The sequence below is a fragment of the Lepidochelys kempii genome, chromosome 23 (assembly GCF_965140285.1).
Source record: "Lepidochelys kempii isolate rLepKem1 chromosome 23, rLepKem1.hap1, whole genome shotgun sequence".
NCBI lineage: Eukaryota > Metazoa > Chordata > Testudines > Cheloniidae > Lepidochelys > Lepidochelys kempii.
The window spans coordinates 9,200,300-9,310,218 of record NC_136402.1 but is presented as its reverse complement, the minus strand read 5'-3'; the positions used below and the strand labels follow the sequence as shown (position 1 = coordinate 9,310,218).

Genomic DNA, 109,919 nt, shown 5'->3' with positions numbered 1-109,919 from the left:
TTTGGTTTGAGTAGATTGAATTAATTATTGTAGAAAGCAGCAAATTATTTTGTGTTTACTTTTCATGACAAACATAAGTTACTGTTTGGGCTGAGGACAGTACCCAGGTGCCACATTCTAGTCAATGTTGACCTTGTGTCAGTTACAATAGGGCTCTCTATTCTGGGTACATTTTCTGTTGCTCAACAACCCCTGTGATCATGCCAACTTTGATGAGTCGCAGCTACTTGGTTTTCTTTGATCACATTCAGTCCCATTGTTCAGGAAATGAGGAAGGAGCACAAGGCATAATTACAGCCCCTGAATGCTTCTGCTTCCTAGAATCTTTCATCCGTCCTCTAATTAATGCGGTTTGCCTTGGCCAAACATGTAATGCAAAATCTGGGAGTGTGGGGGGCACTTTAGAGCACTTTGAAATATCATCTCTTAACCCAGAAGCTTTGCTGTCAGAGCAAAACTTCTAGAATGAGCCCCTGCAGAACAGAGGCAGAGAGCAACTAACATGCACAACACACATCCTCAGAGAGCTGTGAAGGGCAGGACTCATGCAGTTCCTGTGTGCTGGGCAGGTTCAATGGCCATAGCTTGCCACCTTCAGCCACTCACTGACTCTGATGTCAGGTTATCCACGAACCCTCTGGCTTAGAGCCCCAGTCATCTTCTGGTTCCCATGCAAATGACTTTCACTGGCTCCTCAGCGTGGCTTGGGCCGCAATGGAAGTCCAACTTTTACCCTGTTGCTTCCTCAGAGGGGCAGTGGATGCAGTGTATTATTGGCGACTTTCCAATTTGGAAAGGATCAGAGCTGGAGTTTGAACCTCAAGTGTGGACAAAAAAAAGTGATAAGAACTGTACCATTTTGATGTCACATGATTATTTTAGGGGTGCTGTATGTTAGGAACCCCTGTCTCAAATGACCTCAAGTTTGGACCATTAATGCTACTAGAGATCCTGCTGAAGATGTCAAGTTTTGTAAAGAAAATCTGAATCTGCACATGGATTTTGTGGATTTTGCACTTAGAAAAACTGACTGTTGAACAATGAACTAGTCTCCACTCATCTCTATAATGGTGCCACCACCTGACTATAGTCACATTCAAGCATTTCAAGTTTCGTACCAAACATTAAAATACCAAAACTCAGGGGCCACTTTTGCAAATTTGGGTTTTGAGCCAGATTTTCAGACTCTTATTTGCACGGTATGCACCTGTTTGTTCAGAGCTGAAAGGCAGGTAGGTTAACCCAAAACATCTTGCAACCATGCCTGAAGGTGGGGAGAATCATCCTCCGTCTTACCTGGGGGGCTGCTTGTTAGTCCCACACATGCAGCACACAAAAATGCTATTTTTAAAAAATACTGGATTTTCATTTAATTACATTATTCTTTTTTAAAATAAACCTATTTGAAATGAAATTATTACAACCTATATTAAGGTCTAAACTTTCTGTGGTCTATTAACATCATTTAAATTAAATAAAAAATAATATTCAAGCAACAACTTTGCTGCCAAAGTTCTAAAGTCAGTCTAGTCACTGAACTGGGGGAGTCCCTGGCTAAGTACTTGGAACAAAGTTTATTGATGTGCTAAACCAGCTTTGGACAGCAGTAGCCTCTTCTGCAGTACATGGAGAATATTTCCCTCACTTTACTTTATTCAACTAGTTCAGTTTAATGACTAGTTCATTCAAAGTCGAGAAACTGAGTGAGACATAAAAAAAACAAAAAGAAAAGGAGTACTTGTGGCACCTTAGAGACTAACCAATTTATTTGAGCATGAGCTTTCGTGAGCTACAGCTCACTTCATCGGATGCATGCCGTGGAAACTGCAGCAGGCTTTATTTATACACAGAGAATATGAAAAAATACCAAAAAAACAGTACAGCTTGTTTTCCTCTCTCAGTCTACAGATAAAAATGAGATATGAGGAGATAAAAACTAGATCTAAAATCTTGAAAGACATGGTGACCAAAACCAATCTGTTCAATTCACTAACAACAGATAATACTTCCTTTGGTGAATAAATCAGTTAATTTTAAATGCAAGACATGTTTTGATAAATTTATTTTTTTCTTATGTATCCAGAACATTTAAGGCGGTTTTATTTAATTAATAAATGTAATTAATAAAATAAGAAGAATATAGCAGTAGGGATATATTACTGACCACCTGACCAGGATGGTGATAGTGACTGTGAAATGCTCAGGGAGATTAGAGAGGCAATTAAAATAAAAAATTCAATAATAATGGGGGATTTCAACTATCCTCATAGTGACTGGGTACATATCACCTCAGGACTGGATGCAGAGATAAAGTTTCTTGACACCTTAAATGACTGCTTCTTGTAGCAGCTAATCCTGAAACCCACAAGAGGAGAGGCAATTCTTGATTTAATCCTAAGTAGAGCACAGGATCAGGTCCAAGAGGTGAATATAGCTGGACCTCTTGGTAATAGTGACCACAATATTATTAAATATTAACATCCCTGTGGCAGGGAAAACACCGCAGTGGTCCAACACTGTAGCATTTAATTTCAGAAAGGGGAACTACACAAAAATGAGGAGGTTAGTGAAACAGAAATTAAAAGGTACAGCACCAAAAGTAAAATCCCTGCAAGCTGCATGAAAACTTTTTAAAGACACCATAATAGAGGCTCAACTTAAATGTATACCCCAAATTAAAAAACATAGTAAGAGAATCAAAAAAGAGCTACTGTAGCTAAACAACAAAGTAAAATATGCAGTGAGAGGCAAAAAGGCATCCTTTAAAAAGTGGAAGTTAAATCCTAGTGAGGAAAATAGAAAGGAGCATAAACTCTGACAAATGAAGTGTAAAAATATAGTTAGGAAGGCCAAAAAAGAATTTGAAGAACAGTTAGCCAAAGACTCAAAAAGTAATAGCAAAAATTTTTTAAAGTACATCAGAAGCAGAAAGCCTGCTAAACAACCAGTGAGGCCACTGGATGCTTGAGATGCTAAAGGAGCACTTAAGGATAATAAGGCCATTGCAGAGAAACTAAATGAATTTTTTGCATCGGTCTTCACGGTTGAGGATGTGATTCCCAAACCTGAGCCATTCTTTTTAGGTGACAAATCTGAGGAACTGTCCCAGATTGAGGTGTCACTAGAGGAGGTTTTGAAACAAATTGATAAACTAAACAGTAATAAGTCACCAGGACCAGATGGTATTCACACAAGAGTTCTGAAGGAACTCAAATATGAAATTGCAGGACTACAGGTTCTCCCCCACCCGCCCCCCTGCTCTCCTGCTGGTACTAGCTCACCTTAAGTGATCACTCTCGTTACAGTGTGTTTGGTAACACCCATTGTTTCATGTTCTCTATGTATATAAATCTCCCCACTGTATTTTCCACTGAATGCACCCGATGAAGTGAACTGTAGCTCATGAAAGCTTATGCTCTAAGATGCCACAAGTACTCCTTTTTGCGAATACAGACTAACACGGCCGCTACTCTGAAACAAGACTACTAACTGTAGTCTGTAACCAATCATTTAAATCAGCTTCTGTACCAAATGACTGGAGGATAGCTAATGTGACGCTAATTTTTAAAAAGGGCTCCAGAGGTGACCCCAGCAATTACAGGCCAGTAAACCTGACTTCAGTACTAGGAAAACTGGTGGAAACTATAGTAAAGAACAAAATTGTCAGACACATAGATGAACATAATTTGTTGGGTAAGAGTCAACATGTTTTTTTGTAAAGGGAAAGCATGCCTCACCAATCTACTAGAATTCTTTGAGGGGGTCAACAAGCATGTGGACAAAGGGGATCCAGTGGATATAGTGTATTTAGATTTTCAGAAAGCCTTTGACAAGGTCCCTCGCCAAAGCCTCTTAAGCAAAATAAGCAGTCATGGGATAAGAGGGAAGGTTCTCTCATGGATCGGTAGCTGGTTAAAAGATAGGAAACAAAGGGTAGGAATAAATGGTCAGTTTTCAGAATGGAGAGGTAAATAGTGGTGTCCCCCAGAGGTCTATACTAGCTCCAGTCCTATTCAACATATTCATAAATGATCTGGAAAAAGGGGTGTCATAAATATAAAGGGAAGGGTAACCACCTTTCTGTATACAGTGCTATAAAATCCCTCCTGGCCAGAGGCAACATCCTGTTACCAGTAAAGGGTTAAGAAGCTTAGCTAACCTGGCTGGCACCTGATCCAAAGGACCAATAAGGGGACAAGATACTTTCAAATCTTGGGAGAGGGTAAGACTTTTGTTTGTGCTCTTTGTTTACGTGGTTGTTCTCTCTTGGGACTGAGAGAGGCCAGACAGAAATCCATCTTCTCCAACCCATCCTAATCCAAGCCTCCATTATTGCAACCAGTAGAGGTAAGCCAGGCAAGGCGGATTAGTTTATCCTTTGTTTTATATGAATTTTCCCTGTGTTAAGAGGGAGGTTTATTCCTGTTTTCTGTAACTTTAAGGTTTTGCCCAGAGGGGGATCCTCTGTGTTTTGAATTGGAATACCCTGTAAAGTATTTTCCATCCTGATTGTACAGAGGTGATTTTTACTTTTTTTTTTTAAATAAAATCCTTCTTTAAGAACCTGACTGATTTTTCCATTGTTCCAAGATCCAGGGGTTTGGGTCTTTGATGATTTTGTAACCAATTGGTTAGGATATTATTCTCAAGCCTCCCCAGGAAAGGGGGTGTGTAGGGTTTGGGGGGATATTTTGGGGGAAGACGTCTCCAAACAGTCTTCTTTCCCTGTTCTTTGTTTAAAACGCTTGGTGGTGGCAGCATACTGTTCAAGGACAAGGCAAAGTTTGTACCTTGGGGAAGTTTTTAACCTAAGCTGGTAAGAATACGCTTAGAGGTCCTTTCATGCGGGTCCCCACACCTGTATCCTAGAGTTCAGAGTGGGGAAGGAACCCTGACAAGGGGTAAAAAGTGAGATGGCAAAATCTGCAGATGATACAAAACTACTCAAGATAGTTAAGTCCCAGGCAGATTGCAAAGAGCTACAAAAGGATCTCTCAAAACTGTGTGACTGAGCAACAAAATGGCAGATGAAATTCAGTGTTGATAAATGCAAAGTAATGCACATTGGAAAACATAATCCCAACTATACATATAAAACGAGGGGGTCTAAATTTCCTGTTACCACTCAAGAAAGAGATCTTGGAGTCAAAAGAAATCTGATGAGGTTCAATAAGGATAAGTGCAGGGTCCTACACTTAGGACGGAAGAATCCAATGCACCGCTACAGACTAGGGGCCGAATGGCTAGGCAGCAGTTCTGCGGAAAAGGACCTAGGGGTGACAGTGGATGAGAAGCTGGATATGAGTCAGCAGTGTGCCCTTGTTGCCAAGAAGGCCAATGGCATTTTGGGATGTATAAGTAGGGGCATAGCGAGCAGATCGAGGGACGTGATCCTTCCCCTCTATTCGACATTGGTGAGGCCTCATCTGGAGTACTGTGTCCAGTTTTGGGCCCCACACTTCAAGAAGGATGTGGATAAATTGGAGAGAGTCCAGCAAAGGGCAACAAAAATGATTAGGGGTCTAGAACACATGACTTATGAGGAGAGGCTGAGGGAGCTGGGATTGTTTAGTCTGCAGAAGAGAAGAATGAGGGGGGATTTGATAGCTGCTTTCAACTACCTGAAAGGGGGTTCCAAAGAGGATGGCTCTAGACTGTTCTCAATGGTAGCAGATGACAGAACGAGGAGTAATGGTCTCAAGTTGCAGTGGGGGAGGTTTAGATTGGATATTAGGAAAAACTTTTTCACTATGAGGGTGGTGAAACACTGGAATGCGTTACCTAGGGAGGTGGTAGAATCTCCTTCCTTAGAAGTTTTTAAGGTCAGGCTTGACAAAGCCCTGGCTGGGATGATTTAACTGGGAATTGGTCCTGCTTTGAGCAGGGGGTTGGACTAGATGACCTTCTGGGGTCCCTTCCAACCCTGATATTCTATGATTCTATGATTGTGGATAGTGTTCTGAAAACATCCACTCAATGTGCAACGGCAGTCAAAAAAACGAACAGAATGTTGGGAATCATTAAGAAAGGGATAGATAAGACAGAAAATATCATATTGCCTCTATATAAATCCATGGTACGCCCACATCTTGAATACTGCCTGCAGATGTGGTTACCCCATCTCAAAAAGATATATTGGACTTAAAAAAGGTTCAGAAAAGGGCAACAAAAATTATTAGGGTTATGAAGCATCTGCCATATGAAGAGAGATTAATAAGACTGGGACTTTTCAGCTTGGAAAAAAGACGACTAAGGGGGGACATGATAGAGGTCTATAAAATCATGATTGGTATGGAAAAAGTAAATAAGGAAGTGTTATTTACTCCTTTTCATAACACAATAACTGGGGATCACCAAATGAAATTAATAGGCAGCAGGTTTAAACAAAAGGAAGTATTTTTTCCACACAATGCAGTCAACCTGTGGAACTCCTTGCCAGAAGATGTTGTGAAGTTCAAGACTATAATGGGGTTCAAAAAAGAACTAGATAAATTCATGGAGGATACGTCCATCAATGGCTATTAGCCAGGATGGACAGGGATGGTGTCCCTGGCCTATGTTTGCCAGAAGCTGGGAATGGGCACCCAGGGATGGATCACTTGATGATTACCTGGTCTGTTCATTCTCTCTGGGGCACCTGGCATTGGCCACTGTTGGAAGACAGGATACTGAACTAGATGGACCTTTAGTCTGACCCAGTATTGCCATTCTTATAGTCTTAAACTTTTTAAAATGCTGTTTTATGATTTTTTAATTTAATTCTAATTTCCATCCACATGCAGCTGGAAACCTATCACAAATAAAAAACTAATCTAGTAAAATGTGTCATTCACCATTTTCTCACAAAACAGAAAAATGTAAAAATTAAGAATCGGAATAAATATATGTTAAGCTATCTAATTGCATAAACGTGTATCTTAAAGTCTATGAGTAATATAGTATATCTCCCTGGTTAGCAACAAGTAACACCCATTTTAGTGTAAAAACTATACTTAGTTGCAAATCAACATGTTTTAATGGTTATCAGCGTATGAGATTCAACCTATCCTTAGGAAAAGAACTGAAGAGTACAAATGCAAAATAAGATGAAAATTGATTATTCAAATCAAGATTTCCTGCTTGCTGATGGAAATCATGGTTACAGTGAATGATTTAAATGGCTTTGATTTAAATCAATGTAACCCGTTTACCTAAGGCCCTTATCTGACCCACAGCACTGTAGTATGAGCACCTTTGTATGGAGCCTCACCACCCCATTTTGAGACAGGGAAGTGCTATATCCACAGTGTGGAGATGGGGACTTAAGGTGCAGAGACTGAGCAGCACACTCTGGATTGAGCATCCAGCATTAGGGGCCCAAAACCGAGGGTTTTAGCTGTAGCAGCAGAGACTCATTTAATGGCACATAAAATAAGAGATTAAAGCTATTGCCTCCCCCACCTCACCACACCCTCAAGTAGTTCAGCTCCCCAACGCCTCCTGCCCCACTGTGCCCCCTCCGGCTCAACTCCTCCACTAAGTATGCTCCCTCCAGCCCCACTACACCCCCCCCGGCTCAGCTCCCTCCAGCCCCACTACACCCCCCCCCGGCTCAGCTCCCTCCAGCCCCACTACACCCCCCCCCCCGGCTCAGCTCCCTCCAGCCCCACTACAACCCCCCCGGCTCAGCCCCCTCCAGCCCCACTACACCCCCCCCCCCGGCTCAGCCCCCTCCAGCCCCACTACACCCCCCCCCCGGCTCAGCCCCTCCAGCCCCACTACACCCCCCCCCGGCTCAGCTCCCTCCAGCCCCACTACACCCCCCCCCCGGCTCAGCTCCCTCCAGCCCCCCTACACCCCCCCCGGCTCAGCTCCCTCCAGCCCCCCTACACCCCCCCCCGGCTCAGCTCCCTCCAGCCCCCCTACACACCCCCCCGGCTCAGCTCCCTCCAGCCCCCCTACACCCCCCCCGGCTCAGCTCCCTCCAGCCCCCCTACACCCCCCCCGGCTCAGCTCCCTCCAGCCCCCCTACACCCCCCCCCGGCTCAGCTCCCTCCAGCCCCCCTACACCCCCCCCCCCGGCTCAGCTCCCTCCAGCCCCCCTACACCCCCCCCCCGGCTCAGCTCCCTCCAGCCCCACTACACCCCCCCCGGCTCAGCTCCCTCCAGCCCCACTACACCCCCCCCCGGCTCAGCTCCCTCCAGCCCCACTACACCCCCCCCGGCTCAGCTCCCTCCAGCCCCACTACACCCCCCCGGCTCAGCCCCCTCCAGCCCCACTACACCCCCCCCGGCCCAGCTCCCTCCAGCCCCACTACACCCCCCCGGCTCAGCTCCCTCCAGCCCCACTACACCCCCCCGGCTCAGCCCCCTCCAGCCCCACTACACCCCCCCCCGGCTCAGCTCCCTCCAGCCCCATTACACCCCCCCCCCGGCTCAGCTCCCTCCAGCCCCACTACACCCCCCCTGGCTCAGCTCCCTCCAGCCCCACTACACCCCCCCGGCTCAGCCCCCTCCAGCCCCACTACACCCCCCCCGGCTCAGCTCCCTCCAGCCCCACTACACCCCCCCCCCAGCTCAGCTCCCTCCAGCCCCACTACACCCCCCCCCGGCTCAGCTCCCTCCAGCCCCACTACACCCCCCCCCGCTCACCACGACCTCACCTCCAGCCCCCCCCCCGAGGCTCCACTATACGCCCCCTCTCGGTTCAGCTCGGGCTCGGCAGCCGTCCCCCGACATTGAGTCACACCCCCAGCTCAGACCCGCGGCCGGAAGTGGCCGGGACTCCCCCTGTGAGCGATAGTCACATGACCAGATCATCATATGATCCGCAAAAGGGGCGGGCCCGGGAGCAGCTTCTCGCGAGAACAGCGGAGGTATCGGCGCAGCAAGATGGCGGCGCCGGAGACAGTGGCGGTGCTTCCTGGTTCCGGCCCGGAGCAGGTAGCGGCGCCGTGGAGCGTCGCCGGGCCCCTGGAGCCTCCTCTTCCTGGGCCGGGGTCGGTTCCCCGGCCCCTCAACGGCTCCCCACGGGTTCGGCTCCGCTCGCCGGGCCGGCTCCGCTCCCCGCTTCCTGCCTCCCCTGGCCGGGCTCGGCTTCCCGAGCCGCTCGGCTCCGCTCAGCCGCCCCCCCCCCCCACGCGTCCCTAGGCTGGTCCCAGCTCTGCTTCCCGCTTCTCCCGCCCTTGCCACGCGGGCCTCGGCTCCGCTCCTCGGACGCCCCCTCCGCTCCCCCCCCGCCTCCTCCCTCCGCGCCCCCCCCGCCTCCTCCCTCCGCGCCCCGCTTCTGAGCCCCTCAGTCCCCTTCCTCGCCAGGCTGCCCCGACTCCGCTCCCAGCCTCCTCTCCCGCCCGGGGGCCCCTCCCTGGGCTGCCCAATTCCTTCTGCTATGGCCCGGGCCCTTCATCCATGGGAGCTTTCGTGGTGTTTCCCCCTGCTGGGTCCAGACTGGGGCTCTGGGCTCCCCGCGGCCGCCCTGGATGGGGGCTTGTCCTGCGTAGACAGCTGGGGAAACCACCTGGCACTGCCCATCATGTGAGCGTTTTCCACCAGCAATACAAGATAACCTGCTGCTTACCAGCCCGTCTCCGCTCCTCCCTCCAAAGCAGGTAACGAGTAATGGAACCGCAGCGGGGGCCCCGACTGCAGAGACCCAGCAGCAGAACCAGCCCCAGCAACAAGCTCCCAATGCCTGGCAGGTCATCAAAGGAGTGTTGTTCAGGTGAGCCCTGGCTGATTCCCCAGCTGCCCTCTTCTCATCACGTATTAAAAACATGATGTTAATTTAAATTTGGCCTCTGAATCCCTTGCCCCTGGCTGTAGGTGCGCTGACAGTTATTACAAATACATTTAATAACAAAACAGCAACAGATCCCATCCTCTTTTAAAAACTGCCATTCAGGAAGGAAACATGGACAACTAAAAACTCCCACTCCTCTGGTCTCCTCAGAAACCCACAGCCCAGCCACTGCTGCAAGAGCAACACATTTTCTGGGCTGAGACAAAGATATAAATTTGGGGTCATCTGTTTACTGATCGCCCTTCACCCGCAGTTCAACTCTTCATCCATCAGCTCTGCCACCAGTTTCATATCACATAGAATGCTGCGGTCCCCCACATCTGAGATCTCTTGGGCACCTATTGAACATTGCCTAACACTAGTCTCTGGGACTTCTCCAGGTGGAAGGGAGAAGAACAAAGCCACCTGAGTTCAGCTTTTTCACTCTACCATGCACTCTAGTTGAGAGACTAATGCCTCATGATCTAGTATTGGCACAGGCACCTGGTAATCTGTGACATACCCAGGTCACAGCCCTAGTTGTGAGTGTGAGGCATCGAGCTACTTCAGAATGTCTTTTCCATTGTCATAACCAAAAATGGAAATTTAGATATTAGTCAGTCACTGGAGAGACTGTCAGCATCAAGTGAGAGCTTTTAAGCAGAGTCCGAAGAGATGTTTCCACTAGAGCAGTGAGCATCCTGCCCTTCTCTAAGTAGATGTTAATGTTCTCAACTAGCCTTCAGCAGCACTGAAGGAGGAGATAAAGTATGGGTTGGGTAGAGTGTTGTTCCAGGACATCCAGAATCTGAGTGAACAACACCGGTCAAAACAAAAAGAAAAGGAGTACTTGTGGCACCTTAGAGACTAACCAATTTATTTGAGCATAAGCTTTCGTGAGCTACAGCTCGCTTCATCGGATGCATACCGTGGAAACTGCAGCAGACATTATATACACACAGAGATCATGAAACAATACCTCCTCCCACCCCACTGTCCTGCTGGTAATAGCTTATCTAAAGTGATCATCAAGTATGGCCATTTCCAGCACAAATCCAGGTTCTCACCCTCTGCCCCCCCCCCCCAAACTCACTCTCCTGCTGGTAGTAGCAGGAGAGTGAGTTTTGGGGGGCGGGGGGGGCGGAGGGTGAGAAAATCTGGATTTGTGCTGGAAATGGCCCAACTTGATGATCACTTTAGATAAGCTATTACCAGCAGGACAGTGGGGTGGGAGGAGGTATTGTTTCATGATCTCTGTGTGTATATAATGTCTGCTGCAGTTTCCACGGTATGCATCCGATGAAGCGAGCTGTAGCTCACGAAAGCTTATGCTCAAATAAATTGGTTAGTCTCTAAGGTGCCACAAGTACTCCTTTTCTTTTTGCAAATACAGACTAACACGGCTGTTACTCTGAAAACTGGTCAAAACGTGACTGGAGAGAGCCAAGTGTCCTGTTTATGTGGCTGCAGACAGTTCTAGCTAAATCTGTTCAGTTTTCTTGGGAACAGGAAGGCTTCACAGCAGCCAGTGTGTGGAAAGAATGTGGGTTAATCAGGTTAATTGCTAACCTGAAAGAAATTGCTGCTGGAGGTTTTGCAGATGCAGTAGAGTTTAAAAAAAAATTCTTAACTTTTGCATGGCCATTGTGAAAGAGTGAACATGTGTGTGTGTATATATTGACATACATGATCAGCTTCAGATGAGATTTTTACCACTGGTGGTGGTGATGATGAGAGCAGTTTAATGTGTGTGAATTGAGAGTTGTGGGCTCTAATATTTTGAAGAGGAAAGATGTAGAGTCAGGAGCATTGGAAATACAGGGGAAAAATAAAATATAAGTCCCATGGGAACGGAAATAGCTTAGGTTAAAGATTCCTATGCAGCTTGATGCTGTTTAGCTCCCAGTCCCCAGAGTTAGAACAAGTCTTTTACAGACTAGACAATCTTTCCAGGCTGGTGTAGGCCCCTGCCATGCTTCTAAATTAACGTCATTCATTTAAGACTGGAACAGGCTTCTGTTTTAGGCAGGTTCCCAGGCTAACAGTCTTAAATTAAACTCCAAGCTGGAGAGGCGATCCTGGCAATTACAGCCAGTAAAACCTAACTTCTGTACCAGGCAGATTGGTTGAAACTATAGTGAAGAACAGAATTATCAGACACACAGGTGAACATGCTTTGTTGTGGGAAGAGTCAACATGGCTTTTATAAATGGAAATCATGCCTCACTAGTTTATTAAACTATCTTTGAAGGGGATCAACAAACATGTCAATAAGGGGGATACAGTGTACTTAGACTTCCAGAAAGCCTTTGACAAAGTCCCTCACCAAAGACTCTTAGGCAAAGTAAGCAGTCATGGGATAAAAGGGAAGGTCCTCTCATGGATCATTAACTGGTTTAAAAAATAGGAAACAAAGGGTAGGAATAAATGGTCAATTTTCAGAATGGAGAGAGGTAAATAGCAATGTCCTGCGGGGTCTGCATAGCAACCAGTGCTGTTCAACAGATTAATAAATGATCTGGAAAAAGTGAGGTGGTAAAATTTGCGGATGATACAAAATTACTCAAAATAAGTCAGTCCAAAGCCGACTGTGAAGAGTTATAAAGGGATCTCACTAAACTGGATGACTGGGCATCAAAGTGGCAGGTAAAATTCTTTAAGTGCAAAGTAATGCACATTGGAAAACATAATGCCAACTATACATACAAAATGTTGGGATCTAAATTAGCTGTTACCATTCTAGAAAGAGATCTTGGAGATATTGTGGGTAGTTCTCTGAAAACATCTGCTCAATGTGCTGCAGCAGTCAAAAAAGCTCAGTGTTAGGAACTATTAGTAAAGGGATAGACAATAAAACATAAAATATCATAATGCTTCTATATTAATCCATGGTATGCCCATGTCTTGAATATAGTTTGCCGATCTGGTCGCTCCATTACTAAAAAGAGATATTAGAATTGGAAAAGATACAGTGAAGGGCAACAAAAATTATTAGGGGTATAGAACCTCTTCCCTATGAGGAGAGATTAAAAATAGGGCTGTCGATTAATTGCAGTTAACTGACGTGATTAACTTGGAAGAATTAATTGTGATTAATCAGTTTTAATTTATTAACAATGCAATTTCAATTGGTATTCTATTAACTATTTTTGGATGTTTTTCTACATATTGATTTAAATTACAACACAGAATACAAAGTGTACAGTGCTCACTTTTTATTATTTCAAATATTTCAACTGTAAAAATGATAAACAAAAGTATGAGGTGAATTGAAAAATACTATTTCAAGTACCATAATGCAATCTTTTTATCATGAAATTACATCTCTAAAAGGTAGATTTTTGTTGTTACATAACTGCACTCAAAAACAAAACAATACAAACCTTTAGAACCTACAAGTCATAGAATCACAGAATTGGAAGGGACCTCTAGAGGTCATCTAGTCCAGTCCCCTGCACTCAAGGCAGGACTAATTATTATCTAGACCATCCCTGGCAGGTGTTTGTCCAACCTGCTCTTAAAAATCCCCAATGATAGAGATTCCACAACCTCCCTAGGCAATTTATTCCAGTGTTTAACCACCCTGACAGGAAGTTTTTCCTAATGTCCAACCTAAACCGCCCTTGCTGCAATTTAAGCCCATTGCTTCTTGTCCTATCCTCAGAGATTCAGGAGAACAATTTTTCTCCCTCCTTGTGAAAACCATGTACTTTTCCATGTACTTGAAAACTGTTATGTCCCCTCTGTCTTGTCTTTTCTAGACTAAACAAACCCTTTTTTCCCCCTGTCTTCCCTCGTAAGTCATGTTTTCTAGACTGTTAATAATTTTTATTGCTGTTTTCTGGACTTCCTCCAATTTGTCCACATCTTTCCTGAAATGTGGTATCCAGAACTGGACACAATACTCCAGCTGAGACCTAATCTGCGTGGAGTAGAGCGGAAGAATTACTTCTCATGTCTTGCTTACAATACTCCTGCTAATACATCCCAGAATGATGTTTGCTTTTTTTGCAACAGCGTTACACTGTTGACTCATATTTAGCTTGTGATCCACTATGACCCCCAGATCCCTTTCCACAGTACTCCTTCCTAGGCAGTCATTTCCCATTTTGTATGTGTGCCATTGATTGTTCCTTCCTAAGTGGAGTACTTTGCATTTGTCCTTATTGAATTTCGTCCTACTTACTTCAGACCATTTCTCCAGTTTGTCCAGATCATTTTGAATTTTAATCCTATCCTCCAAAGCACTTGCAACCCCTCCCAGCTTGGTATTGTCCTTTGTAAGTGTACTCTATGCCATTATCTAAATCATCGATGAAGATATTGAACAGAACTGGACCCAGAACCGATCCCTTCAGGACCCCACTAGTTATGCCCTTCCAGCATGACTGTGAACCACTGATAACTACGTTCTGGGAACGATTTTCCAACCAGTTATGCACCCACCTTATAGTAGCTCCATCTAGGTTGTATTTCCCTAGTTTATGAGAAGGTCATGCAAGACAGTATCAAAGGCCTTACTAAAGTCAAGATATGCCACATCTACTGCTTCCCTCCTATCCACAAGGCTTGTTACCCTGTCAAAGAAAGCTATCAGGTTGGTTTGGCATAATTTGTTCTTGACCAATCCATGCTGACTGTTTATCATCTTATCTTCTAGGTGTTTGCAAATTGATTGCTTAATTATTTCTTCCATTATCTTTCTGGGTACAGAAGTTAAGCTGACTGGCTGTAATTCCCTGGGTTGTCCTTATTTCCCTTTTTATAGATGGGCCCTATATTTGCCCTTTTCTAGTCTTCTGGAATGTCTCCCGTCTTCCATGACTTTTCAAAGATAGTTGCTAATGGCTCAGATATCTCCTCAGTCAGCTCCTTGAGTATCCTAGGATGCATTTCATCAGGCCCTGGTGATTTGAAGACCTCTAACTTGTCTTAGTAATTTTTGACTTGTTCTTTCCCTATTTTAGACTGTGATCCTACCTCATTTTCACTGGCATTCACTATGTTAGAAGTCCATTCGTCACCAACCTTCGTGGTGAAAACTGAAACAAAGAAGTCATTAAGCACCTCTGCCATTTCCACATTTTCTGTTATTGTCTTTCCGCCCCTCATTGAGTAACTGGTCTACTGTCCTTGGTCTTCCTCTTGCTTCTAATGTATTTGTAAAATGTTTTTCCTGTTTCCTTTTATGTCCCTAGCTAGTTTGATCCCGTTTTGTGCCTTGGCTTTTCTACTTTTGTCCCTACATGCTTGTGTTGTTTATTTGTATTCACCCTTTATAATTTGACCGAGTTTCCACTTTTTGTAGGACTCTTTTGAGTTTTAGATCATTGAAGATCTCCTGGTTAAGCCATGTCTTGTAACGAGACTCGATGAGCTCAATCTATTTAGCTTAATAAAGAGAGGCATAAGGGGTGATTTGATTAGTCTATAAATACCTACATGGGGAACAAATATTTAATAATGAGCTCTTCAGTTTAGCAGTGAAAGGTCTAACGTGATCCAATAACTGGAAGTTGAAGCTAGACAAATTCTGATTGGGCCAGTGAGAGTAATTAACCATTGGAACAGTTTACCAAGGGTTGGGCATCTCCATCACTGACTATTTTTAAATCAGGATGTTTTTCTAAAAGCTCTGTTCTAGCAATGGTTTTGGGGCAGTTCTCTGGCCTGTTGTATACGGAAGGTCAGACTGGATGATCACAACAGTCCCTTCTGGCCTTGGAATCTATTAATGTTCTTGCCCCCAAAGAGATTACAGTCAAAGACAGACATGACACAACAGGTGGATTCCAGAAACTGATGGGGAAGCATGAGGGACCAGTGAGACCGTTCTGATCAGCAGGATGAGCAGTGGCCACAGCTGCTGTTTTTCATCTTGTACACATTCCCTTTGTGCTTTGTCTTGTCCTGCTACAGCCCACAGGCTTGGGGACTTCACTTGCTCTCCACCCTGCCCTCGAGTCTCTGTATATCCAGCACCTGGCAGCGTTGTGCTCCCCTGTCAGCCACCTTAAGGTGGCTCTGACATGGCTGTAGTGGGCAGCAGACTAAGGATCTCCACGAGAGGCTGCAGAATCCAAACTCGCCTGTGGCTTCCCATACCCACCACTTTCTAAGAAGCTCTCCCTCCATCTGCCCCACCCCACCCTTTTTTAGCCTCATAGGCCCTTCATGCCCTGGCCTTCCAACTACAAAGCACCCAGCCTCGTCAAAATAAGCCACCTCCCCATGCCACTTTCTCAAAAAGGAGATGCATTTATTTTTTTCCCTGACACCACCAGGATCATGTTCTTGCACTTTCATGGGATGCTCTGACTCTCATCCGCTTTGGCAGACTCCCCTCAGGAGTGATCACAGCTCAGTTTCCAGCCTGTGGGCCAGGGAAAAGATTCACTGAGCCAGGAGAGAGAACTAAATCTTCGGCCCCTTTGCTTTCCTGAAAAATCCAGGGATTCAAGCAAACCTATCTCCTAGTTGCAGAGATACGAGAGTTGGAGGGTTGTTCCGTGCATGGGCCAGGCTGGCATGTCGAACAGTAGGGGCTCTGAGGGTATGTCTACACTGCAATAAAGGACCACTGGCACATCAGCTGACTTAAGCTCAGGGGCTTGGACTGCAGGGCTATAAAACTCCAGAAGGGAGAGGGTCTCAGAGCCCAGGCTCCTGTCTGTCTACACTATTTTTAGTCCCACAGCCTGAGACCATGATCCTGAGCCAGCTGACTTGAGCTCTGAGACTTGGTGTTGTGGTTTTTTAATCATGTTGTAGTTGTACCCTGGGGCTTGCACTGTTGCAAAGTGAGGGTGGGGACAGCAGATGAGGTAAGAGTAGAGCAGAGGCCTAGAAAGGCAAGAGTGGAAGCTTACATTCAACAGAGCCGATGTGGGAATTCAGCCCAGTGACTCAGAGGGGGCTGACTTGGGCTGGTCAGATAAAGAAGTTGAGCTTGGAATGTGGCACTCAGAGTAGATGCAAGTCTTGCAGGACACAAATTTCAGCACGCACATTCAGTGCCTGAAATGTCCTACCTCTCTTGGTTCTGTATCCTTAACACATTTTTAACAATTTTTTTGTGGCTAACTGCTCTAGAAAATAAATTCCTACCCATGTAGTCTTCACTGTAACTATTGGCTATGGCGCTTAATATTGTAACTGGCATACCTCTGCGGTACTGAACCTTGAAAGGATTGGAACTGTTAACTTTTCAACTTACTAAGGCAAATTAGCTTGCAGAAGGGGTGTCAGCAAGGACTTTCCACTTGGAAATGTGCAACACCTAGAGTTAGCTGTTTCAGTGTTAAGTGTACGAAATCTGTTGTAATATCTACTTGGCATGCCCTCTCTTAGCTCAGAGGGCTGAGTAGCGTTTTTTGGATAGGCTGTAGTTCAAAAGGAATTATCTTGGGGCAGTTCTCTGGCTTGTGCCTTACAGGAGGTTAGACTAGTTGATCACAGTGGTCCACTCTGGCCTTGGAATCTACTGTATAGGGATCCAGTACTACAGATTTCTCTGTTTGATTAAGGCTTCTCTTAGTCCCTGGTATTGCTATAGTTTATTTTCGAGCATCTGCACAGGCTTCCATATGTGCATTTAGGTTTGGGGTACTTAACTAAAAGCTGACATCACTGCCAACTTCTGTGGTCTTTGTATCCCAGTAAATTCTCACTTACTCTGTTGCCTTGCTCTGTCGAATGGTGTGAGAATTCATTGGGGACCTCTCACGTATGTGGCCTTTTCATGGACTATTTGGATCACCAAAGAGGTTTGTTAACGCAGAGTTCAGGTTGCCTGGTGAATGCTGCCTTGTACCCTTCCAGAATGTGAAGGAAAGCTAAACTTAAAACTTCTGAAAACCAGGAACTACAAATGTAGCCCCGCGTTCAGAGCCTTGTAGGGCACAAGGCAACTGTTGTTCTGCTTTTAAGTTGTTTGCCAGTGAGTTTACCTTGATGTTATCTTGAAGTGGTGGTGATAGTGAAGAGGTTATGACTAAGGGGCACCTGTGGGGCTGGACCATATGGGAGCCTCCTGCTGGGCACACCTTACTGCTTCTCAGCTACCAACTCTGTCCAGCCTCTCCATGCCATGGTACAACTAGAAGGGCCAGAGGGCAGAGGGAAAGTGGTGGTAGAGGGGCTATGAAGAGTCCATCTACCAGCTAGAGACAGCAAGTGGGGGGAGACACTTGAGACCCCTTATTGGAGCCTAATGTAGGGATCAGTGTTCTGCACACCTATATGAGGCTTGCAAAGGTGTGAAATGGCCCCTTCATCTCACTGGGTGTTCTCCCAGCTCTCCTGACCAAGCTGTGTGTATCAATGGCATGCACTGAGTGTACTTGGTTTTAGTTTCCCACACAGACTAGTCAGTTTTTCATAGTGTTGCTCAGCAGGAGCCTGTAACCGTGAACTGGCACAGAACCAGTTTACCCTGGCTGGGCCTCATGACCACAGGCTGTAAGTCTGAGAAAGTGATGTGACCGAGAGAAACCAGCGAAGCTTCTTCCGTACGGAGCTGGCTGGCTGTACAGCGAGCACAGTCCTCCTAACAGATCTGTCATCACTTCAGCTGTAGGCTTGGTGTGTGGGGCTTCTGTTATGTGATTAAGGGGGCATTTGGCTGTGGCAGAAAGGACTGGGTAAAATGTCAGTGTTAATTCACTCCCCCTCTTTCTTCCATAGGATCTTTATCATCTGGGCCATCAGCAGTTGGTTCCGTCGTGGGCCGGCACCACAGGATCAGATTAGCACTGGCGGAGCATCCCGTGTTCCGAGCCGCAACCTCTTCCCTAAAGACACTTTAATGGTAATGGTGAAAGGAGCAGGCCTTTAGCTGACCCAGGTTCTGAGTAGGGGTAGCCACCCCAACTGCATGGGTATCAGACAGTTGTTAGGGCCAATCTCAGATGTAGGGTAAATATGACCTGTGGTCCAGGTGTCTGTATCATCCTGTCCCAGAAGGATCATCATTAGTGCTTGGGGCAGAGCACTGAGACTAGAACCCTGGGAAATGAACCCCGCACTGCCACTATGTGACCTGGTGTAACTCATGTCACCTCAGTTCTCCTACTTGGAAAGTGATACCATCTCCCAGGGATGGCAAGACTGAATTAGTCAGTGTATGTGACGCAGGCCAAAATCCTCAAGATGCTCTTGAAGGGCAATACGGGTCTCCTATGTTGCACACAATTGCAGAATCCACCCAGACTTGTTCCAGAATCTCAGCTTTCCTTAAAAAAAAGAAAAAAACCTTGAAAGTGAATGATGCAATGGAGGGGAGAGGGCTGATTCTGGGAAGGGGGACGTGGTAGGGAGAGTGTTTTTGGGAAGGGTTTTGGAGGAAAGGGCTGTGTGAGGGGGGTCGAGCTTTGGTACATTTGACTTTGTGCAGCTGATGAATTCCAAAGGTAAGGGCATTTTTTCAGTGTGTTCTGATTGGAGTGAACTCGGGCTGAGTTATGTGGGCCCAGTTCCAATTCCCACTAGGATTTTGCCATGGATAGCATCTAGGGTGAGGAGTTCATTTCTCTTTCTTCTGCTCCCAAGGGTGTCTCCAAATCCCAGCCTGCTACATAGTCACTGCTCCTCTCTCTCCATATTGGACTTCTCACAGGGCAAAGGTCACTTCCTGAGTAGCCTTTTTCCTTGGTGCTGAAGGTTGGCATGGAGGAAACCTAGCAACCCTTCCTCTCCTGCATATAAACTAGCCCAGATACCTTCCTGTCCCTCTTGGGTATGGCCAGGTGGGAGCTGCTGCAACTACTGGGATCATCTCTGTGAGGGCAGGGCAGTTTGAGTGTCAGTGCACCTGAGAGATGATCAGCTAGCCAACAGGGCAAGCTGCTGCAGAGGTCTAGATGATGATTTGAAGGGAGCAGCACTTGTAGGAACGCTAGGCAGCAGCTAGAAAACCCAGGCCTGGCTCTCGGATGGGGAATTGAAGGGGTACTCCTGAGGGCGTTCTGCGCCAAAAAAACCAAATATTTTAAAATTCTGCACACAATATTTTAAAATACTGCAAATTTTATTTGTCAAATAAATGTGGAGGCTCCAGCGTGGCATTGGGGACTACAGGCCACTGGTTGCATAGAGGTGGGAGATCACTCTGCAGCTCCTCCCTGTGACACAGACTCAGCGCTGAGGCTGCATCCTACCCTGATACAGCGCAAGGACCGGGCCTGCCCCAGAAACACCCCAAGGCCCTGCCTCCCTCTGCCAGGTGCACCAGGTGTGGGCAGGCAGGCTCAGCTCAGCAAGATCCAAGTGTGGAGCAGCTTAGCATGGGGGGATCCTGGTGTGGGTTGAGAGGGTTCTGTGTGGGGCAGTCTGGGTGCACGCAGCTGAGTGGGAGATCTGGGTGCACGCAGCTGAGTGGGAGATCTGGGTGCATGAGATTGAGGGGGGGTTCTGGGTGCAAGGGTAATGGGACTGCAGGGGGGGGTCCAGGTGAAGGTAGTTGGAGCTCAGTGGGGGTGAGGGGTCTGGGGGTGTGTGGAATAGAGCTCAGCAGGGAGGTCTGGGTGTAAAGGGTTCAATGGGGGAGTCCAGATGCTGGGGGAGTAGGGCTCGGTGTGGTGGGGATCCAGGTGCGGAGGGGAGGGCAGGGTATGAGGGAGTCTGGATGCATGGGGGTTGGGTGGATGGGGGAGCAACTCCCTGTACAGTGATCCCTCCCCCTGCAGCTGATGAGTAATGGGCACAGGAAGGGAGCGGGAGAGAGTGTTTGCAGAGCTTCCTGCAGACTGGGGAGAAATCTGGGGGTGGGTCTGACCCAGTCCTGGATGCTGTGCAGTGGAAGAGGAAGTCCCATCCTCCCCAGCCCAGCCGGGACTAGCAGTTGAGCCCAGCACAGGGTAGGTGCCACCAGCTGGGTCTTCCCCAGTCCTGCCTTCTGCCTCACAGTGATTTCTCTCTGCTGGCTGCCCTGGGCACCCAAAACATCCTGCTGGGGAGTTGCATGACTGCTCTTGTGGATTCCCTTTGCTTCCCTATCAGAGAGTCATTTTTCTCCAGGGAAGCAAAGAAATCTGGGGGGGCATGAATTCTGTGCATGTGCAGTGGCTCAGAATTCCCCCAGGAGTAAAGTGGGAATGAGAAGAGATGGGTGGGGTTGCAGGAAATGAGAGAGGTTTAAAGGGAGGTAAAGTGAGAGCCAGTGGAGAAATCTTGTCCTGTGTGTGCAAGGGACACCTTGGTCCCCAAACCGTGGTTTCCTGGCTAGTGGTTTTGAGCCCTGAAATAACTTCCTTCCATTAAAGGATCGGAGTCTGGAAGAGTTCTTTCCAGTTCCCATCCCTGGTGGGATGCAGAGAAGGATGTGGTATGGCAACATTCTTCCCCCAGCTATCAGCCAGGTGCTGGTTAGGAGACTTGGAAGCTCGATCTCTGAAGTTTGAGCAGCTTGAATGGGAGGGAAGTGAAAATAGAACTCTGGGAAATGAACCCTAAACTGCCAGTGTCAGGCAGATTCCTGTGGCCTATATTCGAGCAACCCTGGAGCTGAATTAGTGGAGGTTTGAAAGCTAGGCTTTCCCTTGCTGAGGAGCAATGTCTCTCCTCTTTCCAGAGGACACTGGTTTTGGACATCACACGCTGAGCATGTCCAGCAAAGTTTGTAAAGTGTGCACCCAGATCCCTGTCAGCTCCATGGTTCTCACTGATCAGCACTTCCCCAATGGGTCAGCGCCAATAGGCTCTGCGGTGGGCCTGGGACGCTGCACGTTTACTGTTCTCTTCCACTGACTGACCAGAATTCTTTGCATGTCACCCTGGTTTTGTGCAGCTGCACCCACTTCCTGCCCACACATCATCCCCTCCTCCCCCATTTTCACACTGGGTAACCAAACCATCAAGAGGACTTGTCAAAAGTCATGTGGGAAGCTTGTGGCGGACCAGTGTCAAGCTGCAGTCTTTTGTCTCCTAGGCCTGTGCCTCTAGTACTGAGGTATTCGCCTCTTGCTGCAGAATTAGGCTCAGAATCTCAGCTCTCATTTTTAAAAAATGTATGTTTCTAGTCCTATAACCTTAAAACTGTGAGACAAGCAGAAACTGCCGCTGTGATGCTAGTGCAAGGCTGCAGGGAGCCAAACAAAATAGCGCTAAGGTGTGAACCGCCATTCAGTCAGGACCCTATGTACTCCATGGTTCTGCAGCTGCAAACTTGGCATATTTCCAGGAGGTCGTGGAGTCTGTGTTTTTTTGCTGTGGGTTTTGCCATTTTGCTATGGCTGAGTGCTGATGTTTTGTCTTGTCTCTCTGCCCCGTTGGATCCTGTCTTCACCCATCTTTGGCTCTGCAGCATTCCCCACAAGTGGAAAGCCGGTTGGATTCCAGCATGTGTTCCCTGCTCTGCTCAACGGGACCAAGCTGTAGGGGTCAGGATGCCAGAGTTGGGGGCTAGTTTGCAGCAGGGAAGCTGGAAGTGCAGGTGGTGATCAGGGCTGTCTGGAGAACGGTGCAGCAGCTGAGACCCAGGGAGATGAGCCACTAAAGCTAGCTCTGTACCCTTCTGTCTAGGATGCATGGACGGGGGTGGTTGCCATCGGGGTTATCCCAGTTCTATATGGAATATGTGGTGCCCTGCCCTTAACCCTCTACTCTACCGTGCAGCTGAAGCAAGGTGCTCATTCGTTGTCTCTGTTTTCTTAACTTTAAAAGGGACCGGGTAGCACTAGTGCATTTCCTGCTGTAGGTTTGCTCACTTGTGTTTTGAAGTCTGTTGTTTGACGGTGTCATAAGCACCTAGATTTGCAGCAGTTCTTCTGAGTGGCACTGTGACTTCAGAGCATAGATGGATTTGTCACATTACAGAGCTTATTCCACGTTCTCTGTCTTAGGCTCTCTATTTGTCTTTGGGGTTTAAAAATTCCACACCCTGAGAGGCATAGCTATACTGACATAAGACTATGTCTACACTGGCACTTTCGTTGCTAAAACTTTTGTTGCTCAGGGGTCTGAAAAAACACCCCCCTAAACGACAAAAGTTTTAGTGACAAAAAGAGCTGGTATGGACAGCGTTATGTCTGTTGACGAAGCTGCTGCCCCTCATTGGGGGTGGTTTTATTTTGTCACCAGGAGGGCGCTCTCGCAGTGAGAGAGAACGGCCACACAGTGAATCTGACAAAGGTGCGGTTGCAGCAGTACAACTGTGCCATTGTCAGGTACGCTGTGTAGATGTAGCCTAACCCCAGCGTAGACAGCTCCAGGTCAATGGAAGAATTCCATCCTAGATACCACCTCTTGGAGGAGGTGGATTACTTACACCGATGGGAGAATCCTGTCTCACTGAAGGTAGTGTCTACACTGAAGTGCTTGTCTACGTAGGAAAGTGTTTGCAGTTGTACAGATATAATTAAATCTGTATAACTATACCCGTGTAACTCCCTGTGCAGACACTCTTCTTCCAGAATAAGAGTGTTTTTTTCAGTTTAGTTTAAACCCTTTCCCAAGCAACATAAGCTAAATTTAAAAAAAGACCCTGTTCTATGGGAATACGGGTGTCTGCATAGGGAGTTATACTAATATAACTGTAGCTGTTTAAATTCAGACCTTAGCTTATACTGTTTCCCATGTAGACAAGCCCATAGTGATTGCATAGCTAACCTGCTCAGTTTACAGCTTTAGAGCTGTTTTCCTTGCAAACCCATAGTGGGATCTGAGAGTCAAGCTGGGGTCTTTCTGACTCAGCAATAAAGATTGTGCAGGCACATAAACTTTTGCAACCCTGTTGCCCTGTGTGGATCACATAGGTATGACAGAGGGCAGGACTTGTCAGTTGGCATGCTGCTAAAGATCCTGATGACACACAAGCCACACCAGACTCCAGGTTCCCCTCGCATTCCTGTGCTGCCTCTGCATGGTTAACTGGAGTCAAAAGCAGGAGAAACTTATGTTAGCCAGCAGATGTAACTGTTCTCTTGTGAGCTGTCTGCTGAGTCAAAAGGGGCCACTTGTCAGAGCAGAACCACACTTCACAGGTAAGTAATACAGCATTACAGTTGGAGTTCCATCCAGGGGTGGCTATCTGCTCCTGGCAGAGTATCCCCTTTCACCCACCCTCCCTTCAGTATTTTAATGTCACCATCACGCTGAGCTGTCTGCCAGAAGCAACCCTCCTCTCCTCTCCCTGCAGGACCTTCACGTGTATATCTCAGAGCATGAGCACTTTACAGATTTTAATGTCACCTCAGCACTGTTTTGGGAGCAACGGGATCTTGTCTATGGTGACTGGACCAGTGGTGAGAATGCAGATGGGTGCTATGAACGCTATGCAGAGTTAGACATTCCTGAGGTTAGTACATAACTGATTTCTCTCTTCCTAGGTGGTTTTTCTCCTGACGCTGGATAATGGGCCATAGAATGGAGCACTGACATGGAGATGAGTTGTTTTCTCCCCTTTTTTGCTCTGTGTCCTCCTTTTAAAGCCTCAGATGAAATGCTTAGGCTAAGGCATTGCAGGCTTTCCCTCTGCAGCCTTCAGGGATTTTACGGAGTGACTGATCTTTCCATAAGTAAGGTGTAGCTGGCATTCTGTTGCAAGCTTGAGTTTCACTCTCCTGATTTGGCCAGCAATAAACTCCCCTGCCTGCAATGTCCTTTCTGTCCTTGTTCCAGAGCAGGAGTCAAATGCTGAGATGTACATGCACAAGGCATTGGTCAGCTTGCAAAACCAGCACCATTTCCTTGTTTGCAAATGAGTGTTGTCTTTGGGTGGTGGCGAGCTGCTGCTCTGCCAGTAATGGTGAAGTCTGGAACAACTCCTTTTATTCAGACCCAGCCTTCTCTCTCTGCCCATATAACTGAAACTCTCACCCAGGTCCCTTATGTCCCATCCCGACTCTGGCTCCTTGCTACCTCTGGCCTGTTCAAAATGCCACTGCTGAGATAGTGTTCTTGATATGTCAGTTGGACTATATTACTCTCCCTCTTCTATTTGCTCTGCTAGCTCCCCCTTTTGCCTTCTCAGACTTCAGCTGCATGCTATCACTCTTCAAGTCCCTCCTTCCAGCTGTTACTGTTTGCTAGCAAGTAGTCTCCTGCCACTCCTCCTGCAGTGTCTGCCTCAACAGCCTGCTTGCCTGTAGCTCCCATAGTGCTTGCTTCTGGGCCATAAGTAGGCAAGGATCATCATCTCTAAATTGATCTGTCAAGCCACTATCCAATCTTTCTCCAAACTCCTCCTAAAAATCTGCTGCTACAGGACACTGACCACTGCAGTGGCAGACAGATGGCCCTTGGGGATTACCGAGGCCTGGCTTGGTTGTCTTTTAGTTTTTAATCTCATAAACATGTTTTAAAAAACCCCAAAGTTACTTGGAGCCGCTGAGGGGGCTGGGCTGGGTTGGGGGTAGAGCCAAAGATAAGATGGGGTGGGGCCAGGTTGCAAGTGGAGCCACTGAAGTGGTGGGGCTGGGCTGTGGGTGGGGCCATGTGATCCTATCACTTCTCACCCATATTCTTTCTTTTATGCCCACTTAGTTTTGTCTGCTATTAAGCTGTACGTTTTTTAAACCATCCATGTCTGAATGGCTCCCACGCAATGGGGCTTCACCTCCCTCAGGCCCCATGGCGTTACTGTAATACAAAACAGTCTTTGGAACAGCCTTATTCATCAGTCACAGGGATTCATTTCTTGAGTCACCCCAAAAGGTTGAATACTTTGCAGCCTCTGTATGGTTAAGAGTGGGCTCCTGCCTTCCTTATGGCCAGACAGAGCATGGGAAACCTCCTTTATCTAATCATGATTAGACAAGTAGCATTCCGAGAGCAGCCATTCCCACTGTTCAAACATATTATGCAAGTATTATGCACAGAGGTAATTTATGGGCAAGGCTGTCTTTTGTTCCAGGTTTGTACAGCACCTAGCACAACAGGGTCCTGGTCCATGGCTGGGGCTCCTCGGCACTATGGTAATATAAATAAACAGCAGACTGAAATAAGGGAAGTGTGGCACTTACATGGAAAAAGCAATGGTCCTGTAGTGATGAAGCTTTATGTTTAAAATTGTAGAGATATGTAAATCTAGTTATAAAACCGGTGTTGTGATGTTCCCCTCGTATGGGCCCTATGTATTAAGCATTTTCATTACACAGGAAATAGCCATGTCACTTTGGATTAGCCAGTGGACTCACTGGAGCATAACGGATGCTATTAGTGCATCCAGAAGAGGAAAGCAATGTGCCTTGAAGTGATCATGACGGGCACAGTAAGCTGCTTGATGCAGACTGCTCTGCGTAGCCTAGGCAGTGTCGTTCCTGGTTTTCCAATGCAGGGAATGAGGCGGCTAACCATCCTGTTGGTGTGTGTGATTTCAGAGTGTGCAGCACAATGGCTCCATGTACGTCCATGTGTATTTTACGAAGAGTGGCTTCCATCCTGATCCCAAACAGAAGAACTTGTACAGAAGACTTGCTACAGTTCACACATCACGAAGTAAGACTGCTCTTGCTGGCATGTGTGGTGGGGTTCAATAGTGTTTGATTTCCATCTTCTGAAGCATTGGGGATGGTCATGGCTGGAGATGGGACAGTAGCGGGGCCAGGGCTCTGAGGTGGCATCGAGCGTTCTTTCTCAGGTGCTTGGCTGGCTGGTTTTTGCTTACATGCTCAGGATTGAACTGGTTGCCATACATGGGGTTGGAAAGGAATTTTCCCCCCAGGTCAGCGTGGCAGGGACCTCGGGGTTTTTCACCTTCCTATGCAGCGTGTGGGTGCTAGTCACTTGCTAAGATTATCTGGGTGTATCTCACTTAATCATTTCCCTGCAATTGTGGGGGCCTTGGGCACTGGTGCCCCTCGGTCCCTTTTGTTCTCCGACTCTGGCATATAATAGTCTAGTCTTCTGAGCGCTGTAATGCTTAGGTCTAATGTTGGTTGTTGAGTTTACTGTGCAGATGCTGGGTACTGTTGGTGGCCTGTGATACACGGGAGGTCAGACTCTGAGGCGGTGGTCCCCAATGTTCCCTCTAATTTTTTCTATTCATGTGCAGCATAAATGTTATGTGTACCGAGGTATGTGCAGATGTTCGCCACCAGTAGAAACAAAAAACCTAGAGACAATGTATATTTTTGAAGAGTTACCATAGGGATAATTAGTCCACCAGGACAGCTTAGGCATTTTAGAACTCATGGCTCAAAGAATCAAATTTAAAGAGAAATAAAAATTATGAAATGCATAAACCAGTCAAAACACTATAATTTTATTCTTTCAAAGTGTGTTATTTTAGCAAATATACATGCACTGCAGGAAGTGCCAAGAAGTAACAGCAACAATAATACAAGTGTGTGTTGGGAGGTGTGTGGTCTGCTGGGGAAACCCGTACGCTGTCTCTTTAAGACACACTGAAAGCTCTCCTACTCTATCCTGAGCCCTGTTGTCTTCCCCCTCCCCTGCTCGCAGAGATGGGGTATGTGGCAAGGGGAGTGAGCATGGAGTTGGGGGGGCGCAGCGGGAGACTGTGTGAGCTGGCTGCTGGGGAAATCAAGGTGGGGGAAGGGGCACCTGAACACATGCTGCTGGCTGTGCAGACTCTGCTAATCAGCTGGGCAGCACTGGAATGTCTCCTGTGCAGCTGCCCAAGTGGGCAGCTTACAGGGAATGCAGATGGGTCCCTTCAAGCATTAAACTCTGACTGTCTGATTATGTATATAGTGCTCGAGCAGTGTGTGATAACTGGTGTCACAGTACAGAAGTGTTCTAATACTAGAAGAACTAACTGAGAGGCTACCATAGTGCTGTGTTGGTTACATGTACCTTTTGTGTCTTGCGCTTTCTAACTAAGGACTTGTCTACATGGTAAGTTTAGTGGAGGCAAGCTATGGTGTGATTCTACAGCAGTGGTTCTCAAACTTATTTGATCGCACCCCCCTTCTTTTTGTCTGTAGTAGCTTACAGTGCCCCACCCCCCCTTCTGGGCACCTGGCCAGCAGCCACCACTCTCCTTCTGCCCAGATCTGAATGTGCGTAGTAAGTCTCCCCTCTCCCCCTCAAAGTTTCTCAGGATCCCCAGAATACGTTCTGCGCCACCCAGTTTGAGAACCTCTGTTCTACTGTGCTCTTACTTGCCATGTGATACATAGATTCCAAGGCCAAAAAGGACCACTAGTGTTATGTCCTGTACAGCACAGGCCAGAGAACTTCCCCAACATTATTCCTTTTGAAGTAGAACATCTCTTATTTTAAAAAAAAAAAAAAAATTCAACCTTGGTTTAAAAATTCCCAGTGATGAAAAATTCACGATGACCCTTCGTTAGTTATCCAATGGATAATTATCCTCACAATTAAAAAATGTGTACCGTCTTTCCAATTTGAATTTTTCTAACTTCAACTTCCAGACATTGGATCATGTTAGACTGTTCTCTGCTAGACTGAAAAGCCCATTATCAAATATTTGTTTCCCAGGCAGGTACTGTAATCCAGTCATCCCTTAACCTTTTCTTTGTTAAGCTAAATAGTGAGCTCCTTGAGTCTATCACTATAAGGCAGGTTTTCTAATACTTTAATCATTTTCATGGCTCTTTTCTGACCTCGCTCCAATTTATCAATATCCTTCTTGAATTGTGGACAACAGAACGGGGGACACTATCCTAGCAGTGGTCACACCAATGCCAAATACTGAGATAAAAGAACCTCTCTACTTGTAGGTTTCAGAGTAGCAGCCGTGTTAGTCTGTATCCGCAAAAAGAACAGGAGTACTTGTAACACCTTAGAGACTAACAAATTTATTTGATCATAAGCTTTTGTGAGCTACAGCTCACTTCATCGGATGCATCTACTTTATACTTGATTTTTCTGTTTGTGCATCCCAGCCCTTTTGGCCACAGCATCACACTGGGAGCTCATGGTTAGCTGATTATCCACCACGATCCCCTAATCTTTTTCAGAGCTGCTGCTGCTTCCCAGGAGAGAGTCCCCCATCCTATAGGGGTGTCCTACGTTCTTTGTTCTCGATGTATGCCTTTACCTGTATTAAAATAATACTGTTTGCTGGCACCCAGTTGACCAAGCAATCCAGATCTTTAAATCAGCAACCTGCCCCTTGCCAGAACCCTGCTAAAAACACACCTGCTTGATGAGGCCCCCCCCTTACAATTACTTTGAGACCTATCAGCATATTTAATTTAAAGTATCATGTTAATTTTGTATCTTCCTAGGTTTTAATCAAAATGGTGTGGGATACATATTAAGTGCCCTACAGAAGTCTTATTATATTACAACTATTATCTTTATCAGCAAAATTTGTAATCTCATACCAATCAAGTTAGGATCTATTTTCCATAAACCCATGTAGATTGGTATGAATAATATTACTCTACTTTTATTCTTTCTTAATCGAGTCCCATATCAGGCATTCCATTATCTTGCTGAGGATCAGCGTCAGGCCTACCTAGGTCATCACATCTACGGTTTTTAAATATTAGCACATTTGCTTTCTTCCATTCTTTGGAAACTCTGTGGAAGTTACAGGATTTTTTGAAAAATGAGTATTGATAGTCCAATAAGCTCCTCCTCCAACTCTTTTTAAACTCTTGGGTGCAAGTAACCCAAATGAGCTGATTTAAAAATTTCTAGCTTTGGTAGCTGCTGTTCTTCTGAGTGGTTGCTCATGTCCATTCCATTCTAGGTGTGTGCATGCCCACATGCATAGTCGGAGAGTTTTGCCTTAGTGATATCCGTAGGGTCGGCTACGGCACCTGCTTGAGTGCCGCGCTCACGCGTCGGTATATTAGGCGCTGCCGGCCCTACGCCCTCTGATTTCCTTCTTACTGCCTGTGACAGTTAGTCGGAGCACCTTGTCTTGCATTGCAAGAGCGTTAGCGGTTCTTACAACCCATTGTTCTGTCTCCTTTGTATTAGTTTATAGGTACTTAGACCATTAAGTTAAGTGTTAGTATAGTTTAGTAGGTGCGGCAGGCCGATGCCCATTAGCGACCCCCACAAGAGCTGTTTAAAGTGTTTGGGGGACAAGTGCAGTAATCTACAAAAACTTTCGCCCTCGAACTCAAAAGGAGTGGGATACCCAGTTGAGGGCTCTCCTTATAGAGGGTGCACTTCGTTCTGCCTCAGAGCCCTCCCAATTGGACTCCATGCCTAGCACCTCGGCATCAGTGCGGAACGTATTCCCAACACTGGGGTCCGTCCGGCACCGTTCCCCCTCACTGGTGCCTAAGAAGCGGCTGCAGACGAAGGGCCTGCCAGCACCAGAGGGGAAGGGGGCTTCAGGAAAAGGACCTGTCAGGCCACATACCCACCCCAGAGCTACACAGGGATACCGTTATGGTCCGACCCCCCCCGCCCCTCCAAGCTACCCAGGGATCTGCCCCTTGGTAATGGCAAGGGGCTCCAGCTCCTCGTAGGTTCTTCAGTGCCCAAAGCAGTCCTGGCAGCCACAGATCAAATAGGCCGGCTGGCACTGTAGACACCAAGCCAGGTGACAGGCCCCGCTAAGGCCCCCAGCATCCAAGGGCAAGCCGGTTGTGGGACTGCCCTCTAAATCAGTGGAACATCCCTGGTCCCCAGACCACAGGTGCAGGTACCGCAGTCCCAGTTCCCGTTTAGAAGACCAGGTTTCTCACGCCACAATCTCCACCTACGAGACTCCATGACACCTCAGGACACCTGAGTTAAGGCACCAAACCCCATACCCAGGGTACCATCGGACCTCCCGCCAGAGATCACCATGGCGCAGGTTACCATCGCCTAGGCGGTCTCCCAGGCATCGGTCCCCTCTGGTCCGGGATAGTTCCCAATTGCGGCACTGGTCTCCGACTCCTTGGTACCGCTCTTCGAACAGACACTGATCCTCGCCCTCTCCTTACTGGTCGCCGACGAGGTTCAATCAGCAGACTTGGGCCTCTACAGCTCCACCCTGGTCTCTGGATGGGCAGTGGTCTGGGTCGGAGTGGCAGTTCAGCCCCTCACCAAGGAAAGGTGAGTCACCACCAACCGGCAAGGCTGGCACAGCTCCCGCAGTGGCGGTGTGGCAGCAGAGCCCGTGGCCCACGCAGTGGCAGAACTGGAACCCATGGAGTGTGCTCCCACCATTTCTCCCTGGCCACATCAGACAAGCTGCCTCCAGCACCACTGACACCAGAATTGGAGCACGGTGCCGAATCTGAAGTGGGGGCAACACACCCAAGGAGCCATCCCCAGACAAGGAAGGGGAAGCTGCCCCTCCCCCTGCAGTGCAGTCGTCGTCCTCTCCCAATGAAACGGTGGTAGGCGCATCCCAAACAGGCAACCCCCCCCCCCCCCCCCAACGACTTTAAGGTGCACCAGGCCCTCCTCAAAAGGGTAGCTGCCAATCTGACCTTGGAGGTCAAGAAGCTAGCGAAGGAGTCTGACGACCTCTTTAATGTTATATCCTCTACCACCCTGGCCTGGGTTGCGCTGCCTGTCTACCCAGAGGTCCTTAAAATTGCCAAATCAGTATGGCAGACTCCCTCTTCCATTCTGTCTACTGCCAAGAAGGCTGAAAAGAAGTACTATGTCCCTGCAAAGGGATTTGAATACCTGTACGCCCACCCTCCAGCAGCGTCCTTGGTCATGTCCGCTATCAATGAGTGGGACAGTCAGGGCCAGCCTAGTGGCACACCAAAAAATAGACGCCAAGAGGTGGGACTGGTTTAGCAGGAAAATTTATTGGACAGCCAGCCTTCAATTTCGGGTGTCTAACCATCAGGCCCTATGAGGCAGGTACAACTTCAATCTGTGGGACTCCATTAGCAAATTCAAGGATGCCCTTCCATGGGACCAGGTCCAGGCGTTTGTCACCTTAGTGGAGAAAGGCAGAGCGGTAGCGCGAGGCACCCTCCAGATGGCCTGGGATACTACGAACTCAGTGGCCAAGGTGGTCGTCTCTGTGGTGGTCATGAGGCTCAGCTCCTGGCTACAGTCCCCCAGAGTCTGAGGAGATGCAGACCACTCTTCAGGACCTCCGTTTTGAGGTAACAGGGCTCTTCTCTGAGCTTACCAATGCTCAGCTCCACAGCCTTAAAGACTCCCATGCCACCCTCTGTTCCTGGGGCCTGCACACTCCTCAGCAGGCTAGGAAGCCGCTCCATCCTCCACCTCTTCAGTCAAGATACAGGGCATCCCCTGTTCAAGCACTTACAGGAAAAAGGACAAAGACGAGGTTTAAGCAGCAGCACCCTTCATCTTCCCGTTCCTGTGCCCAGCCTGGTCCTTCCAGAAGCAGGCATTTTGAGGGTGCACCTGAGGACGGCTACCCAGTCGCTTCCCAGGATCCACCCTCTTATTCTTTCCTCAACTGCCTGCGCCCCTTCCAGTTGGCCTGGTCGTGGCTCACCTCAGACCATTGGGTGCTTGACGTAATATCTTCGGGCTACACTCTGCAGTTCATGGCCGACTCTCCCTCCCACCCTCCTTCCCTGTCCCCCTTCAGAGACCTTTCTCACAAGCAACTCCTCGTTCGAGAGGTCGAGAACCTCCTGACCCTGTGGGCAGTGGAGGCGGTCCATTGGGACATGAAAGGGAAAGGGTTCTACTTCCGCTACTTCCTAATCCTGAAAGCAAAAGGAGACCTCAGACAATTCTTGACCTGCGCTGCCTCAACGAGTCTCAAGAAGTTGAAGTTTCACATGGTCTCCCTGGCCTCCATTATCCACTCCTCTCGCCACCTCTCACACGTGCCTGCGGTTGTTGGGCCACATGACAGCCTGTACTTATGTGGTCTGGCATTTGTGGTTCCACCTCAGGCAGTTTCAGGCATGGCTGGCGTCGGTCTACATCCCCAACGGACATAGCATGAACCATCTAGTCAGAGTCCTGGACCATGTCCTGTCGTCACTCACATGGGGGAAAGATCCTGTATTGGTGTTGAAGGGAGTTCCCATTGGTTACCCTCGTCTCTGATGCTTTGGACCTGGGGTGGATAGCCCACCTGGGCAATCTCAGCATGCAAGGTCTCTGGTTTGGTCTCGATCGCTCCATACACATCAATGTCAGGGAGCTCAGAGCTGTTTGCTTGGTCTGCCACGCCTTCCTACCTCTCATAAAGAGCAGAGTGGTTCGGGTCCTGATGGACGTTACAGCAGCTATGTTCTATATTGGGGAGGGTTAACTTTTTGGTCCAAGGGCCACATCAGTGTGTGAAACTGTATAGAGGGCCGGGTAAGGAAGGCTGTGCCCCGCCCCCAAATATCCTGACCCCCATCCGCTCCCTCCCACTTCCCGCCCCGTGACCGCCCCCCTCAGAACCTCCGACCCATCTGTTAGGGGGCTTATTCCTTCACCCACTTACTTCCCTGGTCCTTCTCGCATGAACAGAGAGCAACAATACCCGAAGTCCAAAGGTGCAAACAATTCGATGTTTATTGGGGTGAACTTCCAGCAAGCATGATTCCAGTTTCCTTCCTTAGTATCCTCCTTCCCAGCTCTGACACCACAAAGCCTTACACCTGTGTCCCTGTTCCCATTCCTACCCTTAGCCAAACATGATTCCAATTTCCTTACTCCCATTCCCTGTTCCCATTTCCCCCTTTAGCAAAACATGATTCCAATTTTCTTATCCCCATTCCCTGTTCCAATCTCACACACCCACATGCCCATGCCCACCCCCACCCACACCCACACCCACACCCCAGTCACTTCCTCATTGACTACAGATTATATAGTAAAACTTGAGTTCTGCTTAGCTATACCTTAACCAATCATTTTCCTGAAATTTAACTAACCAATCCTAACATATTGTAACATGATTATGTAACCAATTATATCCCACCACCTCAATTAGTTTACACCCAGCAAAATTAATTATACAGCAGACAGGAACAATCACAGAACCAGACAGAGATTATACAGACAAACAACAGCAAAGTGGGAACTATAATGACAAAACAATACAGAAGTGAGGATTTCACATCCCAGCTATTGATAAGTGAGTTCTTGCCAGACAGGATGCTATCAAACTAAGTTTCCTTTTACATTTTCTAGGCACTTCCCTTTCTCTGGAGGTGATAGGAATACAGTCCTGTCCTGATAGTGCCTAACAGCCCAATAGCACCTTATTTCAATGTGACTAGTTTGGAATGTGAGGATGTGACCGTTCGCTTCCCAGCTTATGGCTGCCTCTGCTGCTTAGCCAAAGGCCTGAGCCTAAGCACAGGGCCACAAACTGTCACAGTTAGAGAAGGCCCTTACACCAGCAGACAGTGATTTTGATTCTTTCTTTTATACCTCTATCACTAGCCAAGTGATAAGAATACACCTAAATTCTTAGAGTACAGGCCTTTGCAGACAGGCCTGAATATCTATATCCTAACACCATCCAACCCCCCTTGCTCCTTGTCCCCTGACCGACCCCTATCCATACCCTCGGCCCCCTGTCCCCTAACTGCCCCCCTGCGGTACCTCGTGCCTCTTATCCAAACTCCCCCCCACCCCACACACCCCCCCGCCACCTTACCATGCAGCTCAGAGCAGCAGGACCTCACCGCCTGGCCGGAGCCAGTCACACTGCCCATGCAGTGGCGTTGCTGCGGGGGAGGGAAAACAGCGGGGGAGGGGCTGGGGGCTAGCCTCCCCAGCCAGGAGCTCAAGGGCCAGGCAGGACCGTCAGCCCACAGGCTGTAGTTCGCCCACCTCTGTTCTATATCAACAAGCAAGGCGGAGCCAGATCATCTGCTCTTTGCCAAGATGCTCTCCAGCTATGGGATTTCTGAGTACAACATGACCTCCATCTGGTGGCCACTCACCTCCATGGAGCCAAGAAGACTTTGGCAGATCGCCTAAGCAGGACCTTCTTATCTTGCCACAAGTGGTCCCTCCATCCAGAGGTGATCAGCATCATCTTCCAAAGGTGGGGAACTCCCCTGGTGGACCTCTTCATGTCCAGGGAGAGCAGGAAGTGCCACCTTTTCTGCTCCATTCGGGGGTCTGAGAGAGGCTCCTTGTCGGATGCTTTCCTGCTCCCATTGTCGAGCGCTCTGATACGCGCCTTCCCTCAAGTTCCGTTCATTCCACAGAATCCTCGTGAAGATCAAGCAGGACTGGGCTAGGGTATAGAGCGTCACACCTACCTTTTCGTAACTGCTGTTCTTCGAGATGTGTTGCTCATGTTTGTTCCATTAACCAACTCTCCTGGCCCTCTGTCGGAGTTGCTGGCAAGAAGGAACCAAGAGGGCATAGGGTTGGCAGTGCCTAATATACTGATGCATGAGCACGGCACTCAGTGGGGCACCACAGTCGACCCTATGGATACAGCTAAGGCAAAAATCTCTGACAACTGGGTACGTGGTCATGCACACACCTAGAATGGAATGGACGTGAGCAACACATCTCGAAGAACAACAGTTATGAAAAGGTAGGTAACTGTTTTTTCAACATCCTCATAATTTACTATTGGAATGGAAAGAGTGTCATCACATAACTTGACTACATGAGGGTTTTTCCAAATAAAGAACAAATATTTATTGAACACTTCTGCCTTTTCTGCATTATATTGATAATTCTACCATTTCCATCGAGTAATGGACCAGTACCATTGATAGGATTCTTTTGGTTCTTGATATATTTAAAACGCTGTTTCTTATTGCCCTTAACTCTACTGACCATAGATTTCTCCTTGTGTCCCTTTGCTTCCCTTATCAATTTTCTACAATTTTGAGATTCTGATTTATGTTCATTACTATTGAGTTCCCCTTTCTTCCATATTTTTATAGCTGCTTTCACTTCCTCTCTAAGCTAGGTTGGCCTTGCTGCAGTGCACGGAAAGGTCTATAGTGCACTATGGCATACTGCTGTTAAACTGGAGCACGTTAAAGCACACGGGGGAACTTTTAGTGCACTCTAGGGGGGCCCACACGTCGAGTTACTGTGTGACAAACTAGTGAGCTGTAGGCTCCACCCTGATTTGCTATGTAGAAAAGCCCTAAGATGCTTGTTTTAAATGGGTTGCTTCATTAATGGAAATAAAATAATTGGGATCCTGTCCTTTCATCGAGGTGGCAAAGGATTGCATCTCTCTCTCTCTAGAGAGAGCTTAAAACTAGAATTGCTGTTTTAAGCCACCCGATTGATCATTTGTTGTCAGATCATCCCTACAACAAGAGTCACTGCAGGTGAGGGCTGTAGGATCCGGGGGTGGGAAGGGAAAGATGGGGGGGGGAGTTCCCTGGAGGCGGGGCGGTGGGGAGCCCGGGGGGCGGTGGGGGAGGTCAGGCAGGGGTTCTGGGGATCCAGGGGCGCGCTGGGGCGGGGCACATGGTCTCTGGAGGCGTGGGGTTGGGGAGCCCGGGGCAGGGATGAGCTGGGGAAGGGGCTTGGGCAAAAAAAAAAAAAAAATCCTGCTTCGAGCAGGGGGTTGGACTAGATGACCTTCTGGGGTCCCTTCCAACCCTGATATTCTATGATTCCCATAAGGCAGCAGCTAGTCAGATATGCTGCTCACTTTCATTTTGTTGTGGTCTGTTGAACACAACTATCTGCAAATTGTTTGTACTTGTCTATGGACTGAATGCACACAGAGAGGTCATCATTTCCCAATGGCTCTACCATTCCAGCTACCCTGCATCTTCCTCAGTCTGCTTCTCTGGATGAATCGCTCCATCTGGTTATTGCAGTGGGATCAGGGAGTCCGGAACCTTCATTATGTGGGTGCTTCCAGTAATCCCCACTGGGAATGCCCTCACACTGGAAGTGTCCTGCTTGTCGGCCATTACTCTACAGATAGTCATTAAACTGACTGGGTTAGTGATTGTTTTAATTAATTTAAGCATCAGGATAGTCAGTGAGTTGTTGAGCTTGAAGCGAAGATTAATGGGTGACTTGAACACAGTTTATAAGTAAGGATACAATTTAGTAATGGAGGTCACAGATTCTGTGACTTTATCGAACCTCCATGACTTCTTCAGCTCTCAGCATTACCCCTCTCCCCCACCCACCAGGGTTGTGGCCCCCCCCACCCCACCCCCGGCTGTGGCGGGGGCTGTGCATATGCCACCCCATCACCTGCCGGGGCTGTACACACGCCACACACATCTCCCCCACACACACCCCGGCCATGGCTGTAGCTGGAGTGTTAGGATATAGATATTCAGGCCTGTCTGTAAAGGCCTATACTTTAAGAATGTAGGTATATGTTTATCATTTAGCTAGTAACAGGGGTATAAAAGAGAGAATCAAAATCACTGTCTGCCTGTGTAAGGGCCTTCTCTCACTGGGACAGTCTGAGGCCCTGTTCTTAAGGTAAGGCCTTTGATTAAGCAGCAGAGGCAGCCATAAGCTGGGAAGTGTATGGTGTCATGCTCGCATTCCAAACTAGTCATATTGAAATAAGGCAATCTGGGGCTGTTAGAAAGGTGATCCGATCTATCGCCTCCAGATAAAGGGAAGAGTCTAGAATATGTAAAAGGAAACTTAGTTTGATAGTTTGCTGTTTGGTAGGAAGTCACTTATCAATAGACATAGTTGGGAAACCCTTATGTCTTTATAGATGTGGTGGTGAAATGCTCACTTCTGTATTTTATCATAGTTCCTACTTTGCTATTGTTTATTTGCATGGTCTGTGTCTGGTTCTGTGATGATTTTTCTTTTTTTCTTTTTTTTTTCTTTTTGTCTACTGTAATTAATTTTGCTGGGTGTAAACTAATTAAGGTGGTGGAATATAATTGGTTAGCTAATCATGTTACACTATGTTAAGATTTGGTTAGGTAAATTTCAGTAAAATGATTGGTTAAGGTATAACTGAGACTATTTTATAAATTAGGGGCAAACAGGAAGTAAATTGGGATTTGAAAATAAGGAAAAAGGAACTTGTATTTAAGCTTGCTGGAAGTTCACCCCAATAAACATTAAATTGTTTGCACCTTTGGACTTCGGGTATTGTTGCTCTCTGGTCATGTGAGAAGGACCAGGAAAGTAGGAGAGTGAAGGAATAAACCCTCTAACGCGGGGCATGCACCCCGCGCCCCATTGGCTGGGGCTGTGTCCCTGCTGGCCCCCTGCCATGGCTATGTGCTCCAGGTTGTGTGCACCCTCCCATCCTCCAGGGCTGCATCCAGGTCATATCCCTCACCACCACCACCACCCCCCGTCATGGCTGCAGTTGGAGCAAGGATTGTGCACCCCTGTACCACGGCTGCGGGCTGGAGCAGGGGCTCTGTGCCCCCTTGTGGCGGAGGGGTGCCCTTCCCATGGGGCTCCCGCAGTCATTCCTCCACACCCTCTCCCCCATCCCCTTAGTTATTTTTAGTAAAGTCACAAGGTTTTCATGGATTTTCCATCACTGACTCACTTAAAATCAAGATTGGAATTAATTCAAGGTCCTTTTACAGTCAGGCTAGAGATCATTGGTCCCTTCTGGCTTTAAACTCTATTTTTATTATACGAATTTGAATAAATGCCCTTTAGAAAGGGACATGTTTGTGTTTTTAAAAAAACAAAACAAAAAAAATTGAACAGATGGGCATCAACAGATCTAGGAGTTGGCTTCTGGAGGATGGTAAGTGAAACTTATTTCTGAGAAGTCATGGAGAAGTTGGGGTGATCCTAGAAGGTTACAGAAAAGCAATGCACTATGAATCAGAAGTGGGTGGGTGCAATTTTTGTTGGAAAGGGAGTGTGTCGTGCTGCGTAGGATGGGAATGTGGTTGTCTTTTGTTGTGTAACATGAAGCTAGGTAGAATGTCGTCTGACCATAATCTCAGTGAGGTTTATAGAAATCTCCACAATGTGGCTTTTGCAGAGACCATCTTTGAAATATGCAAGGCTGCTACTGAGTTAAAGCCAGACACTTTTATTATAAGTAAGGCACAAATTTAACATTGAGGTGATTAACCATGGGTGCAAACTGCCAAGGGAAGGGGCAGATTCTCCAGTTGGCTGCCTTTCTGGGCGGTGTGCTTTAGTCAAACAAGCCGTTGGGCTCGATGCCGGGGTAACTAGGTGAAGCCCTGTGTAATACAGGGAATCAGAGGATTTCCGTATGAGGAGAGATTAATAAGACTGGGACTTTTCAGCTTGGAAAAGAGACTAAGGGGGGATATGATTCAGGTCTGTAAAATCCTGATTGGTGTGGAGAAAGTAAATAAGGAAGTGTTATTTACTTCTTCTCATAACACAAGACCTAGGGGTCACCAAATGAAATTAATAGGCAGCAGGTTTCAAATAAACAAAAAAAAATTTTTCACACATCCCACAGTCAGTCTGTGGAACTCTTTGCCGGCGGATGTTGTGAAGGCCAAGAATATAACAGATGGGCAGGGATGGTGTCTGTTTGCCAGAAGCAGGGAATAGACGACATGATGGATCACTTGGTGATTACCTGTTCTGTTCATTTCCTCTTGGGCACCTGGCATTGGCCACTGTCGGTAGACGGGCTACTGGGCTAAATGGACCTTTGGTGTGACGCAGTATGGCCATTCTTATGTTCTTAAGAAGCTATTATGTCCCCATTGGATGCTTTTCTTATATTTACTGAGAGCCTATAAATCTAAACCAGGTGTTCTCAAACTGGGGGTCGTGAACCCTCAGGAGGTCACAAGGTTATTACATGGGAGGGGTTGTGAGCTGTCCACCTCCATCCCCAAACCCTGCTTTGACCTTCAGCATTTATAAGTGTTAAATACAAAATAAAGTGTTTTTTTTTAATTTATAAGGTCACACTAATAGGTTTGCTGTGCAAAAGTGGTCACCAGTACAAAAGTTTGAGAAACACTGATCTAAACCCACATGTGCTCTACCCCAATATCCTTCTGGCAGTGGTGGTGATCTGAGGTCTCTGATTCTCTAAGGAAGTGTCCATAGCAAAGGAGTAGTTCCTTTTGCTGGCTAATTTATGTAGCAGCATTGATGTTTGCTAATGTTTGTTAACTTTCCTGCCATTGCAGCTGTGATTCTGGGAAAGGAGGCCAGAAGAGGGGTGTTATAAAATAGGGACAGGTTAGTTTTACCAGTTTGAAGGAAGGATGTTCAGGAAGTGCCAAGAACTGATGCTTTTTATTCAGCTGGTCAGTGGTCCACTTTATGTCCCAAGTTATGAGCTCAGGAAGCTTGAAGCGGATCTGTTTTGGACGGTTGCCTCTTGCAGAGAGTGTTACTGATAAGTGGAAGAATTCAGTGTTACTCACGCCTGCCTGTTTTTCCTTCTAGTGATAAATAAATATAAACGTCGACGGTTCCAAAAAACCAAGAATCTTCTGACGGGGGAGACGGAAGCAGATCCAGAAATGATAAAGGTAACAAACCGCTTTCCTCGTTCAGTGAGGCCCTGGCTTTTCTCTCTCCTTTGCTTCCACACCCAGGTGCATCTTTGTGCTTGGAGAGATGTTTAGACTTTGCTGCAGTCAGGTACTAACTTCCACTTCAAGAGAATGGGAAGGATGGTCAGGGTCTCTGCTGGGGTGGGTGTTGGAGAGATTACACTGGCCAACAGCATTTCGCAGGGAGGCCATGAAGCAAATTGACTTGTAAAACACATGGTAAAGACATTTCAAGTACATCTTAACTCCCTAGCAAAACCTGGACGTCTGCAGAATTTGCTGTATCCCGGGTGTCATTACCCGGGGAATTAGCAGCTTTACTACAAGTGGATTGATAATTTAAGAAATCAGTTTTTTTTTAAATCCTCTCTATATCCCTTTGTTTGCTGTGGGTTAATGCTTTTCCCAACCAGTGGGAAGTAGAACTTAAACTCAGCAGTGAATAGGTCCAAAATGTTCCCTTGATGTTTGTTGGTTCACACTCCTTAATCCTTGGTACTGCGGAAATGTTTCTGTGGAATTCTTTGCTCCTTCTCTTTAATGAACTGTTACCTTGTTCTCCCTCTGATGTATTGATACAAGGTTTTCCTTCACTCCTTTGTCCAACGATCACACTGGGGGACTCTGACCTCCCTGGTGTTGTACCAATAAAATAAAAACCAGCAGGATCTTATTAAAGGGAAAAAGGCAAAATACCACATTTATTGTGAATACAGAAAGAATCATAGTAAGCAGTTCGTTATAGCTATAACATTCCATTCAATCTCATATTTATTCACACATTCATTCATACAAACACACACACACACACATACACACCCACTCACACAGGTTCTGCAAGGTTGTTATCATAGTTACCAGCCTTAGAGTTGCTCATGCCAAGCCACTGGCCAGGTGGCCTGGACATGAGGAGGGAGCAGGGCCTTGTCAGATGCTCATCTGATGCTCCTGGAAGTTGGTTTGCAGAATCAGACCCCAAAGTTCTCACTTTTTAGAGTCTATTTTTATAGGAATTTCTTCCTATGCCAGTCTATGGGAATTGCTTCATCATGCTGTTGCTGAATCAATCAGCAGATAGCACATTCCTGACGGCTCCAAGATGTTATCTTGTTCTTTGGTTCTCCCATTCTTGAGGCTGTTGGGTGGATTCCAGTCTGCCCTCCAGGGGGTCCTCTGGTTATTTCCACTTGATGCCTTCTTCAGCCAATGGACACTGGATTCTTAGGCTGGCACCTCCCTGATCATTCAGTTATTATCCACACCAAGCATCCATCCACATACATCCTCTATCTCTATTTTAATCACAATTGTTAATACAACAAAAGGGCGGGGAGTCTCTGGGTGCTGTTTCTGTTGTTCGAGTATTGCTTTGAGTCTCTCTCTCTGTGAATTGCTTTGAGAACAGACTCAGTCTTAGAATGTACTAACACAATTAGCAGCTTGCAAGTTTCACACATAGAGGGAGAGAAACAGCACCAAAAACCAAGAGATCTCTTAATTAGTAATACCCTGGAATTTAAACTCTGGGGAATCAAACTCATTTGTGATTTTAATACAGAACTTCTTTAATATGATCCAACACTGGCTCTGTTTCCACTACCTTTTTCCTGCTCCCATACCTGTGCTTCTGCTATCACTTCCCCTTCTGTCTCTCCTGTGGAACTTCCCTCTTCACTTCAGCTCTCCAGTCCTGTGACAGAGCAGTCTGTGACTGAGGAGGAGAAGGGTCCCAGGAAGAACTCTGTTAACGGGTTAACTCAGAAAGGGAGCCCAGTTAAACCCTCTGTTGAAAATGGATACAAATCTGAGTATGATAGAGAAGTAGAAACCAACTACAGAGGGCTTCCTCCTGCCCTTGTATTGCAAAGGGCAGACCTGGCACGCTCACCCCTAAGGCATGTGTGTTGCTGTTCTGAGTGTTCTCTGGGCCCAGGACAACCCAGTGCTATTTACTGCGGGGTGCCAGACTGGATCACAGGTGCTGCTGATTTGCAGCCTCATGCAGCCTTGTAAGCTGCAGAGAAGCATTATGAGAGGCCACCTTGCTAGTTGTGGTCTGGTCTGATCTAATCCTCATTTGCCTGTCTGTGACTGGCTGGTGCTGACAACCCCAAGCTCTGGGTGTCCATAAACCTCTGACTGCTAGAAGCTGGGATGGATTCCTCAATAAATTGCCCTGTTCTGTTCACTCCCTCTGCTGCTGATCGCTGTCGAAAGACAGGATAGTGGGCTATGGACCATTGGCCTGTCCCAGTCTGGTCATTCTTCTGTACTTGTGTTAATCTCTCGCTCCCTCCTGGCTGGAGGAGAACAAAGATGGAAAAAACACAAGACACAAAAAAGCCCATAGGAGAGGAAAAACTGATGGACGGTTGAAGGGGTTGATTGACTGAAGTGAAAGAGACATGGAGCCAAAGGCCTATGAAGTGATTTTTCCAGACCTGGTTCGGAAATAAAGCAGCACCTTTGGAAGGGTTAGTAACTAGCATTATGAAGACACTTGCTACCTAAAACCTAGCAGAACAAATAGAGTTCTTATGGGTTTTAAATTGTAAAAAAAAATCTCCTAGTTTTGATGTGTAAAAGATTCATGAATTTACTTGTGCCCTTCTCCATCTAGCTGACTTGTACAATTTATACTCATGGGGGCATTCTGTGCCAAAAATTAAAAATTCTACACACAATTTTTTAAAATTCTGCAAAATTCGACACATTTTATTTGTCAAACTAACACTATATAATCGCACCAGTTTCAATTATTTTGGTAATTTATTTCAAAATACCTGTCAGCAAGTATGTTTGTAACAATACAGACAGACACAAATTCCCCCAGGAGTAGAGAGTTCAAGAAACCCCTGTGACAACCCAGTTCCTGTTTCTCTGCCCCCCAGAGTCCAGCCAGGGGGGCCAGACACCCACAACCCCTCCCCTCCCAGAGCCCAGTTGCAAGACTCCCCCCTTGCCCAGACACCCACCTTCCTCTTCCCCATTCCCACCCCACCCCCAAGCCTAGGGATCCAGAGGGAGAAACAGTCTGATGCTTGGTCCCAGGAACTGCAGCTGTGAGGAACCTCTAGCTCCCTCTCCCTCCCTCTAGCAGTGTCTTCTATGTGTGAGCTGGGCTCTGCCATGTCCAGTGACCCCTAGTGGTGGCTGTTAGCACTGCAGCTCATTTCTGTGTGGGAAAGGAAATTCTGCGCACACATTAATTTCTATAAAATTGTGCATTGCACAATGACGCAGAATTCCTCCAAGTTTATCTCCTCTAATCTATCTACATCTGCTGATGTTTGTCCGAGATCTAGATGAAACTGTCTTCCCCTTTGCCTCCCTCATGGTCCTAAACTCGTCAGGTCCTTCCATCCCTGTCAGGTGGTCTCTCTAGCTGCATTGTGGAAGTCCAGTGCCTTTATCTGTGCATCCTTTCCCCAGGACCAAATCCAAAATTATCTACAGTTCCAAATCTAATGAGCTGCATTGGATGTTTTTGTATACGTGGTGCCCTCTTGCTATTGCTAGAGCAGTGAAATGCCCCAGCACCCCTGTACCAAATGTGACTTTGTGTTCTTGTTGCAGAGAGCAGAAGACTTCGGCCCTGTAGAGGTGATCTCACACTGGCACCCTAATCTCACCATCAACATAGTGGACGATCATACTCCCTGGGTGAAGGGTAGTGTGCCACCGCCTCTGGACCAATGTAAGAATTTGGGATATGCCAGCACTTCCCATTCTCTGAGATGCCATTTTGAAACGTGTGCTTTTGCTCGAAGAACTCTTCTTTTCAGAGCTGATCTGTCTGGTTCTTATAGCTGGTCTTGCCATCTCCTCCCATCACAGTTCTCTGCAGAGTTTTCCTCTGTTATTTGCCCAGTTTGGGGCACTTGTTGGAATGTAGTAATTGCATGCGAGTGGAGTTGGTTTTGTCTGCTTTGGACTAGCTTATTTTCTTCAGAATACTTGTGGATTGGGCAGTTGAGGGTTTGGGGAATGGAATATTGGAGACTTTCCCTCTAGTCCAGTAGTATAAATTCCTCTGAGTTGGTAGTAACTAAATTGTTACCATCTATTCATGGCCTTGTGAGTAGGCTGGAAGGATTGGACTTTTAGCAGGAAATGTTGGTAAACACTGATTTCAACACACACACACACAAGACTATTTCCATCAATGATACTTTGCCTACCTATCAACATCAATGAAGAGAAATGCTGCTTGAAAACTTGAGTCCAACCGTAATGTGCATAAGACGGTGTTAAATGCCAGCATTAGCAGAACTAGAGCAGAGCACCTTTTTAGGGACCTTTAACTTTCTTAATCTCAACATCTGGCATTAAATAATTGTCAAACACCTCCCTCCATAATATCCTGCAACTGTGAAAAAAGAGGTAAAAATTGGATAAACGCTTAAAGAAATAAGCATTGATATCTGTCAAAATTATTTTTAAAAATGCAAATTGAATTCCGCCAAGCCTACTTACGGGAAGTGAGTTAATGGCTTCAGTGCAGCATCTAAGAGGCAGGTGTTCACAGCGCACAAAAAAAAACAAAACAAAACCAATTCACCCTTGTAATTGGGCCCCTGTGTTGCCTGTCTCAGTGGCAACCCAGGACTGAATAGGTCATGGAGCTTAAACTCTCACCAGGTGGCCCACTAAGTAAGGACTCTGTTACTTTGTCAGGGAAGGACGTATGTGGCAGACTTACCCTGCTGCTCCCCACGCACTACCCGTTCTGACAGGTTTCAGAGGAACAGCCGTGTTAGTCTGTATTCGCAAAAAGAAAAGGAGTACTTGTGGCACCTTAGAGACTAACCAATTTATTTGAGCATGAGCTTTCGTGAGCTACAGCTCACTTCATCTGATGAAGTGAGCTGTAGCTCACGAAAGCTCATGCTCAAATAAATTGGTTAGTCTCTAAGGTGCCACAACTACCCGTTCTGTGGCTAAATGAACATCCGTCTCCAGCGTTGTTAGACTGGCACTATCCATCAGTTTGAGATTCAAATCACGAAGAAAATAGCTGGCACCATAAACTCCCCAGAAGCCAGTTTGATATTTTGGAATTCTGCAAATGGCCTAGTTTCCAGAGGGTGTTAATTGGATGCTGTCAGACTGCTTTTAATACCTGAGTCTGAGCTTGGTCAGTAATATACACAGAGGGAATGGGTTTGAGCTCTGCAAGACAATGCTGTACTTAGTTGGGCACCAAGAGAACAGTGCTATATTCTCCCATTCCTCTGTGGAAAAGCAAGACCCCCCCCCTCCATCGCACTCTGGCAGTCACTTAGTGCTCAGAGTAGCCTGTATGCAGCAGGAGTTGGCATCTTTCTCCTGAGGGAAGGCCGGGAGGTTCAAGCTCCATGTGCAGCCAGCTGTACAGAAGCAGTTGCTGGTCTGGGGTTCCCTGCTGGTGCTGGTCTAGGATGGTTTCTGTAGTTGCAGGATGAGGTGGGTCTCCCTCATTATCTGTCCGAGTGCATGAAGGTAGCTTTCTTTGTGCTATCCCCATCCCTGTTTGCGCTCTCAGGCCTGTCTCTGTGCTCTCTCCCATTGCTGCAGATGTGAAGTTTGATGCAGTCAGTGGTGACTACTACCCCATCCTCTACTTCAACGATTACTGGAACCTGCAGAAGGATTACTTCCCCATCAACGAGACAGTGGAGCGGCTGCCTTTCCGCCTCTCCTTCTGCCCACTCTCGCTGTGGCGCTGGCAGCTCTATGCCGCGCAGAGCACCAAGTCCCCATGGCACTTCCTGGGCGAGGACTTGTACGAGCAATCTGATGAGGAGCAGGATTCTGTAAAGGTTAGACAGCCTTGACAGATCTCCTCTGGGTGGGTTTTCTCCAGCTTTGCTTTTGGTGGGTCCCTCTCTCTGCCACTGTCCGTAGAAGTCCCGCAGGGCTCTGCCCTAGGCTCGTGCCTCTCCATCCTTTCTGACCACAGTCTCATCCACTCGTAGAGCTTCAACTGCTGTCCCTATGTGGACGACTCCCAAATGTACCTCTCCACTCCTGGTCTGTCCCCCTCCATCCAGTCCTGTCTTGGCCTGGCTTTCCAACAGCTCCTCATTTCATGCTGTCAGCGTAATTTTAACATAGCCAGACCTGAGCTGCTGCAGTAAGAGTGACTGAGGAGCCTGAACCCCAAATGGCAAAGTCACTTCTGAAAATGCATCTTAGGCCCCTAAGTCATTCAGGCACTTTTCAGAACATTCCCAAATGGCCTACTGATCCCTCTCCTCTGGCCCAGACATAACCACCATCTGGGATCCCTTTCCATTTTCTTTTCCTATCTGTGCCTCCTGTGACTGGGTACAACAGGACAGGCCCCAGGATATTGTTGCTGAGGAAACAGAGGCCAGCGTAGTCAGCGCTGTTCTGCTCTGAAAGCTGCTCTGTCGAAATGGTGTCAACCGTCACCAGATTTACTCTTGGATCTTGTCTCCCTAGCTCAAGACAGGCCAGGACTCCCCCAATTGTTAGATCAGTGGGGCTCTGGGGAGCTGGCAGTGGGATGCAAGCCCTCCTGCTCCGTCCAAACTGGATGACCTTGAAGACTAGAGTGACAGAAATGGGATGAAATTCGATAGTACAAAGTGCAAGGTCATGCACTTAGTTTAATAATAAGAATCTGTGCTACAAGCTGGGGGTTCATCAGTTAGAAGCGATGGGGGGCGGGGGGAGAGGCCTGTGTATGTGGGTCGATCACAGGATGGCTGAGTCACCAACCAGTGTGACGTGGCTGTGGAAAAAGGCAAATGCGATGCTAGGATAATAGGCAAGGCATTTCCAGTACGTCCAGAGAACTATTAATGCCATTGTATAAGGTACTGGTTAGACCTCACTTAGAAGGCTGTGTGCAATTCTGGTCATACATCTTCAAGAAAGATTAATTCAAACTAGAACACAGCGGGCCTTGCTCAGTCCCTGGGTGAGTACCCACAGTATCCCATACACTTAGATGTAATGTAACTTCCTGTTTCCTGTGACTCTGAAATCTGTTGGCATTTCTGCTTTCCCCAATTGTTCCTCCTAATGCATCTCTTGGTTGGGTTATTTTTCCACACACGTACTGGCTCCTGTTGGTCCACCTGAAACCCTCAGTTCTGTCTGGATTGCCTTCTCTGGGTCCCTTTGGGTGAGGCCTGGCCGGAGGGGCGGGATAGGCCCTTCACATCTTTGTTCTCTTTTCAGGTTGCTCTTTTGGAGACCAATCCATATCTGCTGGCTTTGACCATTGTCGTTTCCATAGTTCACAGCATATTTGAGTTTCTTGCCTTCAAAAATGGTAAGTTCCGCAGTGCAGTGAAGATCTCCTCTTTTGGCTCCAGCCCTTACTCCTCTTAGGGAGGGTTTTTAACCTGGATCTGCATTGGCCTTTGCAGAGTTATTCAGTGCCCCTTGTTGGGGTGGCAACATGAATGTTAGAGGAATGTCTGGGGCAGGTGAAGAGCATGGATGTGACTAAATGGAAAACAGTTGTTGTCACTTGGGCCCAGGCTGTCCTGTGCTGAATTGCTGAAGCCCCATATAGCTGACTAGCTGACCTGTCCCTCTGCTACCTGCCCTAACTCTCTGCACTCTGCTCCTTGCCATTCCTCCCCCCACACACCCCACCCCACCCCCACCACCAATGTGCTTGAGGTCAGGAGGAGCACTCTCCATTCTGCCAGCCACCAGTTTCACAAGACTCTTCTCAGCTCTTGTGAGGCTTGCAAACTTCAAGTGCTTCCCTTACAAAGTCTGTGGGCAGCAAGTTGCATGCTTCTGACGCTGCTGGGAGTTCAGTCTGTATAATGACCCCATGATCACACACTAGCCATACATCTACTGGCCACAGGAGAGTCTGTATTCACAACATAATGGAGAGGGCAAAGTCAGTGTCTTGCCAACACTGGATAGGTTTCTAGCCAGGTTCATCTGAACCACCTTCATGGCGCACAGAGCTGGGCTGGCCATTTTCTTCCTACAGCTGGAATATAGAACACAACTCACTCCCACTCATGGAAGTGAAATGCATTTGCAAGTAGACCTGTGCGTTGCTCCTTTCATAAGATAGAGGAGAAAGCTGGAAATTCCTCCCTGCAGTGGGACTCCAGCTGCCCCTGAAGGGCCCCCTGTGCTCAGGAAGTTCTCCCTCTATGCTCTTTTCTCTGGCTCCTAGATATCCAGTTCTGGAACAGCAGGCAGTCGCTGGAGGGGCTCTCCGTCCGCTCTGTGTTCTTCGGGGTATTTCAGTCACTTGTGGTCCTTCTCTACATCCTGGACAATGAAACTAATTTTGTGGTTCAAGTCAGCGTCTTCATTGGGCTCCTCATAGACCTCTGGAAAATCACAAAAGTCATGGATGTCAGGGTAAGTGCGTGGCTCATTGCACTAGACCAGCAGTTCTCAGCCCACGGGCCACATGTGGCCCAATTAGCGCACAGCTGTGGCCCAGCTCAGCTGTGTGCTAAAGGCTGGTCCATATGCCCAGGGTCCGCCAGGTTCTCCGCAGCCTTATGGGGAGGAGTCGGGGCTGCCGGCCCATCCCATGTGGTGGGAGTCCAGGGTCGGGGCAGCTGTGCAGTGTTGGGGGTCTGGGGCAGCCGTGTGGGCCCCACAGGGTCGGGGGTCCGGAGCTGCTGCTGCCCTGCCACCCGGCCCCTGCGGCCCAAGTAATACATTGTGGGCCACATATGCACTAGACTGAAGGGATGCCGTGTGTAGGAGACCCAATTCTCCACCTTGCCAGTGTAAGCAGGAAGTGAGTGAGTATGAGATCCGTCCCTGTTTGCTCCACACTTCTGGGCTATGATTTCTGAGTGGGCCATTGAAGTTGCTTCCTTTGTAGCCCTTTGGGAAATGATGTGGAGAAGAGGTGAGTGTTGCTGCATTCGTGAAGATGTCGAGGGTCGGCTGTTGCTGATCTGCTCTAGGAGCCTCGGGCTGCTGTTGAGAGGACTCCACTCCCTGAGGAATCTCTCTCCGGGTTCCAGTAGGCATCATGCATCCAAGGATCGTAGCTGAGGGATTGCATGAATAGATTTCACCCCAGCACTGCAGTGGGATTTTGGCAACTTGGGTTCTGTTCTGCGCTCTGCTCACAGTGTGACGGTTCTGTTCACTCCTGGTGACTTATTCGTTACGGTGACCCTGCAACCTGGAGAGATGGGGGTCTGTCTGGAACAGTTGTGTGCTGATGAAAACTGCCCGTGGATTGCAGACATGACACAAACAATACAGTTATTCAAAGCAGCTGGCCTGCCTTCATCTCCTGTTTAGTCTGCGAGTAGTAAAACTGCATCCCATGGGCAAGCTAGTGATAGAAAGGTCTGGGAGGTAAAAATCTACAGAATCATCATTTCAGTGGTGTCACTGCCCCGTGGCCGGGGGACTTGCTGCCACCCAGCTCCATGTCCTACCATCAGTGGAAATGTTGATAATAGTGTCGTCGGAAATGGGTTGAGTTGAGTAACATTCGAAAGCCTGTTCTCCCACAAACCCAGTGGTGCCAAACATGACAAACTGTGAACAATTTTAGAGAGAGAGATTCAAGAAAATGCATAAAAATCAGTGTGTTTTAATTGCACTTTAACACAGGGATGCGTTGCTTCCGTAAAAAGACACTGATCTTTGGTCATCCTAGGGAAGTTAGCCTTGACATGTAGGACTGAAAACACTTATTCATCAAAGTAGTTATCTTCAGCGTTCTCTGTCTAGGGCATCACTGCTAGACACACTGATCCTCGTCTACGCTGCACTTGCACAAGGCAGGTGGTGCATCTGGTCTCTGCACACGAGCATTTGATGACCGAAAGGATTGATTCAGGAGCGCAGGGTATTTCACACATAACTGGTGTGTCCATCCTCCAAGACCCATCCAGGCCTGATATGTGAAGGTAGTTTTTGATGCACTAGTTTGTGCTGGAACTATTCTGTGGCTTAATAATTTGCCCTCTTGATAGACCTTGATACACAAGGCCTTGTGGGGGAGGGAGCTACATAGTCTGCTGTGTGGACAATAGACACTATCCTTTAGTGATCATGTGGAGCCTCCCCTCCCAGCTAGGCTGCCTTTTCAGGAGGGTCCCTCTTGGGACAGGTTGGTGGCCTTTATTATGTACTGCCTCCCCTATAACTCCTGCTCTTGTCAATAAACAGCTGGATCGAGACAACAAAGTCGCTGGGATTTTTCCACGTTTAACCTTCAAAGACAAATCAACATATATAGAATCGTCTACCAAAGTCTACGATGATGTAAGTCCAATGCATAGCAGAGGATTTCCTTCAGCGCATGGTAGGATCCCTCTGGGAGGTGGGGGCCCAGGGTAGTGTGGGTTAGATTCCTACGCCATTGGACATGGGACCCCCTGACTTGGGAAAGGGGACCCAGGTATACCCTGCATTAGGATCCTGCTCCCAAAAGAGGAGGTGCCCTGGATAACGTTTCCCTGGTCATCCCTTCTAGCTTATTCCTTGGGAAACTGCTATTCTCCCAGCAGGACACAGCACCTTGCTAAGCTGGGCTGCACTGGGATCTGCAAGAGAGCTGAACCCGCAGCACCTTCTAGTTGTTGGCTTGTTTGCCTTGAGTTCTGTTCCTCCTCTCTGTTGGATGTGCGTGTGGGTCTTCATGTGTCCAGTTCGCTACTCCCCTTGGTCTATCTCTTCTCTGACTTCTGGCAGCTGCTTGAGTGATGCATGACCTCCATTTACCTGTCTGCAGCCACAGTATCCCTTCCATCAGCTCAGTGCATGGCCCAGTGTCCACACTAGGCCCTGCAGCCCCAAGTTTCACCTTTCAATCTTTTCCTTCTGGCATGACTGCAGGTGTTGGGGCGTAGATGTCGTTAAGCCACGTGTGTGTTGGTGCAGCCCCACCCTCACGCAGCTGGTAATCTCAGTAAAATGTCAGTCATGAACTGCTAAAGGGTGCCCTGCTTTTCTTGGCCACTCTGCTGGTCTGATCCCTGGAGTCAGGGAGGGTAGTGTATGGGTGTAGCTCAGTGGCTTTATAGCTTTTTGTATTGGTGACCCCTTTCACACAGCAAGCCTCTGAATGTGATTCTTCCCCCCCCCATTTAAAATGGGGGTGTAATTTAATGGGGGCTAAGAGCTGTCAGTGGTTACCTTGTGACCCCCAGTTTGAGACCCCCCCTGGTAGCTCTACCAACCCCTAAGCCCCACGTCTTTGAGAGATGCAGCCCCGGGAGTGACAAGTGTGTTCAAGGGGCCATGGAGGACACTCACTCCTTGGTGGCTGTGATGGCGGAAGGGAAAAAGGATGGTGACCCTGCTTCCAGCCCTGCTGTGGTGCGGTAGCGAGTGAGTGAGAAGGGATGTGTCTAGCACCTTGTGACCCCATGCATTGTTCAGAAACCCCCTTCTAGCGAGAGTCCCTCACTGTGAAGCCGGGGCTTGAGAGCCAGCAAGGCAGCAGGCCTGCAAAGAGGTGGGTATGTGACTAGCTGGCCCCTGTACCCTCAGGGCCCCCTGCTCTGATCCTGAGCAGGATTCTGTGCAGCTCCCAGCTGACCAGTCACCTTTGAATCTCGCCTCCCCAGATGGCGTTCCGGTATCTCTCGTGGATTCTCTTCCCCTTGCTCGGCTGCTATGCTGTGTACAGCTTGCTGTACATGGAGCACAAAGGCTGGTACTCGTGGGTCCTGAGCATGCTCTATGGCTTCCTTCTGACATTTGGTGAGTAGCGCCCACAAGGCAGCGTTCTGGTTGCATGAGTTTGCTGGAGTCGCTGGGCCCCGTCTGAGGCCTCCTGACCCCCTCCCAACCTCTTGCGCCCAGCTTCGGGGTCTACCCACACTCGGGGAAGGCCGTGGATAATGCTGTGCACATGTTAGAGGCAAATCACGTGTGTCTGGCTGGAATTAGGATGAGCTTTCAGCGGAGAGAAGAGGTACTGAGTTGCACTTACCAGTAAAGAGCCCTCCGGCTTCTGATATCCCATGCAAAGGGCCTGGCTTCACATCAGCTGTTTGGGAATCATTAAGAGAGAGATAGATTATAAGATAGAAAATATCATATTGCCTCTATATAAATCCATGGTACATCCACATATTGAATACTGCGGGCAGATATGGTGACCCCATCTTAAAAAAGATCTATTGCAATTAGAAAAGGTGTACAGAAAAGGGCAACAAAAATGATTAGGGGTATGGAACAGCTTCCATATGAGGTGAGATTAATAAGACTGGGAGTTTTCAGGTTGGAAGAGAAACGACTAAGGGGGGATATGATCGAGATCTATAAAATCATGACGGGTGTGGAGACAGTAAATAAGGAAGTGTTATTTACTCCTTATAACACAAGAACTAGGGGTCACCAAATGAAATTAATAGGCAGCAGGTTTAAAACAAACTAAAGGAAATATTTCTTCATACAATGCACAGTCAACCTATGGAACTCTTTGCCAGAGGATGTTGTGAAGGCCAAGACTATAACAGCTCAAAAAAGAACTAGATAAATTCATGGAGGATAGGTCTATCAATGGCTATTAGTTAGGTTGGGCAGGGATGGTGTCCTAGCTTCTCTTTGCCAGAAGCTGAGAATGGGTGACGGGATGGATCAGTTGATGATTACCTGTTCTGTTCATTCCCTCTGGGGTACCTGCCATTGGCCACTGTTGGAAGACAGGATACTGGGCTAGATGGACCTTTGGTCTGACCCAGTAGGGTCGTTCTTATGTTCCATGGCTGTCTCTCATGCACACTCCCATGTTGTGTCTCACGATCCAGAGCAGATGGATGCAGTCCCCTTGTTTCTTTGTTCCTGTCTCCTAACCCCAACTTGGAAGCATGCCCTTTCCCCCAGCTGCAGCCATGCGGTATTCTGTATAGGCACCTCCAATTTCATTTCCCACTCTGGGTGTTGACATTCCCCTTGTGCTTCGGCTGCAGTGATTAGGTTGCACTGTCCCTCACTTAGTAACGCTTCTAGTCTGTTCCTGGCCATATTCCCTGCTCTTGGGGGAGCTACTGTAGCAACTTCAGACTCTGTTAATCTTCAGCTTCTGTTTCAGAGAGGTTCTGTTTCCTGCTATATCCTGCACATTGGCAGTGCATGCTGGTGAACTGCTGGGCAACTGCCTTTTCTGTGTAGGTCAAAGTCCAGCCTTGCTAGTTTGAACTCGGGTGGAACTGGTTCTGCTTAAATGAACTGATGGAATCCAAGCAGGCTGTGATCATAGAAGCTGTTCCCAAGATTGCAGTGTCATCCTCACGTAGGCTTAGTCTACACTGCAAAGTTTTGCCAGCAGAGCTCTGTTCCCTCGGAGGGTGGAGAAACTCACATTCCCTAGCCAACGTAGCTATGCCGGCAAAACCCTTGGTGTTAACACAAATACACTGATACACAAGTGCTTCTGGTGGCAGAGCTGTTTAGCTATGCTGGCAGAACTCCTCCTGGTGGATCATGCTGTCCCCACATGGGGGCTCTGCCAGCGAAGCTCTCCCAGCAGCAAATCTGTAGTGTAGACAAGCAGCTTGGGTCTCAGAGAAACTCACCTACGTGCTCACCTGCATAATCCCCGCCCCGGCTTCAGCTCGTTTCCTAGGGCCAGGAGGGGATTTGGAGCTGTGCGTTGTTTTTCCCCCATGGGCAGTTATCAGTGGGAGTTCCCCAGCATTCCTCAGATTACCCAGTATTCCCCAGTGCAACATGACTTCTTACAGTGCTCCCTGTTTCCTTTATCTGGGCCCAAGTGTTTCAAGATGGAGCCATTGCTCAAGACTTCTGGCCCCTTTGTTTTTCTTGACGTTTGACTTTCAGTGGCTGGGCTGCTGACTGCTCTGGGGCTTAGGCCTTGTCCATACAGCCAGTTGGTGTATGGCAAGCAAGGGAGGAATCTGCAGGGCACCAGCTTGCTGCACACACGAGTCCCATGTGCTCATTACTATAGCACAGTGCCAGAGTGCAGCTTAGCACCCTGCACTCTGAAGCCGCTGTAGCAGTGACAGTGTGATGAGTTTACTGTGTGCAAAGCTGGTGTGCTGTAGTTGCATGTCCTGACTTGACATGTAGGTAAGTCCTCTGTCTTCGTTCTGTGTCTAGGACAGAGACCATCTGTAGGGGGAGGGAACGTGAAAGGAAGGTTCAAGTTCCCGATTGATTTTTCCCACATCTTCTAGTTTTTCTTGATGCTGTCTTCTCCCATCTTCCCCCTCTGGGCAACGTGTGGGTTGTTCCCATTGGAAAAAGTTCCCTGAACACTTGAAAGAACCTGCTGTATCCAGCTGAGCTTCCTTTCTCTTCCAGTGACTTCAGCTGTTCATTTTCTGCTCCAGAGCAGAGCATTCACACTAAGGCCATGTCTGCATTCATCACAAGGCCCTGCACGTTCCCCATTATGCTGCCACCGTGGAGCCTTCGCAGTCCACGACAGCTGCTGGTTTCAGGTGGAGCCTGTGAGAAGGCCTCTGGCTGTCCCTCCTGCAGCATGGGCTAAAATCTCTGATTTTTAAAAAAAATCAGATTTTCAATTAGATTTTTTATTTAAATACAAAACATCTTTCTTCTTAAAACCAACACTATTTAAAATTCAATGTGCAATTCTGACATCCTGCATTAAGGGCTAAACCTACTATAATCTATTAAAATCACTAAAATTAAATAAATAGTAATCAGTTTCTATGTGCTGCCAAACTTTTAAAGAAAGTCAAGCCACTGAAATGGTGGAAGTCCCTGGCTAAGTGCCTGGACCCTGAGTTTACTGAAGTGATTTTGACAGCAGTGGTCACCTCTGCAAGTGCAGAGAGAGAGTTTTCCTTTGTCTCCATTTATTCAACTGGTTAATTCAGAGCTGAGAAACCGATTGGGAGTTGAAAAGCAGGAAAACTTGTTTTCCTCTTCCAGTCGATGAATAAAACCAAGGTGAGAGGATGAGATCTATTAGTTCTAAAGTCTTGAAGGCCATAGTGACCAGAAATTGGTTAAATTTACTAGCTACAGATAATACTTCCTTTCTTCAGTAAATCAGTTTTAAATACATAACACATTTGGTAAACTTAATTTTTACCCTTATATATCCAGTACATGTAAAGTAGTTTTATTTAACTACTGAAACAATCTTTAAATGCTGGGATTTTTTTTTGCATTTTTAATTGGATTTCAGTGTCCATGCAAATACAACTTGAGATAAATCACAAGTAAAAATTAATCCTATAGTAAATAAGAAACGTTGTTCACCATTTTCTCACAGAATAGAATAAAAATTAAGAATCTGAATAAATGTATGTTAAGCTATATAACTGGTTAGAATGTGTATACGTATGGTGTATCTTCCGGGTTAGCCAATAGAAACATCAATGGAATATAAAGGCTGTATAGTTAGTTGCAAATCAACATGTTTTAATTGTTACCAACCAGTGAGAATTGACCGTTCTTTAGGAAAAGAACTAAACAGTGCCAATGCAAAGCAAGATTAAAATCGGTGATTTAAATCAAGGTTTCCTGATAAGTGATTCAAATCACTCCACTCTGACCTGCAGTCTCTGGTCTGCAAGGCTAACGTGACCTCCCTTAACTAACATGTTGCAATTTACCCACAGAACACCCGACCTGCATTGAAAACCAAACTCCCTTTGTTTTCACTTGCTTTGCTGCTGACCAGCCTCCCTATTGCTCCCTGTTCCTTTCAGATTCCAGGCCAACTGGTCTTTCTTTTAAAGCACTCCCTGGGCTTGTGGCAGCCTGCCTCCCTCCTCCTCTCTGCTTCCCACTGTCCTGCTCTTAGCATCAGCTGCCTCCGGCCCTTCATGTAATCTCACTACTGGATCAGGAGCCTTCTTCCTTGCAGGAGCCTGCTGCTTTGAGCAGCCTTCTTGTATTTAATAGATTTTAAGGCCATAAGGAACCACTCTGTTCATCCAGTCTGATCACCTGCCCAGCGCAGGCCAGAGAATCCTGTCCAGCCTAGCAGCTAGCAGTTGGACTAGCGCACACCAGCCTGGGTTCAAGTCAGGAGGAATGCACTCCGTCCGTCAGTAACTTGTTCAATGGGTGATTGCTCTCGCTGCTAAAAATGTGACTCTGCCATTTCAGATAGCTGAGAAGGTTTCTCCTCCCCGCCTCTGCCTCGGCTATTTATTCTTGGGACTCTGTGTGGTGAACTCTATAGAGCTTTATGGCAGAGCTGCTGTGAACAAGGGTTGCCCTCATTTCTGCCAGGATTTAACTCCATGGCCTGGGCCAGCTGCTCTGCTGGCATCCAGCCTGTCCCAGACATGCAGTGTACATTCCTTGGGGGGCGTTAGCCTCGTGGCCCACCACCTGACTTCTCTCTTTCTCCCCAGGTTTTATTACGATGACTCCGCAGCTGTTCATAAACTACAAACTGAAGTCAGTAGCCCATCTGCCCTGGAGGATGCTCACTTACAAAGCACTCAACACCTTCATCGATGACCTCTTTGCCTTTGTGATCAAAATGCCCATGATGTACAGGATAGGCTGCCTCCGAGACGGTAAGGGGCTCAGTGCCAGCCTCTCCCATCCCCTGCCATTATGTGTAAGGATGGCAGTGCGTCTCCTTTACGACTGTGTCGGAGAGGCATGGGGCATGCTGTGCTACTGGGGATGGGAGTGTAGCATGTCAGTGTGTCTCCATAGCCAGTGTGGGGATCGCCAAGGCTTAGCTGGGACCCTACTGGTGTCTGATCCCAGCACTCAAGACCCCACTTCTTTCGGCTTATTGCAGCTGCATGGCACTTCTCCCACTGAGCCTTCCAGGAGTCCAGTGATGGCTGGCCTGTGAGTTCCCCATGCAGCATGAGAAAAAAGAGCTTTCTGCCTCAGGGTCTCAGCATTTCCCTTGTGGGCTGCAGCTGAGCTATTCTGTCACTCGTGCCTGGGGCTCTCTTGCCAAGCAGCTCACCAGGCACTTATAGGCCATGGGGGACCAAGAACTGGGCAGTTCAGATGTGTGCATCTGGCCTGGGGTTTGCCTGCTGTTTACGCTCGCTCTGCTCTCCTCCCACAGATGTCGTCTTCTTCATTTACCTCTATCAGCGCTGGATCTACCGGGTGGATCTGACGCGTGTCAACGAGTTCGGGATAAGTGGGGAGGGCCAAGTCCCTCAGCTAACACAAGGTACCACTTCGGCGGACTGTGCCCCAGCACTGCTACCCGATGGGGAGGCAATGAGCACCCCGGGGGTGATAAAGGAGGGCCTGGCTGATGGCTCCCCTGCACCAGTAATGGAAGGCGTGGCCGATGGCTCCCCTAGGGCCCAGACGGAGAAAACAGCAGAGGACAAGAAAAAGGACTAACCTGCTCTCACTTTAATTTTTAAAAAAAGCCCCGTGGATACTGGACAGAAAGCGAAGGGGGGGAGCTGCTGTGGTCCTCTGGCTCCAAAGCTTTTTATTTTCTATTCCAGTAACTTTGGGGTGGGTGGGGATTGAGAATTTGGTGACATTCCTGTGATGTGCTGTATCCATGGGAGAGAACCCCCGTATCTCTGTATTTAAAGTCAAACTCATCCAGTAATCATTGTGAGCGCCGTTCCATTGTGCAGGTGTTTAGGACATTAAGGAGTTTCTCAGAGTTGTGTCTCTGTTTCATAAAGAGAGCTGATTATCCGAACACGTCCCATTTCTCATCATTGCACTCTACTATGGACTCTGGATTGAATAAATTCATATGGGTGTTAAGTTAAACTTTGCCCTCTTCTCTTTCATCTCTCTGCACATCTGCCCTGGATGCAGGCTCCTCTAGGAACATAGGAATTGCCAGACTGGATCCGAACTGAGCCCCATCTAGCCCAGCCACCAGCATCAGCTGCTTCAGAGAAAGGTGTGAGAACCCCTAGTAGCAGAGGTGGAATAATCTCCTCTCCTCATCAGGTCTCATCCTGGTCTCTAAACTCTGAAGCCAAGGTTTAATATCTCTCCCACATGTATGGGTTTTTTTGTTAATTCCCATAAATGTCCAGTCCCTTTTTGAATCTTAAGTTCTTCGCCTCAGTGGTTTCCTGTGGAAATAAGTTTCACAGTTTAATTACACGTTGTGTGAAAAATTATTTCCTTGTGTTGGTTTTGAATGCGCCGCTTTGTAGTTCAATGGAAGGTCCCTTTTGTTCTTGTATTAGGAGGCAGAAAGAACCAGAGGCACCTTCTCCAGGACCTATCGCTGTTTTATGGACGTTTATCTTGTTTCCTCCAAGGTTACAATCTGGGGTTTTTTGGTATCTTCATTTGAGAGTTTTCCAGGCATGGATCATTCTGTTCCCCACTAGTTCTGCACTGTCCTCTAAAATGGGATGGCCACACAGCGTCCAAATGAGGTTATGCCACTAAGTTATGGTAAGATAGATAATGCAGAGAACATTTTAAAGCTGTCCCATTCCTTATGCAAGCCAGAATTAGCTAATGTTCTCAGACCTCCCCCCATCTGAGCACCTCCCAGAAATGGGTCAAGCCTGGTGACTGGCATGTTATCAGTGGCAGGAACGACATTTTTAACTTTAGCACCCAGAACCCTGTTTTCAAAAATCACTTTGCAGCATGCAGTTCTGTCTGAACAGGCTGAGCTGCCTCCGGGAGCCCCCTGCTAGCTGGGTGAAGGTGATGCCAGGGCAGAGGTGCGTTCTCTAGCTGCAGCCATGCCAACCCCGCCTGCCCTCCGAGAGGCACGCTGGCTTTGCTGGTTTGTTGTGTTGGCTCTGCAGGGCTGGCAGGAGTCCAAGGCAGTGCAGTCAGCGGATGTGACTGCCTGAGGAGACCGGGCCTCTTTTGCCGTGAGCAGAGCTGTGTTCAGAGTACCCACGGGTGGGTAACAGGTGGGATGAGCCCTGCCCTGGCCTCTCTGCTGTTCCGATTGAACCAAGGGAATTGGTTAGGGGCTGCGCTGCCACTTGGACACTGGTCGCTCTCCTTGATTGCCGAGCAGTTTGATCACAGCCATCTGCGGGGCAGATGCATTGGCCTGCTTTAGGGACACTGGCTTGAGCATAAGCCTAACAGTGGTGTGTGGAAGGTGACTTCTGAGGAGCTTGGCTGCAGCTGCTGGCCTCTGTTATTTCAGCACCGGGTTGCTGCTTGTGAGACGGGTGGGCAGCCTGCCCCTGCGTTGCCACTGTGGCCTGAAGCTCCATGCTGCGACGGCTTTTTACTCCATACAGACCTCATTCCCACCCCCACCCATGCCTGTCTCCCCTGCAAGCCCACTGTTGGCGTTCGGTGCTCAGTGGGCTGCTGAGTGCAGCTGCCTTTGCCAAGGGAGTGTGGAGGAGAGGGCATTGTTTTAGCTGCTGATTCAATTCATAGCCTTGGTGCTGGGGCCCAGGTCTTCTGCCATTATTAAATGAGACCTTTGCCCTTGGCAGATGGCCTGCTGTGCTGAGCCAGGGAAGCAGCTAGCTGCTGCTGCTTCCCATGCATCCCAGACCCCTAGCCAGGCTCCAGGAGTCTAGCACAATGCCTGAAAGAACATAAATTTAAAAATATAGAAAATACAGTTCTGCCCCCACAGGCATCCCTCTGAAGAGCCAACGTCCCGGGGGGCAGATCTCAGGACTATGGAGCCCTGGAGAACGTGTCATTCACATCATGCTCAGGGAGGTTGTTTGAAGAGGGAGATGCCATTTTGGAGGCTGGCATGTCAAATGCCAACTCACCCCACATCTGCAGCAGTGAACTGAGCTGGAAAAGGAACTAACTTGCAGGGAAGCCCTTGAGTATCTGCATCAGGGCAAAGGGTCCTGCAGGAGGGGCTCGGAGGAGCTGTCTCTTGTCCTCAGATGCACCCACAGCAGGGGGCAGGCATGTGCTCATGCTGCTTTTCTCTCAGGCATGCCCAGAAGCTCTGTGGGCTTCAGAGCAGCTCTAATGCCCCTGATGAGTGGGGAAACTGAGCCCTTGCCAGCCAAAGGAACACGAGCGCCACAGCACAGGCCGTCTGGGGCGCAGCTGGACCTGTGGCCTCTGCTCTCTGCGGCAGGAATCCTGGCTCAGAAGCTTCTTGATCCATTTTCGTTGCCCAAGTGGAGGGACTGGTGCCTTTGCTAATCCCAGGGGAGTTTAGGACTGTCACTCCTCGATTAAAGCTGGCCGGGCTACAGAGCTGGAGTGACTTGCCGAAGGCTCTAGGAGGAGACACTGGTGAAGCTGGGCCAGAGCCCATGTGCTCTAGAAAACACTTCCTCTCGCTGCATTTCCTAACAGGAAATAATTGCCAGATTTCCAGCTTTGGCCTATTTGCCTCACCCTCCACCCCACAAGCTCTCTGCCTTCACCTGCCATGCCATGTTGCCCTGCCCTCCTTTCCAAATGTAAACTCTCATCCCACTGTCAACCTCTGCCTCTGTTCCCATGCCCCTCTTCATGTGGTCTCCCATGCTGCCCTCCTGTGCTCAGGAAGAGCTGTCCATCATGCACAGTGCTGTTGCCTTAATCTAGAATCCCAGAAATGCTGGTCTGGAACAGGCCCCGAGAGATCAAATCCAGCCCCCCTGCGCTGTCAGGGATGGTATAGGCGTAGGCCTAGACCATCGCTGACAGAGGTTTGTCCAACCTGGTCTTAACCTCCAGTGACAGATTCCCCAGCCTCCCACGGAGGCCTTATCTACCCTTAGAGTTAAGTCTTCCATAATAGCAAGCCTAAAGCTCCCTTGCTGTAGCATAAGCCCATTACTCGTCCTACCTTCAGTGGACGTGGAGAACAATTGATCCCTGTCCTCTTTATAACAGCCCTGAATGTATTTGAAGACTCTTCTCAGGTCCCCTTTCAGTCTTTTCTCAACACTAAACATGCCCAGGTTTTCACCTTTCCTCACTGCTCAGGTTTTCTAAACCTTTTGTCATTTTTGTTGCTCTCCTCTGGACTCTCTCCAGTTTGTTCACATCTTTCCTGAAGTGAGGCGCAGAGAACTGGACCCAGTCCTCCAGTGGAGGCCCCACCAGTGCCTAGCACACGGTTTCTCAAATGCTGCCATCAGGGGCTCTTCTTGCAGTCACAGCTGTGTTGGGCTACCTTCCCCCCAGGGTACCTGACATATTGGGGTCCACTGAGCCTGCCTGTTCTACCAGCCTACGCTCCCTTACACTGTCCTACTGAGCCAGGCCCTCAAGCCTCCTCCAGCACACACACAGCTAGGGACATGCTCCAGCTGCAGAAAGACACAGACACTGAAATCAGCTCTGCATGGAAAGATTCAGCTAGGGATTTGCCCAGCACTTAAGTGCACACCCCCTCTGGGGTGCAAACCCCAAATTGTATTGTCTTGCATTGCACAGAAACCTGTACATCATGAAATTTGCCATGCCCCTCAGTGCAGAGGATCTGCACAGCGTTTTGCCCCCCGTTATGTATTCCACAAACTGGTTTTAGAGAAAACAAAAAAGTTTATTATCTACAAAAGAGAGATTTTCAGTGATTATAAGGGATAGCAAACAGATCAAAGCAGATTACTGAAACAAACACACAAACTAAGCCTAATACACTAAAGAAACTGGTTGGAAGTAATTTCTCACCCTGAATGTTGTTGTTTTTAGGCATTTATTTCACAGGCCAGACACCTTTTCCAGCGTGGGCTCAGCTCTTCTCCCCCCCATTTCGTCTTTGTTTCTTAGATGTTCCCAGCAGTCATCCTGGGCAGGGATTCAGTGAAGAATAAACCCTGATGATCTTACTCCCTGGCCTTAAATAGGGTTTACTATGGCAGCAATCCTTTGTCTTTTAGTATCATAGGGGTAGCTGTGTTAGTCTGTATCCACAAAAATAACAAGGAGTCCGGTGGCACCTTAAAGACTAGCAGATTTATTTGGGCGTAAGATTTCGTGGGTAAAAAACCCACTTCTTTCAGATGCATGGAGTGAAAATTACAGAAACGGGCATAAATATATATTGGCATATGAAGAGAAGAGAGTTACCTTACAAGTGGAGAACCAATGGTGAAGGCCAATTCAGTCAGGGTGGATGTGGTCCACTCCCAATAATTGATGAGGAGGTGTCAATCCTAAGAGAAGGAAAATTGGTTTTGTAGTAAGCCAACCCACTCCCACTCCCTATTCAAGCCCAAATTGATGGTGTTAAGTTTGCAAATGAATTGTAGCTCAGCAGTTTTTCTTTGAAGTCTGTTTTGGAATTTTTTTTTTTTTTTTTTTTTTGAAGAATGGCTACTTTTAAATCTATTATTGAGTGTCCAGGGAGATTGAAGTGTTCTCCTTCTGGCTTTTGTATGTTACCGTTCCTGATGTCCAGTTTGTGTCCATTTATCCTTTAGGTAGAGACTGTCCGGTTTGGCCAATGTACATGGCAGAGGGGCATTGCTGGCATATATCACATTAGTAGATGTGCAGGTGAACGAGCGTCTGATGGTGTGGCTGGGTCCTTTGATGGTGTTGCTAGAGTAGATATGGGGACAGAGTACGCAACGAGGTTTGTTACAGGGATTGGTTCCTGGGTTAGTGTTTCTGTGGAGTGGTGTGTAGTTGCTGGTGAGTATCTGCTTCAGGTTGGGGGGCTGTCTCCCGAGGTCTGTGAGAGCAAGGGATCATTTTCCAGGATAGGTTGTAGATCGTTGATGATGTGCTGGAGAGGTTTTAGCTGGGAGCTGTACGTGATGCCCAGTGGTGTTCTGTTGTTTTCCTTGTTGGGCCTGTCCTGTAGTAGGTGACTTCTGGGTACCTGTCTTGCTCTGTCAGTCTGTTTCCTCACTTCCCCAGGTTAATAACACACAAAAGCCAGTGGGAGAATGCTTCAATCTCCCTGGACATTCTATAACCGATTTAAAAGTAGCCATACTTGAACAAAAAACTTCAAAAACAGACTTGAAAGAGAAACTGCAGAACTAAAATTTATTTGCAAATTTAACGCCATTAATTTGGGCTTGAATAGGGACTGGGAGTGGCTGGCTCACCACAAAAGCAACTTTCCCTCTCCTGGCATCAATTATTAAGAGTGGACTACATCCACCCTGATTGAATTGGTCCTGCCCACACTGGTTCTCTACTTGTTAGGTAACTCTCTTCTCTTCAAGTGCCAGTATAATAATGCCTGCATCTGTAATTTTCACTCCAAACAGATTTTAAAAAAGTGGTTTTTTTACCCATGAAAGCTTATGCCCAAATAAATCCGTTAGTCTTTAAAATGCCACTAGACTACTCATTTTTGTGGATACAGACTAACACAGCTACCCCCTGATACAAGAGCTATATACAGGAGGGGCATGACATCAGTGGGGTTCCCCTGTCTCCCCACCCAAAGAGACACTGAAAAACACCTGGAAGCAAGAACTGAACTGGGGGGAAAAGGGTTGAACCCAGGCTGAGAGGGCGTCCAGTCTGTGAGTGGAAATACCTGAAGTCTCTAGCTGCAGGCCAGTGCAGCTGCCTTTTAAGACTTTGTGTAATCTGCTAGCAACACTATCTAGGGTCAGAAATGACTATCTGTAACCAATTTCTTTAGTGAAACAAGCTTAGCTTGTGTGTTTTATTTGCTTAGTGATCTCTTCAATCACTTTAACAACTACAAAAGGTAGATTTTAACTTATTTCTCGTTTATAATGTGACCCAGTTTGTGCAATTCATAATTGGGGGTGGGGGGGAAAAAGAGGCTGTGCATACCTTCCTCCACATAGAGGATTTCATAATATACCTTTGAGTCTGCACTCCAGGGGAGGTGGATACCTGAGGGCTGGGGCAAGTCCCTTAACCTGAGCCTTCCCAGAACTGATCTCGGTGTCTGTTTTGTTCTGCAGTTGGGTGTGGCCCTGCCTGTGTGTGCTGAAGGAGGCTTAATAGCCTGGCTCACCAGGACACGTAAAAAGGGTGCCCAGGCTCAGCACACCAGGTGACATCCTGAGGGGGACAACCTCTCTCTCTCTCCCCCCAACTATCTGTTGTCCCAGGCAGCTAGCTAGTTTGCCTATATCTAGACTCCCCTCTGAATGGGAGGAGGTGGTATTCAGAGGGTAATTGGTGGATTGGATAGGACAGAGGAAGTGCAGAGGGAGAGGGGGCAGGAGCTGGCGGATGGATATGGCAGAAGGGGAGGGGGAAGGAGCTGGGGGTGGATAGGGCAGAGGAGCAGGAGCTGGGGGTGAATGAGCGGGAGGGGACAGAAGCCGGGGCACGGGGTGGAGGACAGAAGCAGGCTGCAGAGGAGACGAGGCCTGTGCTCACTGCTGAGGGTGCAAGCCAGGGCCTTAGGCTCCCCAGGGCTCTGCTCTCAATAAGCAGCTGTGCCAGAGCACAGGGCTGCACAAGGGGCCGAGTCAAGGCTCCCCGGTTAACTGTCGGCTTGGCACTTCCCATCAGCTGGGAGCTGGGCTGTGCTACCCAGCGCTGGCGAGGCCGTTCCCTGGCGGAGCTACGAGGTGGAGAAACCTGTGCTGTAATGCTGCACCGAGGAGCTGGATACAGAAGGGCCCAACCCCGGCCCCAGGGCAGCAGTGAGGTTAGCCAGGCAGCCTGCACGCTGCCATTTCCTGGTCTTCTAGAGCTGAACTGCACAACCCTCATGTTCCCCTTCATCTCAGGGTACAGAGCTTCCCTGCTGCTAAACGTGGGGTTCTCACACCTTGGATGCAGCCCTTGCCTTGCAATGGGTCCCTGTTGGCGTGGGGTTCAGAGAGGAGGAGGTTTTCGAACAAATTGATCAACTAAACAGTAATAAGACTCCAGGACCTGATGGTATCACCCAAGAGTTCTGAAGGACCTCAAATGTGAAATTGCAGGCCTACTAACTGTCGTCTGCAACCTGTCATTTAAATCAGCTACTGTACCAAATGACTGGAGGATAGTTAATGTGATGCCAATTTTTAAAACAGGCTCCAGAGGTGATCCCGGCAACTACAGGCCAGTAAGCCTCAGTTCAGTACTGGGCAAATTGGTTGAAACTATCGTAAAGAACAAAGTTGTCAGACATATAGATGAACATAATTTGTTGGGAAATAGCCAACGTGGTTTTTGTAATTCTTTGAGGGGGTAAACAAGCGGGCAGACAAAGGAGATCCAGTGGATATAGTGTATTTAGATTTTCAGAAAGCCTTGACAAAGTCCCTCACTAAAGGCTCTTAAGCAACATAAGCAGTCATGGGATAAGAGAGAAGGTACTCTCATAGATTGGTAACTGGTTAAAAGATAGGTAACAAAGGGTAGCAATAAATGGTCAGTTTTCAGAATGGAGAGAGGTAACTAGTGGTGTCCCCCAGGGGTCTGTACTGGGCCCAGTCCTATTTAACATATTCATAAACGATATGGAAAAAGGCATAAATAGTTAGGTGGCAAAATTTGCAGATGATACAAAACTAATCAAGATAGTGATGTCCCAGGCACACTCTGAAGAGCTACAAAAGGATCTCTCAAAACTGGGTGACTGAGCAACAAAATGGCAGATGAAATTTAATGTTGATAAATGCGAAGTAATGCACATTGGAAAACATAATCCTAACCATACATATACAGTGATGGGGTCCAATTTAGCTGTTACCACTCAAGAAAGAGATCTTGGAGTCATTGTGGATGGTTCTCTGAAAATATCCACTCAATGTGCAGTGGCAATCAAAAAAAGCAAACAGAATGTTGGGAATCATTAAGAAAGGGATAGATAATAAGACAGAAAATATCATATTGCCTCTATATAAATCCATGGTATGCCCACACCTTGAATACTGCATGCAGATGGGGTCGCCCCATCTCAAAAAAGATATTTTGGAATTGGAAAAGTTTCAGAAAAGGGCAACAAAAATGATTAGGGGTATAGAACAGCTTCCGTATGAGGAGAGATTAATAAGACTGGGACTTTTCAGCTTGGAAAAGAGGTGACTAAGGGAGGATATGATAGAGGTCTATAAAATCATGAATGGTATAGAGAAAGTAAATAAGGAAGTGTTGCTTCAAGTTACAGCTGTAGAAGCTATCAGAAGCTTGCATCCCAAGAAAGGGGAAAAAATTCATCGGCAGGAGTTGCAGACCAAGCTGGATGAGCAAGCATCGGGTATGTCTACACTACGGAATAAGGTCGAATTTATAGAAGTCGTTTTTTTAGAAATCTGTTTTATATATTCGAGTGTGTGTGTCCCCACAGAAAATGCTCTAAGTGCATTAAGTGTATTAACTCGGCGGAGCGCTTCCACAGTACCGAGGCTAGAGTCGACTTCCGGAGCGTTGCACTGTGGGTAGCTATCCCACAGTTCCCGCAGTCTCCGCTGCCCATTGGAATTCTGGGTTGAGATCCCAATGCCTGATGGGGCTAAAACATTGTCACGGGTGGTTCTGGGTACATATCGTCAGGCCCCCGTTCCCTCCCTCCCTCCGTGAAAGCAAGGGCAGACAATCATTTCGCGCCTTTTTTTCTGAGTTACCTGTGCAGACGCCATACCACTGCAAGCATGGAGCCCGCTCAGGTAACCGTCACCCTATGTCCCCTGGGTGCTGGCAGACGCGATACGGCATTGCTACACAGTAGCAGCAACCCCTTGCCTTGTGGCAGCAGACGGTACAGTACGACTGGTAGCCATCATCGTCATGTCCGAGGTGCTCCTGGTCACCTCTGTGAAGTCGATCAGGAGCGCCTGGGCAGACATGGGCGCAGGGACTAAATTTGGAGTGACTTGACCAGGTCATTCTCTTTAGTCCTGCAGTCAGTCCTATTGAACCGTCTTATGGTGAGCGGGCAGGCAATACGGACTGCTAGCAGTCGTACTGTACCATCTTCTGCCGAGCAGCCATGAGATGTGGATGGCATGCAGTCCTTCGGCACCGTCTGCTGCCAGCCAAAGATGTAAAAGATAGATGGAGTGGATCAAAACAAGAAATAGACCAGATTTGTTTTGTACTCATTTGCCTCCTCCCCTGTCTAGGGGACTCATTCCTCTAGGTCACACTGCAGTCACTCACAGAGAAGGTGCAGCGAGGTAAATCTAGCCATGTATCAATCAGAGGCCAGGCTAACCTCCTTGTTCCAATAAGAACGATAACTTAGGTGCACCATTTCTTATTGGAACCCTCCGTGAAGTCCTGCCTGAAATACTCCTTGATGTAAAGACACCCACTTTGTTGATTTTAGCTCCCTGAAGCCAACCCTGAAAGCCGTGTCGTCAGTCGCCCCTCCCTCTGTCAGAGCAACGGCAGACAATCGTTCTGCGCCTTTTTTCTGTGCGGACGCCATACCAAGGCAAGCATGGAGGCCGCTCAGCTCACTTTGGCAATTAGGAGCACATTAAACACCACACGCATTATCCAGCAGTATATGCAGCACCAGAACCTGGCTAAGCGATACCGGGTGAGGAGGCGACGTCAGCGCGGTCACGTGAGTGATCAGGACATGGACACAGATTTCTCTGAAAGCATGGGCCCTGACAATGCATGCATCATGGTGCTTATGGGGCAGGTTCATGCTGTGGAACGCCGATTCTGGGCTCGGGAAACAAGCACAGACTGGTGGGACCGCATAGTGTTGCAGGTCTGGGACGATTCCCAGTGGCTGCGAAACTTTCGCATGCGTAAGGGCACTTTCATGGAACTTTGTGACTTGCTTTCCCCTGCCCTGAGGCGCATGAATACCAAGATGAGAGCAGCCCTCACAGTTGAGAAGCGAGTGGCGATAGCCCTGTGGAAGCTTGCAACGCCAGACAGCTACCGGTCAGTTGGGAATCAATTTGGAGTGGGCAAATCTACTGTGGGGGCTGCTGTGATGCAAGTAGCCCACGCAATCAAAGATCTGCTGATATCAAGGGTAGTGACCCTGGGAAATGTGCAGGTCATAGTGGATGGCTTTGCTGCAATGGGATTCCCTAACTGTGGTGGGGCTATAGACGGAACCCATATCCCTATCTTGGCACCGGAGCACCAAGCCGCCGAGTACATAAACCGCAAGGGGTACTTTTCGATAGTGCTGCAAGCTCTGGTGGATCACAAGGGACGTTTCACCAACATCAACGTGGGATGGCTGGGAAAGGTGCATGATGCTCGCATCTTCAGGTACTCTGGTCTGTTTCAAAAGCTGCAGGAAGGGACTTTATTCCCAGACCAGAAAATAACTGTTGGGGATGTTGAAATGCCTATAATTATCCTTGGGGACCCAGCCTACCCCTTAATGCCATGGCTCATGAAGCCGTACACAGGCAGCCTGGACAGTAGTCAGGAGCTGTTCAACTACAGGCTGAGCAAGTGCAGAATGGTGGTAGAATGTGCATTTGGACGTTTAAAGGCGCGCTGGCGCAGTTTACTGACTCGCTTAGACCTCAGCGAAACCAATATTCCCACTGTTATTACTGCTTACTGTGTGCTCCACAATATCTGTGAGAGTAAGGGGGAGACGTTTATGGCGGGGTGGGAGGTTGAGGCAAATCGCCTGGCTGCTGGTTACGCGCAGCCAGACACCAGGGCGGTTAGAAGAGCACAGGAGGGCGCGGTACGCATCAGAGAAGCTTTGAAAACCAGTTTCATGACTGGCCAGGCTACGGTGTGAAAGTTCTGTTTGTTTCTCCTTGATGAAACCCCCCGCCCCTTGGTTCACTCTACTTCCCTGTAAGCTAACCACCTGCCCCTCCTCCCTTCAATCACCGCTTGCAGAGGCAATAAAGTCATTGTTGCTTCACATTCATGCATTCTTTATTCATTCATCACACGAATAGGGGGATGACTACCAAGGTAGCCCAGGAGGGGTGGTGGAGGAGGGAAGGAAAATGCCACACAGCACTTTAAGCACAGCACTTTAAAAGTTTACAACTTTAAAATTTATTGAATGACAGCCTTCTTTTTTTTGGGCAATCCTCTGTGGTGGAGTGGCTGGTTGGCCGGAGGCCCCCTCCGCGTTCTTGGGCGTCTGGGTGTGGAGGTTATGGAACTTGGGGAGGAGGGCAGTTGGTTACAGAGGGGCTGCAGTGGCAGTCTGTGCTCCAGCTGCCTTTGCTGCAGCTCAACCATACACTGGAGCATACTGGTTTGGTCCTACAGCAGCCTCAGCATTGAATCCTGCCTCCTCTCATCACGCTGCCGCCACATTTGAGCTTCAGCCCTGTCTTCAGCCCGCCACTTACTCTCTCCAGCCCTCCACCTCTCCTCCCGGTCATTTTGTGCTTTCCTGCACTCTGACATTATTTGCCTCCACGCATTCGTCTGTGCTCTGTCAGTGTGGGAGGACAGCATGAGCTCGGAGAACATTTCGTCGCGAGTGCGTTTTTTTTTCTTTCTAAGCTTCACTAGCCTCTGGGAAGGAGAAGATCCTGTGATCATTGAAACACATGCAGCTGGTGGAGAAAAAAAAAGGGACAGCGGTATTTAAAAAGACACATTTTATAAAACAGTGGCTACACTCTTTCAGGGTAAACCTTGCTGTTCACAGTACATACATAGCACATGTGCTTTCGTTACAAGGTCGCATTTTGCCTCCTCCCACCGCGTGACTACCCCCTCAACCTTCCCCCCTCCCTGTGGCTAACAGCGGGGAACATTTCTGTTCAGCCACAGGCAAACAGCCCAGCAGGAATGGGCTCCTCTGAGTGTCCCCTGAAGAAAAGCACTCTATTTCAACCAGGTGACCATGAATTATATCTCACTCTCCTGAGGATAACACAGAGAGATAAAGAACGGATGTTGTTTGAATGCCAGCAAACATACACTGCAATGCTTTGTTCTACAATGATTCCCGAGTACGTGTTACTGGCCTGGAGTGGTAAAGTGTCCTACCATGAAGGACGCAATAAGACTGCCCTCCCCAGAAACCTTTTGCAAAGGCTTTAGGACTACATCTAGGAGAACCGCAAATGCCAGGGCAAAGTAATCCTTTCACATGCTTGCTTTTAAACCATGTATAGCATTTTAAAAGGTACACTCACCAGAGGTCCCTTCTCCGCCTGCTGGGTCCAGGAGGCAGCCTTGGGTGGGTTTGGGGGGTACTGGCTCCAGGTCTAGGGTGAGAAACAGTTCCTGGCTGTCGGGAAAACCGGTTTCTCCGCTTGCTTGCTGTGAGCTATCTACAACCTCCTCCTCATCATCATCTTCTTCATCCCCAAAACCTGCTTCCGTATTGCCTCCATCTCCATTGAAGGAGTCAAACAACACGGCTGGGGTAGTGGTGGCTGAACCCCCTAAAATGGCATGCAGCTCATCATAGAAGCGGCATGTTTGGGGCTGTGACCCAGAGCAGCTGTTCGCCTCTCTGGTTTTCTGGTAGGCTTGCCTCAGCTCCTTCAGTTTCACGCGGCACTGCTTCGGGTCCCTGTTATGGCCTCTGTCCTTCATGCCCTGGGAGATTTTCACAAAGGTTTTGGCATTTCGAAAACTGGAACGGAGTTCTGATAGCACGGATTCCTCTCCCCAAACAGCGATCAGATCCCGTACCTCCCGTTCGCTCCATGCTGGAGCTCTTTTGCGATTCTGGGACTCCATCATGGTCACCTGTGCTGATGAGCTCTGCATGGTCACCTGCAGCTTGCCACGCTGGCCAAACAGGAAATGAGATTCAAAAGTTCGCGGTTCTTTTCCTGTCTACCTGGCCAGTGCATCTGAGTTGAGAGTGCTGTCCAGAGCGGTCATAATGGAGCACTCTGGGATAGCTCCCAGAGGCCAATACCATCGAATTGTGTCCACAGTACCCCAAATTCGAGCCAGCAACGTCGATTTAAGCGCTAATCCACTTGTCAGGGGTGGAGTAAGGAAATCGATTTTAAGAGCCCTTTAAGTCGAAATAAAGGGCTTCATTGTGTGGACGGGTGCAGGTTTACATCGATTTAACGCTGCTAAATTCGACCTAACGTCCTAGTGTAGACCAGGGCTCAGAGAGGTGATTAAGAAAAAGCAGAAAGCCTACAGGGAGTGGAAGATGGGAGGGATCAGCAAGGAAAGCTATCTTATTGAGGTCAGAAATGAGTGAGAAAGACTAAAAGTCAAGTAGAGTTGGACCTTGCAAAGGGAATTAAAACCAATCGTAAAAGGTTCTATAGCCATATAAGAAGAAAACAAAGAAAGAAGAAGTGGGACCACTAAACACTGAGAATTGGGTGGAGGTGAAGGATAATCTAGCCGTGGCCCGATATCTAAACAAATACTTTGCCTCAGTCTTTAATGAGGAGCTTAGGGATAATAGTAGCATGACAAATGGGAATGAGGATATGGAGGTAGATATTACCATATCTGAGGTAGAAGCCAAACTCGAACAGCTTAATGGGACTAAATTGGGGGGCCCAGATAATTTTCATCCAAGAATATTAAAGGAAGTGGCACATAAAAATGCAAGCCCATTAGCAAGAATTTTTATGCATCTGTAAACTCAGGGGTTGTACCGTATGACTGGAGAATTGCTAACATAGTTCCTATTTTTAAGAAAGGGAAAAAAAAGTGATCCGGGTAACTACAGGCCTGTTATTTTGACATCTGTAGTATGCAAGGTCCTGGAAAAAATTTTCAAGGAGAAAGTAGTTAAGGACATTGAGGTCAATGGTAAATGGGACAAAATAAAACATGGGTTTACAAAAGGTAGATCGAGCCAACCTGATCTCCTCCTTTGAGAAAGTAACAGATTTTTTAGACAAAGGAAACGCAGTGGACCTAATTTACCTAGATTTCAGTAAGGTGTTTGATACGGTGCCACATGGGGAATTATTAGTTAAATTGGGAAAGATGGGGATCAATATGAAAATTGAAAGGTGGATAAGGAACTGGTTAAAGGGGAGATTACAGAGGGTCATACTGAAAGGTGAACTGTCAGGCTGGAGGGAGGTTACCAGTGGAGTTCCTCAGGGATTGGTTTTGGGATCAATTTTATTTAATCTTTTTATTACTGACCTCGGCACAAAAAGCAGGAATGTGCTAATAAAGTTTACGGATGATACAAAGCTGGGAGGTATTGCCAATTTAGAGAAGGACCGGGATATCATACAGGAGGATCTGGATGACCTTGTAAACTGGAGTAATAGTAATAGGATGAAATGTAATAGTGAGAAGTGTAAGGTCATGCATTTAGGGATTAATAACAAGAATTTTAGTTATAAGCTGGGGATGCATCAATTAGAAGTAACGGAGGAGGAGAAGGACCTCGGAGTATTGGTTGACCACAGGATGACTATGAGCCGCCAATGTGATATGGCTGTGAAAAAAGCTAATGCGGTCTTGGGATGCATCGGGCGAGGTATTTCCAGTAGAGATAAGGAGGTGTTAGTACCGTTATACAAGGCACTGGTGAGACCTCACCTGGAATACTGTGTGCAGTTCTGGTCTCCCATGTTTAAGAAGGATGAATTCAAACTGGAACAGGTACAGAGAAGGGCTACTAGGATGATCCCAGGAATGGAAAACCTGTCATATGAAAGGAGACTCAAGGAGCTTGGCTTGTTTAGCCTAACCAAAAGAAGGCTGAGGGGAGATATGATTGCTCTCTATAAATATATCAGAGGGATAAATACCGGGGAGGGAGAGGAATTCTTTGAACTCAGTACCAATGTGGACACAAAAACAAATGGATATAAACTGGCCATCGGGAAGTTTAGACTTGAAATTAGACAGAGGTTTCTAACCATCATTAGAGGAGTGAAGTTCTGGAACAGCCTTCCAAGGGAAGCAGTGGGGGCAAAAGACCTATCTGGCTTCAAGATTAAACTCGATAAGTTTATGGAGGAGATGGTATGATGGGATAACATGATTTTGGCAATTAATTGATCTTCAACTATTCATGGTAAATAGGCCCAAATGGCCTGTGATGGGATGTTAGATGGGGTGGGATCTGAGTTACTACAGAGAATTCTTTCCTGGGTATCTGGCTGGTGAATCTTGCCCACATGCTCAGGGTTCAGCTGATCGCCATATTTGGGGTCGGGAAGGAATTTTCCTCCAGGGCAGATTGGAAGAGGCCCTGGTGGTTTTTCACTTTCCTTTGTTGCATGGGGCACGGGTCACTTGCTGGAGGATTCTCTGCACCTAGAAGTCTTTAAACCATGATTTGAGTACTTCAATAGCTCAGACATAGGTGAGAGGTTAATTGCAGGAGTGGGTGGGTGAGATTCTGTGGCCTGCATTGTGCAGGAGGTCAGGCTACATGATCATAATGGTCCCTTCTGACCTTAGTATCTATGAGTCTATGAGTCATAATACAAGAACAAGAGGCCACCAAATGAAATTAATAGGTAGCAGATTTAAAACAAACACAACAAAGTATTTTTTCCACACAACGCAACCTCAGGTACTCCTTGCCAAAGGGTGTCGTGAAGGCCAATGCTATCACGGGGTTCAAAAGGGAGCTAGCTAGGTTCATGGCAGATAGGGCCATCAATGGCTATTAGCTAGGATGGGCAGGAATGATGTCCCTAGCCTCTGTTTGCCAGAAGCTGGGATTGGGTGACAGGGCATGGATCACTTAATGATAACCTGTCTGTTCATTCCCTTTGGGGCACCTGCCATTGGCCACTGTCAGAGGACAGGATACTGTGCTTGATGGACCTTTGGTCTGACCCAGTATGGCCGTTCTTATGTTCTTATTGTAAGGCTGGATGTGACCTTTCTGATCCAGTCCGACCCCCTGGGAGCACGGGTCTGAGAACTGCCCCACAAGAATTCCTGGAGCAGAGCTTTAGAAAAAATCTTGTCCTTCAACCTTGATTTGTTGCTGCTGACGGAGAATCCACCATGACCCTTGGCAACCTTTTCCAACGGTTAAATATCCTCATCAGGAAAAAATTAGGCCTTTTTTCCAGCCTGAACTTGTCTAATTCCAGCTTCCATTGGACCGTGTTAGACCTTTTGCTGCTAGACTGAAGAGCCTGTTATTAAATATTTGTTCCCCATCTAGGTACTGAGAGACTGTGATCAAGTCACCCCTGAAATCAAGTCTCTTTGTCAAGGTTGAGCTCTTTGAGTCTCTCACTCTAAGGCAGGTTTTCTAATCCTTTAATCCTTTAATCATTCTCATGACTCTTCCCTGACCCCACTCTGATTTATTAACATGCTTCTTGAATTGTGGGCACCAGAACTGGACCCAGGATTCCAGCAGTGATTGGACCAGTGTCAAATATAGAGGTAAAATCACCTCTCTGCTCCTACTTGAGTCCCCTGTTTATGCATCCCAGGGCCGTTAGCTCTTTTGGCCACAATATCACACTGGGAGCTCACGTTCAGCTGATTCTCCACCATCACCCCCAAATCTCTTTCAGAATCACTGCTTCCCAGAATAGGCTCCCGCATCCTGTAGGTTTGGCTGATATTCTTTGTTCCTAGATGTATACATTTGGAGTTGGAGTTTGCGGATGGGTCGCTGATGGAAGGGGGCGGGGGGAGTCTTGCTAATTCTCTAGGGACTCGAGCACTCTAGGACTAGCTCACACAGCCTCAGCTCCAGGAGTCAGGGGATCACAGCAGAACCTCATTGAAAAGAAAAGTATCTTGCATCCCTGATTCTGGAGAAGCTGGAAAATGTCACACGATCATGGCACTAATGCTCAGAACACAAAGAACCAGGCAACGTGTGAATTACTGGTGAAAAAAATCTCTAAATTTTTAAGCCAGCTTCATAATTTGTGGGACCTGATTCATGATTTTTGAACTCTTGAGCTCGGTGATACTGGTTTACAGCTTGTCTACACTGGCATTTTACAGCGCTGCAACTTTCTTGCTCAGGAGGTGGTCTCCCAGCACTCCCAGCGTAGACTAGCCCTTAGGATGCGTCACTGCTGAGGGCGTTGAGGGGGGGAAGGTTTTTCTGGTAGAGATGGGGTTCCATCACTTTTTGGGGAGGCAGGGTCAGGAGTGGCTTACCACTGGGGAGCAGGAGGTGGCTACTGTGGGCAGGGCTAGTAGCCCAGATTGGAGGGCTGCTAGGGGACAGGGTCACTAGCTCAGGTTTGGAGGGTTGCTGGGGGGCAGGAGAGGGGGTCTATTGGGGGACGGGGACCGAGCCAACAGCCCAGGCTGGTGGGCAGCCCAAGTTGGGGGTTGCTGAGGGGGGACTGTTGGGGTGGGGCTGGCAGCCCAGCTGGCCGGCCAAAGGGGAGACCGCTGGGGGATGCCGGGGGGCGGGAGGACAGGTGCTGCGGAAGTCCTGGGGGCCCCCAGCGCCGCTCTCAGGGGCCGGGTCCCCACGCCAGGTGTGACCAAGAGGCCCCGCCCACTCTGGCCCGAGTCCCGCCCCCGCACATGTCTCCGCGTTCTCTCCACGCCCCTCACGTGGACACGGACCAGGCTCCGCTTCCGCACGTGGCGCCGGGGCCGCGCCGCTCGTCCCGCCCCCTGGGCGGCGGAGGCGCCAATTGGTTGCCGGCGCTGTCAGTGTGCTCGAGGGGTGGGGTTACCGCTGAGTCTTTGTGTCTCAGCGTGTGCGGCGGAAGAATCGGGGCGAGAGGCAGGTACGGACCCCGCGGCTACTCCGAACCCCCTCGGGCCCCCTCCAGCTCTCCTGCCCCCACCAGGCCCCCCGAACTCCCCCGGGTCCCCCCAGTCCTCCATTCCCTAGGCCCCCTGAACACCCCCAGACCCCCCAGTCCTCCTCCCCCTCAACTCCCCTGGGCTCCTCGAACTCTCCTGTCCCCCAGTCCTCCGCCCCCAACCCCCCTAGGCCCCCCGAACTCCCCCGGGCCCCGCAGTCCTCCATTCCCTAGGCCCCCTGAACACACCCAGACCCCCCAGTCCTCTTCCCCCAACCTCCCTAGGCCCCCTGAACTCTCCTGCCCCCCCAGTCCTCCGCCCCCAACCCCCCTAGGCCCACCGAATCCCCTCGGCCTCCCCCCAGCCCCCAACCTCCCTAGGCCCCCTGAACTCTCCTGTCCCTCCAGTTCTCTGCCCCCAACCCCTCTAGGCTCCCCGATCTCCCCTGGGACCCCTAGTCTTCCACCGCCAACCCCCTAGGCTCCCTGAACTCCTCCGGGGCCCCTAGTCTTAATCCCCTGGGCCCCCCTCTGTCCCCAACCCCCCAAGGCCCCTGAACTCCCCTGCCCCCCCAGTTCCCTGCCGCCAACACCCCAGGCTCCCCCCCCCAGTCCTCTGCCCCCAACCCCCTGGCACACCCCAGTCCTCTGTCCCTAAACTCCCCCTGCTGCCCCCTAGTCCTCTGCCCCAATCCTTTGGGATCCCCCCAGTCCTCTGTCCCCCCGAACTCCCCCAAGGTGAGAGGCTGGTATTGGCCACCCTCTCCCTGGGACCCCCCAATTCCCTGCCCCCTGGGATCCCCAACCCCCCCCAATCCTCTGCCACCCAAACCCCCTGTGCTTCCCCCAAGACGAGAGGTAGGTATTGACCACCCTGCCTCCCGGGACCCCTCCAGTTCTCTGTCTCCAACCCCCCTGGGCTCCCTTTAGCTTCCTTTAACTCCCTGTCCTCCCAATCTTCTGCACCCAACCCCCCTGGGCCCCCCAAACTCCCCAGGGCAAGAGGCAGGTATTGGCTCCCCACACCTGGGGCCTCCCCATTCCTCTGACCTCCTGGGTCCCCCTGAACTCCCCTGGGGTGAGAGGCAGGTATTGGCCCCCCTGAACTTCCCTGGGGCCCCCCAGTCCTCCCCTCTTCAACCCACCTGGGCTCTCCTGAACTCCCCTGGGGCAAGAGGCATGTATTGGCCCCCTGGGACCCCCAATCCTCCACCCCCACATACCCACTGGGTCCCCTGAATTCTCCCAGGGTGAGGGGCAGGTACTGGCCACCCTGCCCCCTGGGGCCCCTCAATCCTCTTCCCCCGAACACCTTGGGTCCGCCTGAATTCTCCTGGGGCGAGAGGCAGGTACTCATGCCCCGTCCTCCTTCCCAGCAACCGCCCTAGTCCCCTGGAATGCCCCCAAACCTCCAACACCCCTGCCTTCTGAATTCTGCTGGGGTGAGAAGCAGATACTGGCCCCCTAGGGACCTCCCTGTTTCCCAGGGAACCCCTGACCCTCCTGAAACCCCCAGAAACCTGCCAACCCCCTGCCCCCCTGAACTTCCCTGGGAAAAAGGCAGTTATTGGGCCCCTGGGACTCCCCTGACTGCTCCTAGCCTGGAATCTCCCTAATCCCTCCCTGTCAGAACCTGATTCCCCCTGGAATCCTGGCCTGGTTCTTGGGGAACTCTAGTCCCCCTGAGCGAGCAATAGATGCCAGAGCGCCCTGGGTAATTCTCCTCTTCCCCACCCCCCATCCCAACACCTGTTCTGCTGCTTGGGTTCCTCCTGGGATGGGGCTCTCCCTGGATGTGGAGGCGGGGTACTCAGGATAAGGGTGCATGTGTGGGGGATGCCCTGGGTTATGGGGTGGGGGGTTCAGGATGTTGGTGTCCCCTGGGATATGGGGATGTTGGGGGACATTTTAGGACTGACACTTGCTGCTTTATGGGGAGTGTGGGTGGCAGGGGTTATCTGCTGTGGGGCCATTGGAAGCTGGCCTGAGGCTATTGCGGGGTGGATCACAGGTCATGGGGTTGTTGCTTTGTTCAGTTTGGAGCTGGATGCGCGGCACCCATTGGCAGGTCGAAATGCCCTTTGTGGTGTATGGGGTTGAGCTTTGGGGTGGGTGAGCAAGGGAGCGGACCCTCCCCATGGGGTTGTCTGAGGCCCACACTTCCAGGGCCCTGTCCAATCCAGGGCTGCCTGCATGGTGCAGAGAAGCGTCACCCCCGTTCACACACCAGTCCGAAGGCAGCTCAGCCTCCATTACTGAGTCCTGGGGGCGCTGTTGCCCCTGGCTAGCCATGGCTCCAACCAGTGGGGGTGGGGGCAGTGGAGCTGGGGGGGGTGTCAGATCTCCCCCACACTGTAAAACGGTGGAAGGATTTCTGCCTCGTGGGTGCGGGAGGGCATGCTGGTTGCCTTTCCAGAGGGACTCTGTGTCGTGCAGCGTAACCCAGGCCCTGCAGCCCCTGGGTGATTCTGCGGAGTACAGCCAAGGGCCCAGCTCAGCTAGGGACCCGCTGCCAGGAAAGGTGCCCTTCCCCCTGCTCCTGGGGCGCTCTGCACCGGCCAGGTTGTGCTGTGCGGGGGGTACAGGCTGTGCCATGGCTGCTCCAGTGCAGGGAGAGTGAGGGCCTGGGGCTGGCTGAATTCCTGGCCCCCCTCCTGCTGTAGATCTGGGTGTTCTCGGGGCAGCCATTGTGTGTCCCAAGCCAGGGCCCAGGAGTCCCTGCTGGGGTTCAGTCTCAGCCTGGCTGGGACCCCTGAGGAGTGACTTGTGGGGGAGGCAGATTGCTCCGGGGAACAACCCAGCTTGTGGCTGGGAAAAGTGTGTCCTGGGAGCGGTGATGAGTTGAACGCCAAACACCCCTCGGCCAGCGGAAATCTGAGGCACCTGCTGGACACCTCAGTGCCTCTGAGGTGTTGGTGGGCACAGGTGTGGAGGGCAGGTTGGTGGGGCCGGGAGGAGGCCTGTGCCAGCTCAGTACCAGGCCATGAGACTGCAAACCCCTCCCCCCCCCCCCCCGCCCCGAACTCACTGTGCGGTCTGTATAGCCACCCCCCAGCAGGTGCTAGGCTGGAGACGCTCTGGGAGCTGGCTATTAGTATGGCTGATGTGCTGGGGCTGGGGACTATGATGGATGACTGTCCACCAGAGACCATCTGCTGGGAGGAGGAAGGTGCAGCTCCGGGGAAATCCGGCCTTTGGCTGTTGGGGTTGGAGGGCTTTGGGCAAAGCCATGGGACAGGTTTTGCCCTGTCTGCACCAACCACTCTGCTAAGCAGTGTGCTCCTTTCTGCACGGCCCCAAGTCTCCCATGTGCTGCCAAGAGGCTGCTGGGAAGCACTGGGGACTGGGCAGTGGGGAGAGTTGTGTTGGCTCCTAGGCCATGGTTGTAGGTCTGGCCTTGGAGAGCGGTTATATCTCCATTGTGCCACTTGTGTAGAGATGACTGGATACTTGGGGGGGTTGCTCGCCCCTGGCGCGGCTGCTCTGTGGGAGCAGTTGCCACTGGTTTGAGAGGACAGTGCAGTAGTTTAATGTTGATGGGTTGTCGTTGGAGTCCAGATGCTCCCTGGAGCACGAGTTGTGGTGAAACTGGACAGCGGAGTTGGGGGAGCCTCTGCCTTTGCCATGACCACTAGCTCGTGCCCTAGACAGAGACAACCACCCGCGGAGGGGATGAAACTCGCTCGCCCAACCGAGTGACAACCAAGCCCTTGCCACCAAGTCCAGCATTGCACAGCCTCTGGGCCAGGCCCCACCATGCACTGGGCACTTCCTTCCCCAGGACTGGTGCCTAGAGGGCATTAGCCCAGGGACTGGGGCAGGATCCAAGAGCTGGGACAGTACCTGGGAGCCTTGCCTCCCAGTCCCGCCTTCTGCCCCGGGCCGTGCTGCTTCTCCAGGCTTTGCATTGGCTGTCTTCGGGGGGCCTGTGGCATTGGTTCCAGGGCAGCTCCCTGGAGGATGCTGCTGTTTGTGTTGCCTGCAGCTGGAGCCCCTGTCCCTGCCTCCCACAATCCTGTTTCCCTCCACAAGGACTGGGCAGCTCCGTTGCCCAGAGAGCCGGAGCTTCGCAGCCTGGCCTCCCCCAGACAGAATTCGAGGGTAGGATGTGCCAGCGTTGAGGGCAGGAGTGCAGCCCTGTATGTCTGGGGAAGGAGAGAGCCATGGGACCCTTTGGAATAGCCTGGCTGCTGGCCTCTTGCTGCATGTGTCAGACAGGGTGGCTGCTCTGTGTGGATCCAACCTGTGTTAGGTACGTCCCATCACTGAACAGCGAGCGTGAGATCTGGGTGTGGTCAGGGCTTGAATGAACTAGTGACATTATGGAGGGGAGTGGTGGAGTTTGGTGGTTTCAGTGGGAGTTTAGGGGCTTGGACCCAGGACTCCTGGGTTCTGTTCCCAGCTCTGGGAGGGGATGGGGCCTAGCGCTGGTCTCTGGCTCCTGGCTGGGACATGGGAAGCTGGAGGCTGGGTTTTCTCTCCCCACGGGGGCTATATGCGAAGCCCCAAGGCATCACCCGTGGAGCTCACAGCCCCTTTGAATTCCCTGGTGTCCATACACAGGGACCGCCTGGGCCTCCTTGGTGGTGGCACTGAGATTCCTCATGTCTGAAAGGTGCAGTACCTTGGAGTGGGGTGAAGGAGGAGCCTCCCCTACGTGTGGCTCAGCCCTTCCTACGTGTGGCTCAGCCCTTCCTACGTGTGGCTCAGCCCTTCCTACGTGTGGCTCAGCCCTTCCTACGTGGACAGAGCTGGGCCTTTCCATTGCACGGCTGCTATGCTCTCCAGACAGCTGGGGTTGGGCGGCTGGGAAGCCCCTGGAGAGGATTAAACAGGAAGCAGAAAGAAGCACCTTTGGGGAGTATGAGAGCTGTGTCTGAGACTGTGTCTAGCTGGGACTGCAGGCTGGGAGCCTCGCCTGACTGGCCAGGGTGAACAGTCCCTTGGCTTGGCCCTGGAATACTTCCCAGCATGGGGAGGGGCAGTGACCCACAGGTTGGGTGGGGCAGGGAAGCAGAGCCAGGAGTAGGGATGGGTTGAGCAGGACAAGGGCTGTGATCTCCCTCCCCCAGCAGTGCCACTGAAGGGCTGGAGTGGGCACGGGGAGAGCTAGGCAGCCTGCAGGGTGGGCTGCAGGTGGCAGAGGTGGGCACGGCCTGTGGCATGATTGGAGGGCTCTGCAGCCCCCACCTCCTCAGGTGTCTCAATCCTCTGGCCTGCACGTTCCCTCCTCCTCTGCCCCCCCCCCCAATCCCTTTTCTAAACTCCATTCCCCACAGCTATGGAGTTTGAACTGCCCCTGTCCACCCACAGCCCCCTCCCTGAGCAATCTGGACACCAAATCCCTTTCTGGGTGGTCTTCCCCTCTTCCTGTGCTGCAACCCATTGTGGCCTTCCCTGGTCGCCCAGGGCTTGGGGCAGAGCCGACTAGGTAGCAGTGTGGCTTGGGGGAGGCGGGCTGGAGAGGTGGGTCTCTCCCCACGTGGGCTGCTGTGATATGGGGTGAATACTGTTCCCCACCTCCCGTGGGGCTCTGATGGCGTTGCAGGAGCTTGGCTGTGGTGTGGCTGCTGGCCAGGTGGGGTGGGCTGCAGGGCAGGGGCTGTGGAGGGGGCAGCTGGCAGGGTGGGGGGGTGAGAGTGAGGCAGAAGGGTTCCCTGGGATGGCTGAGCCAGGCCAGAGCATGAGTGGCAAAGCAGGGTGCTGGGCCCAGGGCATGACAGGCTTCCTCTGCTGCTAGGATGGGTGCCTGGGGTCCCCTGGAGGGACATCGGGTGACTGTTGCTGCTGTCCGTCCCCCCGCTCCTGCTAACTGGGTGGGGAAGTGCGAGCTGGGGAGCCTCCCCCCGGAGGCTTGGGGGCAGGTGGTGTGTGCCTGTGTACTGGAAGAGGAGCCCTTGCCAGAGCCTGTCCCGCTGCTGCCTTGCTCGAGGCTGATGGCACAGAGGTAGCTGCTTCTGCTTGGGCCCTTCCTGCCCCCAGGGGCTCCCTGCAAAAGCCCAGGTTGTGCTGTGGCAGAGCGAGGTTGTCCCATGCTGGCTGTGCCTGGAGCTCCCTGCAGGTTGCTGGGGTCTCTGTTGACAAGGGGCCACAAGTGTGGTCCCCCCCAGAGCCAGCTTGAGAGCCCATCCCTGGACCCAGTGGCTTCCACAGCCCATGCTGCCTCGGCCCCCAGAGTCTGTCTTGCCCTCCTGCCTTGTGTTCACGGGTCCCTCGTCGCTCATGCCCCCTCAGTCTCTCCTGCTCTCTGAATCGCTGGCCCTGGGTCATCGGGTGCCATGCTGCGATGGGAGCGCTGCCGCCGGATTGGCTTTGCTGGCCCAGCTCTGGGATGTGCCGAGGACCAGCTGCTGAGTTTGAACAGTGAGGTTTCTGCGTTCTTCATACGCGAGACAGTACAGGAGGCCGCGAGCAGGTCTTGGCTGCGTTCTGCCCGCTCAGCTGCGTGGGAAGGAGCCTCGCGCGGAGGGATGGGGACTGCCGCTCGTGCTCAAGGGGTCGCTGATCTCGGCGTCTGGGTCTTGGGGCTCAGCTTGAGGCCATGCAGGGCCAAGGCTCACGATTCCAGGGGTTGGGGGCAGCCCTTCGGGGAAAGACAGGGCGTAGGTGACTTATCTTGCATAAAATACAACATAACTGTGCCCTAATCATGTCCTAATAATATCTTTGTGAAGAATATGGGTGCAGAGTCTCAGTACTAGCAGTTCCCTGCGGGGCTGGAGTCCCTTCAGGAAGGAGGGGATGATCCTTATGCTGGGGAATGGGGCTGCCCCTGTGGCACAAAGAGGGGACTGATGGAAAGACATGCAGCAAGTCAGTGACAGAGAACCCAGTAGTCCTGGCTCCCAGCCCCCACTGCTCTAACCACTAGACCCCACTCCCCTCCCATTCATGTAGGATGAGGTGAGGTGGCTGCTGTCTGGGCACACTGGCTGTGGGCTCTTGGGGAGCATGAGTGCACCTAGGCTAGAGCACCCTTAGTCCTCAGTGGGCATTGTCCCCTAGCGCCTGGGCCATCTGGGCCTCCCTACTCTCGCGGCCTGCTCTGCGGTCCCTGTGTTGAGTTTGGTGATGTCTGGTCTCTGGGAGGGCACTGCTTGCCTGGCTCCCCCAGGAGAAGCTGCATCAGGCTGGGCATGCTCCTCTGTGTGGGGGTGTTGTGCAGGCAGAGGGGCTGAAGCAGCTGGAAATGGGGAGCCTAAGAGTGACTGCTGGGCTGGACCAGCTGGGCAAGGTGCTTGGGGGGTGAGTTCCATTCCTGTGGCCTAGCCGAGGACGGGGGCAGCAGCAGCCCCGGGGAGGCCAGGAAGATGTCCTCCCCACCCCCTGCCAGCAGCTTCGGGGCTGTCTGCTCCCCTTGCCTTAGCTCTGTCGCACCTTATTTGGGGCACCGGCCGAGGCCCCTCCCTGGGTAGTCCCAGCCCTGCCCATTCCTAGGTGTTTCCTAGGCATGAGCTGGGAGCACTCCTATCTCTGGGCTCAGAGGAGGCATGGTGTAAACACACACACGTGGCCCTGCACCTGATGCAGTGTTCCCAGCGACCGCCCACGTGTCTGTGCAGAGCAGCTGCTAGCCTTGTGCTGGCAGAGCTCAGGGCATCAGCTCTGGGGTGGGTAGAGAGGGTTGCCCTCCTCCCACGCCTGACACCTGGCAGCCATGAGGCAGGGTATTGCTGCTGGTAGGATCCCACTGTGCCGGTGAGGCCTGGGCACTGGGAGGCTAAGGAGCGTGGGGCTGCAGGGTACCATTGGGGACTGGCACTTGGAGGTCGGTGAGAGGGCTCAGACCTCTTCGGAGAGCACATCCCAAAGGTGGTGTGGGCTTTCCCGCAGGGTGGAGGATAGGGGACGGGCTGTGCTGTGTGAAGGGAGGGCGGGGGCTCTGCTGTTGCAGCCCATCACAGCCAGGGCCAGAGCCCACTGCTTGCCCTGCTGTGGATTTGCTCTCTGCTTGGGAAATCAGCTGCCTTTCTCCAGGCACGTGCTCTCACCCAGGTTTGTTGTGTCTGTGCCTTCTTCCTTCTCTGGACCTGGTGTGTTTCAACAGTGTCACTGGCAAGGGGGAGGGGGTCCTGTGGTCACAGCAGGGGATTCCTGCTTTCTTTATCACAGCTTCGCTGGGCTGTGTTTTCCCCAGAGGGCTGTGCTGGGTGCAGAGCTGCAGAAGATCTGCCCCAGTGTGTGAGACCTTGGGAGGTGAAGCCACTTGCCTGGCTGAAAATGGGTGGGGATTTCCCTGTGGGAGCCACCCTGGGCTGTCCTGCTGGTGAAATGTCCTGCAGAAGTGTGGGAGACACCCTCTCCCAAGCCCCCTGCGAGATTGCGCCAGTAGCATTGCCCTTGGGTTGCTGCCCTTCTCCAGTCGTCCACCTGGCAGTGTGCTTCTCCAAGCCAGGTAGGTGCCCAGGTGCCATGAGGATGAGCACGGTACAAAGCTGAACTAGGGTGGAATTCCACAAGAAATAACCCCTTGGTCTGGACTGGCGCCACCGGATTGCAGCTGCTGTAAGCCAAGGGATTCTCCCAAAGAGACATCGGGGCATTCGCTGGGGTTCCGCGGCAGGTCAGATGGGGTGATCACAACGGTCTCTCCTGGCCTTGACTGGCCCCTTCGTGGGTTGTAGCTGCAGCGTCCAGGGGTGGGGCTGCTGGTTGTTGTGTGCTCTGAGATAGCTCAGAAGAGCGCACGCCAGCCCTGCCGCTTACTCTGCTCCACTGTTTGGAGGTTGGCGCTGCAGCTGCATTTCCTTAATCTGTGCCAATGGTCCTGCTCTGGCCCCCATCACGGTAGTGCCACTCCCAGTGCACTGTATCCTCCTGTGCCCCCGGGCTGCTCGCCTCTCCTACAGAGGGGATTGAGGCACAAAGACTAAGTGACAGAGTGCTCATGGTGGCAGAGTAGTGGCCTGGTCACCAGTCTTCTAGGCTTGTTCCCTCCCTACTGGGCCACGCTTCCTTCCATGGACAGTGCCCTCTCAGCACCCCACGGCTGGCAGTGGTTGAAGGAGCTCAGTCGCTGAACTCCAAACCAAGTCCCTTCTCTCTGGCCAGGCTGGTTGGCTCCGCTCTAGCTGCGCAGTGCCCCTGATGGCACCTCCAGCTCCTGTCTGAATCCTATGCAGGATGGTCCCTGTCTGCATGGGGACAAGCCCAGAGAGGCTGAAGATGATCAAAGGGCTGATGGGGGTTTTGTGTCCCTGTTAGCACATGCCCTGTGGGCCCAGAGGGTCAATGTGATCTGGGAAGGCACAAATGGGATCCTCAAGGAGGAACTGGGAGGTTAGTTTCCCTCTGGAGTGGGTTCTGGGGCGACCACTGCTGAGCTCCTGGGTGCAGTTCTGTGTCCACGATTCCCAATGGAGGTTGGTAAATTGGAGAGGGTCAGAGAGGATGATGGACGGATTGAGGGGGTCGTGGAGTTCAGCGTATGGAGCTTAGCAAGGAGATGAGTAAGGGGTGACGATCAGTGTGGAAGGACCAACGGCCCAAAGATTTGATACTGGTTCATCTTGCAAAGGGTTTGCTTGCTTGCAATGGCTGGACTGAAACCTCAGTCTGGAAAGCCACCGTGGTGAGCGTAAGGCCCAGAGCTACGGCAGGTCTCCACCACTGGGTGTTCTTAAATCAAGTGTCCCTGCTTCCTTGCCCACCAGCGCAGAACCTCCTTCATCACGGTCTAGCTGCTCCAAAGCTTCCTCCCAGCTCCACCAGGGCTCCCCTGTGCCCTGCCTGGCCCCTCATCCCAGCCCCGCCAGGACCCTGCCTGGCCCCTCATCCCAGCCCTGCCAGCACTCTGCCCTGCATGCCCCCCTTGTCCCAGCCCTGCCAGGACTCTGCCTGGCTCCCCTGCACCCTGCGTGGCCCCTCATCCCAGCCCTGCCAGCACTCTGCCCTGCATCCCCCCTTGTCCCAGCTCTGCCTGGCTCCCCTGCACCCTGCGTGGCCCCTTGTCCCAGCCCTGCCAGGGCTCTGCCCTGCATCCCCCCTTGTCCCAGCTCTGCCTGGCTCCCCTGCACCCTGCGTGGCCCCTCATCCCAGCCCTGCCAGCACTCTGCCCTGCATGCCCCCCTTGTCCCAGCCCCGCCAGGGCTCTGCCTGGCTCCCCTGCATCCCCCCTTGTCCCAGCCCCGCCAGGGCTCTGCTGTGCCCCCTGTGCCCTGCCTGGCCCCGCCAGGGCTCTGCTCGGTGCCCTGCTCGGGCTGGCACCCTGGACTGTGGCTCCCTTTTAATGCCGAGGGCAGGAGCGCGGCGCTGCCAGGCCGGGGCGGTGGCGGGGGAGGACGGGAGATGCGGCTCTGGCCGGGGACAGCCCCAGCCCCGCCGCCCCCCGCGCGGTGACTGTGCGGTGCCCACACCACGTGTCCGCGAGCGCGCCTGCCCCTCCCCGCCCGGGGCGCCGCGTGTCTCTGGGCTGGCGCGTGGCGCCCCGCGTGGGAGGGCGCGGGGAGAGAGCGCGTGGCCGGGCACGTGCAGCGCCGCCAGCCCGCGGCCGCTCCCGCAAGACACGCCCGCCGGGATTAGCGGCGGCTGGGGCTGCCCCCCCCCCCCCAGCTTCCCCGGGCGGGTCAGGGACGGAGCGGGGGCGCGCTGCAGGGCCGCACCCCTGAGCTGGGGCGGGCGTGTGCGCACGTGTCGGTGCATGCACGGGGGGGGCCCGGACCCCGCCTCTTCCCCACGGGGCGGCGCCGGGGCGGGCGGGCGGCTGGGCGCGTTTGGACCTGCCGGGGAAACGGGGGCGGTTCGGTGCGTGTCTGGAGAAGGCTATGGGGTGAGGGGTGTAGGGGGGCGCGGGCAGAGGGTGCGCAGCCCTGTTGTGGGTTTTCTCTGGCGGCTGAAGGGAGCAGGCGTTGCTCCCACTCTGGGGGGTAGCGGGGGCTGATGGGGCTGTGGTGGGAGGGCCAGTGAGCTGATAGCGGGTGTGGCAGGAGTCTGAGGGGGCTGGGTGGGGCTATGGTGGGAGGGAGTCTGCCCCGGGGAGGGGCTGGGTGGGGGGGTACATATGTCCCAGAAAGCATCTCTGCCCCTCCTCCTCGTAGTCCCTGGGAACTGGGCGGGGTGGGGGGGGTCAGCGCCCTCTGGGTAGCATCTGGCCGGGCCCCCCCATGCAGTGCTGTAGGTGGGGGCAGGATGAGGGGAGTTGCTATCTCAGGGGTCCTTTCAAGCAGCAGGAAGCTGGGGGTGGGAGCTTGGGGGAGCCCTTCCCTGGCACCTGATCCTTTGCTCTTCATCTTCAGGCTTGGAGATGCCTGCGGAGAAGCCCCCCGACACAGAGAGGTCGTGTCAGCCCCTCATGGAGAGAGAAATGGCATTGGGGAGTACAGCAGCAGTGACCACCGGCTCCAAGGGGCGCACGGGGGTGTTGGAGAAGACAGCTGTGGGGGGCGAGGGCAGCAGGAAGTCCCCGGGTCCCCAACCACCAGCCAGCGAGTCGGAGAAGGATTCTGGCTTCTCAGGTAGAGACGTATCCTGGGGGCAGCAAGCGATCTCTGGGCCTTCCCTGCTGCATCCCCATCTCTTTGCCCCACTCTTTGCTTGGAGCCCGGGATTTCACTCCTGGGACTGGGCTCTGGAGCTGTCCAGTTGGTTTCCTGGGGTGGAGGCAGCAGGTAGCCTGGAGCTGGGTCCAGCCTGCCCCCCATCCCCTTCTGCCCCTAGGAGCAGAGGGCACTGTGTGCATGGGAAGGACGGGGGGGGGGGAGGGTCCAAGTGGACTAGGGGGGAGTTGGGCTAAGCTGGGTTTGGGAGGAGCCAGGCCCCATGCACAGACGCTTTGGTCCCCCAGCACTGCCCAGTGCACCCCACAGTCTGGGGATGAGAGCCTTGGGGTTGCTGGGGCCTCAGGTTAGGGAGCCCCGGACCCCCCTCCCTGCAGGGCCCCCCCAGCTCCTCCCTGGCATGCAGCTGGGTGGCCCCCTGTTTCCCTGGCACACAGACCCCTCCTCCCCAGGCCCATTGTGCAGTGTTATGGGTAGGTCCTAGGGTGGGGCAGGCCTCTGGCCAGCCAAGGAGCAGCTTTTGGGTCAGTCCCTTGGTGCCTCCTGTCGTCGATTCCCTGTTGCCGTCTAGTGGTTCTGGGTGAATACTGTCTCCTATTGCAACCCCCCAGGGGCTGTTTCAGAGCCGATCTGTCAGGGGAGCTGGTGGGGACCTTGCCGTTCAGTTGCCTGATGCTTTCCATTATAAAAGGTTTTCGTTACCTTATTATAGAGGCTCCGCCACCCCCAGTGTTTGCAGCAGGCCTCTGACACTGGGCAGGGAGAGAGCCTGGGCTAGAGAAGGGCATCGCCTCTCCCCATGAAATTCTGCTCACGTTTAGCTGAGCTGTGGGAAAATCACCGTTTCCCTTCCCCCGCTTGTGTTGTCAGCAAATCTTCGGCAGTAGCCACAATAATAATGTGCTACGGGGCATGGAAGGCCAGGCCAACCCTGTTGGTAAATCAGCAGCAACAGGTGCAGCCACTGGCCTTTCCCCATGGTGAGAAGAGACAGCTGGGCTGAGCTGCCCAGATGCCCTGCCGAACCCTAGTGGTCAGTCGTCCAGCAAGGGGAGCCACACGGCTGGGCCTCCCTGCCCCCACCCCCAGCATGTGGTCCTAGTGGCCCATCATCCTGTGGGGGAACCATATGGCTGGGCTGCCCTGCCCCTTCCCCCACCCAGCATGTGGTCCCAGTGGCCTGTCGTCCTGTGGGGGGTGCCACGTGGCTTGGCTGCCCTTCCCCACCCAGCCCCCGCCCTGCTGCTGACTTTGCATGTTTCAGGAGGTCTCTTGTCTCAGCTTCCTCTGTAAAGTGGGGGCGATGATCCTGCGCTCTCAGAGATAATGGGTGATGTGTCCTGCAGGCGCCCAGCCACCATGGTGAGGAGCCATGCAGAGGCCCCTGGGGACTGGACCCATCTGTGTGGCAGGCAGTAAGACAACGCCCCACGCTGAATGAGAAGGATAACAAGGACTGTTTGCTAGTGCCTCATCCCCGTCCATCCTGGGGAACCAGCGCATGATCCTGCAGTTACAGATGGTGTCGCGATGCAGACGCACAAGGGGGCCGGGGCCTGGGCAGCTGGGCCTGGGGTTTCCTCATGTCTGAGCGTTTGACTCAGTGGCCTGAACAGCGTCCTCTTCCCCCAGCTCCATGTCACCTCATTAGCCTCTCGTAGCCCCTGAGAACCTGCACGTGAGCTTCCAACCCCTGTGAGACTGCAGGGGCAGCCATGAGATGGGGCCAGCTGGCAGGATTGGGAAAGCAGCCTCGGGGGTCTTGGGGAGCCCTTGTGCTCCTCTCATCTGGAGGCTGCCCCACTGGCAGGAGTTACAGTGAGGCTAGAAGCTGGCTCCCAGTTTGTGTTGTGTCCTAGGAGCATCAGGAAGGTCAGGCCTGCCCTGTGCTGTCCTGTCTCAGCAGAACAGTCTCCATGGGGGGCACTGTGCGATGCAGGGGCTGGGCACTCATCTCTAGTAGGTCTCTGCACCCCAAGCAAGCTCTTGAGCAGTGGGTTTTGGGGAAAACTCTACCCCACAACTCTGGGCTGCTCTGCATGGCACTGCTTCTCCCGGCCCCAGACTCTTCCAACCTAGACAGGAATGTACCAATGCATGGGGCTCTGGCAGGGCCCTCATGGCCCCATGTCTGGCTCCCAGAGCCAGATTTAACTGCAGGGCTGGCCGTGAGATGCTGAAGCCATTTGGGGGTGGGGGCATACAGACAGCAGCTGGGGGTTTTGTTGCCTGCTCCCCTCCCTGGGGCTCTAGTGTCGCCACCAGGTAGCCCAGCCCCTGTCCCCCCACTGCCTCTTACACTCTGCTCCTGTCCCCCTGTGCAGACACAAGTTCAGAGTCCCTGAGCACGCTGGATCAGGCCGAAGCAGAGGAGCCGTCCATCTGTGCCTCACACTGGGCGACCAACGGGCCCAGGCTGCGGACGGCGCCGCATCTTGACAGCACGTTCACCAGATTCACCCCTGTTTACGTTGTCAAAAACGTTATCCTGAAACAGGTAGCCCTCCTGCCCCAAACCCACCAGACCGCCGAGTCCCTGGGGCTCGGACGTGCCCCAGCAAATCAGCCGCTCCCCAGGGTCACAGGGACGGGGCTAGCTGTCCCGCACGGTCACTGGGGAAGGAGGGGAAAGCAGCCCTGGGCCTGACGCAGGGCTGTCCCCGGACACGGCTGTGCTTTCTCCCCATCAGCACTTGTGGCACGTCATGCCAGAGGGAGAGGTGAAGCTGCGAGGTGAGGGGGCCCCGCGGGAGCAGAGCCAGCACCCACGTGCCCCCTTGTTCCTTGTGGCCCATGTGCCCAGCTCTCGGAGCTGCCTGGGTGCTCACCCTCCTCTCCTGCTCTTCCCTTGCAGCCCCTGGGAGCTTCCTCCAGCACCCAGCTTCTGACCTGGAGTGGCCAAGACCCCCCAGACAGTGTGCAGGGCCAGGCCCGGCTCATCTTCCTCCAGCAGCCGGTGGCTACGGCCACGCTGAAGCCGCTGCTGCCTGGCCGGAAGCCACAGGCCAAGGACACCTACCTGCCCATCCTCAACGCCTACCCCAAGATCGCCCCACACCCGGGCCACAGCCAGGACAACGAGGCTGCGGCTGGGCCCCCGCCCCGAAGTGGCAGTGTTGGCCCTGCCAAGAGCAAGCGCTTCTGCCTGGAGGAGGCTTGGGTGTCGTCCTCTGAGTTGGACGCCCCCACCAGCGGCGGGCTGCAGGAGGAACAGTGCCCAGGGGGTGCCCTGCAGGTGCTCTCTGCTGGCAGCTCAGAGCCACTGTCCCAGAACACTGTCACCTCATCCACAGAGCTGGCTCGGCCGGCACCCAGCTCCATCGCAGCCCAGGGGAGCGCAGCACTCCTGGACCTGGCTGAGGGCAGGATCCTGGCCAAGGCCTCCAAGAAGCTGGGCTCGAGCCTCGGTAAACAGCGGCGCTTCCACAACACGGTGGAGATCCTGAGGAAGTCGGGGCTGCTGGGTGTCACCCTGCGGACCAAGGAGCTGATCCGGCAGAACAGCAGCACCCAGCGGGAGATCGCAGAGCTGCGGGAACATGCCCGGCTCTTCTGCGAGGCCATGCAGAGCAACAACTCTCAGACCTGGGCCCGGCTCCAGGCAGCCATGAGCCTGTCTGCCTCCTACTGGGCCCAGAGAGGCCCAGGCCCCGACACGCCTGCCAAGACGGTCACTCCCCACACAGACTTCAGTGGGGAGTCCCTGCCCGGCTCCCCCATGAGCCTGGCGCTCACTCCGGACCTGTCAGCACACACGGCCCTGCCTTAGGCCCTAGCACGGCCGCTCGCTCAGCAAATAAACCTGCTTTGAACAAACACCACTTGTGAGTGAGTTCCCAGGCCAGGGCCAGCTGCCTCTGGGCTGGAACTGGAGCAGGGCTGGCCATGCCCGACCAGACGGACTGGGCCCTGCTCCTCTCTGGTGGGACAGGCAGGGAGATGGAAGTGGTCCCTGCTCAGAGCCTGGCTCCATGCTGGCGGGGGCTGCCTGTGGGCCACCTGGAGCCCCTGGCCCAGCCTCCGGGCCACATGAGCTACACTAGGGGAAGATGCTGTGTGCCAGGCCGGGCACTGCTGGCCGTTCCCCCGGGGGTGCGGTGGAGAGCTGACAGCTCGGTGCCATGTGTGCGTGTGGCTATCATAGCCTCTTCCTGTGCCAGGGCAGCAGTGCTCTGTGATGCCCTACAAGCAGCTGGGCTCCAGCCTCAGGAGAATTTCTGCCCTGGGCTGGTGTAGATGTGGGTTATGGGCTGGCAGAGGCCTCAAGGAAGGGCTCTCTCCTGCTGCCTCCTCAAGGCCATGTGTGATGGGAAGAGGGGTCGGGGACTCAGGTGCCCCAAGCAGGGCTCGAGCCAGTCTCTGCATGCCCAAGGCCCATGCCTGTGGGCTTCTGGTCAAGGGTAGGGGTGTAGAGCCTGGCCAGGCAGGTGCTGTCCTCCCCCACACATGACCTGGTCAGAAAAGAGCTGCAGAATCTACTAATTGTCCACCTCCCCCACAGCAGCACCTGATGTACCTGCTCCCCTCCCCCGGCAATGCCTAGTCAATGCCTGCACCCCCTCCCCACTGCATCACTTGGTCTGCCTGCCCCCCTTTCTCCCCTCCCCCCGCACCACCTGGTCTGCAGACAGACCCTAAGATAGTGCCAGTGCGGCTGAGGGTGGGAACTGCTGCCCACCACCCATGAGCCCCTGCTCAGGGCTGCTCCTTCCTCCCTCTGCTCTGTACCATACCCCTCTCCCATCCGGTGAGCAGCTTGCTTGCTCTATATGGCTCCAGCCTCCTCGCCCCCAACGTGCACCTCCCTCGTGGCAGCTGTCCCTGCCCACACTGAGTTTGCCATCAGACCGGGCACCTCAGCCGGGCAGCTCCCCGGTTGGCAGGGACCACTCTGACTATCCGGGCTTTCTGCTTAGCCCCAGGCAGAGGCTCCCCCAGCCCATCACTGCTGACTTTGGGGAGCTGGGGGTTGTGCCAGGGTGGGTGCAGGGCTGTAGCCACGCACCTGCCGCGGATGCTCAGAGAGGGTCTGGGTTCCATGGAAAGATGGCCCATCTCCCATAGTCAGACAATGCCAGTGTTACTGGGGGGCAGGCCCAGGGGACCCTGGAGTGAGCCACTGCTGCCACCCCACCCTTGTGGCTCTGCCGCAGGAGCTGCTTGGCTTCTCCTGGGCCCCTTCGCACCCAGCACGCTGGCTCCTCGGGCGGAGTTGCTCAGGTCCAGCCTTTGGGGCTGAAGGAGCAGGGAGGGTTGGGCCAGGCTCACTGCTGGCCTGCATGTGTGCCCACCTTGCGTCCCTTCGCATGGGAGAGAGCCTCAGGGAACACCTAACAGGCAAGCGCTGACCCTGCTCTGCGGTGTGTGCGCGGGGGGCAAAGCCCGCTTGGCCTGGTGGCCAGTGTGAAGGCCAGGGTTGGCCAGGAGTCTCCCGGAATCTGCATTGATCTCCGGGTTACTACTGAAAGCAATCCAGGGGATTTTAATAGGATATTTTAAGAAAATGACATTACACCGTGGGGGAAAAACCTCCTGGAATAGCTTCAGTCAGAGTTGGCAACCCTACTGAAAGCTCCTCCTGAGGAGGCCCCAGAAGCAGCTCCTGCAGCCCCTGCTCTGCCTCCTCTCTGGCTGCAGCTTTTTCAGCTGTTGGTGCAGCAGGGATGGTTTTTTCCTGGCATGGAGGCGCTGGGCATATTCTGGGCAGCCCCAGCAGAACCACGCTACTCCCTGACGTGGGGCTTGGCCTCATCCCCTCCTCCTGCCTGGAAGGAGGCCAGGACCAATTGAAAGCAGGGACCAACCTTGAGCTGGGCATTGAGCCTGTGGGGTCACGACCCTTCCCCTGCACTCTCCCATATATGCAGTCAAACCAGAGCACAGCTGGGCTGGATCCTCCAGCATGGCCCAGGGTGCAGTTCTACTGCACTGGCTTCTCCAGCCATGGGCACTAACCCAGAACTGGGTCCTCCCAGCACCAGTCTTGGCCAGATGGCACAAATGAGAGAGTGGCACCAACTTGGCTTCCTAGGATTTTCAGGGCACCTGCCAGGCCCTTTGGCATGTGCACTACGCACCTTTCCTTTGACCAAGAGGAAGCTGCAAGGTCTATGCTCTCCCCACCTAGACCATGGCTTTGCCAAAGCCATTGCCAGAGGGGCTGGCCCTGGGAGTAAGGGGCATGGGGGAGAAGTGCCTCCTTCAGGCTGGCCGAAGTACCAGCCGTCCTTGGGGCTACTGAATGGGCAGCTAAACCCCCTCCTCCTGGCAGGCCCAGGGGCCCCTACAGCTTTCGGCACACAGGCTGTCTCAGGCATGGCGCTCTGCTGCCAGCTCCCAGGAATACAGCCCCTGCAGGCCTGGCCTTGTGACTGCCATAGCCAGGGCCCCCTCCCTGTAGGTTGGTACAGGGCGCTCACACTATATTTGGACCCTGTAGGTATGCAGTGGAGGGCCCCAGCCCACACTGAAGGGTGGCTAGATGAGGGACATGCTGGGGTCACCATGGAGGGTTGTCTTTATCTCTAGGTGAAGCTAGCCCAGCCCCCAGTGTGCAAGGTTCTATGGCGTTAGGGTGTTTGTCACTGACAGTCAACATGCATCTCTCCCACCAGGCTCTAGGGCAGGAGTGGGCAAGCTTTTTGGCCCAAAGGCCACATTGGGGTTGCAAAACTGTATGGAGGGCTGGGTAGGGAGGGCTGTGCCTCCCCAAACAGCCTGGCCCCTACCCCTTATCCAACCCCTCCCACTTTCCACCCCCTGACTGTCCCCCTCAGAACCCCCGACCCATCCAAACCCCCTGCTCCTTGTCCACTGACCGCCCCCTCCCGGGTCCCCCGCCCCCTATCCCCCACCCCCAGACAGGCCCCCAGGACTCCCACACCTAACCAACGCCCCTGCTCCCCGTCCCCTGACTGCCCCCCCCAAACCTCCACCCCATATCCCTGTCCCCTGACTGCCCCCCTGCCCCTTATCCAACCCCTGGCCCCAGCCCTCTTACCACACCATGTCTTACGCAGCCATGTCTCTCGGAGGAGGGGGTTTGGGAGAAGGGATCCTCCCCCCACACACTGACAGCAGCAGGAAGCAGAGCAGCCCGGCCCCAGCCCGCAGAGGGCGGTCCTTTCCCCAACCAGAGCAACACGGCTGGGGCTGGGGCAAGGGAGGCGTCGCTCCGCTTCCTGCTGCGGATGAATGTGGAGGGCGATCCTTTCCCTGCACTCGCTGGCGGCAGGAAGCGGAGCGCCATGGCTGGGATTTGGCAGAGTAGAGTGGGCTGGGTTGCTCCGCTTCCTGCCACTGCTGGTGAGTACAGGGTCGCTGGGGAAAGAGGTGGAATGCGGGTGGGCAAGACACAGGGCAGAGGGAGTTGTCCGGGGCCCCACACACCCCTAGGGACGGCCCTCCCCCTTGCAGTGGGCGCAGCCTACGGGGGGCGGCCGAGGGATAGGGCTTGTCGCCAGGGCTGGTGCTGGCGCGTATGCAGCATGCAGCTGCCTAGGGCACCATGAAATTTGGGGCAATTTGGTTCCCCAAATTTCATGGTGCCCTACACAGCTGCCTATGCCTAAGGACAGCCCTGTTTAAGTGGTTCCGAGTAATAGACAGAACAACGTAAGTTACCAAGCAAAAAAAAAACAAAACATGCAAGTCTAAGCCTAATACAGTAAGAAATTGGTTACAGATTAAATCTTACCCTCAGAGATGTTCCAATAAGCTTTTTACAGACTGGACTCCTTCCTAGTCTGGGTCCAGCAATCACTCACGCCCCCTGTAGTTACTGTCCTTTGTTCCAGTTTCTTTCAGGCATCTCTTTGGGGTGGAGAGGCCATCTCTTGAGCCAGCTGAAGACAAAATGGAGGGGTTTCCAGGGCCTTTTATAGTCTCACTCTTGTGGCCGGAAACCCCTTTGTTCTTCTGTGCAAAGTCAAAGCAACAAGATGGAGTTTGTAGCCACCTGGCAAATCACCTGTCCGTGAATGATTCAACTTTTTGCAGGCCGATGCAATTGTTTACATGTTAGTTTGAACATTCCCAGGAAAGCTCAGATGTGGATCGGCGTCTTCCAAAGTCCATTGTCAGTTCAGTGTTTCTTGATTTGGCACTTACTGAGAATAGTCCTTTCTCAAGAAGCTGACCAAATGCTTCGCTTAGGTTAGTTAGAATCAAACACATTGAGATACAAGTACATAGTCAATAACCATAACTTCAAATACAAAAATGATACATACAGGCAGCATAATCGTAACCAGCAAACTACCACCTTTCCATAGACACCCCCTTTGACCTCCTCTGTATAAGACCTGGTGCAACCATAGGACCCTGGTTGCAATAATGATCTGAACGGTCACAGTTCATGTCAATTATGTCACAGGAGGTTCCAAAGAGGATGGAGCTCGGCTGTTCTCAGCGGTGGCAGATGACAGAACAAGGAGCAATGGTCTCAAGTTGCAGTGGGGGAGGTTTAGGTTGGATATTAGGAAACACTATTTCACTAGGAGGGTGGTGAAGCACTGGAATGTGTTACCTAGGGAGATGGTGGAATCTCCTTCCTTAGAGGTTTTTAAGGTCAGGCTTGACAAAGCCCTGGCTGGGATGATTTAGTTGGGGTTGGTCCTGCTTCGGGCAGGGGGTTGGACTGGGTGACCTCCTGAGGACTCTCCCAGACCTAATCTTCTATGAAATGAATTATTTTAATAATTTTAATGTGTAACAGTGTTACCTGCAGCAAAACTAGAACCTCGCAAGCCAAAAGGGGTGGGGGAGTGGGACCTGCCAAGCAGCATCTCGCCCCCTCCCCCGGCCCTGCAAGGAGCTCAGGGGCCTTCTGCGCACTAATCCCACCAGTAATCTGGAGCCCCAGCCTCCCGCACACCATAGAGTCCGGAGGACCCGACGCTAGTCGGGCCCCAATGAGCCCATCTCGACGCCTCCTCCAGCTTCTCGCTACCACAGAGCCCGAGCAGTCCCGGGCTCCACACCATAGAGTCCGGAGGACCCGAGGCTAGACAGGCCCCAGTGAGCTCATCTCGCTTCTCGCTACCACAGAGTCCCGGCGGCCCCGCAGGTAGAGCGGCCAGCGGGGGAAGCCGCTCCCTCTGGTCGCCTCACCCATAGAGTCTGGAGGCGCGGCGGAGCTGGTGTCCTCCCCGCGGGCCATCGCTGGACATCACAGAGATCCGCGGGGCTGCGGCCAACCCCCAGCTCGCGCTCGACGGGGGAACGGAACCGTTCCGCTCCTTCCTTCATTGGGGGACGCGTCACGTGGTGCTGGTGAGGCCGAAGGCTAATGCGCATGCGCGGGGACCCCGAGACGAGTGTTGTTTTGAGTCGTGGCGCCACAGCCAATCACAGGGCGGAGGGGGCGGGGCGGAGCGGTCCTGCTTGTGAGTCCCCCGCCCTGCTGAAAAGCATCACGTGATTGGGCGGCCGCGGGGGCGGCGCGAGGCCTGACCCTGGCGGGAAGGGGGGCGGGGCGCCAGGCTCTGACCCCAACCGCGACCCCTGACCCCGACATTTATCCTGACCCCTATCACGACCCCCAGCCCCTACCCCTGGTGGGGGGGCAGTGACCCTGAGCCAGCCCCGAACCCTGACCCTCTCCAGGCACCTTCCCCCAAACCTGACCCTGGCCCTGGCCCTGGCGGAGGCCTCAAGCCCCGACCCTCAACCCATGACCCAGGCCTGACTAGAGTTGCCAGTTTTGATTGGCCGTATTCCTGGAGATTTCACCGCACGATATAATCTTTAACGATTCATCTTTAATTCCTGGAGGTTGGCAGCCCTAGTCCTGACCCTGGCACTTACCCTGGCCCCCTTACTCTGGCAGGGGGCATCAAGCCCTGACCTGGGCAGGGGGCACTGGGCCCTGACTCGTGGGCTGCAGTGGGGGAGCCAGCACTAGCCCTACTGCTGGGAGCCCTGAACTGTGTAAGGCGCCCCAGAGCCCCCTGGGAAATAGGGCCTCTCCTGCCATGCTGACCTTCCACCCCTCCCATCCCCATCTAGCCATAAAGACAGTCTCCTGAACTTGTCCATGACCTTGGGGGGTCACAAACACCAGGCTGGGAGAGTCGGTGTCATCCAGTATTTCCCCTGACAGATAAGTCTGTACAAGCGAGTGGCTCCTGGCACCAACCAAACATCAGTGTAGGACAAACCCCCCGTCCCCTGGCCACCTGTTACTGACTTATGCCCAGGAGACACTATCCCAATGTTTTCCCCTGGGGCACCTCAACTGTAACCTCAAGGAATGGGCCACATTGAGCGGGCTAGCAAGATAAATGCTGTGCTGTGCTGAGCTCAAGCCCTGCTGCCTTGAGCCCCTGCCCTTGAGAGCTCTTTGGTGCGTAACCACAGGACTATGAACTCTTCATAACCAGGCCGCTGAGTGAGGCTGGTCCCTGCTGATATCTGCTCTGGACTCTCCCCAGGAATCGCTGCAGGCTGGGTTCTGAAGGATGGAGCCCATGGAAGCAGCCCAGGCCCCTGAGGGAAGGAAGAGATTCACCGTGCAGTCACAGGACCCTGAACATACCATGGTAGGAAAGGAGGCAGGGGTGGCTCTTGGAGAGGACCTGCTAGGTAGCTCGTTGTGTCCAGGGACGCTGAGATTCACACACAGAGCACTGAGTTGGCTCTGCCTCTCCCCAGGAACCCCGAGGCACACCCTGCTTGTCATCAGATGTTCCGTTGTGTGCGTGTTTTTTTCACATGCTGGCCAAACAGCCCTCACAGCAGGCTCCAATTGAACTGCCCAATGAGACCACAAGACTTGGTTTAGTAGTGAAGGCGCCCAGCCAGGTTTGTTGCCAACAAAGCACGGTGCTAATGCCCCGGCTCAATGGTTACAAGTACACTAACACATGTATGCCTGTGACAATGGACTAGCTCAGTTAGGGGCAGGACTTCCCACTGCCCCCTAGGCCAGACGAAGGGTTAAAGTGAGGTATTCCAACATTTATAAATGAAAACAAACAATTTGGGATAAACAACTTACATATCACCTTAGGGGTTTCATGACATGTTTGTTACCTCCCCTTATACTTTCCTCTTGATGTTTCCGACAAAACATTTCTGTTCACCACCTGTCTTTGTACTTTTACTTGTGATGTTTCAGACAAAATATCCCTATTTATTACTTTTGTCAAACCATTTTATCAAGTGCTAGGTTGGGGTGTTCTTGTGCTGGCCTGCTGGAACGTGTTTACATAGCCGGTGTCTTTTAGCAATGCTAGCTGCGTTCGTGTGCCGGGCACTGACTTGCAGGCAAGCATCTGCATTTGCAGGGCCTGGCTGTTGCTCATAGCATAACTTTTGCTAACTTTGGTTCAGGCTTCAGGCCTTGCACCAGGCTCATGTGTCAGGCTCCCTCTTTCTGCTACGCTGCTCATTCTGGGTGCCCTAGCACAGAGCTGGCTCAGTGCTTTCCCCAAGAAACTCCCTGCTTCCTCAGGGAATCCCTGGCACACTTGGGGTCACTCCAACTCATAGCCAGCTCCCCTTGAGAGGTCCCTGCCCACGCACAGCTGGCTCTGTCTCCCTCTCACCCAGGGTTTGTTGCTTCCCGCCAGGTGAGACCCATCTTCAAATCTTCTTGCTCTGCAGCAGAGCCCAGGGCCCCTGCCCTGCCTGGGGCCACCTCCTATGCCGAATACGTCGTCACACAGGTCTCTGTGTCCTCGGCCTCCATGCCAGTCTCCCCGCCTGCCAGGGTGACAGCTGCATCATTGGGGTCCAGAGCAGGAGCTGCCTCAGGAGTGCTCCCTCCAGGCAGTGAGGCCAGCACTGTACCCCCTGCTGCCAGTGGGGACTCAGACCCCAGCCCCATGCTGAAACCGGGGGCCAAGAGCAACTGCATCATCGTCAGCGCTCGCCAGGTGAGAGTGGGCGTGAGGTGGCTGCCTGAGGGGCACATCTGCTCACTCTCTTTTGGCATCAGAGGGGGCAGTCTCTCTCTGCAGGAGAGGTCTGTGGAGTGAGGGTCTCCCCAGGCCCTGGCTCTTGTGCTGCATGGTTCAGTACCCCCCATCCCCATTGGGGGCTTGCCCACTCTGGGTCTCTCTCTGGTGCCCCCCATCAAGGGCTTGCCTGCCCTGCCCTATCCTTTCCCGGGTGCCCCTGTCAAGGGTTTGCCCAACCCCACCTCCCCTGGCCTCTCCGCAGCTCCTCCATTGAGGGCTTGCCCATCCTGCCTTTCCCCAGGTCTTCTGTCAGGGACTCACCCACCCCCTCTCTCCCAACCGCTCACATTGAGGGCTTGCCCCCCCCCCATCGGGGGCTCCCAAGTCTCTCCTCCCAGTCTCTTAACAGTGCCCCGTCACAGCTGGTACCCCATTTCTGATGCTGTGAGGACTCCCCCTCTCTTCACAGCGGGGGAACCCCATCCTGAAATTTGTGCGCAACGTTCCCTGGGAGTTTGGCGAGATCATCCCTGACTATGTGCTGGGCCAGAGCACATGTGCCCTCTTCCTGAGGTGGGTGGGTGAGCCAATACCAGGGAGAGCTGGGCTTTCTGGGGGTGGAGTTGGGGGGCAGGCCGATGGCTGGGAGAGCCGGTTGGGGGGCAGGCTGATGGCTGGGAAAGCCGGGCTCTGGGTCGGGGTTGGTGGGGAAGGTTGATGGCTGGAAGAGCTGGGCACTTAGGGTGATTGGGTGGGTCAGGATGATGGCTGGGAGAGCTGGGCTCTTGTGAGGGGGAGTTGGGGAGCAGGCCGATGGTTGGGAGAGCTGGGGTTGCAGGGCAGGCAAGGAGGGTTGCCAGTGGGGTGGGCAGGAGAGGGGTTGCCCATGGCTCCGCTGCTCTCTGCTCCCCTCACAGCCTGCGGTACCACAACCTGAACCCCAAATACATCCATGAGCGGCTGCAGCTCCTGGGGAAGGCGTACGCGGTGCAGGTGCTGCTCGTGCAGGTCGATGTGGTAAGGAGCCCCAGTGCCTCGGTCCCCTCCTAGCCTGAACCAGACCCTCTCCTGCAACAGTGCCTTCTCCCTCCCTGCTGCAGGGCTGGGGGAGGGGGCCTGGAACCAGCACCCTCCCCTCCAGCCACCTCCCCAGTTTCCCATCCTACTGCATAGTGATCCACCTGCTTCTCCAGCCTCCATGGCCTCACCCAGCCACTCCCATTGCTCCTCCCCAGCTCAATTCCCCCTTCATCCCTGGTCATACACCCCCTGCCTCCTCCACTGCCTCTCGTCTCAGAGGGGAATTGCTTTCCTTTGCTGTAGAAGGACCCACACCAGTCACTGAAGGAACTGGCCAAGCTGTGCATCCTGGCCGACTGCACCCTCATCCTGGCCTGGAGGTGAGAGCTGGAGGCTGGGCCCATCACATCGAGGGTGACACCCAGACCCAGGGAGTGGGGAGTCAGAGGCCGGGCCAGATGGGCTTCATGCCAGGTGGGATGCACTGGGAGTGCCTTGCCAACGGGCAAGATGTGTGGGGGAACTGGAGGCTGGGTCAGGTCAGCCTGGGTGTGTCCTGCCAAGGGCCGTGAGACCCAGGCCCCTGCTCCCATCTCTGCTGGAATGTGATGGAGCTGGTGGGTAACCTGGGGATTTGGCTGCCATTGTGACTGGACTCCTGGGTTCCATTCCCAACACTGTGACCGTGAGCAGGTCCCTTCCCCACTGAGGGGCGGATCAAGCCCAGCTGGCCGGAGGTGGCAAGTCCTCTCAGGGCAGCATGTTTCATTTTTCAAGCACTGCCCAAAGGCTCCCCATCGTCCTCAGTGTGTGCCTAGGCCTGTGTGCTGAAAGCTCCGCTCCACTGCCCCCCGTGGGCCTTGGGGAGCACCCAGGGACCCTCTGAGGCCGATGACAGGAGCAGGGCTGGGGCCTAAGCACGGAGCTGAACATTGGCCCTAGCAGCTGCTCAGCCAGCCTGGCAGCTGGACCCTGCCTGTGCCTGGCTTTGAACGCCACTCCCTGCCAGCTGGGGCACCTTCCAGTGGGGCTCAGCATTGTGGCGTTAACCCTTCCTGGTGTGCACTGTGCCTGTTCAATCCAGTCTCATGATTCCTGAGCTAATTCTTGGGTCTCCGGTTCCCCTCAGCCCCGAAGAGGCTGGTCGCTATCTGGAAACGTACAAAGCCTACGAGCAGAAACCAGCTGACCTGCTCAAGGAGAAGGTGGATCAGGACTTCCTGTCCATAGTAAGGCTACCCCGCTGTGCACTTCCCTGCAGCAGTGCCAGGCCAGGGACCCCTGTGCTGAGCTTCCCCACAGCAGTGCCCTGCCAGGGACCCCTATGCCATGAGTTCCCCACAGCAGTCTCATGGCAGCATCTAAACAATGTGGTGAGCTTCCGCACAGCAGTGTCCTCACTAGGTCTCCTGTAGCAGAAGTGTCTCTCAGCAACATGCAGTGGGAAGGGGAGAGGGGAATTAAGTTTATGACTGGTGTGAGTGCACTTTCCCCGGCCAAGGAGGGGCGCTGTCACCTGCATGGTTCGATGTCTAGTTGGCCGCCGGTATCAAGTGGAGTGCCCCAGGGGTCAGTCCTGGGGCTGGTTTTGTTCAACATTTTCATTAATGATCTCGATGATGGGATTAATTGCACCCTCAGCAAGTTTGTGGGTGACACTAAGCTGGGGGGAGAGGTAGACAGGCTGGAGGGTAGGGATAGGGTCCAGAGTGGCCTAGACAAATTAGAGGATTGGGCCAAAAGAAATCTGATGAGGTTCAACAAGGACAAGCGCAGAGTCCTGCACTTAGGACGGAAGAATCCCAGGCACGGCTACAGGCTGGGAACCAACGGGCTAAGCAGCAGTTCTACAGAAAAGGAGCTGGGGATTACAGGGGATGAGAAGCTGGATATGAGTCAGCAGTGTGCCCTTGTTGCCAAGAAGGCTAACAGCATATTGGCCTGCATTAGTAGGAGTATTTCCAGCAGATCAAGGGAAATGATTATTCCCTTCTATTAGGCACTGGTGAGGCGACATCTGGAGTATTGCATCCAGTTTTGGTCCCTGCACTACAGAAATGATGTGGAGAAATTGGAGAAAATCCAGCAGAGGGCAATTAAAATGATTAGGGGGCTGGGACACATGACTTACGAGGAGAGGCTGAGGGAACTGGGCTTATTAAGTCTACAGAAGAGAAAAGTGAGGGGGGATTTGATAGCAGCCTTCAACTACCTGAAGGGGGGCTCCGAAGAGGATGGAGCTCGGCTGTTTTCAGCGGTGGCAGATGACGTAACAAGGAGCAATGGTCTCAAGTTGCAGTGGGGGAGGTCTAGGTTGGATATTAGGAAAAGCTATTTCACTAGGAGGGTGGTGAAGCACTGGAATGGGTTACCTAGGGAGGTGGTGGAATCTCCATCCTTAGAGGTTTTTAAGGCCCGGCTTGGCAAAGCCCTGGGTGGGATGATTTAGTTGGTGTTGGTCCTGCTTCGAGCAGGGGGTTGGACTAGATGACCTCCTGAGGTCTCTTCCAACCCTAATCTTCTATGATTCTATGCAGCAGCTGTTTCTCTTTCCAGGTGACAGATTGTCTGACCAGCGTGAAGTCAGTTAACAAGACGGACACACTGAGCCTTCTCTCAACATTTGGGGTGAGCCATCTGCTGCCCATCAGGGTGCAAACTGGGCCTTGCCACTGCTAGCTCTGAGCAGGGCAGGCTGCCTTTTGGGACTACTTAGGCCCATTGCTCTCTTTGTATCAGTTCATGCAGGACAGGTCCCCAGCTGGGTCTCTGGGCTTTCCCTGCAGTGCATGAGCACTGTCTATCAGGGCAGCATGCTGCCCCCAGAGAGGCATGCGAGTTGCAGGAAAGAATAGGATGGCAAACCAGCCTGGCCCAAGCTGCTGAACCCCCACCCCCTAGAGCTCCCAGCCTGCAGGAGCCCCCCTGGGAGGAGACATGTCATCAGCCCACACACCATATTGCAGTGCGGCAGCAGGACTGGGTCACTACTTCCCAATGAGCGTGAGGGGCAGAGTGCTGGGGCCGAATGGAAGGACCCGGCAGGTCACGCCTTGTGGCCTAGGCTTTCTGGGGTCACCTCTGACTATGAACGTTGTTGTTTCAGTCTCTGGCGAACATTGCACAAGCATCCAAGGAGGATCTCTCCCTCTGCCCAGGCATCGGGCCCCAGAAGGTGAGTAGGAGCAGGATGGAGAACTTCTCTCTGATGCACCAGCTAGGTGCTCATCTCCCCCTTGCCTTTACCTGTGCACCAAAGGGGCTGCATGGAACCAGCTGGGTGCATTCCTGGGTGAAAGCCCCAGCAGAGGATGCTGGCCCCAGAGCTCCAGCCTTCACCGGCTCAGGGCTTTCCTCCGATTTCCTTACAGGCCAAGAGGCTCTTTGACACCCTCCACGAGCCCTTTCTGAAGATCCCCAAATGAGCGGAGCCACTCCCCTACAGCACTGCCACCAGCACAGACAAGCAGGAATGAACAACCCCCCTTGCCCAGCAGGCCATGCGTCCCTGCCAGCATGCTGTATGCTGTCTGCCAGGAAGCTAGGGCCCCGGGGGACACTTAGCAGCACCAGGAACCAAAGCCCAGCTGTTGCTGCGAGTCTGGACTTTGACAATAAAGCCACAGTTGGGCCTGGCCACCGAACAGCATCTCATGCGGGTTTGGCTCATGGAGTCGTCCTGCCCAAGCTGTGTCTGCCTGCAGGGAGTGGGGGGCTCATCAAACCTCACTGCCAGGGGCCAGATGATGGGTAAAGCAGAAACTTGGATACAGCCCCACCTGGTAGCTGGACAGGAGTTTTTGGCATCTAGGCTCCCCACGTCCTCCCGGGGAGGGGTGCTGGCTGGCTCAGGAATCTCAGCCTGGGGAAGTGTGAGGGAGCTGTTCCAATCCCCTCCACCCACTGCACTGACAGCATGCGTTGTAGCCTGCAGCCTCAAGGGCATGCACTGCAGGTGCAGGAATCCATGCCAACCTGGCACTCCCTGCACATATGTAGAGGAGTCCCCTGCTGGGGACCCTCCCAGCCCCTTCCCTTGCCCCTCTGCCACATGGAAGGAGCAGCCAATAGCTTCTAGTGCAGCCAGGGGAGATTTGCTAGAGCAAGGACTCCAGGTCTCTGGGGTTAGAGCACTGCCTTGATGCCAGGAGCTGGAGTGGGGGTGGGGAAAGCTGCTCACCTTTGTGTGTGTTACAGCCCCAGCAGGGAGCGGTCAGATCCGTAGAGTAAGTGCTATGGCCTCAGCTTTGAAACAGCCTGCAGGAAGAAGCCTTATAGGGGTCTGACTCTTCCTCCAGGGCTAGCCCTGTGGCTTCACCATCTCCTTAGACTGGACCTCTGGGCCTTCAGCGCCCCTGCTTCACCCCATGAGCTCCCTTCAGCATGTCCCACTGAGGCAGACCCCTGAAGGAGACTTGCAGATTTTCCAAGGATCAATACACCTCTGCAAGCCACTCACAGCGCTTTCAAACCAGGAGGGGTTAGTAGCCATGTGGAACACGGCATAGGAAGTCCTTAGGTTAGCAGAGAAGTGTAGGTTAAAGCAGTGGTTTTCAAACTGTGGGACTGGGTTGCGGCTCTGGTCAGCACCGCCAACGGGGCCATTAGAAGTCCCCTCGGTGGTGCTGCCCAGATGAGGCAGACTAGTCCCTGCCTGTTCTGACCCCGCGCTGCGCCCCGGAAGCAACCAGCCGCTGGTCTGGCTTCTAGGCGGGGAGGGCCACAGGGCTCCACATGCTGCCCGAGCACCGGCTCTGCGCTCCCATTGGCCAATTTCCGGGCAACGGGAGCTGGGGGGGGGGGAGGGAGGGGGTGCCTGCACCTCCGCCTAGGAGCTGGACCTGCTGCTGGCCACTTCCGGGGGGCAGTGCAGTCTGCAGGGCCAGGAGAGGCAGGAAGACTGCCTTAGCACCCCCACTGTACTGCTGACGGGGAGCCGCCCGAGGTAAGCCCGCCCCCCCAAACCCAGAGCCCCTTCCTGCACCCCAAACTCCTCATCCCCAGCCCCACCCCAAAGCCCTCACCCCAACCCTCTGCTCCAGCCCTGAGCCCCTCCCAAACCCCTCATCCCCAGCTCTGTTGGGTTATGGGCATCAACAATTTTCTTCAACTGGGTTGCCAGAAAAAAAGTTTGAAAACCGCTGGGTTGAAGCATAGTCCATGGGGGGGTAACCAGAGCCCCGCCAAGCTGTAGTGAATCCCCTTGTTCAAGCTCTGTCGTCCCGCACGCCCCATCAGACTCTAGGTGTGCCCCTAAGAGCTTCCCACAGGCTCCACTTAGCCCCCCCCTCGCTGAGCTGGGGAGTCTGTTTCTCTCTGGGTCCTTGGTTGCTAGGTGTCAGTGTCCAGGCCCCTGGATCTGCTATTGTCTGCTCAGATACTCCACCAGTAGGGTCTATGTGGGCCTCAATCACCCTAACAACTGGTTACTATTCACCCCTGTGGCTTACCCTGCCCTGGGAGCAAACAGTCCCTTTCCACCCATGGGGGAAACTGAAGCACAAGCAGGCCCTCTAAAACTGTTACCAAAAATCCCCATTTTGTCTCAGGAGTCACTAACTCCAACCATGGCCACTGCCAGACATCACAGTCCCCCACGCCCCAGGGAGCTGTTCAAGCTGCCAGACCTGAGAGAAGGGCAGCAGCTGGGGCAAGTCACAGGCATCGTGGGAGCAGCGTAAGGCTCCAGGGACAGCCCCAGAACCAGGGCTGAAACAAGTGGATGGTTGCGGGAGGGGACCTCTCAATTCCAGCACACGGTACACTATAACAGCATCCCAGGTTTAACTCACAAAGTTACACCGATGGAGCGGTAGGGTTTAAATGAGGCAAGTTAAATAAAATACCTCCTGTTAGCTTGGGAGAGTGGCATCTGGGAGTGCCACTGATTCAATGGTGGCTGCGGTTTGGGGGTCCCTGAGGTTTAGGGGTGCAGTCATTCAGTGGGGGCAGCATCTCTGAGGTTTGGGGCTGCAATGACTCAGTGGGGCTTGGGGGTCTCTGAGGTTTGGGGTGCAGTGATTTAGCAGGATTCTGAGGGGGCACAGTGAGTCCCTGGGGCTCATGCCAAGGGTGTTGCCCTTGCCCTGCCAACCCCACTCCTTCCCTGCCAACTGTCTCTGAGCCTGCCACTAAAGGTGGCTGTGCCCCTGACAGCCCCTCTCCAGTACTGGGGCCCCACCAGGGCACCCACCAAAATGGCTGCATCTGCCACTCCCATGGCTCTGCTTGGCTCCTCTCCCCCAGGGACACAGGCCCTGCCCGCTCCCCTGCATGCGTACACACATGGAGCCCGGTCAACGAGGTGATGGCTGTGCCCACATGGGAGTGCGCAGAGCCTGGGGAGCTGCTGGGAGAAGCAGCTCTGCACCCCACACCTCCAGCTTCTGCAGTCTGTTCCCAACCCCCCCCACCCCCAAAGTACTGCCCAGAACCTGCCCTGCCACCTGGCCTGATACTCCTCCCCCCACAACTGGGGTGACTGGCCTGGTCACACTCAGCCCCAGCACCCTGGCCCAGCTTCCCAGCAGGCACATGGGCCCTGGGAGCCACACCAGGGCAGGACCTTCAAGGTAGAGGCCCACTGGCACCCAGCTCCCCTGCTAATACCCTTCTCCCTGTGGCCAGGGCACTAAGTGAGAGGCCTAGCAGGGGATGGGGAAGCTCCTCAGCACACAGGGCATTGATGCTCCCCCTGGGGGGGGCGTGGGGGGAGGGGCTCACTGAGCCAGGCCCCTGCCCCCCAGCAGCAGAAAGGAACACACCAGGCACTGCCGCCCACTCCCTGGCTCTGGCACACCGCAGAACTCCCCTCCCCTAGCAAACAGGCTTCAGCCTCAGCCAGCCTCCATCTCCCATCCGGTCCCCTCCACCTTCCCTGACAAGCAGGCAGGAGGCACTGAGGGAGGCCCATGCCCAGCTGTGCCATGCTGCCTGGGAGCTCAGTAAGGCACTGCCCCTGGCAGCTGGATAAATGGGGACATGAGCTGGGTTGAAGGGTTCATGTTTAGTTATTCCACCTGAAAACAGTCAGGGCACACCCTGACTGTTTTGTAGAAGCAATGCACACATTGCTCTATTCAAGGACAAGGACTAGATATGAACCATGAGAAGTTGATTAAAAGACAGTAACCGTGGGAAGCTTCTTCGCCTGAGCTCAAGGCCTGAGAACCAGGATTGTAGTAGATAAAAGTTGGTAATCAAGTATATTAATCAACGTCATACATTCCTTTGTGTGTCTTTTTGCGGTAGAAGTATGTAATGCATAGGGGGGAGAAATATAATAAAAGGGGAAGGTGGAAAGCTGGGGGCAGCAGCCCATTTCAGCTGACCAGCCTGCTTGCTTGCATAAAGCTGTGTTCTGTCTCATCATTAAACCGCCACACTGGGTGACTCCCCCTGACCCCCAAGCCCTAGCCCCAGGGCTGCTGGGAACCTCCCAGCTCCTGCAGCAGGAACCCTGGGCAAAGCCAGTACAAGGCACCAGACTCAACCCGATTTCCAGTGTGGTGGTGGTGCAGCACAAGAACTGGAATGGTTGGGGAGGTGGGGGTGCCTGGCCTCATGGGGAGCTAGCTGCCCTCTCCCCTCCCCGCCAGGGAACAGTCACTGGTGGTGAGGGGCACCCTACAGCCACGGCGCTGAAAGGAGACAGAACAAGTCCCCATGCGTACTTGCATTTATAACTGAAGGCAGAGACACAACACAACTCCCTGTGGCCCCTCCCAGCCTTGGGCAGGATCCTGCAGCCACCCAGGCGGCAGCCAGCAGGGTTCAGCCAGTAGCCGCCACAAACACCAGGCGCACCCAGATCAGCCTAGCCACAGTCGCCAGCTGGGTCCCAGAACGTGTCCTGCTCCGCCTGGAGCCACCAAGGCCTCCCCCTTATTCCTGTGGCAGCAGGCACTGCACGGGCACCGCTGGGTGGCCCTGGAGGAGCAGGGGGCCCAATGCACCCAATGCCTATGGAGGGATGCTGGGACTTTGGAGGGTAGTCTGGGACACCCCATATGAAGCTGGCATTCCCCATCTCTGTAGCAGGTCAGAGCAGTGATGGGCCGTCCTCACCACACGTCTTGAGTCAAACCCCCTGGCCCCAGGCTTCAGCCACATTCACTCCTGGGAACACGGAGGCTCCTGCTTTATGAAGCTGGGGTCCAGCAGCTCGGCCTTGCCTGGCCAGACTGCCCCCTCCAGAGCCTCGTATTTGTGCTTCTTTTTCTTCTTCTTGTGCTTGGGGCTCAGATGCCCCAGAGTGGGCCCCTCTGCCCCCCTCAAGCCATCATCCTCCCCTCCGGGGGGTTTAGGGCCAGGATCACTACTCCCCCAGCCCCAGGGCTCCTCGGGAGGCTCCTGCTTTATCGACACCAGCAGCTCCACAGGCTCCTCTTTCACTCTCTTTTTCTTCTTCTTCTTCCTGGCAGACCCCAGCACATCTGTCACTGGCGTGGATGTGGTGGCCTCTGGGCATCGTTGCTTTGGGCTGCCCCCAAAGGGCAGGAAACGCTGCCGGAGGCCTTCTGGGACCTGGAGGGGAGGCCTGGCTGCGACGGCCTGGCCAGGGCTCCTGCTGCTGGGATCCCCAAATCTCTCGCAGATGCGCATGCAGCCGTGGAAGGAGGCTGCGCAGGAGAGCTGGCCAGAATGGGTGGAGGACACTAGCAGGGAGGGACTGCCCAGCTCCCCCAAGGTACTGTGGATGTCAAAGACCCGCTGCGTCCTATCAAACTTTGTCTTCAGCGTCTGGAACCCGACCAGGGGCACAGCGCAGCCATCCAGGCTGAGGAGGAAGCAGGAGAACCTCAGGTGAGCCTTGGGCTGGAACAGCACGGTAACCAGGGGGCATGAGCTTCGAGGCAGCCTCACCCACAGGCCAGGCCCCTGGCTCCATACCCCCACAGCAGACTAGGGCTCAGAACTGGCTGCTCTGTGAGTCCCAGGCTTTGCACAAGCCTCTGAAGGACCAAAGCCAGTACAGAGCTTGGGGGTAGAGCAGCGATCTCCCCACCTCACCTCGCCAGTGTCCTGCGGGCCCTTCTAGGCTTCGCTCCCTACCCAAGGGAGAAAGCACTGGACAGGAAGGTAACAGGCCCCCACCAAGGGACTTAGCATGCTGGATAGATTACAAGGAAAGCCACAGCACCCCACCCAGCCCCGCACAGGGGGGCAGGAACATCATCCTCACCATACCGAGGGGAAGAGTCTGGCCCAAGTTCACCCAGTGAATGACCACTAGACCCCACTTCCCTCCCAGAGCTAGGGAGGGAACAAGGGTTGCCAACCCTCCAGGATTGGCCTGGGAGTCGCCAGGAATTAAAGATTATGTCATGTGATGTGGTGAAACCGCCAGGAATACATCAAACCAAAACTGGCAACCCTAGAGAGAACCCAGGCGTCCTGGCCCCCAGCCCCCCTCCGGCAGGGCCGGCCTGCCCCTCACCTGTCCGGGCTGAAATCAGCCGGCGCTCGGATCAGCCACAGCTCCTTGGAGGGGCCCCGCAGCTCCTCGGGGGCGAAGGGCGTCCCGGGGGCGAAGGGGCTCGGGGAGAAATCCGGGGGGCACTGGAACCGCGGCAGCTCTGCCAGGAGGACACGGTAAAGGGCGGGTTAGAGGGGCCCGGGGGGGAGGCTGCACAGAGAGGGAGCCCGGGACACCCCCCGACCCGGCCCGGCCCAGCCCGGCCCCACTCACCCCCCAGCGCCACCCGCTCCATGCTGCAGGCGCCGAGCGAGCGGAAGAATCCACGTGGGGCCACCGCTTCGTGGCCCCGCCCCGGCCGGGCCGACTCACTGGCCTGGCAGGGGGGAGCGCGATCTCCGGCTCTGCGCCTGCTGGGGCTTGGTACGGTCCCGGCCTGGACCATCCTTCTGGGCGGGGTGTCCGTCCGACCCCTGCCGTGTCCTCTTGGTTCGGCCCTCGACAAAGTCTCCTGCCTCCCCAGCGGCGCGCGCGGAAGGGACAGAGCCGCCCTTGCCCCCAGCGGCAGTCCGCTGTGTGTGCAGCCCGGGAGTTCGCCCTCGCCCCTGTGGCCCCAGCCTGGTGCTGGGAGCTGATTAGCCATATCCCTCCCCGCGTCCTTTTCTTCCTGGCTGGACTGAGTTCCTCCCTAAGCATGGCCTGCAGGCTTTGTTCCTAGGCTATGAAAACTCACCTTGCTTGTGCCCAACGAGCAATGCAGCTGGCTCTGGGGCAGAGCCCTGGCCTCTTCCTCATTTCCCACCCCACGTCTTACCTCCGC

At 52.1% G+C, this 109,919-nt stretch overlaps 4 protein-coding genes across 14 annotated transcripts; 3 read left to right on the top strand and 1 right to left on the bottom strand.

Moving 5' to 3' along the window:
* Window positions 1–8,802: 8,802 nt before the first annotated feature.
* Window positions 8,803–57,627, top strand: CLPTM1 (CLPTM1 regulator of GABA type A receptor forward trafficking). 2 transcript variants are annotated; one of them, XM_073321916.2, is made up of 14 exons: window positions 8,803–8,922; window positions 9,585–9,700; window positions 18,443–18,566; window positions 23,892–24,050; window positions 26,074–26,191; window positions 39,869–39,954; window positions 43,555–43,675; window positions 45,535–45,779; window positions 47,170–47,263; window positions 48,140–48,330; window positions 50,119–50,214; window positions 51,522–51,657; window positions 56,265–56,432; window positions 56,948–57,627. In XM_073321916.2, exons 1-14 carry the CDS (start codon window positions 8,803–8,805, stop codon window positions 57,235–57,237), a joined length of 2,064 nt encoding a protein of 687 aa, XP_073178017.2. In that variant the 3' UTR covers window positions 57,238–57,627. The 2 variants fall into 2 exon arrangements, with proteins under 2 accessions (XP_073178017.2, XP_073178018.2); XM_073321917.2 differs by having other exon boundaries at window positions 8,833–8,922; window positions 9,588–9,700.
* Window positions 57,628–75,176: 17,549 nt separating this feature from the next.
* Window positions 75,177–90,574, top strand: LOC140901976 (CLOCK-interacting pacemaker). Of its 4 annotated transcripts, none has more exons than XM_073321489.1 (4): window positions 75,177–75,245; window positions 86,498–86,716; window positions 89,083–89,255; window positions 89,613–90,574. In XM_073321489.1, exons 2-4 carry the CDS (start codon window positions 86,506–86,508, stop codon window positions 90,525–90,527), a joined length of 1,299 nt encoding a protein of 432 aa, XP_073177590.1. In that variant the 5' UTR covers window positions 75,177–75,245; window positions 86,498–86,505; the 3' UTR covers window positions 90,528–90,574. The 4 variants fall into 4 exon arrangements, with proteins under 4 accessions (XP_073177590.1, XP_073177593.1, XP_073177592.1 ...); XM_073321492.2 differs by lacking the exon at window positions 75,177–75,245 and adding an exon at window positions 76,956–76,977; XM_073321491.2 differs by lacking the exon at window positions 75,177–75,245 and adding an exon at window positions 85,711–86,006.
* A 4,918-nt stretch (window positions 90,575–95,492) lies between these two features.
* ERCC1 (ERCC excision repair 1, endonuclease non-catalytic subunit) lies at window positions 95,493–107,033 on the top strand. 6 transcript variants are annotated; one of them, XM_073321338.2, is made up of 10 exons: window positions 95,670–96,031; window positions 97,192–97,299; window positions 98,332–98,637; window positions 99,131–99,234; window positions 99,579–99,678; window positions 99,985–100,061; window positions 100,811–101,054; window positions 102,238–102,309; window positions 102,788–102,856; window positions 103,053–107,033. In XM_073321338.2, the coding sequence occupies exons 2-10, from the start codon at window positions 97,219–97,221 to the stop codon at window positions 103,104–103,106; spliced, it is 1,107 nt and encodes a 368-aa protein (XP_073177439.1). In that variant the 5' UTR covers window positions 95,670–96,031; window positions 97,192–97,218; the 3' UTR covers window positions 103,107–107,033. The 6 variants fall into 6 exon arrangements, with proteins under 6 accessions (XP_073177444.1, XP_073177446.1, XP_073177439.1 ...); XM_073321342.2 differs by having other exon boundaries at window positions 95,684–96,031; window positions 100,811–100,910; XM_073321340.2 differs by lacking the exon at window positions 95,670–96,031 and adding an exon at window positions 96,060–96,144.
* Window positions 107,034–107,322: 289 nt separating this feature from the next.
* Window positions 107,323–109,642, bottom strand: POLR1G (RNA polymerase I subunit G). Of its 2 annotated transcripts, none has more exons than XM_073321346.2 (3): window positions 109,472–109,642; window positions 109,121–109,259; window positions 107,323–108,460 (listed from the first exon to the last, which is right to left on the bottom strand). In XM_073321346.2, exons 1-3 carry the CDS (start codon window positions 109,542–109,544, stop codon window positions 107,794–107,796), a joined length of 879 nt encoding a protein of 292 aa, XP_073177447.2. In that variant the 5' UTR covers window positions 109,545–109,642; the 3' UTR covers window positions 107,323–107,793. The 2 variants fall into 2 exon arrangements, with proteins under 2 accessions (XP_073177447.2, XP_073177448.2); XM_073321347.2 differs by lacking the exon at window positions 109,472–109,642 and adding an exon at window positions 109,373–109,465.
* Window positions 109,643–109,919: the final 277 nt, after the last annotated feature.

What these genes read in the sequence shown, in the direction of transcription:
- LOC140901976 (XM_073321489.1), top strand. Translation starts at nt 86,506, where the DNA reads ATGCCTGCGGAGAAGCCCCCCGACACAGAGAGGTCGTGTCAGCCCCTC. An exon ending in GAAGGATTCTGGCTTCTCAG is followed by an intron (nt 86,717 to 89,082) that starts GTAGAGACGTAT and finishes CCCCCTGTGCAG; the next exon opens with ACACAAGTTCAGAGTCCCTG. An exon ending in AAAACGTTATCCTGAAACAG is followed by an intron (nt 89,256 to 89,612) that starts GTAGCCCTCCTG and finishes CTTCCCTTGCAG; the next exon opens with CCCCTGGGAGCTTCCTCCAG.
- ERCC1 (XM_073321338.2), top strand. Translation starts at nt 97,219, where the DNA reads ATGGAGCCCATGGAAGCAGCCCAGGCCCCTGAGGGAAGGAAGAGATTC. An exon ending in TCATCGTCAGCGCTCGCCAG is followed by an intron (nt 98,638 to 99,130) that starts GTGAGAGTGGGC and finishes CTCTCTTCACAG; the next exon opens with CGGGGGAACCCCATCCTGAA. An exon ending in GCCTTCTCTCAACATTTGGG is followed by an intron (nt 102,310 to 102,787) that starts GTGAGCCATCTG and finishes TTGTTGTTTCAG; the next exon opens with TCTCTGGCGAACATTGCACA.
- CLPTM1 (XM_073321916.2), top strand. Translation starts at nt 8,803, where the DNA reads ATGATCCGCAAAAGGGGCGGGCCCGGGAGCAGCTTCTCGCGAGAACAG. An exon ending in AGGAGCAGGATTCTGTAAAG is followed by an intron (nt 45,780 to 47,169) that starts GTTAGACAGCCT and finishes TTCTCTTTTCAG; the next exon opens with GTTGCTCTTTTGGAGACCAA. An exon ending in TGGCTTCCTTCTGACATTTG is followed by an intron (nt 51,658 to 56,264) that starts GTGAGTAGCGCC and finishes CTTTCTCCCCAG; the next exon opens with GTTTTATTACGATGACTCCG.
- POLR1G (XM_073321346.2), bottom strand. Translation starts at nt 109,544, where the DNA reads ATGGTCCAGGCCGGGACCGTACCAAGCCCCAGCAGGCGCAGAGCCGGA. An exon ending in CGCTCCCCCCTGCCAGGCCA is followed by an intron (nt 109,260 to 109,471) that starts GTGAGTCGGCCC and finishes TCCTCCTGGCAG; the next exon opens with AGCTGCCGCGGTTCCAGTGC. An exon ending in GCTGATTTCAGCCCGGACAG is followed by an intron (nt 108,461 to 109,120) that starts GTGAGGGGCAGG and finishes CTTCCTCCTCAG; the next exon opens with CCTGGATGGCTGCGCTGTGC.